Source organism: Motacilla alba, chromosome 4 (genome assembly GCF_015832195.1).
Source record: "Motacilla alba alba isolate MOTALB_02 chromosome 4, Motacilla_alba_V1.0_pri, whole genome shotgun sequence".
NCBI classification, from domain to species: domain Eukaryota; kingdom Metazoa; phylum Chordata; class Aves; order Passeriformes; family Motacillidae; genus Motacilla; species Motacilla alba.
The window spans coordinates 48134228-48242051 of NC_052019.1; the positions used below are offsets into that span (position 1 = coordinate 48134228).

Genomic DNA, 107824 nt, shown 5'->3' on the forward strand with positions numbered 1-107824 from the left:
GCTGTCAATGCTGCTCACCTGGTTTTGACAGCTGTAGCTCATTGGGGATGAGGCTCGGCTGCAGCCCCACTCCCAATTACCACAAACTGTGTGTACCTACATATTAAGCCAGTTATTAATAAATAATTATTATTAATACATAGCAATAAAATTCTGTTCAATGGATTTGAGATGTGAGCAGGCTCTATATTTGTTTTAAATATATTTTTATTTTAAAAGTCTACAGGTCACATGCTTTCTGTTTGGATCCACGTACAGGCACTAATTCAAACCTCTGTTTATAAAGACAGTTTATCTCCCAGCCTCTCCTTGTATTAACACTCAGTTAAAAGAATTACTTGCACAGATTAAATCTACTGCCAGTGGGAAGCAATGCTGCCTGTACTAACAACTCTCCTGTTGCCCAGTTAGGCAGCAACAATAAGTCATATCACACAACTCTACTCATAATTACTAAGCTTTAGCAGGAAAAGGTCACAGACAAGGTAAAATTTGGTGCTGCTGTGGGTTTCAGCTAAGCTGCTGTACTTTCTATCAATCCAAGATCTGCCCTTACTCAGTGAAAAAACTAGAAAAACAAAAAATAGCTCAGGGTAAAATTTGACATGAACCAGCAAGTAGTTCTTAAGATACACAGCTTTATTTTAAACAGGCCTTCAAATTTCAGTACTAATGACCAGATTCTTGGCTTCTGAGATTTGTTCCATTGTTTGCAGCCCTGTTAGTCAATCATCAGCTTTTGTGTTCCAGCACCTGCTCCTTGTAGACCAGGCAACAAACAAAGGGTCTACTCCTTCACAAGTATGTTGGATATGGGTCAGTTAGAAGAAGATGACCCTGGATATCATCACCTGTGCACCCAAACTAAGAATTAATTATAATAATTAATTACAACTGTACATCTGTTTTGAACTCAAAAGTTGAGTGTTCATAGGTCTCTCATTTAATGACTTGAACTCAAGCTGCTTTTTCATCATAAAGAGTGAAAATAAGCAATGGGATTCCCTTTGGCTTCATCTGGAGTACTGCAAGGAAACCTTCCTTAGACATTTGGTAAATCCGCAGTATGACCATTCTGTACTGTCCTGTGAATTAGCAGTAATTAAGCATTTACACTGATACTAGAGGCTGACATGTCACTGAGGCTGTAATTCAGCACCTGCTATCACGAAGCCATTATTCAATAGTTACAGATACAGGCAGAGAATATTACACCAGTGACTCACATCCTGCAGATTTATGCCTAATGACAAGGATCATACAGTTCTTTATTTAAAGACTCCACTTATCACAAAATATCCACTTATTTGCCATAAGATGTAGTAATTCATTTAGCAATAATAATTTTGTCCTTTTTCCTACCCCCAGAAAAATTTGCATTCAAACGCTCCATCACATTTTGAATTGAAATGGATAGTTGTTCTTCATGCACAATGAAAAAACTATGGTATTTTACATGTATGGCTGAGCTGTCAGCCCTCTCTCCAGCCCTCCTGACAGAAAAGCACCTTGATAGACAGGCACAAAACTTTTCCTGAACACAATGTCGCTTCAACTACCTAAAAGGAAAAAATGCATGCATACAATATCAATAACCATGAGAAGGAAATGAAATTTAACCTTTCTTTAGACAGCAGAAACAAAGAAAAACATTTCTTGAAAATCATCCCTCACCCCACTCCCCAAACCCAAGTTCAGGGACTTCTAACCCCAATGACAAAAAATGCACAGTTGCCTTGCTTTCATCAAAATAGTTCAAGTGCATTCTTTCAACTTTTCATGCTGGGAGAATGTACATATTAAAGCTTTTTCTTCAGGAGTAAAGAAGAAATAATGGACAAACAGATTCAAGAAGAGGCCAACAGAGAACTGGCTGGCTATATTCTATGTCCTTGCACATGATGACATGCTGGTACATTTAGTTAAGGATTTCAATCAAGGCTGTCTTTATCCAAAACAAAGGCAAAATTCTTACTACAGAATGCTCAGGCATTGTGAGGAACTGTAGCATTTATTTCATTTTAATTTTATGTTCTTCTAAATCACCCATCTTTTATAAATGTTCTGCCTCAAATTGTCAGCACTGTATTACAGCAATAATAAAGTGACTTATTGCTGACCTGTTATCTTTGAAGTTCCAGAAAGTCAAGGAGGGCTGAAAAATTGATTTTATGCCATCCTTTTCCCTTATGTGTGAACAGATCAGACTTCTCCAATTTATTGATTCTTTTTTCCAGCAAACAAATCATCATCTAACTTATCCATTCATATATCAGTTCATGACTGTTTCACATTACTACCCACATATGAGGAGAAAGTCTATTAAGAAATAATAAGAAAAATAATTTAAAATGTGTATCACACAAACCACAAAACTTTAGCTGAAGAAAACTGGAAACTGAGTAAGAATAGAATAAATTAAAGAAAAAAATAAACCAGGAATTAATTGATATATGCAAAACCCAGAAAAACACATTTCAGCTCTAAATCAAAATTAATTATTTCTATGTTGATATAAACTTTAACTACAGAACCTTAGATATTTAAATGCCAACTCAATACAACACAACTTCAACCACAGCTTGTTGTTGTTGAGATTGACAAATTGTCACTACTCACTTGGGAAAAACCCTTGTAAACTCAAGCTGTGTGGTGGTCCTTATGCTGCTGTGTAAAATGAACTGCTCAATCTTTTTGATAAGTAACTCTTCATAGGTTACATGTAGTGGATTTGCGAAAAGTTTAGATAACTAAAGTTCATATGGTTTTAAAATCTAGAGTTATAGGAGCAACAGGTCTAGACTAAAACAATTTTTTTTTCAGTTTTCATTCATGCATTCATCTGATAAATTTTCAAAATGTTCATTACTTAGCTCAAAGAAATTCCTCCTTACTCTCAAACTGTTTCACAGCTTCACTCATGACAACCATTACTTTGCAGCTTTGCATCTAACAGCAAGGTTCCCTCCATGATGATATTTTCCAGGATTTTAGTTGCCTTGTTACCCAGATAGACCTTTTTGACAGCAGAATGTTACAGTTTGCCCACAGTTTTAGTTACTCTGGTACTGTTAATTGAATCATTGAATCCCCAGGCATTCCAAAAAGGCAGGCTCCATTTTCACCACCGTATTCTATCAACCTTCTTAATAATCTCTTCTATCTGGATTACTTTTTTCCATTTTGCCATTTCCTGTCATCTTACTTTCCCTCACATCACTGTAATTTTTCATCCTATCATCGCTACTGGTAGTACCACTGTCATTTATAAATATTACAGGAATAAAAATTACTCCTCAGTCTCCACTAAGACTGCTGCTTATTTTCAATTGTTAATTACCTTATATTTCCAAAAAAATCTTATGAGCATGACAGTCATGATTAGGCCTTACCATATAAAGGAGCTGTCTAGAACTTTATCACAATGTAATTTTACACTTTATACCCAACTGAAATGGATAATTAACTCATCATGCAGGGAAACATGGTCAGCAGTGTTCAAGGGAAGTAAACAGCAGGAAAGCAAGCCTCAGCTGTCATCACAAACCGTGAAACCTGACATTATACATTATGCTTTTCACTCTTCTAGTGCAGATTCCTTTTGCTCCTTTTATCCTTTTCCTACATTAATGAATATCTGCATTAATTGTCAGATAGCAATATCATGCTGTTTGTGTCTTAAAACTAAAGTTCACACAGAGACACACACATCTCAAAGGAATATTGAATAAAGTTTGTTGATGACACTAAAGTGGGAGGGACTGTTGACTGTCTCAAGGCAGAAGAGGCCATGCCGAGAGACCTTGACAAATTAGAGAGATGGACAATCAGCAAGCGTATGGAGCTTAAAAAGGGCAAATGTCAGATTCTGCACTTGGGACAGGGCAACCCTGGTGGTGTGTATAGGCTGAGGAATGAGAAATTGGAGAGCAGTGCCACATAAAGAGAGCCGGCAGTCCCAGCTGATGGCAAGCTGAACATGAGTCATTGTGCCCGGCCAGCCAGAAGGCCCAAGGATGCCCCAGGGGGGGATCAGGCATAGCATCAACAGCGGGGCAAGACAGAGGATTGTCCCTTTCTGCTCCACACTGGAGCAGCCTCACCTTAAGCACTGTGTGCAGTTTTGGGCTCCACAATATAAAAAAATTATACTAAACTATTAGAGACTACAAAGAAGGGCCACGAGGAGGGTGAAGATTCTGGAGGGGAAGCCATATGAGGAGCAGCTGAGGTCACTTGGCTTGCTCAGCCTGGAGGAGGCTGAGGGGAAACAGGGGCAGGCACTGATCTCTTCAGCCTTGTGACCAGTGACAGTACCTGAGGGAACAGCCTGAAGCTGTCTGGGGAGTTTTAGGTCACATATCAGGAAAAGGTCCTTCGCCCAGAGGGTGGCTGGGCACTGGAACATGCTCCCAAGGAAATGGGCACAGCACAGCCTGTTCAAGTTCAAGATTCATTTGGACAACACTCTCAAGCACATGGTGTGACTATTGAGGTGTCCTGTGCAGAGCCAGGGGTTGGACTCAATGATCCTCATGGGTCCTTTCCAATACAGCATATTCTATGTTTCTATGGTGAGCTGCACTGGAGTCATTGTCCACTTTCTTTTCCAAAGCAATGTTCATGCTAATTTTATATGCAAAAACTACGTTCTAACTTTTCTGTAAGAAAAAAAAAATCAATTGAAGAGAATGGCCTTTCCAGTAAGTAATATGCAATTAGCCCAAACACAGCCAATATGTCTGCTAAAAGGTTGTAGTAATACACGTCAGATATTGCTTCACGGCATTTCATTAGAACACTGCATTTCATTAAAACATTACTTCCGCTGCGGTATTTACTTATACTCAATATGTAGAAATAAACATAGGCCAAGCTGCTAGAATGTATCACTGACAGCATGATTGTTTCAATCATTAGTTTAGTTCACAGACCTCATAGCTTCAGGCTAGAAGTTCCTTCTCATTACACCTCTGTGCTCATAACAATTCAGAAAACATTTACCCATACACTTCCACAGGAAATATTAGTTTACACTACATGAACAAAATTTGTAGGAAGTTTATTACCATAGATTCAGACAGAATTAGAAAATTGTCTTGTAACATTTCCCACAAAATAATATTCTGCAATGCAGAGGAGAAGTGATCTTCACCTTTAGTTTCTAGTCCATGGGGTTAAGTTGCTACGTGCTTTTCTTCTACTGGCCTGTCCACAAAGTATGAACTACAGACAGAAAAGAAAATATTCCTCTTCCCTAAAACAAAGTCACACAAAGCACCTGTCAGCATTCACAACACTGCTTTATAGCTAGCATGCAGCAGCAGCCAACCAGGCTTCAGAAGCTTTTCTGGTAACCATTTGGACAGACTTTGAGGTACTGTGATGGACAAGTTGGCAATGCAGAAATTGATGCATTTATGCTTTCTCTTCACACACAGCTTTACATGTATTGACATCAATTAACCATTCCAGGAAATGCAGACTAAGACCACTGCAATGAATCTATCATCTGTCAGGCATTTTTTTTCACTCTGGCAAGGAACTGACAACACTTTAAATCCAGGTTTATTGTATAAAGTGTGCTGGCCACTGAGGAAAAACCTGAATTGCAACTTAAATTTTTCCTATGCTTTTGAGTGGGACTCTTGACTACTCATCTTCAGTTGCTGCTTCATATCATGGTTGGTTTTCAACAGTTTTTCTCCTAGTATTTTGTGAGGAACAGAGGGAGTTGGCAACATTAGGTGCTGAAGAAGCAGCAAGCCTAAGGCCAGACCCTGTGCGTTGTCTGTAGGATGATATGAAAAATCTTCAGCAACAGAATTTGAAAAGTGACCATCAGCCTACTACACAAAGGCAGGGATGGACAGAGTTTCATTCCAAGAAATAGGGCTTGTGGAAAACAATCTATCCTTTTATCTTGTCAACAAATAGCCAGAGATTAAAGGGAAGTGGCAAAAAAGGATTACTTCTTTTGCTTACCTAATCTCCTTCAGTCTACTGACCAGCTTCTGTAGACTCTTCATGAAGATCTTGGATCTACTCCAAGTTAAAAGAGACTAAAGGCATATGAAGCGAATACAATTCAGATCATTTCATTCAGAACTAACCAAAGCAAGAGACAAAAAGCCTTAAAAGTTCCGATCATAACAAAAAAACAGCTTCAGTTTTCAAAGATTTAGTGGATTTGACATCAAGGCAGGCTGTGATGGACCCAGAAGCTAATGGGACTTTGAGAAAGAAAAGTAAATCCATTGGCTAGGTGGGACACAAGTCCAAGTATTAGACTTAGGACTTCTTTTTTGCCTTTGAACAAGTAATTTCAGATTTTACCCAGTATTCACTGCAATATTTAAAAGCAAGAATTCCAAGAGAAGCTTCAAATGCTTTAGAGCACTAAAGAAAGCTGAAACTTCCCAGCCAGTGTCCAGAATGACAGGGTTCCATCTGTTATCTGTGAACAGAGGAGGATTGAATTTGTCTACTGGGTAATTCACATGTCACCTTAAGGTTTTTCCAGTACCACGTGGCTTGGTGCAATCTGTTTAGAGTATTGTTACTCTTATGTTTTGGTTAGGTATGAGAAATTAATGACTGTGAAGTAAAAGACCCTGAATCTTATTCCGTGTTCCCAAACTGTAAGAAAGACCCTCATCCATAATTATTATAGGGAATATATATATCTATATCCCAGTATATTTTTATATAAGAAGTTATTTCTTAAGGAAAAAAAAGGCAACAAAGTAAGCATTTTGGGGAAGAAGAGAAGTGACAGGTGCTAAATATAAAATCATGAAGTTTTCCCTTCAAAGATCTAAAATTCTACATTCCTATATATGCAATTTGGGAAATGGTAGCATTCAACAGAACACATCAATTTAGGCAATGACCTCTTCAAATAGTGTTACAGATGTAAGATTGCTGCAGCTATTTGGAGGAATAGCCATCCAAAGACCAAAGTGTGCCCTTAGGACTCAGGAGATCTTGTTCTAATTTCCTCTTTAATCAGGGAGACACTCTGTAAACAGATATGTAAAATTATTTAGTAAATCCAAATTAATGGAATAAAGACATTTAAAAGCATCTCAGCTTCAGTGCCTCATTTTTTCAGTGGTCAGTCATCTAAGCATTCTCCTGTTTCACCAGTGCTGAGAGGGAATAAATATATCAGAGAGAGAGAAGTGTTCCTATCATTGTGAGCACATTATTTTTATGTATAATAGGAACAGGCATCACATGTAATTTGGAATCTTACACATTTTCCAGTGCAGAGGAAATAGCAATTAGAGCCTTACTATAAAACATTGTAAACAGACAAATCACAATATGGTTCTCTATTAAAGAATTCCCAGTGCCAGATGCTGCTCCTGCCATTATTTATGCACAGCCATAACTGTAAGAACATAAGTAGTTCATTGACTGATTTATGACTCCAAGTGTTTCCACAATCAAACCCAAACTATTTGATGACAGGCAACAAGTGGATTACCACCCAGACAGGGAAAATTAATTTCTGAGCTGAAACACATTAATAAAATCCCCTTTAGAACATTTTCATTTTGATTTCCCAAGAGACTACAAAGTATCTATGCACCCATGTTTTGATTTAACAGGACTCTACTAACTAGCAGTCTCCCAAATGCAATCATGGAATTCTCTAGCATAGAAGCTAATTATCCAAAATACTGCTAATTGTGACTTTCATGCTATGCTAGTAAAAAAGAGTTCTAATTAATTCATATTGCCCTGGAACTTTCTGCACACGAGCAACGAAGGAAGAAGGCTGCCATGTGGCACCAATGAGTACGAAAGGAGAACTACAGCAGACAAGCTCTGCTCCTCAGGACACAATGCTGCATGGGAACTTGGCCTCTGACACTTTGTTGACACCAATAACACCTTTATCCTCCATAACTGATGTTCAGATGTCAAAGCCTAACAAATCTCATAATAAGGAAAGAGGCTAGGAGTTCCATTAACAAGACTCTTTACTGCTGTATTTATACTCATCAAGAGTAATACAATCCCTAATTTTCAGACCAAGCTTTTTCAGTAAGACCATTTTAAAACTAACATATGTTCACATCATATAAACTATGGTCAGTCAATTTTCATAACTTTTTAAATGAGTAGATGTTTTTGCACTTGTCACAGGGAACTGTAGTAGTGTATCTGTGTCTGATAATGTTTCAGAGACAACTCAAGAAATTCCATAACACAATTATCTAATAGCATCCATGTACAGATGCTTCAGGTTAGTTCATGTCATCAGGAACAACGTTTTGAATTTAAGCCAATTCAACTGGTCTTCCCACAGCTTTTCATCACCAACCCCATATGCCTCACCTTCTCCACCTTTTCAAAATGCAGTTTACACAAAGCTATAACTCAGCCTAGCCCATTCAGGCATTTCCTTGCTTTCCTTCCTGTCTTTCAAGTCAGGATTTTATCCTATTTCTTTCAAAATACTTTTTTTTTGTTGTTCTAGTGAACACAACAGAACTGCTCTAAAAATAAGACCTCCACACTTCCATTTTCAAGTGTGATACTTTCAAGTAACAAGCTCACTCAACTCCTGTTGCAAGATTAAACCTGTTTGTGTATATAATTACCCATTGAAAATTTTTTCATTTATATTTTTATACTGTGGCTGCTTTTCATATAGACCATTAGTCTGTGGCTTTTATAGCATTTAATTCTCAAATTACTTCTTCTCAATTAAAAAAAGTTACTGAAATATAAGGACCCAGGGATAGAGAACCATCATACATCTCTATATACTACTTCAAGGGTGCATTTTTGTGAAAAATAAGAGAACAATTAAAGGTAAATAGCTTACTTCAGAGCTGTTAAGTGCCTTGACAACACAAACACACCAGGCCTTCCTTTTCCTATGTTTTCCCTCTCCCTGTTTGGCAATTTTAATCTACAGACAGCTACAGAAGCACATCAGTGCAGTGTGGTCACTGCAGTGGCTGCCTAGGTTAGTAGAGAGGACCTCAGAACCGTGACTTCAGGACTCTCAGATGATTCAGGAGAGTTCCCTGGAGTTCATTCTCATGACTTCTGCTGCATAAATCTTCATGCATTTAAGTAGCAACAACTTAAATGTCGTTATGTTTTAATATGTTAAAATAATTACACCCAAAAGCATCAAATATATAGTATCTTGATAAGACAGCAAGTTTACCACATCAAAGATATCCACAGTAATTTTTCCAAAGAAGGTTCTTGAAAATATTATAAATTAAATATGTTTACAGATGAAAAGTGTCAGAAAGCAAAACACAGCAGAAAGGCTATAAAAGACTAGCAAAATTAAGTTCTCCCAAGTACAGCCAGTGGTATCTCATTATTTATTTTGCAGTTTTTAACAGATTTTTGAGCTTTCTAGTAGGGAAACAGAAACCACTATCAGATCTGGAGACTCCAGAGAGCTCCTTGTTTAGTTCACAACTGATTTCTACTACTTGTACTTATTCCATCCAAAGATCTCAGTAACATATACACTTTCTGGAAATACTGAGTTCTCAATAGGCTTCCCCCTCTTCCAAGCAGGCACAAAACCATGAGCTTCAGTAATCAGTTACATGTAACGACCTTGCTGCATTTAAAATTTACTCCTTGCAACTAACCCTAATAAACCTTCCCTTCCAGTAAGATTAAACCATGGTCAGCTCCAATTTCTGTCTGTTGTCCAACCTCCCCCAGTGTAAACATGCAGAAACATTTAAAATTCCATCCTAACTCGCTAACCAAGTGAGGAATAGGTTATACAAGGCCACAAAAACTGTAAGTGAAAAGTAATTCAGTACTAACATTGCCAAATAATCACAAAAACTAACACAAAACTTGTACCTTGTTTTTATCCATGGACAAATACAAGTAAACACACCAAATATACACTATTTTAGCTGCCTGCTGGTACACCACAGTCAGTAATATACCACTATGCACAACATTCAACACATACTCTGGAGCAACCAATGCCAAGATCCATCCACGTATTTGGCATAATCTGACTGCTGTTGATCAAGCTGAACATTTAAAAATGTGAGAAAAAAAGCCTGTTAGTTTTTAAACACTTCATTTCCTTTGCATATTTATTAAAGTCAAAATGTGTTAGGTAGTCATTCAAACATGGAAATGAAATATGCAAGAAAACCTGAGCAGCACAGTAGGTGCACTCTGCTTTGATATGCCCTGGTGTTGGGAGGCATCTTGCTGAGGAATACAGGTTGCTTTTATTTAGTTCAAAACTTGATAAATCTGGTAAATAGGTGATGCAATTCCCATTTCTTACACCAAGTAAAACTAAATTGAAAAAAATCAGAGCTCAAATTTATGTATTAGTTTCACATTGATGCTTCAAAGCATAATACAACCTGAAGCTGACAGTGCTTATCTGACATAATTTTAATGTGTCTAGGGGAGCACAGAAAAATACATTACTACATTTTTTTAAATGTGGTAAATACCTGCCCACTCTGAATAACTTAACTTCATGTGGCGTTTTAGCTGCTGCAAAACACTGTTCTGCTCTCCTCTCCCTCCATACTGTAAGGGACTTCAGAAAGACAACACAAAGGAAAAGACAATCAACTTTCCATGAGTCTGGATCAAAGCTTACTAAACTTTGACAGTCTTCTGCTACAAACTCCACTGTGATATCTTTAGAAAGCCAAGAAACAGCACTAAAAGTATTTTCACAAGTCACTGATAATCAAACACAACAGTACTGGAGTAACAAAGAAAACAGTAAATCAGACTCTGTGGCTGAGAAGAAGCACCTGAGTTTAACACCACTTTAGCACAGCTACTGACATCGCTTATTCTTTGCTTTCAGTGGCGTGCAACATTTTAAAGATCCAGGACCTGAGCCAAGAATAATGACAAAAAGCTGTACACCAATCACATTTTGGCAGAAGGTCTTCACACCTTTTCTTATCAATTTAGCCAAAATTCTTGGCACCCTTTCTCACAGGTTCTTTTATATTATACTTCTCAGCTTGTCCACTATTATTACAAAGAATCATCACAGCAACAAGCTCCAGCTGAAGGTCTCATTGAGAACTATTTGCTTTACACCACCATTGGACAGGAATTCATTAATAGCAGCAATGAGAACACAAGTCATATATAACCACCAGTACTAACTGTGTCTTGCAACACTTCCACATTCCAAGGCAAGATGGCACCACTAATATGACTTAGTGACTACTTTTACATTGTGTGGAGTCCAAAATCACCCAGCTATGAGAAAGCAGCAAAGCAACACTTTTCTTCTAAGCTACATGTATAGAGAAGACAGTACTAATAAATTTAAAAGGCTCTAGTCTACAGACAACCAAAAAAAAAAAACAAACCAAAAAACAAAAACCACCACCAAAACTGTTGTGCCTGTATGTGTTCTTCTGATAAAATGCATCTCTAAATTTGAAGATGTGATCAAATACCCTGCCAGCTTTACACAAGATTTGGCAAATACAGAGTCTGAAAGCTGACAGTAGATTAAAAAAAAAATCAGTATTAATTTTATCAGTATTAATTTTTATTTTACTCCTCCCCTGAGAAAACCCAGTTTTTATCTTCCTTGCCTGCAAACTACCAAAATCCACGAAGTCTCTTCAGGAGACTCTTCCTGGGAAACAAAACATTCAGAGAAGTAGATTACTTTGGTGGTAGGTTAGGGAAGAATCTGGATGAGAGGTGTGTTATTTTGAAGTCTTTTATTCCTACCTAAGTTCTAGTCAAAAGCAGGTTCCAATTTTCTAGCAAATAGGAAATTTAAGGTATCTTTTCCTTCCCTTTCCTCCTCCCCAAGACACAGTGTGGCTGGTTTTCTTCAAGCTTCCAAGTCCTCAGCTGAGTGGCTATGCTATGTCAAATAAAATGCACATAAACATTTTATGCAACTCAAAAGCAGTGAGGTGACCTATCCTCCCTATTCTGCAGGAAAAAATGAAATTCAATGTATAGTGACTAACAAGTAAAGTTTCCCAACAGCATTTCTATCTCAACACAAGAAACAAAAACAACAAAGATTGACCATGACTTCTGGTAACATGGGAAATATGTTACCATAGGCTTTCTTTGGATAGATAGACTAGCAACCAAGTATTGATTACACTTTTACCTCATCTGTCCTTTTGAAGAATATACAGTTTCAGCTGTAAAAGGCTGGTTTATTTCCCAAACAGAAGGAAGAAGTAAAAGCTACACAAACAAAACAAGGCAGTCACTGGAGAACCTTATCAGGTCTAATGTTCTTTATGACCATGCTAGTGAAACACCCAAAACCTATATTCCTGGTGGCTCAGTATCTGTTCATTGCAGCATACTGCTTCAGTGGAATCATTTCCACGCTTAAATTTGAGTGAGGGGATGTCTGGCTGATCTCTCCCAAGCTCACATTCCAGCTGCTCTCTGAACAGTTCTGCTCACACTCAGCCACAATTGCAGCATATGTAGCTGTGTGGGTGCAGCTTTCCACCATAGCCTGAGTACTCCTGAATGAGAGTTGTTAGCTCAGGCTCAGAGCCACACTCATGGAAGGATATTGTTTTGGACAGCTTGAAGGGCACACAGGGTGAGATTGTACCTCCAGGCAAATAACACCATGGACAGAGCATTAAGTTAGATTAAGACCAGAGATCTGGCAGATCTAAATTCTACTTTTCATACATCCTACCCCACAGGCAAAACTGCACAGACATCTACAGTTTACAGACGTAAAGCCTTCCATAAAAGTCTTGGAAAGCTACCTGTCACTCCTAGGACAAAACTCATGATGGTCTTAACTTTCTTCCTGGAAATACTAATCAATCCTATGGCTGTAAATTATATATTTTTAAGTTGCTACCTATCAGTTAATGTTCAGTGCTGCTCTGTGCTCTCAGAACTGCAGCCCTACAGCGCATTTATAACAGGGATACACAACCATACATATCTCCTATTCAAGGAGAGCAGCCAGAAGGATGATAAGCTTGAGTCCCTGTTTGACTAAACAATCACCATGATCCACCACCACTAAAAAGCTGCTTATGTAGTTTAGGGTGAATTTGAACTTGGAAGGATCTATTACATCAATTTCTCTAAATTAAGGAGACAACATAATGCACATAAGAAAAAATTGTGGCATTGGGGAAAAAAAGTCTGAGGTTTAATTTAGCAAAAATTTTTAAATTATACAACAATCAATCAAGATTAAGGACCTAAAAGACTGCATTAGTGAATCTCAGGAAAATTTAAGAATTGTTTTCTTTCAGCTAGTATTCAAAGAAATTTAGTGTGACTGCAAAGGAAGTCAGGATCCATACTATAAAAATAAGATAGGAAAAAAAAAAAGAAAAAAGGCTCATAACTAGAGCATGCACAGAAAACTTAAGCAGAGGTGTAAAAAAATCACAGCAGTCACCTGATGCTGCTAGTGCCATTTCTCAGTGTGACTTTCAGGATAATGTCCCACACATGCAGAGAACTGAGCAAGGCAGTTCAAAATTTTTGTACAAAGCCCAGCCAGTAACTGTGCTTTTTCCTGCCACTGAAGTCCTCCGTGAAGTCTCATTGGGAAAAGTACAAAAGAAAAAATAAGATACATTAAAGAGGTTTTTTTTAATTATAGGGAGAGGGTTCTTTCTTCCATATTGATCTTCTGTCAGTGTTCTTTTATGCTACACCAATTAAGAATCAGAATCAGTTCTTAGCCATGCCAGAGCTGACTATAAGGGAGACAAATTCACTGCTGAGATTCATAGGCACAGATGGGGCCTGACATTTTAAAAGCAAAACAGAATTTTAGTGCGTTCAAGTGCAAAGGCTTCAGGACAAGCTTAGACTTTATCTTACACCCCAAACATCCATGAAAGACACAGCAAAAGCATCCTCTCCTCTCCTCCTTGGCAGAATTAGGGCTCTACATTATGCTGAGAGACTATAACCAACACAGCTAAGAACAGAAAATAATCACACCATTCAAACTGAAACCAAATTGAAAATGTTAGAAGGCAGATATCTAACCAGAGGACAGCTGTGGACCAAAGAAAGGAAGACTAGGATGGAATCATCAAATGAATTCTCACGTCATAATTGTACAAATAAATAACACCTGGCCACCCACATCTGATTTTTGTGGAAGAAAACCATTTTCCTTCCAAATACTTTCCCCAGAAAGAATAGCGTTCATCTCTCTTTTAATGCTTCCTTTATGTTCTGTGACAGTATTTGATATTTGTACAGACAAACCAAGGACCCTCAATATTGGATTAAGGGATTACGTGCAGTGGGTTTTGCAACCATTTTCATTTTCTCACTCCTATCATACCAGAATTTGCCAAGCTGAAGTGGGCTGGAGGCAAGTTCAATTTCCATCTCTGCTCAGGGGACTGATTAAATTTGGCTGATGCTGAGAAAAGGAAATTCAGTGTGATGAACATAGCAAGACTTGACTTGCAAGCCTGTGAGACAGGATTGGTACCACAAGCAAAGCAGAGCTACTAAAACACCAGCAGAAAATATGGGGACTTAAAAATGGCAGGGGAAAGTAGGAAGGAAATTGAAATTTAATGTTTAAAAAAAAAAAATAACGCAAACCCCAAACACTATCAGCCCAGGACTTAAGAACATTAAACTCAATTCTGTATTTCAATATCAAAGTGCATTCCAGTAAAATTTTAGTTTAGTGAGAATCCCCTTGAATTTTGAGACAGTTTGGAATACAATTTGAGGTTTGGATTGTGTAGCTAATGTGCGTTTTTTAACAGAACTGAAATGGAAACCTAAGGGAGTTCCACTACTGTTCAGAGCTGATTCAAATTTTACAGGATTTATTTATTCCTGGCAATAAGACATTAAATAGCTGCCTCTGTTAGGAAGAACTACTCAAACATTTGCTTGTAGCAAACTGGAATAACCTTTCCTATAAACTGAAACTTTCCCACCAACTGAAACAGCAGGCACCTCTTCCCTCAGGGAGATCAAGGAACATTTCAAAATTAATAATGGCACAAAAAGGACAATTTCTACTCACGCAGCCAACTGTACACCTTATTTTGAAGTTATATATTAGTCCAATTCCTTTTTTTTTTTTTGTAACTTAGATTCAACTGAGAGCACCACTTTGTCAAGACTGACAAAAAATGTACTGACCCAGCACAACTGTATTCAAAAATTTTCACTATTTTTACTATTTAGACAAAGCATGGTGTCATCTTAAGAACATAATGTTATCCCTCTTGTAAGAATGAAGGATTAGAATGTATTTTCCAAGACTGAATCAAACATATGGAAAGAAGGGATTTCTTTTAAAACCCTGCTTTTCCTCAAGAAGGAAAACACAAAGGTCTTCTGGGATTCTCTTAGCTTTTTTCTTTTTTATGTAAACAAGCAGATCTTCAAGAGCTAAGGCCTGTTAACTTGAGTAAAAGCTATGGAATAAAACAGGTTCAAAACTATTTAATTCAATTTTCATTAACTATTGATTTGGAATCAGTTCAAAACTTTTCCGTTTTAAATTAGGAAAAATAATATGAAAAATATTATACAATATATAACTGTATTTTAATTAAGCTGAGCTACTCATAACAACTATGTCAGATACCAGCATATTAATATCAACAAAATAACCCTGTTCATCACAAATTGCACAGAACCACTTCTATTTAAAAGCAGCTCAATTTGATGAATTACCATCCACAATATGCATGTGGATTCGTGCATGCTTTAAAGAATGATCACATCCACAACTAATTTACTAGTTTACTGGCTTAATAATTTTAATAGTAAAACTGCATGGCCCACCTGCCCCAAGCAGTGCTACATTTTGTCTTTTCATCCATTCATTTTAGTAAATTGACTTGGTATGGTAAAAAACAATTAGCAAAGAAAAGAGTTCAGTTCAGCTGCACCTTCCAGTGATTAATGTTAATAGCAGCATATTGATACTATCTGCTTTTCACTTAAGACTCAAGAATTAGACTTGAAGATGCTCGAAACATTGACCATCGATGAACCATAAATCAATTCTTGCCACCATTTTGAGAATCTTGCACTCAAGATTAAAGCCATTTCACCTGAAACTAACAGACAAGTAACAGAAATTATATATATCAAATATAAAATATCTTCTACAACAAGAGTTGAGTATATTGGAGTATCTGTACTCAAGTCACATTAAGAGTGTTCCTGCCATAATCACACAATCTCAATGCAACAAAGTGCCCCACACTAACACAGGCGCCAGTTGGCCCAGCACCTGTTGTAAAAATTAATTCCTACCTTCTACAGGCAAGATGGGGGCTGGTGCTCCCATCTGCATGCACATCACCACCAAAAAATAAAGCAAATACACTTGTAATCACAAGACAAAACTACTTAATGACAAAAGGATAAGAGCTCCTTGATTTTTCACACAGAGCCATCTGAGAAATAATGTTTGGTCTTGCAGCTCCCCAAAAGCTACAGAGGTTCCAAACTGCCCTCTATATGAAGTTCAGAAGTACATCTCTAAAGAAATGTCTCTAATTTCTGAAATTCATCTTGTTGGAAAAGAATAAAAAATTTCAATAATCAATTCTTTAGTTGTAAACAGCACCATCAGTCAGATCTTTGCTCCTTATTTTGTCTTACCGGGGTCTCATCAGATGGCATCTAGATTATATGCCATAAATACATAAATCCCAAGTAATATAAGGAAATCTCCTTCCACTTTTCCCAGGAAGTTGAGTGAACTGTCCACTGGTGAGGTTTTTAGAGCATAAACACTTGTGACATCAAACCAGACAGTGAGCAAACGCTGCCCTGGCGCGTGATATTTACAAAAGGTGAAGGACAGAAAACAGTCCTTTCATTTCAGATTTGCCTTCAAGTTCCAAAATTCATTCAGTCACAGTCGAATCAGCCCACACTTTTAAATCTAGAACTAGAGCTAATCCTCTGCAAGGCTTCACTCTCTTTGGGGATTCAAATCTCCCACATAAATAAGGCATACGATTTGCTAGCCCAGCTACTCTCTCACATTAAGCAAATGGGCAGTGCCCAATTTCAGAGAAACACAAAACAGCGATTACAATGAAGTCAAGGGAGGGAACTGTAAGGGCAAACATTCTAAGTGGCTAAAAATCTAAACTAAATAAAAACTAAAATGAAGGCTGACATCAAATCCATAACAAGTAAACATTTTCACACACAGCTATTCTGTTATGTTTACTCCTGTGTATGTTAAATGAAGATTAAATACTTCCAAGCAGCTGATTTGTGGGGTTTGAATTTTGGTAATCAAATTATTTATTTATTAGTAATTTGTTAAAATATTTTCCACTCTTTCCCTAAAGATATTAGCAGAAAATCTTTCAAGAGTGTCCTTTCAAAGGCCCCTCTTCATATAAAAGCTTCATTAGGACAAGTATTTGATACACAGAAACTAATGAGCTATTATTTAACTTCATCCAAAGTGTCAGAAGCCTAAAGCAAAAAGGCTTAATTAAGATGATGTGTTCCCCAAGTCTTCTCCCAGGAAACAGGTGAATCACAGCAGATTCCCTTCACTGCCAGATACATGCACAGAATTATCTGAACACATCTGTTATCGATATATGAATGGCATGACATCTCCTGCTGTTAATTCAGATTGATTACTTGTTAAACACATTTAATTGAGGCAGAAGGGAGCCTAACTGATGTTCACATAAATATATTTAGTAATGGAGGAAAAGTACTTGTGGCATTTAAAGAGAGATTGAAGGACTGTTTGAACATTAGATCTTACATGTGTTCAGATGCAACATATGAAATCAGCAGAAAGCTAATGTTTCCTTTTTCTTTTTTACTGTTGTGTACCTACTGATTTAACAGATTTCAAGGTTTGAATAAGATAAACTACACATGGTAGACCCTTTATTGTTTCTGATAAGAAATAAATTTTATTCCTTCATCAAGCAATGACTGCTTCTAAACCCTAACACTTCACTCTAGAGGCTGGTTACAGAAACAGATGCATCACTAGACAAAATTTATGCTCCTGAAAATACATTACACCTAACTAGAGAAACGTTTTCTATAACTTTTGTGTCCTGTGTTCATCATCCTTCCATTGAATCTCAGAACCAGAAGGGCTCTTGCTAGCTGAAAGTGAAAGACTGCAAACACTCAGCAAAAGTCAAACCAGGTCTTTTTCAATTTTTGTAAACTCACCACGATTTTGCCTTGATCCCTCTGGGAAACCTACCAGAAAAGTCTCAGCTTCCTCTCTGGTAACTGATTCAGGAAATCCATTTTAGGAAGACAGCTATCGTCAGTGCAACCCCAACCTCTTTCAACAATGTCACCTCTACAAGTAACATAACTATTGCCTTTATCTGCTGACTTTTAGGCACAGTGTTTCAATATCTTCTGGAATATTATTAGTCAAATCTGTTTGCCTTTCCTGAGACCTAATCAATTTGTTAATTAGTAAAAACATCCATCGCTTTGCCACTTTAATCTTATCTGCTCATCTCAAAACACTCTTGACCCTTCACTTTAGAATTAAAATAGGTCAAGAAAGTTGGAAGGGAAAAAGATAGCAAGACAGTATTAAGAATACCACAGACAGCACAAGAGAGATTTTTATCTACCAAAGGGAGATGAAGTTTTACATATTGCAATGGAGCTGTTCTGATTCAAACCTGTTGAAAATAGGCTCCTAAGTACAATTGTATCCATTCTGAAATTATTATTACTATCTTTGTCCAAAATAAAATGTATAAATTAATTTCAGTTACAAATGGGGCTTATTTAAATACAGTATCTTCAAATAGTGACACATTTAGTGGTTTTTTTGCTAAAAAGTGCCCTTCTCTTTTCCTCATAATTCAGGCAGTGACTTCTGTATAATTAAACTAGAATGAAAATTGGCAAGCTCTCTGAATGATATTTCTGTTAACACCGGGCCAAAAATCTCAAATCAGGGCAAAAGGTAATTTGTGACCTTATTACAGGAAGAGATAAGAGAGGACAAACTGCATAACACAGTAACCGAGTTCCCCCTAGCAGGAAATTAATAATTAAACTTGCATTCCTCTCCCCACACACCCCAGGTGAAGAGAACTCATAGACCCTAAGTTATGAGCTCTCAGACTCACCCAAGGACAAGTTCCACAGTGAGGAAGAGGAGACTAAATGGAAGATAGTTGTTGGGAAATTAATTTATAGCACATGCTTGGAGGAAACGAACAGCCCATCAGCTGCAGATGGAAGATACACCTAGGACAAGAGAGGCAGCTTTCAAGAAATGCCTAGGATCACAATGGAAAAGGGAGCAGGGAAGGCTTGGGAAAGAAATACAACTTCTAGAAAAGATCCAGAATTGCAGAAACTACACTGTTTCCCAAAAATAAAACGCATGGTAATTTTGCCATTATTGTGTCTTGATTCTTTTTATATTTGGATTTCTGTGTTTCTCATAACACAGAAATCTAGAAACCTGTAAAAGGTTACAATTAAGAGATGTAAAATTCAAAGTACTAATACTTGTATTTAGAAGCCTTTTTCCCCCCATTTTTGTTGTACTTCAGTATTAAGCAAATTAAGAGAAAGGCAACATAAACTACATAATTTAAAACTGGACCTGATTTTTTTTTAAGCATGATGTCAAAATAATCCAGTTTTATTACTGATAATAATCAATTTGCTTACTTATGAAAGGTTAATTTTCTGATCACAAAATTATTTAACACACAGAGTGAAAGGCTGATTAAGACTAAATGGCAAGAGTTGCTCAATTAATAATCACAAAGATGAATTCAAAATCTATACCTCATTCAAATAAATTTCAAACTCTGCATTACATATTAAAAGAAGCTTTGAGTCTAAGATCTCAGGTTGAAGAAGTGTCTTTTAAAAACAGGTCAAGCATTTACAGACCTGGTAATGAAACCACCTGGACACTATTTTCATCCCCACAGAAAAAAGAATATTAATACAATGTGTCTTCAAGTGCTGGGTAAGCTAATTCAGTGTCATATGGTGCATAATTACACCTGTTAACTCAGAATTCCACTGCCATTATATTCTTTTGAATACAAGTAACAAAGTGTCTAAACCTATTCGCAAAGGTTTTGATGCTTGTCTCAAAGCAGCAGGTAAAGCAGCACCTCGCAACACACAGTAGCATTTATTAATAATTATCCAAACCTAAAGCACCAATTACCATGAGCTGTCAACAAGAGTGGAAATGCAAGGTAGCAGGCAAATTAAGACTGCTGAAAGTTTGCCTGTTATGATTTCTTTTCATCTGTACACACACCACGTTGCAAGTAAGAGGCTTGGTTTTCTTTTTTTTAAACTCAAAACATCATTTGTAATGCTTCACACTTATTTATATCTGTACAAAAAGTTAGGGGTTTTTTAAATGCATGAACTTAGTATGTCCTTTTGTGAAACATCATAAATGAAAAAAAAAAAGTAATGTGGATTCCTTTCAGACAAGATTTTTGAGCCATAACTGTCTCTGAGATAACTAAGCAACTCCACAGGGCAGTTTGGTATGGTCACTTCAGGAACCAAACCACTGCAGGACTAACCGACAGTGCTTGGACCTAAATTCCTTACAGAGAAGTATAAGCTCTATTGGCAATTATTTTATTGTCTGGACTTTTTGCTCCCCATGTTTTCTCCTTACAGTTATGACTTTATCCTGGAAAACCACTGTTGGCTGTCAAGTATTAGCACTCATTGTTTTCATCTTTTCACTAATGATACTGAAATCTCCTAAGAAAGCAAAACCATGACCTTGGACTACATGTGTGAGCAATTTATCAAAGAGGAAAAGAAAAACTTTGAATATTAAGCTAGGAAAAGGATAGCAGAATTTTGTAGAGTACCCAAGTCCCCTCTGACAGACTCAGCACCCTTATTTAGATGAAAGGAATATGGTTTGAGTCTTAGCCTGAAGGGAGCTGAATTCAGGTCTTTCCCCTAGTGAGCTCTACCCAGGCAAACAAAGGGTTTGTGCCCCAACACCTGTTCTTCAGAAAACAAGCCCTACTCATTTCTTTGGACAGTAAAGGAAAAGGCAGAAAGTTGCCTTCTCCTTCAGTAGAAGATCAATAAACTTGGAGTCTGAAACAGAGAGTCGTGACCCCTTTCTGTTATAAGAAAGGTGACTAAAGCCTGAAGAGATGCATAACTTATAGCCTATGATGACAATTTCCCAATCATTCACTTAAGCAATCCTTACTGAACGCATGGATTGTAATGTCTTTTTAAATTCCAAACATTTTACCCCATGCATGTTAACACCAAGCATCAAAGAGTTCTCAATCTCACTCCAGACAGCTATAAGTGAAATGTCATAGCCCCAAAATTTTACATACCTAAGGCACATTTTCCGATGCTCTTAAATTTTCTTACCTGGAAACAATGTTTTTTCATGCTTTGACAAAGGAATGCAAAAAAAAAAAAAAAAAAGGTTTAATATGAATGCTTCAAACACTTATTAACACTGGCAGCTAAAGAAGCTGTTTTCATCAACAAAGCATAGATGGAAACAAGTTACAAGTTTCAAATGCAGGTAAGCAAGATACTGTTTAGAATGGTTCTATAAATATTTTGCAAGAAAAACAGACTAATAGAATCTGCATTACTATCTAAATTTACACTATCTTCTATGGCAAACATATTTATATGTAAAACAGGACAGAAAGTCAAGACATTGCAAACTTGTTAATATAAAGTAAGGAGAAACGTCTGAGACAGTTCATAGGTACTCCTGTTTACTTCCTCTAAATATAGCACTTTGCTGATGCAAATTTTTGCTTTGTTTATCTTGTGCTTTTCATAGAGGAGAAAAAGGACATGGTGACTAAACAACTAACTGAAAATAAATGCTCTATCCAACATAATAAAAGCAGAACAAGAAAACAAAAGCAGTTTCCAAGTGAGCATGTTTGTTACTAGGAGATTATTGTTTACAGGAAGTTCTGCAAGTCTGGAAAAAAAGAAAATGGGACAAAATTGTCTGCGGCAATGGATACTGATCATAGACATGAAATTTACAACGAATGAGTGTTTGAATTTGTAGAAATTATTTACAAATAAAATTACTGATCTAATGGCATTTCATGAAAGCTCAAGGATAAAGATGAGTTTCTCTTTAATGGAAATCAAAATCTACTTTACAGGCTTACTTCCTCATTACAGTTTGAGTATTATTTCCAATTAAGAATGCAATTGCATTATTAACTCAGTGAATTGAAACACACTATTTTGAGTATAGTGCTATCCTCAAACATGTCCATTATTACACATAACACAGTCAAAACACCATAATACAGGACAACTTGATTGGGTGTTGTTGAAATGCAACATGGCCTTAAAAGTTGAATATTTTTTGAGTCATATTCAGTAGCATGAATTTCGTGACAGGACTGCAATATGAAAATGCATTTTTGAGTAGAATGTCATATTCATGGAATCTAACATGGCAAGCTCCTCCTGTAAAGAATTAGGTCGAACTTATTTATATGATTAATGCTATTGAAATACTTAAACCTCTTGTATATACCCCTAACTTCCACAAAACTCTGTAGCCATTTATTTCCCATTTCTAATGGAAACAATTCCATCTACACCTCTGAAGGATTTTGGTTTTAGAATATTTATTTTCTAATTATTTGATAAATAGCAAAGAATATTCTTCTCTTTTCCTCCTAACTATTTGAAAGGGGCAAGCGTCAGGACTGGTTCCCTATTTCCACATGATTTAGATAGTTTTGGTAAAATACTGCTGAATCACTGTACCCTGTTCTACACCATTGCTACAGACTAGAGGGTTTACCATGGTAGGGTGGGGAAATCAAAGAATCCATTCTCTCTGCAATGAAAGGGCTGTGACACACACAGCTAGGGAAAACCAAAATAAGGAATGGAGTTTTTAATCATCTTGAAGTACTTGCACTTGCTCAGCTTCATGTAAGATTAAAACCTTTATACATAATCATTGTAAATTGAATACAGTACCTAATAAATATAAAAGATGACTCTCAGAAATACAGTAAAAGTTCCAGATGTGCAAAGTAAAAAGTGAACCTCCCTCCCAGTAATGGCATTAAGTCATTGCTCCATTTTAACTGTTATTTAATTGACTCGTCACTGAAACAAAATCGCCAAGGATTTCCACAATGAACAAAACCTCCCCTCCCCTAACCCACACCCCCAAAAAGGAGAAATTCACATGCACAACAATGAGAAAACATGCCTGGCAAGGTTTCATAAGCCTTTGAGCAAAGGATGTTATTTGCAGCTTATTCCACACTACTGCTGCAGCAAAGATCCTAAACATCCATAGTCCAGTTTTGCACTGTTGCAACACAATGATCTTTGGGATCTATACTGCTCTGAGGAACAAACTGGGTGTCCTCAACATCAACCACAGGTTCATTTTATGAGAACAGTGCTGCAACACACAATCATGCATAGTCAGAACTTTCTGAGGGACGACCCCATCCCACCAAGACATTCAGATTTCTCTGCACGCCAGTTGACAAAAACATGTAGCAGAAGCTGAGCCAACCCTACTTGGATCCAAAATAGGCCCATTTGAACCCTGTATCACATCTGTAACATGCTAGCAATAGTCACTTTGCCTTTCTTCCCACCCCAGAAAGTGTCACACAACTAGAAAATGTGCAGCTGTAATCTAAGAGACTTGTAGGAGAAGGACAGCTCTGAGCACCAGCACAAAGCAGCTCGGCTGGCAGCAGTTAAACTCAGCATTTACCTTAGAAACTGCCACACCCTCTTTGCCGGAAAATTCTGTTTCTCCTCTTAAGTACCAAAACCCACCACACTCTGATAGTACTGGCAGGTAAAAAATGATACATCAACATCAATGAAAATTATTTTAAATTAGGGATACAGCACCCAGGAAGCACTACTTATGCTGTCCCATGCAACTTTTAGTCAATTACAGTGACCAAAGCCAGAGAAATACCACCACCTTCAGTAATAGAAATCACATACAAAGTCATTATATTCCAGAGTCTAAAAAACTATCAGTTTCAATTTCTTGCGCTTCTCCTAACAAAAATCCTCAGCATGTCACTGTAATAACATTGTTTGAACAAAAGTTCACTTTACAACAAAGCTTTAGATCTCAGATTACCAGGTGAAAAAAAAAAATTTCTCCCTTGAAACTTTACTGGTCCACGCCACTGCACCACCACCTGCAACTCGTGGTGATTTTCTGAACTCGGGGAATGTGAAATACAGAATTCACACATCAAAATGCAAGGTCACACTCTGCATTAACCACAAGAACTCTCCACCCTAAGTCAGAATTAAAACCAGTTTGTCTACCAGCATATATCCTCGCCTATGTTGAAACATGAAAATGAAATGACAAAGGACCTAATCTCACTTTCACAGAAGTCACCAGCAAAGCTCCTGCTGACTTCAATAAGAGCAAAAGCCAGCACTAGATCTCCAAAAACCATTATTATTTCCTTCAGAGCACCAAATGCATTTCCTATCAGTCCCATGCAGAAGGATGATAGTCTCTCAGCTTTCCAATAATATTGAGAAGCTCTCACATAGAAAAGCATCTCAGACTGTCAGTGCTAATCTAATGTCTATGACCACCTGAGGAATACAGTTGTGACTTCAGCACAGAGCACAAAGAAAATGAAAGAATCAATCTCCCTATGAGAGAAGAAAGATGCATGCCTGCAGAAATGACTCAGTGAAAACTTTGGAACCAACAGAAAAACATCTGCCATATTTTAAGGAGAACTTGTATGAGTATCTCTTCCTCTCTACACCATAAACAGTTAAGATTCTGGGAATAATATTTACTTTTATATATACAAGAACCTCCTTAGATATTTAGCAGGAAATTACTATCAGAAGTGACATACAAAAAATAACTTTGACTTGCTAGAAAACCATGAAAAAGAGATTAAAAAGTAGTTATGTAGTTAGTAGACTTTCAAAAAGGATTAACAAATGAAGAAAGACAAAATCTGTACTTTTCAAGTACCTTTCCTCTTGAAGTCATTTGGAAGCAGTCAGAAAAAGCATAAGAATTTAATCCATAAACAGAACAGTAAGGAAAAGCTGAACAGCCTCTTCAGACTCTCAGGAACTGGAGTCTTGACCACAGCATGCAGTTTGAAACCTATGCCATAGGAAATTCAACAAGAACTGACTAATTATGTCCTCCTCTTAAGAGAGCTGCCAGCACACCTGCAACTCCTTGATGGATCAAGCTCTGAGCAGAAAGCAACAGCAGCTGCATCCTATGATAGAGGCTAGAATTAAGTTAAATTTGCCTTCCCTGCTACACAGGAGATACCAGATTCACCTCAATAGTTACAGATGCTACTTACTGATCTGGAGATGAAAGCATTCTTCTAGGAAGACACACGTGGGACCTGAATCTGGGCTTTCCAATTCAATACTTGTTTGCAAAGAAATCAATAGAGCAGAGAAGGATTGTCAGCTGAAAAGGGAAGCTTTCTTCACATTGCCTGTTATTCCCTTCCCAGTGTAAAATTCACATGTTCAAAATTCACAAATGAACCTGTATAGAAATGCAACAGCTGTCCAGTGCTATGTGCAATACTTTTTGGATCTCCATTTCAAAGTCAGTAACAGGTAGGAGTTCAGTTAAAAAAAAAAAAAAAAAAAAAAAAGCTTCCGAAAAGCAAAATTGATTCCACTGGACAAGAAACAATGGCTACCTGGCCACAGCAGAGACAACACAAACCTCCTTTGGAAAGGGAAAACATTAATAATTTAGTTACTGTTCTGCTAATTAACCCATGCTACTGACAATGGCCAGAGTATGATTATGCTGCAGTATTGCACATCTCCATTTCCTACTTTTCTCTATCAACAAAAGACCATCATAGCACCAGTTATTGTTAGGTTGGATGTGACATATACACACATGATTAGAGTTTAAGAAGAAAAAAGTTTTTATTTTATGGGGTTTTTTTAGCTTATATACTCTAAAAGCATGATTTTAAGTCATTAACTATTCACAGTAACTTATTATATTAATTGGTGCAAAGTAATTAATGCTAATATAATTGGCAAAAGTTTTACAGAAATTTAATAAGGCACGTATACACATCTACCTATGCACGTAGCCCAGCTTACAAAGATTTTCATGTATGTCTTCTAATCTGTTTCTGTGCTGACGGCCTTGTCTTCTTCCTTGCTATGGATACACTTGAAAATCATCAATTGTTATTTCTTCTATTAACTCAACTTTGCTTGCAGGCCAGCTGTCAAGCCCCTCCATAAGCCCCTTGGTGAAACATCCTCCTGCACTGATGAGTTACTTGTCCTGAGCCCTGCACATTTCACGTGTGTCCTAACTTAAACAACTGCAATACGGGTGGCCCCAGTTTTCTTTCTCTGCTGAATAAAGTTGAAAAGACAAAGCACTTGCCCTTTCTTGACCAGCTACTTCACCCAACACACAAGCAGAAAGGTAACTTAGTTCATACAGTTTTAATAGAATTACTAAACAAGTTTTCCCTCCAAATATGAGATATGGAAATCAAAGGGAATCCACAAGTAATTTGCAAGTACTGTATCGCCCTCTGCAGTCAATGGGCAGGTTCTGCAAAATGAGCCTGGGCACAATCCTTGCAAAGATCAATTAAAAAACAAAACAAAACAAAAAAACCCAACAACAACAACAAAAAAAACCCGCTACAAGTAGAAACCCAGCAGAGCTAACATTTTTTCTATTTCATAATTTTTTTTTGGTTGCTTCTAATAAATAATATTAAAACAAATATTATTTATACCCAAAATAAATAATATCCAAAATAAAACATACTTTTTAAAAGTTACATTAGCTGATCCATCAATGACAGAGAAGTGTATTTTACAGTTCAGGTATTGCACTACTTTATTTGACACAACATATAACTTTCATAGGGCATCCAGCTGCGATTTTTACAGCACTGTATTGGTTTCACCCTGGCTGGATGCCAAGTGCCCCCCAAAGTTGATTTTCTATCACTCCCTCTTTTGAACTGGAGAGGGGAGAAGAAACACAACAGGTCAAGATAAGAGCAGGAAGATCATTCACATATTTCTATCACGGGCAAAACAGACTTGCCATGGAGAAACAGACCAAATCCTTTACCAATGAAATCAAAGCAGGATAATGGGAAATAACAGCAATTCTTTAAAAAATGTAGTGTTTGAATACTGTTGCAAACAAAAGTTAACTCACATTATGGCCACCTGCTGCCTTAATTCATTTTCTTCACCTATGACAGGACTCAAGGAAACAGCATGAAACTGAGTCGGGGAGGTTTAGGTCACATACCAAGAAAAGGTTTTCCACCCAGAGGATGGCTGGACATTTGAACAAGCTCCCTGGGGAAGCAGTCACAGCACCTAATCTGTCTGAGTTCACAAAGCATTTGGAAAAGGCTCTGGGGCACTTGGTGTGAATCTTGGGGTGTCCTGCACAGGGCCAGGAGTCGGACTAAGTGAGCCTCATAGGCCACTTCCAACTCAGCAGATTCCATAATCCTCTTATTAACACTGAATATGCTTTCTCGCCAAGCACCTTCACTCCAGCTTAGCTTGTAACTGCTTGGGGCTTTTTCCCCTTGCATCCAGGAAGAGAATTTTTTTCTCTTAAAAGAAAAACCTTTGTACTTTATGAACAGCATATCACCACTAAAACACACATGAAAGCAATGAAAGCAAATTAACAGCCTTTTAAAACAAGATTAAACTTTTGAAGAATCACTCTTTTGCTCTCAGCAGACAGCTGAAAGACTTGCACCACAAACGTCCAAGGGAAAACATTAACAGCATTTCACGGCTTCACAGAACAGGAGTGGCTTGGCTTGTAAGGGACATTAGCCATCAGCTACTTCTCACCCGATCCCATAAGCAGGGACGCCACTCACTAGATCAGGCTGTTTAGAACCCCGTACAGACTAAGCAGAGCCACCACCCTCTCACCAACACCCCCTGGGTCCCTCTGAAAGGGACGAAGAAGGGCTTAAAAGCCCCTGGAAAGGGGCGTGGCGGCTGGGGCGGGTCACTGGGCTGCCCTCCCTGCCCGCGGCCGCGTTCCCCCGGTGACGCGCCGCCCGCCGTTGCCGTGAGGGGCCGCGCGGCGTCCCCGGGCCGGGCCGCAGCCCGGGCCCCAGCGAGCCCCCGGAGCGAGCCGCCGGTGCTGCGGACACAGCCCCGCACCGCTCACCCGCCCACCACGGCCACGGGCTGCGCCCTCTGAGACCCTCCTGAGCCGCAGGCGTGGGAACCGGGACCGGCTCCCTGGGAATACCGGGAGATAAGGAGGGTCTGAGCAGCCACGAGGGCTGAGGAAAAGCATCTCTCAGCCGCGCCAGGGCCCGCACCGAGCACGGGACCGCAGGGGAAGTGCCGGGCGGCCCGAGCAGCGGGACAAGCGCGGTGTCCGTCACAGAGCCGGTGCTGCTCCTCGGCCCCCGGGGCCAGCAGCGCCAGCCGCTGAGCAGCGGCAGGTGCCAGCGCCAAACAGCAGCCAGAGGCGCGCCGGGACAAGGCTCCCAGGGCACCGGGGGCACGGCACAGCATGGATCAGTCGCCGGGATCAGACCCTTCACAGGAGCCACAAGGTGCCTACCCACAAGATGCCTATGAAGGTGGGCATGGCCCTTACCAGCCACACGAACCGGGTTATGGTCTTGACCAGCCCGGATACAGCCCGTATGAGGATGACATTCCCGATCCCCAAGCCCGGATGCTGGCAATCAAGAATGCAAAAGCCTATTTACTGAAGACCAGCACAAAATCTGGCCTGAACTTGTAAGTCTGAAAAAGGATCACAATCAAATAGGGCAGGAAGTATGAGTGGAGAGAAAGATAAAAGGACAAAGGGAGGGACATATAGAATAGTTATACATGCAATATTCCATCACTAGTCATACTTGCATACTAGTGTCCAACATCTTTCAGAAACAAAATCCCTAATGGAATTTTATAGAGAGTTCAAAAACAAGTCGATATTGAGTATAAGTTTAAATTCAGATTCAGCTCATAGACAGGTGGGGTATATACTAGAAATGGATGATGGGAATGTTCTTAAGTATAATCAGACTAGTTATAACTCTAATTTGCCTCAAGGCTCCATGATCCCCGTTCTTCTAACTCTTTCAATAATTTCTCCAAAGATCCAGATGATTAGCCTTTACTTTTTTTACTAAAAGCATAAGACTTTTGTATAGTAAGCCAACAATATTTACATTTATATGACAGATATGATCATTTTGCTAACATACTAACAAAGATCCTGGATGAACAGCCCACAAATACAGTAGACATAATTGAGAATATCAGCAAGGATGTGAAGTGGGCGCAGTTTCGGAAAAAAATGGACACTCTTCGAGATGAACATGTGATCCCTCCAACATTTGAAGCTGCAGAAAAGTGTAAAGCTTTGTTCATCAAGGAAGTTGGAGAAGAAGATCATGAAGAACTAGATGAAGAGATGGTGAGTTATTATCAGAGTGAAACAGGTACCAAATATACCAGGGAATGGGTGGGCGAATGGTGAGAAGGGACAGGAGAAAAGGAGGAAGTTGCGGTCTCTTCAGTAGTGCTGCCTCTCCTGACCATACAAATAATTGCAGTCACAGCACCCTGTAACCTCTTCACAGCTGAGCTCGTCCCATGCCTAGTTCCGAAGGAAAAAACCCATCTGGTTACTTAGTTGAGATTTTTTTCCTGATGTAAATCTAATATCCTGAACCATTATAATCAGGGACGTTCTAGAGGTGATAAACAGAATGTAAGGTTTGTAACATCTCTCATATGCCAGTTCAGCACAGAATATTGCATCCAAGTTCATTTTCTTTTTATAAAAGGGATGGTTCTTTGCCTAAAGTGTCCATAATTCTTGATATATTCTTTGACATACATTATTCTTTGAGACATATTCTTTGATAATATTGTGCACAGCTGCTACTGTAAAATAGCAGAATGCAGAATTTTGTGATTCTTCCAGCTCCTGGTGCAGTTCCAGTCTGTCCTTCTCCAACTGAAACAAAATATGGTTTTAATGGAGAACTAATACAATTGAAAAGCCACTTCTTAAAACAGGATTTTTCATTATTCAGTTGCTTATATGCAGAAGCATTTGTACCCAAGGAAAAATGAGAAATCTTATAATGAGAAACAAAAGAATATAAATAAGAATTATAATAGCCAAGGGAAATCATTCAACAAGATGTTGATTTTCATATGAAGTTAACCAGTGTATATTCAAATGAATTACCATTGCAGAGTACAAATACCATCCACAGAAGAGACAGTCCTTCATCTTTTCCATAGCCTGGTATGTATCTTACATTAACAGTATAAGATACTGAAAATGGGAAAAAGGTAGGGTATTTCAGAAAGGAATTCTGAATTTTTCATAATCCTATCAGTCTTGCTTTGTTATAAGAAACCTGTCAGATCCAAAGAAATTCCATATGAAACTAGCACTAATTCTTCCAAATTCCCTACCCTCTCATGTCCAACTTCTGATTACTCTGTTATATGATCACCTACCCCCCATAAAATGAGAAATGGCTGGTAGAGCAACTGGAAATACTTAATTATTGGCCTAGTTCTGCTTCCACTGAAGCCAGATGGAATCTTACAATGGACTTTGATCAGAGATGGGGCAATATTTTAAAAACTGCAGGGAGCTGTATGCCAAGCAACATTCAACCCGGAGAAATGTTGTTGCTCTGATGCCTAAATATATAAAATCTGTATTATCTACAACACAAGGCAACACAGTGTCACTGTTTGCAGGCATCAAGGCCTCTTAGCTGACATGTCCTAGCACTGAATCCCTTGTAGGTCTTGTGTAAGAATGCTGACTTTCCTTATTTTGCAGTAATTAGGAGTTTCAGTTTTGAAATCCTATGTTCTAAGAGCTGGCATTCATCATCTCTTCTTTATCACTAAAAGACTTTTAATTTTTTCTAAATGATAGTAAAAAAAGTAGTGAATGCATGTCTGCAAAACACTTTGAGATAATAAGTGGCACGACAGGAAAGTGAAGTATAATTATCTAACTCTGAATCTTCTTTCCTAGGGAGAGCCCGCTCTACCAAATGTGATGGAAACAGCCTTTTATTTTGAGCAGGCTGGAATCGGCCTGAGCAAAGATGAATGCTATTACATATTCCTTGCCTTTAAAAACCTAATTCATGTTCAGCCAATCCAGACCTGTCGCTTCTGGGGCAAAATTTTGGGCCTGGAAATGAACTATATTATAGCTGAAGTACAGTTACGGGAAGGGGAAGAGGAGGAGGAAGCAGGAGGGGAAGGAGAGGAAGCTGTTGCAGAAGAAGAGAAAGAGGTGGGTGAGGGTGAAGAAGAAGAGGAGCAGAAAGAAAAAGAACCTGAACCACCAAAGTCCACCTATAAACCCCCACCTGAGATCCCAAAAGAAGCAAACGGGACTGGGACAAATAAATATGTCTACTTTGTCTGTAACGAGCCAGGCAAACCCTGGGTGAAGTTGCCTCCAGTGACACCTGCCCAGATTGTCTGTGCCAGGCAAATCAAGAAGTTCTTCACTGGTCGCTTGGATGCTCCTGTTGTGAGCTTCCCTCCTTTTCCTGGAAATGAGGCCAATTACCTGCGGGCACAGATAGCTCGAATCTCGGCAGGAACCCATGTCTCTCCCACTGGATTTTACCAGTTTCCAGAGGACGAAGAAGAAGAAGAAGGAGCAGATACATATGAAGAAAACCCTGAGTTTGAGCCTCCTCCTGTGGCTGAAATGGTGGAGTCCCTCGCCACGTGGGCACACCATGTTAAGGGCATTCTAAAGCAGGTGTGTGCCAGCATAGCTCACGTGCGCCTTGGATGCCACTCACACTGCAGTGCTTGTAGGGTTACAGAGTGTGAGTGACACTCCTCACCTGCACATGCAAACTATTCACCACAAATGGTATTGGACTGAAAGATTTTTATAAAGAAAATACATTTTATATCATATATAATACCAAAATATCTTACCCATAAAACATGGATTTTATATGTTATATAATATGTACATATCTTGCATGTATTTATGTATACCATCCATTTTTATGTGTGTAGATATATATATATATATATATTTAGGAAACCTCTAGGTTTAGTACTTTTTCCAGTGATGTGTTCTTGAGATTGAAACCTGTCTTTAAATAACAATATGGAGCTAGGCCCTGATAGATAACAATCATTTCTTACAATCTTCTGTATTAGGTTTTCTTCTTTGAGATCCTTATTTGATTAAAATGTTTAAAATTCTCTTTTCTCGGGTAGGATGCTGAAAACCAGATAGCTAATGGTTATATACTAAATGGAACTTACGTGGTGTTTCCCTCTGGTTAATTTTTTGTTTTATACTTTCTGCTGTGAAACATTTGAATGAAAAAACTTAAAAACCTGTTCTATCAGACTAGTGCTAGAAAGAGGTATTACTAATTTGGCTTTTATTGCTGGATGATTTGATGGCCAGTCTACCAATTCAGGAATGCTAGTGTAAAATAACAGCAAATGATAGGAAATAAGGCTAAGCTTACTATCAGCAAAACAATAGTTGTAAAAAATAAAATTAGTATGCATTAGTATCGTAAGAACATTCTGTTATGTTCCTCTGACTGGTAGCCAAATAACAAGGCAGATTTTAAAAAGAAGGAGTAAGTCCATAGTTTGCAGTAACCAGTAATGTAGCAAGGATATAAACCAAACTGGCCAGGAACTGAAGAATACAAAATGACAAAAAGCTCTTGTACAGAGGTACAAGATTATTCTCAAACAGTAAGCAGGAATGAATGAGGGAAGGAATGAAGGGAACATTCTGCCAAGAGGATACAATATTTTGTTAACAATATTCCAGTTATGGAATACGTAATTTTTCTTCTCCCTATCCCTTAACTGTGTGTGAGTCTGAGCCAATTGTTTTAACTAGTTTTAACTTGCATTCTTTTAATGATTGTTACATGTATTTATTACTTTTCCACGTCAATTATAGGGTCGCTGTGTTTGGATTAATCCTGCTCAAAAATCAGAGGAAAATGAAGAAGATGATGAAGAGGAGGAAGAGGAGGAGGAAGAAGAGCACCAGGAAGAAACAGGACACCCCCTTCTTACTCTAATCTCTGAAGATGAAGGTATTCTTCATGCAATATGAAGGTTTTGATTGAGAGTCACTAGGAATGTTGTTATTTAGCAGTAAATATTTGAAGTTAAACTCTGACACTCCTTGGAGCAATATACTTTGCCTCTGTAGGGTAAACACGTTCTTTTACAAAATCAATCAAAAGCAAAATGGTTAATAGTATTGACATTAAAACTGAAATGATCAGGTTTACTAGGTAACCATCTTGTTCAGATTAAAAGGAAAAAATAATTTAGACTTGTCATGTTATTGCAAGTTCAAAACAGCTCAGTACATGAAATACATTCAGCTATTTTTATCTCATCTTTTTAGGAAAAAAGAAAAATGTATGTTTATGTGTAAGTAAACAGAATAATTAATATGTACACACATGCACTGATATACATTACTTGTATAAGAATTTAGATCTTTTAGCATATCACTGCAGCAAATCATGGGAATGAGGGAGCCTGAATATTAGACTACATCAATATTTGATTATTTTTCTACTCTCCATTCTTTAATCAAGGTGAAATATAGCTATACAATTTATCTGTAAGTGATAAAAAGTCCTTGACTGTAACACTTGACAAAAGACCCAGGGGTGAGTGCTACTGAATTTTTCCTGTACGTGGGGGGGTCTATCAGCATTCCTGTGCTACCTACCCATTCATGCAAACCACCTGCTGGAAAGCAGTGCCTACACATACTGTTTCTGACTTCTGGCTCTTGCTGTCGTGCAACTTAGAATAAACCTTCCTTGAATTCTGTGCAAGTCTTCTAGCTCAGTCTTAAGTATTTTGAGGAGGCTCGTCAAGTCCATTTATTCATAGGCAGTGTGTGTTTGGCTGTCTCCAGGCATGAAAAACATCCCCGCTTGGACAGCTCAGGCTTCTACAAACCTGATCCCGGAATATTCTATTGCAATCCTGCAGTCTAACCGATGGCCTGGAGCTTATGCCTTTGCATCTGGCAGGTGAGAGTCCACCTGACATGGTTACAGCACCCACTGTATGTGCTACACACAGGTGCATCTCTAATGCAGGCACAGTTACTTTATTATTAATTCATTGACTGAGTTCCAGCTATTCCAGAGACTGATGGAGAAGGCCACTTAAATATGCACAGCAACAGTAAATAGGTATTTAAGACTGAAAACAAATAATCATTGGAAAGGCTGGCATAAAGTTAATGGATGTAAATGCTGAGTTAGTATTTGAGCACAGTCCTTCATTTAAAACACATACTCTTGTGTTTGTGGGACTTTGTACAAAACCAGCTACATTCTGTGGTTCTAATGTTCGTTTGTTTCCACTACACGTGGTTATTACCTCCATGTAGATTTCCACTGCAGTCATTCCACTGCACTGTACTGCAGTACAGTGACACTTCATCATTTTAAATAGATGTATTCATAACCATGAGGGCAGGTAAAGAGAAGTGCCATGTTTGAAATTCTTCTGCTGTAGGATATCTACACCACAGTGACTTCTTGCACAGCAGAGTAAGGATAGTAAGGATGCCTGACAGTCTCTCTGCTAATATTTTGCCAGGGGGTGAATGTGTGATCTTTAACTTCTCTTTCTCAGGAAATTTGAGAACATCTACTTTGGCTGGGGACACAAGTACAATCCAGAAAGTCACACTCCCGCACTGCCCCCACCAGCAGAAACAGAATTCCCCATTGAGCCAGGAGTCACTGAGACAGCAGACCCCACTGTGGAAGAGGAACTAGCTTTCAAGGCTGCCCAGGAAGAAGCCTTAGCCGAAGCTGAGGAAGAGGAAGAAGAGGAAGGGGAGGATGATTAAAATGTGGAAGAAAACAGATTGTTTTAAAAGTTTGATCATAAAAAGTGGTTTTGTAACGTAGTCATTTTTTTGCTGACGTCAAAAGAAATTATTTTTGAGCATGCCTTCTTTTTTGATTTCTGTAGGCTTTTCTTGGCAGCTATCTTCCTCTCCTTCCCCACCCCTCAAACCTGTCCACACTGGCTTGAAGGCTTTTTCTGTTTGTTTGACTGAGCAAACATAGTCTGCTTCCTAAAATGATGCTTCTTTGAACTAAGAACTACCACCCACAAGATGTTTACACTGTTTTTCTAGCTCTCACTTCAATACATATATGCATTTTACTTAAATAAACTTTTTTAAATCCCATGACAGTATCACTCTTATGTGTAAAAGCGTACTGTTCAGAGTCAGTAGGCAGCTTATTGAGGTACGGGGAGCTGAGTGCACGGCAGTGATACCGCTCATTACTGGCACTGGAGGCTGCAGTTCCAGTCCTGTGCTCAGTTTTGGGCCCCTCGCTGCGAGGGACATGGGGATGCCCAAGCGCATCCAGAGAAGGGCAGTGGAGCTGGGGAAGGGTGTGGAGCACGAGTCCTGTGAGGAGCGGCTGAGGGAGCTGGGGTGTTCAGCCTGGAGGAAAGGAGGCTCGGGGGAGACCTTATCCCTGTACACAAGTGCCGGACGGCAGGGTGTAGCCGGGTGGGGGCTGGCCTTTCCCCCTAGTTACAAGCGACAAGAGGAAACAACCTCAGGTAGCACCAGAGGAAGTTCACACAGCATATTAGGGAAAAGTCCTTAATGGAAAGGGTTCTCAGCCTTGGAACGGCTGCCCCGGGAAACGGCGCGGGGTGTTTAAAACACCGCCAGACGCGGCTGTGAGGACAGCGCTCGGTCCCCTGGCCGCTGCCATCTGGGCGCTGCCGGCTGTCGGTGGGGGGGGAGGTGTCGCAGGAGAGCTCCGGGGCTGCTCACCCGCCTGTTCCGGACCGTGCTTCCCCCGGCAGCCGCCCCACGCCTCCCCCCCAGCTCGTGCGAGTGGTGCGCTCCACGCACGGCGTGCGTCCCTCGCGGGCCAATAGGGAGCGGCTGCGGGTGCAGTTCAAACTTCGGCGGCGGTTGGGGCGGGCGCTCCCAGCCCGTCCCTTGTGCCGGTCCCGTTCCTCCGCTCCCGGTCCCTGTCCCGGTCCCGCTCCTCCTGTCCCGGGCGGGCATGGCGGACGAGGGCGCCGTCACGGTGTGCGTGCGAGTGCGGCCGCTCATCGCCAGGTGAGCCGCCGGGCTGGCGGCAGGGGAGGCTCCCTCCGCACGCCTGGGTGCCGCCGTGCCCCGCAGCTGGGGCAGGGAGCGGATAGAGGGAACCGGAGCGAGGGGCTGGCCAGAGCCGGGGAGAGGGATTCGCGGGAAGGGGCCCGCGTTTTGGGAGCTGAGTCCTCGCCCAATAAAGGTAACACAGTGTCTCTTCTTTTAGAGAAAATGCCTCAGGAGATAAGGTATCTCTGCACTGGAGAAGCGAGAATAATACTGTTTCCGACGTGAGTGGTACCAAAATATTTAGTTACGGTAAGAATGTGAAAGCAATTGCTTTATTTAGATAATTAAGTGAAACTTTGCTACTGTTCTCTTGAACGTGTCGACTGTGGTGAATGCCCTGAGCTTCTTGAAATGTCCCCCAACCTTCCCAGCTTCCTAATTCCCAAGGAGTGTCATTGGGACACGCAGGATTTCTGGTGCAGGCAGTACCGGGATGTGCTTTTGAGGTCAGCTTCCTGATGGACGTTGCTTTCTCTGCTCTGGTTCATGCCGTAGTGGCTTTGAAACACATTTTATTGATCTGAAATCCAGTTACAAATGGACTAAACGAGGGCTAGTCCAGAGCATTTAGGGAGAAGGGTATGGGAGAACACAGTCCCAAAAGTCAATGTTGGATACTTGTAACTAACTGGCTCCCTTTGAGTCTTTTACTGATTCACTCCACTTGTTAATATGAACGTAGCCACTACAAGTATTTTTCCCAAAATACAGAATCAGTAAAAGCATTCAGCAGGCTAGGAGTTTAACAATTGACCTATCTTGTCAGGCTTACCATACTTAAAGATAAATTAGCCAAATCCTTTTAGGATTAAATGGGTTGACTGTTTAACTGTGGTCATAATTCTTAGTTTTTGGGGTTTTTTACTTGTCTATCATCTGTGCATTGTGTTTTTCTTGATTTTGTGTTTAATATTTCTTTAAAAACTCAATTTTAAAAGCTTGCATTAGTGGTGCTACAATGATATTTATATTGGAGTTAACCTGCAGATGATTATGCAAATTTACTGGATTTGAAGTCTGCAGTAGTGAATGACAGCTTGTTTTGACTTGCAATAGAGTGGATTCACATGCTTTTTGTTGTTTTTGTTTTAAGATCGTGTCTTTCACTCAAGTGACAACACTCAGCAGTTGTATGATGGTGTAGCTGTTCCAATTATACAGTCAGCTGTGCGAGGCTATAATGGTAAGTTTTGAAACTGTGTTTAAAAAACTTTTGGACTGTATTTCAGAGATAGTTGGTAAAACTTAGCCATCTTTCTAGGCACAATTTTTGCTTACGGACAGACTGCTTCAGGGAAGACTTACACAATGATGGGGAATGAAGATTCCGTGGGCATCATCCCGAAGGCAATTCAACATGTGTTCAAAATTATTTGTGAGGTGAGCAATTCTAATAAGTTGAAGTTAGGACTAGTAATATTTGTGATGGTTACATAAAAATTTATTTTAGTATCAAGAGGCTTATGAAGGACATTAACGTATATTGGACTAAATGTTGCGGTTACTTAGGCAGCCTGGCAAAGATGAGCCAGGCTCATCTTTTGTTTTCAAACAAAAAGCTTATGGGACTTTATTAGTTAAAATCAAATCACAACAAAACTGAGGAGGGTTCTGAGACATGGGGAGTCAAAAAAATTACCTTTGAGTAGAACCTTAACCTTCCAAATACATTAAACTGATTTCAAATAAAAATAGGTACTCACTTATTGTTTTATATAAGATAATGTGAAGCTTTATGTTTATTCTGCTATTTTAAACGTCTAAAAAATTAACAATTAAAGACTTACTTTTTTTGTAGTGGGAAGAATATGACACTATATTTACTTATTTGAGGCTTACAAAAGATTGCTTATTGCTCAATATTAATAAAAGTAAGGAGAAAGAAAGTGTACATTAAAACAGTGATTTCCAAAATGTGATTTGCAGAGTGCTTGCTTCTGCCTCGAGGGTTTCAGGTAGTTGTTACCAGTGAAGTGAAAAGGTCACTCCTTTAAGGAGGTGCAGAGTACCCTTAGAGGGTTTATAGAACTAAAGGCAAGAAGATTTTTCTGGAGTCCATTGTGCAGCCTTTCCTCACCCCAACATTCTGTACCAAGGAAAGTAAATCCAAGCAAGTAAAGAGAGAAGACAAGGTATACAGAGAGAAAAGAGCCTAAGCAAAAGGAAGTTGGTTATGGAAATGGTATTTAAGTAGGAGAACTATTGTCATGCTTCTGTTGGGCAGTTATCTTAATTTTTTAACCTCTTAGAAGTGGTACACCATTAATGCAGCTGGAAGGAGGTGGGACAGAAGAAAAATTATTCTGTATTGTTTAATGCTAATGTACAGCAAGAACGAAGGGAAAGAAATCTGTGGAGTGATATCCAAACCTTTATCTCCAATTTAAGAATATTTGTATTAAAATATGTCCATCAGTCTGTTATTTGTTTGATTTTTTTTTTCCCTTTCAACATTAGATTCCAGATAGAGAATTCCTGCTAAGGGTTTCGTACATGGAAATCTACAATGAAACAATTACTGATTTGCTTTGTGATAATAGGAAAAAGAAGCCTCTGGGAATTCGTGAGGATGTTAATGTAAGTGGGTGTTATGTATAAGTACTGTATCTGCTTCGAGTAAAACAAGTTGGGGGAAAAAATGCCTTCAGAAGCACCCAGGGGAAAACTTTTCTGAGACAAAATGTGTAATTTTATCTTCAGCATTAGCAGAAGGACACTTGATGTAGTAGAATAACAACAATGATTTCGGGCTTGCTATTGCTAGTTCATTTTTATAAATCTTTATAAAAGTAAACTTAATCCTCAAGGTTTCCAGGATGATATATTTTATTTAACTTTGACAGTAAAACCTCAAGAATGGTTAAATTAAGCTCTATGTGTTTCAAGTTTCTGACAGATATACAGAGTTACTTTAATATCATCTTCATATCATCTTGCGAGTGATATGCTACTGTGATCACAGGATAACCATGAGACTAGAACTATTCAGTAAGATGATCACTATAGAAAAAGAAATCTGTATTAACACTATCTTTAGTTTCTTTATAATATATAATTTTGTAGGGAATAATAAAAATTGTTGGTTTGGGTTTTGGGGTGTTTTTTCCTTTGGTTCCCTTAAATGATCATGGTTTTGGAACATAGGAAGAAGGGAAATTTATCAGTTGTATAACTATGTCCTTGTAAGAGTTACTGAGAAATATACTCCTAAATTCCCTCAGAAAATGTCAAGGAGGATATTTCACACAGCCCTTCTGTTTTTAGGAAACTTTCTAAATCTAGTGTTTGATTCTTGTGCCCTTAGGCGACAATTGCCTTTGACAATTTTAGTCAAAGTCTAAACTTGACACATCGCTTGTGTTTGGAATAAAAAGACATTCAGCTGTTGAATAAATACCTTAATAATTGCTGGTAATGTTAACTTCATGTATTGAAGTGTGTTTTGGAGTTCAGTAAAGTTTATTACGGTGTTTATTTTATAGAGGAATACATATGTAGAAGATCTGATTGAAGAAGTGGTAGTTGCCCCAGAGCAAGTTATGGAATGGATCAGAAAAGGAGAAAGTAAGTATTTGGACAATGTCAGCTGATAGCTTAAAAAAGTGTTGTTTAATCAGGTATATTTAGAACCATGGGGTATCCCTTTGGCTTTACATTCATAAACCTAAGTTTTTCAGAGAGTTTTAAAATTGTGCTTTTTGTCTGTTTATCAGATTATAAGCAGAAGTATTCTAATGTTGCTTTTTGACAGGAAATCGCCATTACGGAGAAACAAAAATGAATGAACACAGCAGCCGTTCTCACACTATCTTCAGAATGGTAAAAACTGTTTCATTACTGGGAGTGGTTTTATTGTTTTCAAAGTAACAAAAACTTCATTGCACTTCATTGCATTTCTATCTAGATCATTGAAAGCAGAGAACGAAGTGACCCTGCAAATGCAAACTGTGATGGAGCAGTCATGGTTTCCCACTTGGTAAATGTCTGTTTAATACCTTCCTGGAGTACAGGTTAACTAGAGAATTTGCTGTTACTGCTTGTTTGAGAGACTAATGATAATGAGACTTCATAATGACTTACAAGAGCTCTTTGTCCTTAACTCTGACAGATGTTGCTTAAGTATAGAGGGAGACTCCTGTGGCATTATCTAGAGCAGATGTTCCCACCAGAGGGAGTTCTACATGAGAATTATTCATGCTGGATGGGGGAGTGTTGTGTGTTGTGACTTTCTAGGAGCATAAGGGACTATGTCAGAGGGCTCTTGCATTTTATTAAATAAATCTTCCCTATAACTGTTTCTGACCACTGACAAGTCCAGTGAAATAACCTGTGAAATGGGTAACCTTAAGACTTGCCTTATCCTCAAATTTAGTTATGGCCTACATCTGCAATGGCCAAAAGATTCATTTTTTCCAGAAGTAACCCCTCTTAGCATCTCTTTGGTGGATTACTGGTATATGAAATACCATAAACTGGGGGGAATACCACTGGACATCTCTAGGGAAATGTTAAGGTTTCAGAAGCCTTTTCTACAGCCTTTTCTTGATTCTCAGAAAATTGTCTGAAACAGCTGCAGAAATGGAACCAATGTGATACTATTGGAGTCTGCTAAAATCTGATGAGCACTCTTACTCAGAATTGGAAATAGCATTAAGTTAATCACATGCATTGTAGAAAGAGCTTTCTGTTCTGGCTTCATATGAAAAAGCTCTGGTGTCTGAGTATAAATACTGCTCATGCAGTATCTCAGCAAGCTAATACCTACTTTTTGTGCTTACCATAACTTGGGGTATCCACTCTTCCTGCACCACCCCCTTCTGCCCCATTTCAGTTCCAACTGACTCTAGAGTAACCACGAGTAACAGGGATGAGGGGAGAAGGATTTTGGCCCTCTTGGTCTGTTGCTGCTTGGTGGAGTTAGTAGAGGATTTTACTCCTCTGAAGCAAAAATTAATTAAAATGAGGGCTACTTGCTCATTATGGGATGCCATAATGTTCTAGTTGGCTTTTAACCAGGTTCAGAGTGAGGCTTTTCCTCTGGTAGTTCATTTATTTTCCTTATCTCCACACTAATAGGCAAGAAGAGAAATACAGCCAGCTTAGAACAGGACACTAGATCATCTCACCTAGGCTCTTTCCCATGAAACATTCCTACAGCTGGCTTAGTAGTTAATTAGTAGTTAACACTTCTGTATTGAGAAACTGTTCATCTTTTTGTGACCAAGGGTAGAGATTGTTGCACTGTGAGTTTGAAACACTATTTGGGGTGGAATAATAAGAGTTCATACAAACTTACTCTACGCCCTCATGTACCTTTGAAAGTACTAGTTGTGTGTACTAGCTATGCATTAATTCCAGTAATGACAGACCCTTTACTTTTGTTTTTTGAAGCTTAATTTTAGTTGATTAAATTCTTGGCAAAGATTTTGAATTACAAGGACTTAAATTGCCTCAGAACTAACCTGTGAAATATTTAATGCATTTGCAGAACTTGGTAGATCTGGCAGGCAGTGAAAGAGCTAGTCAAACAGGATCTGAAGGTGAGTGTTAAATGAGGCTCCACTGACAACAACTTCTGGTAATTAACCCCTATGAGAAACTATGATAGGAAATTATTTGATCCATGTGCTATTGTGTTATTTACTGTTTACAAATAAGGCCTCTTCCCCTTGGTAGGACAGAATCTACTCAGGAAAATACTGTAAATGCTGTGCAGTGCAAACAATTAAGTAGTAATGTGCCTTTTCTAGAATTGCCCAGCAACAGTCCTGCACTGAGCTAATACAATGGGGATGACTCAGTGAAGATGCCCCTGTAACAACAAAATCACAATAAGCTTTTTAGGGACTTGTGTGTCAAGGTGAAGAGGGAATAGATGGCTCACTCTTTAGTTCAGAGGAAACTCATCTGTTAACAGTGACAGCATGAAGCTGCACAAAAGTGCCTTCATCAGAAAAAAGTGATCTGAGAGGGACACAAGTAATAGTCTCTCTTACAAAGAGATTAACCTAAAACTTGTATCTAAAACAGGTTTGTTATACATGTAAATATGGGCATTTGCAAAATATATACAGGAAGCAAAACTGTAGTTCTTACGGCCTCAGATGCTTACTACGTAAAGGTTCTAAATGTTTATTTTTGGTTACTGTTTTATTTCAATGCATTTTGGCTATCATGAAGGATTGGGTACTGCCTGCTGATGGGTCAATAGTGCATTGTGGCACTTATGGTTTAACTCTTGGACAATCAATGCCTCTGAGCATTGATCATGGCACAAAAGCTTGACAGGTTGAAAATGTATCTTAGTATTGTTATAAATTTAAAATAGTAATAATAAAATGTGTGGTACCTAGGTGTTCGACTGAAAGAAGGCTGCAATATAAATCGGAGCTTGTTCATTCTGGGTCAAGTTATCAAAAAACTTTGTGATGACCCTTCTGGGTAAGCAATTGTTTGTGGACCTGTTATAAGATAAGTCACTGCTAAACTAAGAAATTAAAATCCTTTCTTTATAATCTTATGTAGGTAACCGTTTCACATAACCTATTACCTCTAGAAAATGTATTTATCAAGTTTATGCAGAAATCTGACATTTTTTTGTTGTTGTTGGCTCTTTTTTATTAGCTTCATAAATTACAGAGACAGCAAGCTGACTCGAATTCTGCAGAACTCCCTTGGAGGAAATGCTAAAACAGTTATTATTTGTACAATTACTCCTGTTTCTTTTGATGAGACACTCAGCACTCTTCAGGTAAAGCTTCTCACCTCTTCTCCAGCACTAGTTATTGTAGACAGGTTTGAGGAGTGGCAGTATAATCTGCTGGATCTTTAATGGCTTGGATCTTCTGAAGGGCTTCTGTAAACTCAGAATTTGAAATAGTTTTTTGTACACAGCATCTTTTCCCAATCATCTTGTGCTAGGTTGTCTACCTAGAGCTTTTCGGAAGTTGGAACAAAGCTCCTTCTCTCACTTTGCAGGCAGGAGATAACCACTCTTATCTCATTTGCCTTTTCCAAACCTAGTTAGAGAAGTCTTTGCTAGCACAAGATGTTAGGCACTACAGGAATTGAACTGTTAATAAACAGTATATATTCTTTAGGTAGGATTGTCTTCCTTTTTGATGATCTTCTGAGCTTTTTATGAAATAAAAAATAACTTGGGATACTCTTACTTAAATGTTATGCTTCATGTTTTAGGTATTAATATCAAGAAAGGAAAACGTCACCTTTTCAAAGCTTGGAATACATTAAAAATAAGCTAATTCAAATATTTGTGTCCTATTATATGTTGCTCTTTATCTAATAAACTCTTGCTTTAATTCTGTTGGGAAATATGGGACAAAATTAGTCTTTTTAGATATTTGTGCTTCAACTATTACCCATGAAAGACTGTTCTTCCAGTTTGCCAATACAGCCAAAGGAATGAAGAATACACCAAAAGTCAATGAAGTTCTTGATGATGATGCCCTCCTGAAGAGATACCGCAAAGAAATTCTGGATTTGAAAAAGCAGCTGGAGGAAGTATGTAATAAACTCAAATAAATCAATCCTTAGTACTGATAGCTATTTGGAGACCAGCTGTGTTAAATTTGGAGGGGTAGGTGAACTTGTAAAGTGGTATTTGCCATTATTATTGAGAGAATAAAAATTGAATAGGTGATGAATAGTCTAGAACAACTGATGATAGTCAAAATCTGTGTGCAGGCTAAGGCTGAATGAGTTCAACTGACAGATTTGTTAATTGGTTACACCTAATTAGTAGGTTAATATAATTAAGAAATAGAAATTTGTGATGCCTTATAGCACACTTTAACTGATCAAAAAAATCATAACAAATCATATAATTAATGATCGAAACATATCATGTACCTAATCGAAGAAGTGATTGAATGTCTCTTAAAGATCCCAACTTCATATTATATCCTCCCTTACTGATGTCTAACTTCAGTTTGAGTTGCAGGAAGTTGCAACTGCATGAATATCACTGGCAAAATTTAGGTCATGTATAGGTGGAAGTTGCATTTAGAAAATGAACAATAGTAGCTTCTCACCAAACAATGTAGTCTCTGATGTTTTTCCTTCTCTAAAAATCTATGGAGCTGTGGAAGAATCTTGCTAGTCTTGTTAGACCACAGATAATAAAACATTAAGCACAGGAAAGTAACAATGTTGAACGTATTGTTCCAGTGCATTAAATCAAAGAATGCACATTTTTATTGCAAATTATAAATATCATTAGAGAAAATTTTTAGAAAAATTATTTCTTCTTTTTAATGATAATGAATTTGCAACATGAACTTGGGAGTATGTTTTGTATCTTCTGTGATAGCAGGTAGTGAGTTATATTTGGGAGAATGCTCTTTTTATACCTAGAAAAATTTGAGGCTCTATTGTTTCTAGGGGTTTTGACCACTTTTAAATACTAAGTCTGCAGTCCAAATGTAGACTAAACTGTCATTTTCATTCTTAAGGATTAAAGATCTCTCTTCCAGACTTTAAGAAGTATATGTGTGTAGTTTTTTTTTTTAAGTATCAGTAATTGTGTATCTACTGTAGGAGTGGTTTCTGCTCTTAAGATGTCAGTGTGATTACTATTCTCTTTTTGGAAGGTGTCTTCAAAAACTCAGATTCATGCAATGGAAAAGGACCAACTGGCCCAGCTGTTGGAAGAAAAAAATTCCCTTCAAAAAGTACAGGAGGACAGAATACGAAACTTAACTGAGATGCTGGTCACTTCTGCTTCCTTTGCCTCAAAACAGAATGTTAAAGTAAGCACCTGCTCAGATCTTACCTGATAACTCTGAAATACTTTGCAAAAGGTAACATTACATACATAGGTTTATATTGATAATGAAGAGTAAGTATCATGGGCAATTTTCAGTCTTTTTTTTGTATTTTTAAGGGGCTAGCTTTTAACTTCTGTCAATTCAATGTTGCCTTGTGGTGAACAGACTGCAGGGACTTTTTTTGCTTTCCAACTAATTTTGAGGAAAGGGCAAAACACTGTCTAGTTAACTGGTGATACAGGTACTGATACAGAACTGGCCTGAGGCAACATCTACTCTCTGCCTAGTGGTTTAGGTTTATCACTTTTTCTGTAAATGTTTCTTAAAGGCCAAGAGAAGAAGAAGAGTTACCTGGGCTCCTGGTAAAATAAACCAGGCAAACATGAGCTTTTTTGAAGACTTTGAAAATGCAATGCCGACTGAAACAAAAAAAATCAAGTTGTCTCTGCCAGCAGTACCAGATGCGGATGACTGTAAGTAACTAGATGGTCTTTGAGGTCCTTTCCAACCCAGACCATTCTATTTCATTTTCTGTGACATTCCCAATAAATAACTTTGCAGGGATTGCATTACATTTCCCAAAGGGAATAAGTTGATCCTTTGACAGCACAAATTAAAAAACAAATTAACAAGACTCCAAGTGTTGTTGTACACACTTTTCAATGAGAAGTGCTTCTACTACCCCAAGTTCCCTTGATATTGAGCTTTTAATTCTTTAAACTAAAGGGGAGAGCTGTGAGGTAAATGGCAGGGTCTACGAACACTTGCCATGCAGCCTTTCCCACACCCCCTAGTATTTTGGGGAAGTGTTCTTTAACACAGACTATCCATTTCAACCCATGTTCTCTTCCCAAAAATGGAGAGGGGGGTGTGTGTGTAAAATCCCTAAATCCTAAACAAGAATAGGAAGTCATTACTCAAAGATCAGATTGAGACAGAGAAATTCAAGGATTCATAAGGAGTGAACTGAAAATTGGAAAAGAAATTTTCTAAGAAAATTAAACTGAAGACAAGAGGACAATTTAGTAGTACTGTTGCTGAATTACATCTTACATCTTTATTACCTCTCCTGTCAAACATGTATTTGCTTGTAAGTGGATTGTTCTGGCTTTTTTTCCTGTATGGGGGTGGGATGCTTTTTTCCTGACATCTTGCAGGTTACTGTTGAGTGGTTCTTTCCTTGACACTCAAACTTCTCCTAGTCTGTACTTAAGCATATATTCTGGATTTGATTTAGACTTCATGATAAGATGGTCAACATAAGTATAGGGACTTCAGTGGTGTTCCCTTTCATGACAGAAAATCGTGAGAGTCAGAAGTTGTACTCAGTGTGCTGTGTTTTTGCCATTGAATGATTGTTTCCAATGTGGTAAAATTATTTTATGGGAATTTTTGATGCTCAGTTTAAAATCTACTGGTATTTTTGTTAATACACCTTTCTTTTCAGCTACCTTAGAGAATTCTGGGTATGACAGCCATTGCCTGATGGTTCCTGATCAAATTTCAGAAGTGGAATGGATTGCTGGTCCTAACATGAATTGGGTAACATTATAATCTGTTTTGGCTTTCTGATACTACACGTATGCATAACATGCTTCTCAGTAAGATCAGCCTTACTCTTCTGTAGACCACCAGTGTTCTGTGTCTGCAGAATTGTTGAAACTGGTTAGAAAGTCTCTTGGACATCTCTGTGAAACTGTGGTATGGTTCTGTGCTTCTGTGGGTTTGTGGCAAATGCTCCAGTCAACTTTGGTCTTAAACAGGATTAGCTATGTGAAAAGACAAGCATCAAGGAATATAATACTCCACTTGCTTGATCTTGTAGATCTGCTAACTGAGGATGTTTCTTTTTCTAGACCCAGAAAGACTTTGAAGAATCTGTGCAACTCTGTGAAGCATTAGCACTAGAAAAGGTAGGTCTGTTCTGAATTTTCTAGAAATAAGGCTAATATTGCAGCAACAGCTCTAAAGTTTCTTGTGCTACTTCTTCAGGATATTGCCGTAAATGAGGTCAACACCCTGCAAGCTAACTTTGATAATCTAGTGCTGGAAAATGAGCAGTTGAAATCAGAAATAAATGAACTGAAAGAGAGACTGAAGGAAAAAACAGAAATAGATGAATTTGAAGCACTGGAAAAGCAAACGCAAAAAGATCATGAGGTAAGCTGCATTGAAATAGAGATGAATTCTCTATGCTCAAATGCTTTCTGGAGTTTATGCAGTGTACATAGCCTTGAATGTTGATTCACAAACAGATGATGGTATAAGATACGTTCAACAACAGAATGAATGAACCCAGGATTTAAGCTGGATTTACTTGGAGTGTAGAATTCACACAAATTTTTGGAGAGTTGCACACTGAAACCTGGTAAAACATGTATTTATGTGTATATATGTATCTATATGTTACTTTTATAAATGTGTGATCTGAATTTCACTCTAGACTTGTGTGGCAGTTGTTTTGCTGCTGAAATACATTTTAGAACTGTTTTGAAATTCAAGTATGGTTTCTAAGCCATATTTCCTGTATTTTTTGTGTGAAACATCTTGTTTTAACTTCCAAGATAGCTCATTTTGGTAATCCATGAACTACATGAGCATTAACTTTTAACATGTTAGTTAGCTTAGTCATGAAATTATTTTAAAATAACAGTAAGAATAGTAATAGTAAAATCAAAACATTTTATTATGTGCCAGGAAGTCACAAAAAATGTGAAGCTATCTACTCGATAACTTAGAATATAGGAAATGCTGATTTTCAGTTCTCTTCACTCTTTGTGTGGTTACTGGAGATGTTCCTTGTTTATCCAAATGTTTATGCTCTGATTCCATAGCCCAAAATACTTAGTATTTGTATTAGGTTTTACCTGCCTAAAGGCTGGACTGTGAAATAAGTTATGGCAAAAAGAACCCCAAACAAAACCAGTAACTTGAGGTCTTGAGACATGGATGTATTGTTCCATTTATTTCCTGATACCTTTGCTGGACATGACTTGTGCACATGAGTCTCTGTAATATCTTCTGATCATGACACTAATGTTGAAGTTTGTTACATCCTTTTGCATTTTTATTTCAGGTTACAATTTAACAATGTCACTGCTTATTTGCATTGTGTTTCCTACAAAGATTTATGGATCTTAAAGAAATTTGCTCTTTAAAATATTACCATTTAGCTTGCATTTAAGATTCTATTTAGAAGACCCTTTGTATGCTAGACTGAATCTACTACTATCTTCCTTAGCTAAATGTTTAACAAATCCTAAGTTAGTTTTCCCTGAGAAGTTTTTGGGTGTCTAATAACACATGTAATGTCTAAAGTAGTTTCCATTGCAAGAATTGCTTTTTGACTTAGTTGTTTGCAGATATCTGAAGACAGTCCATAAAATGTAAGCATTTCTTGATACCCGTGTAGTAGATTACTTATGGCAATACTGAAAGGTCACATACATCACCAAATACATTAGATTAAATATATCAGTTTATACAGGTAAACTACATAGGAATACTCACAGGACAGTGCTTGTTTTAAAGCTTTTCGCTAATATTAAGTTTGCAGATTGCATTTTCTTACCTTTGCTTGTGACTATACAGAAGTACTTGTAGATGAGTGCTTATTGTAAAACTTTTCTAACAGAGACCAAAAGAAAGAAATCGAAAAAGCTCCTATCTGATCTTCTACTTGTGACTTCTTTCAGAGAATGCCACTAAATGTGTTCATGGCTTATTTTACTTCCATTTTGGCACCTTCTCATTCCTGTCAGTGAATAAATGAAATCATAAATATCTGCACTGTGTCATAAAAAGCTGCTAAACATGACTGGAATTTGAAGTGTGGTATCTGTACAATTTCTGCATTAATTGCTGTGATCACATTGCTCTTGCTTGTCAAACTATTGCAGATTAAATTGTGCTTGAATCCTTTCTAATTACTGGGAAGCTAAAACAGAGCTTTGCATCTCACATATCCATTTTAAAAGAGTATGTAGCATCTTGCTTTGTAGCTGTTTAAGTAGATGTGTGAGTATATACTAATAAAAAAGAAAACACAAGATAGACCTGGCTTGTTTTCATGGTGTTGGCAACTAAAACTACTGGCGTGGGTGCTTTCTAACATCCTCTGCAATTTTGCTTTAATTTGCTCCACAGATTCAACTAATGCATGAAATTACCAACTTAAAGAATCTAATTTCAAATGCTGAAGTGTACAATGAGGAACTTGAGGTGAGCCTCTCCATGAATTTACAGATTTACAGGTAGTAAGACTTGTATAAAATGTGCTTGATTTGTTTAGCTTGAAAAAACATATCTGCTGAGGACAAGCTAGACATCATTGTGCTCGGGTTAATCTTACCAGCTATGAGGATACTCTAAGAACCATGAATGCTTTCTGTGTAGGTTTTGATAAATTCTGACCTGAAAACCCAAACTGAACACTCCAGTCTTCTTTCCCCCTTTTTTCCCCTCCAACTTTTAGGCAGAAATAAATTCCAAACTGGAACAGCTGAAAGAGAAAGAGAACAAAATAAAAATATTACAGAATCGTGTGAAAGAACTACAAAATGCAGAAGTGGAAAAAAAGGAGACATCTTTTGCACTGGTAAACTTGAGTTTTCTACTGGGTTGAGGGATTACTTTGTTTTTCTGAGTTGGATCAAATTTAGGTATAGCCTTGGTATTATGAACATCTGCTTCCCTATGGGTCTTGGGGAATTTTGTTGTACAAAGTTTAAAATGTTAATTACTACATATCATACAGCAATAATCTGGGGAAGTCAAGCTATGAGAAATGCTGCTGTTTATCCAATCTCTCAAACAACCTGCTACTCTTCCTCCTAAAGTAAACTTACAGAGTTTTCTAAGCCTGCACTTAACATTTCAACCACATTGAAATGAACACTTTTACTTTATTATGGCTCTATTGTGTTTTGCTTCTTTGAGTGTTGTGTTTTTCAGGGAGATTGTGATAAACTAACTGAAGAAATTCAGCAGCTGAATAAATCCCTCTTAGACAGTGAAGCCATAGCCTTGGATGCCAAAAAGGAATCTGCTTTTCTCAGAAGTGAAAATTTGGAGTTGAAGGAGAAGATGGCAAGTACTAGTTGAACTGCATTTATAGCTGGACCAAATGCTCTTAAGGGCCTGTCTGCTTCCAGGCTTGTGAAGGAGGCCATCAGTGTAGTGGAGCACTCATCATTAGCTTTCTCCAAATACTCTAATACTTTTATTATGCAATTTGTAGAAAATGGGCCTTCAGGAAAGAGATAAAAAAGAAAGTAAAGGCTTTTTCCATAGGAATGGGTGGTTAGTTTTAGGTTTACCGGGAGGGAGGGAGGGAGAAAGAGAGAGATCAAAGAAGCAGTGTTTAGTGCATTATTAGGACAAAAGACTTCAGACATAATTTTACCAGAAAACAAAGCAGAATAAGAAATGTGGACTCAGAAGTGGAATGGAGCTTACTTTGAGCTTTCAAAGAGTAAAGACAAACTAGCAGCAGCAGCTATGTCTAAGGCAGGTTTTGTTAGAGGACTCTGACACAAATGCAGTTGTTAAGTTGTGCCGTATTCTGCCATATTTATCAAGGTCAAAGCTGGTCAGAATGACAACAGAAAATGTACCAGATGCATTATTTAAATGTCAAGTACATAGACTTTTACTCTGTGTGTGACTCGCATGTTGTATTGTTTTCCTGAAGAATGAACTCTTAAATAACCACAACCAAATGCAAAAGGATGTCCAGTTATATCAAAGCCAAATAGAAGCGGGAAAAGCCAATTACCGAAAAATGCAAGCTGACTTGCAGAGAGAGCTGCAATCTTTATTTCAAGAAAACACAAGACTAACTTCACTGATGGAGGGTAAAGTTCCAAAAGGTACAGTTCCAGTTGGTGCCTTTTCCCTGCTCCCTCTCTCCTCCCTTTTCCCTGTAATGGTGGGAGGATAGGCAAGGCTTTGGCTCTTGTCTTCCTCAATATATGGAGACTCTGGTCAGCATAAAGCAACCAGAGTATTGGTATTGCTGGCATGGAGTAACTACTTGAGCATTTCCTGGAACATTCTGGAAAATTGCAGCTTGCAAAATATTTTGCACAGTCAAGTTAATGAAGATTGTTGGAGAGAATCTAAAATAAACTGGATATCAACCTAGGAAGTGCTGACAGAGTTCAGACCAGGAGCTTAGTCTTTTAATTGTTGGCAACAGTAGAATATACTTTTCGGGAATTACGACAATATGACATCCAGAAAGATTATAAATCTTCTGCTTAATTTAAAATATGCTTTTTTCTCTTGCACTTGCTTATTAGTTTAAACTTCATCTTCTAGATTTGCTTTCTCATGTGGAGCTGGAAAAAAAGGCAGCTGACTTAAAAGGGGAACTAGAAAATGCTTTGAAAGAGAAGGCACTTCTACAGAAACAAGTAAATGACCTATCAGAACTTCAGTCTCTACCAGATACGGTTGAGATGCAAAAGAAAGAGGTAAAAAAAAGAAATCTGACCTTTTTTTCTTGGTTTTGTATTGTTCTTCACTGGTAATGTACTAATGGAGGCCTTTTGAATATGAAGATTTAAAGCCAAAAGTTGTCATGAGTCAACCTGAGATTTTACAGTTAAGTCTGTTAACTTGTTGCTTCTCAGATATTAAAATTTGTACCTAGGAATAAGTTTGTTTAGTTTGTTTTGTCACTGACTGCTATAATTATGCGTTATTTTTCTAGTGCAACCTTTGCGTGTCTATTTGCTGTGGTCACCACTGACAACTGAATGTATAAATATAATGGTGTTTGATCCTAGGCACTATTTTAGAACTGATTTTTTTGTGTAACTGAGCAAAGGGAAAATGTGAACACCTCTTAGCAGAAACTCTACTTGAGAAGTTAGATTTACCTAGCAAATTCTGGAAAACTTGTTAGGAAACTTTACTTCCTAGCAGGTAAGGGGTTAGTAGACTAAGTATGCTGGAAATGTTTTAAATGGTTTGTGTGCAAATACTTTCTAGCTTTCTTTGTTCTAAGAACCACTTGCTACTAAGTATGTAGTGAAAATGATTCAGGGCAAGTAATCTACAAACTCATTAATGCTTTGCAAAAAGTTCCAAACCCTCCAAGGGTCTAATTTCACTGATCAACAAAATGTAACTAGATGTTAACAACTTCATCTCTGTATTGATGCCTTAAGTTTTTAGCTTCTGTATTGTTCAGATTCTGTACTGCATTAGTGTATAACTCTGAACTCTATATGAAACACTAGTTAGCTTTCTTCACATTTTGGTCAGACTGAACAATCCCCCTGGGCTTGGGAACTAAGGTCACACCATTTGCCTCAGGCCCCGGAAAATATAAGTAAAAGTGCATCAGGGAGGGGGGGAAAGCAAACTGGGGGAATGTGACTTTTACCTGAAGCTATAGTTGGACAATTAACCTCTGATATGCAAAAAGACTAAACTTCTATCTGTCTGAGAAAACTTGTGACTTGTTGTCTATCTTGGGTGTAGCCTCTGCCAGGCTTTTGCACTGCCCAAGGTGTATCCTTTGAAGGCCTTTAATAAATACCTACTTTATTCTCTAATTCTTTCTTGCCTCTGTTCTAGGTAGCCAGTCCAAGGGATCAGTATTATGAAGAAAGTATTGATAAATGTAAAAAATTCAGTTTAGGAGTCCAGTCTTAGCTCAAACATAGGAAATAGGAAGTATTGAAGAACATCTAAAGAGTTAGTAGAGAGATTTCAGGACTTGGGAATCCTTCTCTTTTAAAGAGTCTTTGCTAGACAGTTCCCTCCCAACAGAGCAAAACCCACTGTATTGTGTATGTTTACCTGTACTTTATTTCCTACATCTTCACCTGTACCTGGTTTTTATTATGTCGTTCTGACAAATACTGATTTAGAAACCACTGTTTATTAAGGTTGTTTTTCTGTTGGCAGATCCTTGAAAAATGTGAGGAGTTACATTTATTAAAATTGGAAAATGAAAAGCTGCTTTCTCAAGTAGCTGATAATGAAATGAAACTTAAACATATGTCTGAAGAAATTGAAAAATCAAAAGACAATCTCACAGAGGTACAACTGAAATATAGCAAGTCTGATGAGGAATATGTAGCTCTTAAACAGCTCCATGAAGAAATAGAACAAAAATACATAGCTGCATCAGAAACCAATGAACAAATGAAGCTCCAGATAGAATGCCTATCTAAAGAAGCACAAGAGTCTAAAACAATTTTGGATGAAGTGAAATTAGAGGTCAGTGTCAGCTTGCTCCTTTTTACATGTGAGACTTGAGGAATTAATTCATAGTGCTAAAAAAAATCATAAAAAACATTTTTGGAGAAATACTCTGAGAGGTATAAATTACAAGATTGCTGGCTTCCTCTGGCATGAGTGGGGGTATTACTTACTCTATGCCAGGAGTATATTGAAGGCTTAGTCAGCTCAATGGACTCTTTTTGTAGGCAAAGAAATATATAATTGCTCTAGATTCTTCTGTAATTGACCTTTTAATTTTTCTTTTTCCATTCTTAAGTAATATCTTTATTATGTAAGTTTTTTTTCTATCAATGCTGTTCTCACCTACTCTATATAAAGGTATAGAAACAAAGTTTCCTCATTGGGAACTGGAGACCTTTTAGAACACGAGTTTGTTCAAACCGGAGAGAATAGCAACAGAAATTGGCCATTTGGCCAGAATGGAAAAATAAATATTAAAATTTTTTAAAGAAAAGGAAGTGAAGCATACTTATTTTTGACAAAGCTTTGGGCACTGCTATGGCTGTCATATTCAAACTATGGTTTTGATAATTCCTAAGCTATGCTGCAGTTTGATGTGTATGTTTTAGGAAGACTTTTGCCACTAAGGAGCCATCACAGGAAGGTTCCATAAACAAATGCTTATTTATTGTGGGCAAGAGTATAAGCAGTGATTTAGAGAGAAATTACAACCTTGCTAGCTAGCATCTTTCTTCCTTTCTAAGCTCATAAAAGAATCTGTGAGGACATGTACATAGAATGGAGTTCTGCATTACAATAAGAGTGTCTGTCCTTTTCCTTTGCAAACTAAAGCTCTCTAGCAAAATGAAAGAACTGGAAGAGAAAGAAGCAGAGCAAAAACAACTCCTTGAGCTAAGAGAAAATCTTGTTCAGACTCAGCAGAAGTTAAACGAACTGGAACAATTAAAAGAGGAAGAAAGGATTAGTGAAGCGAGACTGGAGGCCAAAGATTTGGAGATCCAGGCAGTCTTGCAGCAGCTTACAGAATGTCAGGAAGAAATAAAAACTCTAACCCAGGAAAGAGATGACCTGAAGCAAAAAGGGGAGTTTCTCCAAGCTGAGACAGAGCAACTCAGAGAGGATATAAAGGACACTGTTTCAATGGTAGGAGAAGGACTTTTAAACGATATTCAAAAAATTAGGAGAATATAGGAGTGGGAGTTTGTGTGGTTGTTTTTAATCAAGGAATGCTTATTAATATTACAAAATACATGTATTTTCTTTGTGGATTTTCTCTCTTGTATTCTAAAGAACATCTTGGCACATGAAGATCTGAGAAATACACAGAATTCTCTGAAGGAATCCCAGAAAACTGTCAAGAAGTTGGAAAAAAGCATTTCTGAAAAAGAATCTCAGATTCTGAGTGTTGAAGAAACACTAGGGAAAACCATTAAAGAGCTCCAAATACAGGTAAAATTTCATGAAATAATTAAAACAAACCCAGTTAATTGGCTTCTAGTCTCTTTTGTGTGTCCTTAAAAACCTTCTAGGCTCTTGATAGCAAGTGGGCAGGAAAAGAGTACTGCCTAATCCAAGTCTTGACCAGCTGCTGCTGTTTCTGTAGAGTTTCAAGATGTAATGTTCAGTCAAATTAACTTTTGCTTAACTTGCATGCCCCATGGTTGTGCATTTGAGTGTTGGCATTAGATGGGGAATGGAAGAGGAGATGAGGGTTACTGAAGTGTAGAAATGAGGCTGATTTAAATTTAAAAGACAAATTCCATGATTGATAACAGTGCCAATGAGAAGTGTAACACATGAGTGTCAATGGCAACTCAGATCCCAATGTATTACAGAAGCCTGTTATAAATACTGTAGGAGAGTGAAGCAAACAAAACTTTGGCATTTAATTGTATATTGAATTGATGAAAATGCTGTCTTTGCTTATTTTTTAATAGATCTCAGAAATGACAGAAGAAATGAAAATCATCACGTCAGAGAGAAATCAGCTTGCTGAGGAAAAATCAGAAAGTAACAGCTGTAGAGAAAGTGATCAGCTTCAGGTGCAAAAGGAACAAATCATTTTCCTTACACAAGAGAACCGTTCATTGCAGGAGAAGCTGGACATTTTACTTTTGAAAACAGAGGAGTTTGGGGAAGGAACTTTGGTAATTATGCTAAAGCTCTAAGGGGAAGCTTGGTTATTAAAACTTTTGCTTGAGTGAAATAATTGCAAAACACACTGTAGAGAAGGGTCGTGGTACTTGACTGCACCTCATTAAACTCCAAGTTTATTATGGTTTACTTGAAATATAGGCCACCCATATTGTTTACATTAATAAATGTGTGTGTATATATATTTTTTTATATATATATAGGGACATCCAGTAGGAGAATGACTGTAATATTAACTCGATACAGGATAGCAATGGTCTGTACTGATCTGCACAGGAATGTTCTATACTTAAGCAGATGAAGCTAAAAACTGCTCATCTGAAAAGAGTGGATTGGCTCTTCTAAAGCATAGGTAGAACTGACTTTTTTACTGGCACTGAAAGGGACATTGCACAAAACAATTCTTGTAATTGCATGTGCTGATTACACTTCTCTATGTGTGCTTTTATAGCAGTGACTCTGATTGTTGTACATAATCAACCTGTCAAAGGTGTCAGATAAGTTTTTCCTAAAGCTGCATCCTGAATGTGTTTACTTGAATCTCTTACAAAATAGGTACCACAGATTCGAGGGCAATCTATGGAGCAAGAGTTATTTCTTCTGAGAGAAGAGCTGAGCCAGGCACAGCAGAAATTGTTAGAAATGGAGGAAGCAAAGGCCAGTGAATATCAAGGGGAATCTGAAAAAATGGAGAGAACAGATGTTATTCCAAAACCACATGACTCCCAGGAAGTCAGCACGCAGACAGAAAGAGATGATGAATTTAAAATGCAACTGGAAAATGTCCAGAATGAGAGAGACCAGCTAAGAGAAATGCTTCAGGAAACAATTAGCAAGGTAATAAAAGTAGTTCTCTTCCCATAGGAGAACAGCTCTAGTAGGTTTCTTTAGATGTTGGAAGTGTGATTCAGGTGTTAATGTGCTTTAACTGTATCCAAAGAACTCAGAGATGCAGGAGGAGTTGAGATGTACTCGTGAATCTCTTGGACAACATCAGGAGAAGATTGTGGAGCTGGAAGGAAGTGTTTCAGTGAAAGAAAACCAGCTCTCGAAGGCGCAAGAGGCATTGAAGGAAAAAACTGATGAACTGCAGCAGAAGGTCAGAGGCAGTTTTGTCAAGAAATTGCAAGTTCTGTTGGGTTTGGCAGCCCATGTCTACTGCTAGCTTCAGTTTGTAGGGTTCCAGTAGATGTACTAAAGAAACCCATTATTTATAACTAAATATGACTTGGTGCTGAATGAATGAATAGTATTTAGAAACTATGCACTTTAACCTCTCTCCGTTTTCGCAGTCTTAAATTTTATGTGTTGCAATAGTGTATATTATCTGTATAATTCTGGAGGTCCGGGAGATACTTTAGCTGAGCTTATCTCATTTTTTAACTTATTACACTATTATAAATTTGTTCTCTACTTTTTGTTTTCACATCTGAAGCCAGCGTGGAGGGTAGCCTTCATTTTTAACTCTCAGGAATGTCTCCTGTCTACTATGGGTAGAGCAACTGAGGCAGTTTTATGGGTTTAGAATGTCTTACATGTTTTTCCACATTTTACTTTTGCCTTCCACTGACACAGAAGCACTGACAGTTGATTGACTTTTAGGCAAAATTAGGTTTTTTGTTCTTTGCCTTACTATAGCAGGAGACCACTGGGGAAGTTTTCCTTAAAACAATCCATTTACAACAACCCATATGTACAGACTGCTTCTGAATGATGATCCAATAACGCTATTCAATCCTCGTTGCAGGGTCAAGAAAACTTAGGAACATACTATGTTTTTATGTTGTGTTACTGGTTGTATTTTCTCTAACACATCAAATTATTTTTGGCCATGCAAGACGAGATTATAAATACCAATACTGCTTTGGATTTGTTCTTTCCAGCTCACTGAAGTCACTGAAAACCTGACTCGTGTCTCAGCTGAGTATGATGACCTCCTGGCAGAAAAGCAACAAACTGAAAGGGCATTGAGTGAGCAGCTTGAGAGAATCTCATCACTTAACAAGGAGAAGGATGAGCTTCAGCAAATGGTAGAGACTTGTAAAGAAAGGGAAGAACACCTGTTAAAGGTTCAGAGGCAGTCAGAGATTTTGAAGGACAGCCTAACAAGCAAGGTGAGGAGTTTTTTGTGTTTAGTCGCTGTTATGTATTCTGATGTTTTGTCACTGGTGTGCCAAACTCTTGCTCCACTTAAATCCTATTTAGTTTTTAATTCTCAGAGGATCATTTTTGTGTTGGCAAGCAAACATGAACATGGGCATAGGGTTTTGTCTAAGTTTGTTTACTGCTATTTAGCAATAACATCCTCAGCTTGTCTCAGCCTTGTAACCCATTGGATTGGTCCTTCTTTGAAATGAATGTGAATTTGTCTGAGTGCGTATTCAATACCAGAATCAGTAATTGAACACATATTCCAACTTTTTAAAAGGCATCATGTAGACAGCATGAACTTAACTGGGTTTTGAATCCTTGGTGCTTTCCATGCTCTCTGAATAACAGGTTTGATTTGAAAGATGATCTACTTTGGTTGTACTGGTTGGATGTTAGGAGCACTGTAGGAGAGTGAATCAAACAAAAATTTGGCATATAATTGTATGTTGAATTGATGAAAATGCTGTCTTTGCTTATTTTTTAATAGATCTCAGAAATGACAGAAGAAATAAAAATCATCACGTCAGAGAGAAATCAGCTTGCTGAGGAAAAATCAGAAAGTAATAGCTGTGAAGAAAGTGATCAGCTTCAGGTGCAAAAGGAACAAATCATTTTCCTTACACAAGAGAACCGTTCATTGCAGGAGAAGCTGGACAGTTTACTTTTGAAAACAGAGGAGTTTGGGGAAGGAACTTTGGTAATTATGCTAAAGCTCTAATGGGAAGCTTGGTTATTAAAACTTTTGCTTGAGTGAAATAATTTTCAAAATCTGCGGAGCATTAAAGAGCAAATTTTTTGTTTACTTGAGATGTAACTCCCCACATATTTATGAATGGACATCTGGTACCAGAATGTGACAAATCTTTTTCTATTAGTAAAATACTGACTTGATATAGGAGGGTGATGTTCTGCCTTGATCTGCACATGGATGTAGTTCTTATAATCAAGGAAACTGAAGCTAAAATTTGCTCATCTGTACAGAGTAATTCTGCTTTTTTAAATGTAGAACTGACTCATTTTCCTTTTTCAGTGGAAGGGACATAGCATCCAACACTTCCTATAACTGCTTGTGGTGATTATACCTCTGTGTGTGCATATATATATATACACATATATATAAAATGTAAACTTCAAAAGAAAAGTAATGTATGTGCATTTATTTTAATATTGAAGAGGCTATGGCCATATTTCAAGTAAATAATTTTCTGGGCCTCCCTAGCATGTTATACTGCTGAGACTAGTAATAGAGATAAGGTCTTCAGTTTTGAGATGGGAGAGGTTTGTTGTTAGGCTTTTTTGTTGCTGATATTCCCCTCTATGCTCCAACTATGACATTGAAACACTTCTGATAACTTCTTTTAGAAGTTCTTGCTTCAAGTTTTATTTTCAAATGTCTCTTATTTAAAGAAACTTAAATTGATATGGAGTTTGGTCAAAGTTTAATATTCTAAAATAGTACAAATCTGTCTAAAGCAGTGTTGCTGTCTGTTCTACATAATCAACCTGTCAAAGGTGTCAGATAAGTTTTTCCTAAAGCTGCATCCTGAATGTGTTTACTTGAATCTCTTACAAAATAGGTACCACAGATTCGAGGGCAATCTATGGAGCAAGAGTTATTTCTTCTGAGAGAAGAGCTGAGCCAGGCACAGCGGAAATTGCTAGAAATGGAGGAAGCAAAGGCCAGTGAATATCAAGGGGAATCTGAAAAAATGGAGAGAACAGATGTTATTCCAAAACCACATGACTCCCAGGAAGTCAGCATCCAGACAGAAAGAGATGATGAATTTAAAATGCAACTGGAAAATGTCCAGAATGAGAGAGACCAGCTAAGAGAAATGCTTCAGGAAACAATTAGCAAGGTAATAAAAGTAGTTCTCTTCCCATAGGAGAACAGCTCTAGTAGGTTTCTTTAGATGTTGGAAGTGTGATTCAGGTGTTAATGTGTTAATGTGCTTTAACTGTATCCAAAGAACTCAGAGATGCAGGAGGAGTTGAGATGTACTCGTGAATCTCTTGGACAACATCAGGAGAAGATTGTGGAGCTGGAAGGAAGTGTTTCAGTGAAAGAAAACCAGCTCTCGAAGGCGCAAGAGGCATTGAAGGAAAAAACTGATGAACTGCAGCAGAAGGTCAGAAGCAGTTTTGCCAAGAAAATTACAAGTTCTGTTGGGTTTGGCAGCCCATGTCTACTGCTAGCTTCAGTTTGTAGGGTTCCAGTAGATGTACTAAAGAAACCCATTATTTATAACTAAACATGTCTGGGTGCTGAACAATTGAATAGTATTTGGTATCAACAATGCACAGCAATGCAGTTTTAGGTCTTTAACTCAATGCACTCCAACTCCTTTGGATTTGTTCTTTCCAGCTCACTGAAGTCACTGAAAACCTGACTCGTGTCTCAGCTGAGTATGGTGACCTCCTGGCAGAAAAGCAACAAACTGAAAGGGCATTGAGTGAGCAGCTTGAGAGAATCTCATCACTTAACAAGGAGAAGGATGAGCTTCAGCAAATGGTAGAGACTTGTAAAGAAAGGGAAGAACACCTGTTAAAGGTTCAGAGGCAGTCAGAGATTTTGAAGGACAGCCTAACAAGCAAGGTGAGGAGTTTTTTGTGTTTAGTCGCTGTTATGTATTCTGATGTTTTGTCACTGGTGTGCCAAACTCTTGCTCCACTTAAATCCTATTTAGTTTTTAATTCTCAGAGGATCATTTTTGTGTTGGCAAGCAAACATGAACATGGGCATAGGGTTTTGTCTAAGTTTGTTTACTGCTATTTAGCAATAACATCCTCAGCTTGTCTCAGCCTTGTAACCCATTGGATTGGTCCTTCTTTGAAATGAATGTGAATTTGTCTGAGTGCGTATTCAATACCAGAATCAGTAATTGAACACATATTCCAACTTTTTAAAAGGCATCGTGTAGACAGCATGAACGTAACTGGGTTTTGAATCCTTGGTGCTTTTCACGGTCTTGAAGGTGCAAGGGGCATTGAAGGAAAAAACTGATGAACTGCAGCAGAAGGTCAGAAGCAGTTTTGCCAAGAAAATTACAAGTTCTGCTAGGTTTGGCGGCCCATGTCTACTGCTAGCTTCAGTTTGTAGGGCTCCAGTAGATGTACTAAAGAAACCCATTATTTATAACTAAATATGACTTGGTGCTGAATGAATGAACAGTATTTAGAATCGATACATTTTAACCTCTCTCCATTTTCGCAGTCTTAAATTTGATGCATTGCAATAGTGTATATTAGCTATGTAATTCTGAAGGTCGGTGAGCAACTTTAGCTGAGCTTCTCATTTTTTAATTTATTACACTATTATAAATTTGTTCTCTACTTTTTGTTTTCACATCTGAAGCCAGTGTGGATGGTAGGCTTCATTTTAGCATATTGTCATGTCTCCTATGCATACAGCAACTGAGGCAGTTTTATGGGTTTAGAATGTCTTACATGTTTTTCCACATTTTACTTTTGCCTTCCACTGACACAGAAGCACTGACAGTTGATTAGCTTTTAAGCAAAATTTTGTCTTTTTTGGCTTACTATAGCAGGAGACCTCTGGGGGTGTTCTTTTCCTTAAAACAATCCATTTACAACAACCCATATGTACAGACAGTGCTTCTGAATGATGATCCGACAACACTTTTCAATCTAAACTTCATTGCTGGGACAGGAATACTTAGGAACTTATAATGTTACTGGTTGTATTTTCTCCGATGCATCAAATTATTTTTGGCCATGCAAGACGAGATTATAAATACCAATACTGCTTTGGATTTGTTCTTTCCAGCTCACTGAAGTCACTGAAAACCTGGCTCGTGTCTCAGCTGAGTATGGTGACCTCCTGGCAGAAAAGCAACAAACTGAAAGGGCATTGAGTGAGCAGCTTGAGAGAATCTCATCACTTAACAAGGAGAAGGATGAGCTTCAGCAAATGGTAGAGACTTGTAAAGAAAGGGAAGAACACCTGTTAAAGGTTCAGAGGCAGTCAGAGATTTTGGAAGTCAGCCTAACAACCAAGGTGAGAAGCTTTGTTGTTTAGTCACTATTTTGTATTCTGATGTTTATTACTCATATGGTAAACATGTGCACAAGCTTTCATTTTTATTCTTGGTACATTAGCTTTATGGTTGGTAAACAAACAGGAACTTGGGCAAGGGATTTTGTCTACCTTTCTTTATTGATGTTTAGTAATAACATCCTCTACTTGTCTCAGCCTTGTAACCCACTGGATTGGTCCTTCTTTGGAATGAGTGTGAATTTATCATTTGTGTGCATCTTTAATATAATAATCAGTAATTGAATATATATTCCAACTTTTTTAAAAAAACTGTGTAGACAGCATGTACTCAACTGGGTTTTGAAGTCATGGTGCTTTGCATGCTTTCTGAATACCAGACCATGTTTGGAAGTCTTGCACTTAGTTCTGGCCAACTCATTCTTTTCATAGTGTTTGCTTTGCAGCTTTTCACCTGTCACATTTTTCCTTTGTAGATCAAAGAGTATAATTGAGGATTGCTTCCTTTTAGCAAATATCACACTCTAGTAGAGGAAATATAAAGATATTGTCCATTTTTTATGCCCATTCTCTATTTATTTTAATTTTCTTGTTATATAGACATATGTTGATTGCCTTTTCCTTTTATTTCTATTGGTTTATGGAAAACCAAGTTGACTGATGTAAACTCTTTGTGTGTCATGCTGTTCCTCTTCCTTGTACATTTTCTTCTATGTTATTAGAACACACAAATTATTTTTAAACTTTTCCTTCTGCTAGTGTGAATTTTAGTAATTAAGAATTGTGATTTTTTCTATTTGACACAACTGATTTGACTACTTCATAGGGTGTATAAAGACCCCAACCACCAAATTGTGATTTGCATTTTTTTCCCCTGTTCATTGTAGATTCAACAGTTAACTGAGACACTAAATAGTGTCTCATATGAGAAGGACCAGTTATTAGCTGAAAGAACTAATCACTCCTTACAACTTCAAGAACAAATCTCATCAGTTAATCGTGAAAAAGATGAGCTACAAAAACTTCTTCAGGATGTCAGGTCTGAGCGGGACCAGCTCAAGACAGAAATGCAAAGAAATTCTGAGATGGTGAGTGCTGCAATTTGCATACCTGAGTTATGAATTACTTCTTGTCTCAACTGGTACTTAAATATGTCTTTTTTATTTTAGTGTGTTGAAACAAAGGCAAAACTGGAAGATGCTTTAGAACAACTGAAGCAGAGAAACCTGAACAATATAAATATGTCCATTCAGGTAAACCCAGTGGATATTGCAGAGCAGGTGGCCAATGACAGCTTGACAGAAAAAAACTTGACAATTAAGGTAAGCTTATTTTTCTCTTTGTTTTAAAGATGCACATAAAAACTTAATGACACTTGTCATGGAGCATAAGCCTTTTGTGCATTATCTGTAAAATGGTTAGCAAGATATGCAAAGATGCTGCACACCATGGGATCAGTTGATTTGCTGTTCTTGTTCAGTGATAGCACATAGACAATTAAACATGATTCTGGAGTTGCAGGTTACTGGGTCTTCAAGCCTGTAGCACTACTGAGCCTGCTCACTACTTGTTCACACCTTCCTTTTTGTGGCAGAGTGCTAGGACCGACTTCATGAGCCCTTTCCTTCTAGAAAGGAGAAGCAGATAATCCTAGGAGTCCATCCTGATGGAAAGCCAGCTGGCAAACTTGTGAACAGGCAATAATTTTTTTCCTGCCTGATTTACAAATCTTGATGTGGCCAGGCAATCTAAACCACAAAGACAATTTGAGCTTGTAAAGTGACTTGCTGGAAAACTAAGAAATTATCTGGGTTTGTGCCTGGATTAGTGTTTTTGTCATATTGCCGTGGCAAGTCAAAACTGAAGTCTTCATCATAATAACTTTTCCTGTTGTAAAACCAGTACATACTGTAGGGGTTAGTCCTGGAGTCAGGTAATTTATTTTCTGTTTCTGTTTATAGCTAATCACACTTTCCCGTATTGTGAACGTATTATTTTTTCTCTTGCATTTAGGAGCTTCTTGAGAAATTCCCAAGTATGGGGAAGAGATATGAATGTCTCTCTACAATGTCTCTTAAGCTAAAGAGTGAACTGAACAGTCAGAAAGCACTGATAGCTGTGATACTGCCTCAGCTTACACTGGAGCAGAGTAAACAAGTCAAAACACTTCAAACTAAAAATGAGGAAATGAACACTCGTCTCCAGAAGTTATTGACCAAATTGAAGGTACCAGCTTATAATGCTGAATGTGTGGATGCTTCATATTGCTTGGATTTGGTTTTGGGTTTTTTTTAATAAGCTCTCAATGGCAACAGCTAGGATTTTATATACTCTAGCTTTTGGGGGTTATACTCTAGGGTTTTGAGAGTCCATACATTGGAGAAAATAATTGATAGTTATTGTTTTACAATCTTAGAAAACTGTAACTACTTAGTTATGTAAATCAAACTTAGTTTTTAACTGTAGTTCAGCTGCTTTGCACAGAATTATTTCATTAATATTATTCCATTTTAACTGGAAAATGAAATTTCCTTTCTGTACTCTATAAATCAAATAATAGATTACTATTTCTCTGTGGGGGAAAGAGACATGCAAGATGGCCTGGAGACGCATGCTTACTCTGCAAAACTATCCAGGTAGTTTGATTTTACAGCGTTCCCCAGTTTGGAATCAGTTTCTCCATTGGACTAAAATTATTAGCAAAAAGGTTAAGGGTAGTTGGGAAAGAATTCCTGTTAACATATGCAGAAGTGCAGTAAATGACGAGAGTTTTTTTCTGTTTCTTTATTTGCCATGAAATAGTAAGGGCTGGGGTTTTTTTAGTTGGAGCATGGAAACATGCACAGACCTGGAGAGAGAGACTGAGGTTCTTGACAGTCAGTGATGTCTACAAAAACTATTAACATGGAAGATGAACTAATATTCCAAAGGTCCTCATTTTATAACTTAACACAGCCATTTTAGGTTTAATTTTTTCCATAGCTGGTTTTTAACTTTTATGGTTAAAGATGTTTAAGATTCAACTAGCAAGCTCTGGTAGAATAGTTTTAAATCAGCACAGTGATATTCTTTTCCTAGATCATCTGCACCTTTCACAACTCCAAGAGAAAATAAATATAACAAAGAACACTTCACTTTGAAAAACAAAGTTTAGATTTGCGTAAGACTGTCTAGAGCCTTTTAGACTTCTTGGCTTTTTTGGAGTCTGCAGAAAATAGCGTACTAGAAGAGTGCTGTCTCAGCTAAAAGGCTTACATGCCATTACTGTCATGCACATGTGAACCTGATTTTCTTAGTCAAGTGTTAGTTATCCTGGACATTTAGAGGCTCAGAGAGTAAATAGATTGAATTAAAAAATACTGTATTTTAGCTGTTACCATTTTAAAATGGGCTCACTGATACATTCTGTGCTTCTGCAACAGCTTCTGTTCAGCTCTGTTTGCACAAAGAAAAGAGATTATCACACTACTGTTCACAAGTATGAAATGGAGTTGCTTGAAGAAAAGAGAAAACAAGATCACCTACAGTCCCAGATTCAATGTCTCAGTAATATTAATTTGAAGCAGAATGGAGTATCAACTCAAGAGTTAAACAGCTGTGAGGGGCTGCAGAGTTTCTACTTGGATGCAGAGGTAATGCTTGGGGAAAAAAATAGACAATAAAAACCCATTCCAAGGCATGGGGTCATCTGGTGGTGGGAATGTAATGGCAGGGCATTTATCTGTTAAAACTTTTCTGAAGGGAGCTGAAGGAATAGAGTTATTTTTGATGCTGCTAGTTCTATAATAAAAGGCTTTTGCTTTGTAAAGCAACTGAAAATAAATTTAGTATGTTAGAAAATAGTGGGAATGTTATTTACTTATTTGCCCTTTACAATGCATACTATCCAATACCAAGATGACTTGTTCTAAAACAGTGGAATAAACTTTTGCTAATAAGCACTTTGTTTTCCTTTTCCACCTGCCCCAGGAACACAGATTGTCTTCTTGCTTTCCCAATAGGGTGTAATTTTAAGTCTAGCAAAACTCCTTTTATATGATAATTAGATGCTAAACCAGACTTCCTGCAATACTGATAGCTGAGAGGACAGAAGGTATATTTAAACATGTGATAATCAAGCCAGTACTTAAATTTTCAATTTTTTTTCAAGAGCATTCTCAAAGATGTATCAGAATTGGAAAATGAACTTCTCTGCATAGAAGCAGAGATACAGCAGGAAGAAAGTGCTAGAAAAGAAACAATACAGTTCTGGGAAGCTTGTTCAGTAGCTCATTGGGATGCCGAGGAACTGAAAGAAGAACTAAAGAAAGATAATGAAAGACTCTTGCAAGTCTTAACTTTCTGGACTCCTAAAGTAAAGGTAAAGTTAAATGTTATAGAATCAGAAATGCATTTTGTGTAAGCCCTCTGATGGAAAACAAAACACAAAAAAGGCTATTGAATAATCATTCATTTATTATCAGCACTTACTCATACCTTAAGTGGAAGATGTAGGAGTACTTAAAAGATTTTTGAAGATTTTTTAAACTTGAAAACTTGCTTTCTAAAAGACTTTCTAGGTAATAAATGGGAGTAGGGTTGTTTATTTGGGGTTTTATTAGTCTGAATTTTGGAAAATGTTGCTTTTCTTGCCAAACTTTATCAAAACCACTATAGCTATTTTTGAACTCAGTTAAATTTATATTTACACTCCTTTCTTTCTTATGCTTACTGCTTGCTTCTTTTGGAACTCTGGACAGCATTTTTCAGGGTTTAGTGCATCATGAACAGGATTTCACAAGATTTCATCTTTCTGATTAAATCTTAAGTTTAGCTTATTTTTAAAAAGTTTTTTCTGTAGAGTCAATAGTCCGTCTTGACATTTTAGGAATTTTGCAGTGTTGGCGAGGTTTTTGGAAGAATTCCCTGACCCCAATATCATGTGGATCAAAGGTTTTAACAAACAAACAAAAATCTAGTAAACATTGTCATTTCCTGACGACTATGAAGTTTTTATTTATCTGACATGTTAAACATGTGGGTTTCTAGAATAGTCCAATGTGTAGATTTAATTTCCTTTAGTCAGTGAATACATTCTAGGAAGAAAAATCTGTAAATAATTATGGTTTTCTGTGACTTTCAAGAAGTCTTCCCAATATAGTTCCTTTTGTTTCTTTAATATTAAGAGTTTGAGATAGTGTATTGCAGGTTTACCAGTATTTCTGCATTATCATCTTCTCCCTTTCTTCTGTAAATGAAACTGTTCTTTGAGTGATAATGATACTATTTCTGACAGCAAGCATTGTCAAATAGGGCATTGAAACAAGAATGTGATAATAATGCAGCCTAATCTACTTCCTGTTTCTTCACTTGCCATATTTCTAGCAGATTTAAAAAATTCTGTGTGATGCTACTGACTTTCAGATACTCCTTGAACTTTCTTCAGAGCTGGATGCCAGAACTGCTGATTACAGTAAAAATGCTGATGTTGAATTAAAACAGAGAAAAGAGAAAAATGAAGAGTTGCTTCAAGATCTAAACACTCTAAAAGAAAAACTGGCCCCTGGTGGCTCTGCCAGTCTGGCATTAGAAGAAGAAAATTATAGGCTTCATAATAAATTAAAGGCTGCAGAACACGATAAAAAGGTACCAATACTTGCTTCAAAGGAAAGCTTCTTTGATGCTTGCTTTCTAAGGGAGAGTACTCCAAACTGAAAATAAGGATTGATGGCAACTGTAAATCTATGCCACCACAATACAAATAGAGTACACTTTATTTCAGTCGCTCTTTTATTTCCAAAGTGGAATTTTGAGCTTTTGCCTTTAACATGATTGTTTTAATGGCCTGATTTCTGTACCCAAATAGGTGCTCAGTTTAGAAATCACATGGAAGCTTTTACTTGCTTTTCAAGTATTGACTTTAATAGGGTGGTATTCTTGATGCTTCCTGTAAGTATATGGTATTCACTATACGTGAAGCTGGAGAAGAGTTCTCTATTTAATCACAGGAATTGAGAAATCATTTTTTTCTCTTTTTTTATGCCACAGTTACCCTTCTCCAAAGCACTTATTCTTTTCCAAGACTTGACTGTTCTAGACTATTAAAAGGTGACGCAAACAGTGACCTGGACATGAAGAGTTGCCACAGAGCCTGTAGTGTTGGATTTTTTTGGTGTGGTTTGGGTTTTTGCTAGTTCTTGCTTAAGATATGACCATGTGCTGTTACTGTAGCTGTCTTTTGACATAACTGCTCATAACTGATTGACTGATGTATCTCAATAGGTTATGGAAGTAAAAATTCAGAAGTTAGAAAAGGTAATAAATGAAGTAGGAGAAAGTGTCAAAGAGAGAGATGACAGGATAAGCAAGTTACAAGCACAGATGAGAATAAGAACAGAGACAAGTGAGCTCACCCAACTGCAAGCCAAACTGAATGAGATGGATAATTGCCTCAAGACTGCCTTAACAGAAAAACAGAGTCTTCAGGTATGAGCAAAATACTTCACTCTTCTCTTTCTCCTCTGATGAAAGACACAAAGCATGCTTGAAAACAGTTGTAGGTGAAGCATAGCTCTCCATAGTCAATGTATTTGTTCTGGATGGCATTCCTAGAGTAAATTCCACTTGCTTGTTTAGCAGACAGTTTCACATTCTACCAGTGCAACCTTCAGTGGCAACTTTAGAATCCATATTACGATACTAGAAACTAAATGTGTCACTTCTATGTGATGCATTTCTGAAACACTTGAAACATTTTAAAACTTTTAAACTGAAGCATGAACTATTTAGTCAATATTTGCACGCTAATTTAGAATTCCCAGATTTATATCTGCACCAAAGTCGGCAAAACTTGCTAAAATATTGTTGCAAGTAATACACCAGAGTAGGATACCAACTGCTACCATAGTGCTAGTTGGTAATGTGAGCCACCTTAGTGAAAAATAACTTCCTGCTCCTGGTCCTGTCCTGCAAAAGCTAGTAGATCATAGCAAAAATACAAGGTAAACGTCCCTTAATTTCATTGCTAAGTAAAAAGCCCTTATTTGTTCTAAATATTTTATTTTCAGGCAAAATTAGATAAAGGTGCTGAGCCGTACAAAGAAGAAATTGACCAGCTCAAAACACAATTGGTAAAATGTGATCTGGAAAGAATGAAACAATCCAACTCCTTTGAAGTGAAGTAAGTTCAAATTTTATCTTACAATTCTCAACTGCTTCATTCCTAGCTTCTACTTTGCTCTTTTCCCACATAATAAGTAAGCATTCAGCTTGAGGTGGTGTAAGTTTTTATGTTGGTTAGAGAAAGTAAAATCTGTATGTACCTTGGGTTGCTTACAAAACTTCTTCCCTGTACACTCACCAAAACTTCTCAATCAACCATGTTCAGCCATAAATGGAATAACTGTTCTCACAAAAGAAGGCAAGGGGAAAGCAATAACTGAAAGCACTTTCTACTTCACTAGAGAGAAGGATGCACCAAAAATAATTAGTCCAACTTTTGGGTGCACTTTATCCAAAATATAACTGACAACCAGGTTTATGTAGTTTTTCTTGTATAACATGGGTGTATCTTGTATTTGATAGCTCATTGGAATTCAACTGAAACTGTAATAACTATTAAACTTGAGTTTTTCTGATTTTTTTTTTCCCCTCCCTTCCTGCTTCATATAGACTTGCTAATTATAAAGCCCTTGCAGAACACAGAGAACAACAGTTAACAAAGCTAAAAGAAGAACTGAGAAGAGCACACCAAGAGCAAGATGTTACTGGTAAATTCAAGATAAATAGAAGGGACTCTTTCATGTTAAACGCTGAGTTTTGAGGCTAAGTGTTTGAAGACCAGGTTGAGATGCAAGCCTTGTACTCAAAGGGTATGAGGAGAACTGGGTGCATTGGAAGATGAGATGGAAAGTAGGTTACAGCAGCTGCATATGAACTACATTAGAATCACAGCAGCTCTTGTGCTTTTCTCCAGCCACGTTTGCCCTTGTGGAGGGATAAGCTGCAGTGGTGGTAGCTCATGTTGCCGCTTTCTCCTTGACATATGAATACCTAGTTCTAATCAAAGCTATGACATACCTGGTACAAGAACTAGTTTACCACTAAATGGCCCAGTGAAGAATCTGTCATGTTTCTTAATATCTCCCTGGCAGTGTGAATACTGGGAGATGTATTTTTTGTAGAAAAAGAGTAACTGTTGTAATGGCACTTGTAACCCAGTAAAGTTTCACATATAAGACCACAAGAAGGAATAGGCTAAAAAATTGGTTTGGTATTGGTTTGGTTTTAAGCACTCTCCAAATAATGCACACACATATGTATAAATCTGTTTTCTAGTGCTGAAAGAAGCAGATCCTCAGCAATCCCAAATACCCCTTACTTGTGGTGGTGGCAGTGGTATTGTGCAGAGCACACAAATACTTGTTCTAAAATCTGAACAAGCCAAGCTGCAGAAAGAGAACTTGCAGATGAAGAAACAAAATGACCTTCTACTGAGGTAAGTGGACAGCTGAGTAGCAGCATGTCAAATCATTTATGTACATTTATGTCTTTAGGTACATCATTAGTGCTTGTTTCTGGGAGACCTATGGAACTGAATAATCATTAATTTTAGATTTCACATCATAAACTTTTAAATAAAAGCTAGTGGTTTATGGCTTATAAAGCCATAAAGACCTTTTGAACTTTAAATTGCTTGCTTTCTTAAGAATCTTTTACATGATGGAAGATACACTTGAATTGTACATTGGAAGGAATTTAAGTTTAAAAAAAATCCTCTGAAACCAAGCTATTCTACTGCCATGTCTGTCATAGTCATCTGAAAATACAGGAACTCTGTTTTTCAGGGATTTTTTCTTAAAGAAATTGCTTTAAACTTTTCTTAATTGAATGCTGGGGTTCTTTTCTTTGCAGTAATGAACTTCAACTGAAAGAGGAACTCAGGAAATGGAAAGAAAGAGCACTGAAATGGAGAGAACGATCCTCAAGAGAAACTACTCGAGAGACAATACTGAAGTCTCCTAAGAAGGCAGTGTCATATTTCTTTAAAGAGCAAATACCTTCACCCTGCAAAGAAAGTGTTTCTCAGGAAACAGTGACTCAGGACCTACCAAAACCTCTGCCTCTGACTTGTCCAACAAATTTCTTTGATAATTCCCACTTGGGTGTGCTAACAGGTATGTAATACAGTGGTAGTGCCCTATAAGATTTGAAGATGCAAAATGTAAGGGATGGCCTGAGATCTGAAACTTGCATGATAAGTTTTCCTGAATGATTTGTCATATGACTGTTGAAAAGCTGACTATTTAAGCTGTCCAGCTTCTGTATGCTCTACAGACTCAAAATACCAAAATGAATCCTTCACCTGCTGAAGAATATATGAACCTTTTTTTCCTTTTCTGCAGTGGAAGTGTTGATGAGTGACTTTTAAAAGTGAGTCAGCAAAATATTCTCATTAGACAGCTGGTGCTCTAAAATGTTTTGCTTTCTAACTTTACATTGGTTAAGTACAGATTTCTGGTAAAACTATATAAAGTTAACGGCTGGTTAACTTTTTTCTGAAGATTTTCAAGATGGTTGACTTTAGCCTTTGTTGCATTTGCTACTCTGCCTGGCTCCAGCTGCAATAACAGCTGTTTTGATGAGAACTTCTGTTCCACAGCCTCACTTCAGATTTCTTATATCTGGCCTGCTACTTTTAGTGACCTTCTGCCCTCATGCTTCTCACGGCCTTCAGAAGGCTGAGCAGACATGTTGAAGAGTAGCCAGTTTTTGAGGTATTAGTAGCAGCCTTCCAGAAAGCCAACGAGTCATGTTCTTTGTGATGGCCAACTTGGTAACAGCACAGCTTTCCTCACAACACAAAGCTCCTCAGAGGGAAGATTTCATAGCTGACATACAAAACACTAATCAAGATTAAATCACTGTATTCCTGCTGCTTGTCTAAGTGAGAAAGGCTTTAATGTTCTTGTCTTCTGTACAGATACACAACCTGAGGGCACAGAGTCCACAGAAGAACATCTTAAGCACTTGTTTGGGACTTCAGACAGAGATAAAGCCCCTGATTGCAGCACCCAGTGAAGATGCTCTGTTGTAAGCTGCCCTTATAGTGCCTACAGCCAGGATCTGCATATACAAAAGAAAATTGCTTCAGGTTAAAAACCATCAGCCTCTTCCGTCTTTGCTGTCTTGGAGTTTTTCCTTCTCACAACTGGAAAAGCTGAAATATGAGGACAAAGATGGAAAAACAGATGTTGCCCCACAATGTGCTCATCTGCTAATGTTCCACTTTGGTGTCTGGATGTGGACTTTTTTTGATGGCAAAGAGAGGCTAATGTATTGAAGAAAAAAACAGAAAAAACAATGGATCACAAACTAATCTACTGTGAAACTTCTGAGTCTCAAACTTTTCATTCTGTCATTCCTAAACAGCCCTTTTCTGGGGTGTAGATATTACTATCTTCAGAGTGATGTTGACTTGGCAAGAAATATTTTTTGTTTCTTGGCATGTGGTTTTTATACCATACTTTAGGCCAACAGAAACTGCATTTTCACCACAATCTTGACTTCTTTGGACACTGCAACCGAAGTTAATGATCTTCTGCTTGTAGAGCATACAATCAAGGGTTCCTCTTAAACTCCTTAAAAGTTTCTGCAGCTCAGCCAATTATGGTACTGTGAGTAACTTTGAATTTTGCATCATTTTTCAATATACCTGTCTGAAGTTGTGTATTGGACTTTTTTTAAATAGTAAGCAATGGACTTCACACTCTTCTGCTTCTCTAGTGAAGGGAAAACAAACCAGATCATTGGGGCAAGATGGACCTTTATTAACCTACTTATCTGTATTGTGAGACCTACGTTTTGTAAGTTTTATATAAGAAATTTTAACTTGACAATAAAATTTATTGTGTTAAATATGTAAAAATGGTTTTGCTGTTCACTTGTGCTATGATCCAAGGATGCTGACTGCAACATTCAGTGTCTAAATATTACCAAATTACTGTCTTTTGTACTGATTTAATCACTTCCATAATCATTATTATTCTTCTTGTCTCTGTCCTCTATAACCTTCTGCAGCAATTACATATGCAGAAGTTTACTGTTGTCAGAGTTTTATTTAATTCTTTGAGTCTATGAGAAAATGGTTGAAGTCTAAAATATAGATCCTTCTCCCTTTCCTCTCCTCCGTGCCCTCCACTGCCAACTAAACGGGAATTGGGCAGTCAGAACCTGTGATCAACTCCATTAAGGATGAAATCATCATCTTGAGATGAGAAAGTCATCCCTAAGGAAGATACCTGCATCCAAAAACACCATCTTTATTTTACTGGAATAATCTCTGTGATGCTAGGTCCTGTTTGGGTCACCCAAAGTGACAAGCAAATGGCTACACTGACATGTTCCTGAGCATTCAGCAGTTACTGGAATGGGGGGAGTCACACAAGGATTATATACCTGATGGAGATACTTCTGTAGTAAAGAACCAACCTTCTATTTACTTTGAATGGCTGAGAGCTGACAACTACTGTACCTAGTAGGAAGTTGCAAGGATTTCTCTCAATCTCTGGCCTGGAACGTGTTTTGGGAAGCTTTTAAAGGCATGATGAGCCAAAAATATACAGGTTCTAAATACCATTACAGAGTTGGGTGCTGCAAAGTGCTGGTGTGTCTGTGGTGGTGTTTTTTGGTGGTCTTTTTTTTTTCTTTTCTTTTTTTTTCTTTTTTTTCTTTTTTTTCTTTTTTTTCTTTTTTTTCTTTTTTTTCTTTTTTTTCTTTTTGAGGTTGGTTGAAAGTTTTTTGGGTTTGTTTTGGGTTATTTTTTGTTTGGTTTGATTTGTTACTTTTTTTATTTCCCTCTATGATCAACGAGATTTCCTTTGGCTACCAGCATTTTGGTGTACTAATAAATGAATTAGACTGATTTTTCTCTTCCAGAATCAGGAAAGAAGGTGTATATATAGATCTACCTCTTCTATATACAATTTCCATTGGTTTTTTTGTTAATTATTACTTGCTTGGAGCGACTCGGTTTGGTGATTTTTCTGGTGATTGAACTAAAAAAAGCACAAACAGGTGCAACATTGCAACAGGTGGCTGAACTTAGTGGTGGCAAAAGCTTAGGGACAGAAGGATAAATGCTTTTAGTGTATTAAGTCATTACAGGTTTTTTTTTACTGGGGAGTTGATTTAGAAAGCCTTAAAAGCTATCATAGTTTAGCAGAAAGGCAGGATAAACTGAACTTTTGTACATGCGTGTCCCAGTTTATCCACAGAAGTAGCTTTTCTGAGAACTAACTGATGCTTAAACAGGACATCAAATTCCTTAATAATACTATCATCTTTAAGTCTAGTGTGAGCTTATAGCTAAATTAGTTTGTCCTAGAATTTTTCACTCTAACGACATTAATTCTGCTTTAACATATGCAAGTTAAACCACTAGAAACAAAAGATACATTGGCAAATCGCCAGTTGAACAACAATAAAAAAAATAGTCACATAAGTTTTGTCCTGGTTTGGAATTTGATAGTTTATATTGCAAAAAGACAAAAATATTGCTTGGAAAAACAGATTTGTGACCTTTTGGTGGGAATTCCACGGATCTCTTGAATTCCCATTGCAAGAGAGTCAGCTAATGCTGGTGATACTTTTGTGTCCTTTCCTGTGCAGGAGAAAAATCGCACTTTTTTAAAATCCTGAGCTTCACTAGATGGCAGCATTTCAATGTTTCAACAGGAAATTACGTTCTAGAGAAACTTAGCAGTTGGACTACAAATCCCAACAAGCAGAGGAGGCAAAAAAAAATAGAACTTCCTTTTGTACGAAGGTCGGTAAATATAACAAAGCTATTTGAGATCTCTTGGTGAGTGACTGTATTAATATTTATTTGTAAATGCTTCATAGAATCAGTATGGCAAAGGTTCATAAAACCTGATTGTTAGATTGAAAAATGTATTTGTAATGCATTTTGCTTCCCACATGTTAAGGAGATTTGGGGAAGTACTTGAACTGGTCCAGGTGGCTTTTGGAAAGAAAAGAATTTTTCCATTACGTTGCTTCAGAAGTCTAATTTGTTGAATCTCTAACCTTCAGGGAAACAGTTTTGCTGCAACTTTTGTCAGGAAAAATATCTAACAAAACAGAATTTCTGATCAAAATAAGAGAAAATAATAATTTATGAATAAAGTAGGATATTAAATTTGACTCAGTAATCTGAGTCCCAGCATGGATTTGAGCATCTCTAGAGGACAGCACTGGCTGCTAACATAGGGAAGATTACAGCACCTTTATTTTAATTTCCTGGTGAAGTACTTGGTGTGTTGGATTTATGTGTGTATGTAAAAACTTTGTTCCTATGACACCTTTCCACACCCATATATCAACACAGACAGAGTTGCTTGGAGGATTATGAGAATGCAGCTTTGCATATGGGGAACCCAATTAAACTCCAGATACTACGCTGTGACTTGAACACAGGGACCTCACTTTTTACGGAGTTCTTTGAGACTTGGCCTTTGTTGTCACTTGTTGGCCTGCATTTTTGGATGTGTATTTTGCTAAACCTAACACAGCACTCGAACAGGGCTGTATTTTGCCTTTTGGCTGCTCCATCCATACTAAGGCAGCAGCTCCTAGAGGTTCCCTACTGCTCAAAACACATTCAGTGTACACTGAGAACAGGGAACAAGAGGCAAGGCTGGGGACTTTAATCCCCCACATTTTCCTGCTTCACTGGGGCTGGGAGCCTGCTGTGCTGGAAGATTCCATGAACAACTGAGGGCAGATACCAAGGCCAGGGCATTGTGTAGAATGTAGAATTGCAGTCTAGGACATTGAAAAGTTTGTAGCGAAACAGAAGACAGACCTGCTTTCTGAGAATACCGTGGATAGTGGAAACACTAGATTACGAATTATTGTACTGCTGTTTAATCCTGGCTTTTTTTTTTTTCACATTCAAGAAAAAATACAATCCAATTATTGTTACAATGAAGCTTAACTTCTGAGCTCAAATACCTTTTGACTTCTTGATATCCTTTATGTATAACTAAAAAAAAAAAAAAGAAAAGGTGGGGCAGCCCTGTCTCTCAGAAGCCTGGAAAATGGAGGGTCACACAGCGCACAAACAGGACAATTGTGATGGCAGAGGTACACCCTGGATCATGTCTAGTTTTGGGAATGTATCTGCAGCTGATTCCTGGGGGTGGTGTTGGCTTATCTTTGTTAAATGTCTGTGCCATCCCATGCCTGTGCAGGTCAGCACCATGGGGCGGCTGGATGGGAAGATAATCCTGTTGTCTGCGGCAGCACAGGGCATTGGCCGAGCAGCTGCTATTGTAAGTTGGAATATGTTTGTTCTGCTGGGCCTGTGCAAGGTCTCTCATTCTAGGTTGTCCAGTGACACCTGCACCAAACCAGTTCTTGAATTAATAAACCATAGATGAGACCAGAACTACCCAGTGAAAAAATCAGGGTATAATGTAGCAACTGTGCTGTATCATGCAGGCTTTGTGCTGTTCCAATTCATGAAAATCTTCAACTGTGAGTGGAGATGTTACACAAGGATAAGAACAAGATTTGAGGAAAGCTGCATCTGCTTTTCTAACAATATATAGTTGGTACTGCCTGTACCTTTTATTTAACATCTCTGTTGCTTTGTTCTGGGAGAAAATAGAGATGATAGAGGGAATATTTCCTGGTCTAAGGCTGGATACTGTGAGGATCCCCTACAGTAAACCCAAGGTATTTTACCTATATTCATGACTGACATAACCAAGTTCACATGATACTAACACATGGTTCACAATGTAAGAAACCCTTTACAAATTTTGTTTGATTACTGTTAAACAGAATTCAAGGTACGTATTAACTTTCCAGTTAGCTTACAACTCCTTTTGACCAGTTCTTCTCCTGATACTTCCCTTTTCCATGGCAAATAAAAAACCCAGTGGAGTTATCTTGCTATGTCTAATGTAATTGACAGCTCAACAGCTCCTATAGCATTTTTGCCAGACTGGTTAGTTTCTCATGCGTGTAGCTGAGAACACAGAAGACTGCTGATCTTGGCTCTTACATGAATCACTCAGTCCAAGGAGCAGGTAATCCTCCTGATGGTTTCACTTTGTAAATACCCAACCAGCCATGGAAGGCTGATATGTTTAATGTCACTATCCTCTTAAGCTGCACTTGGGACACCTGTTTTGAAGATATGGGGCTACAGTCCAAGATGTCAGAATACTTTTGACAGACTTGACTTCAGTAGCTGTTGATTTATCAGTAATCGCAATAAAAAGAGGCTTTTGAGGAGTCCATCAAGAATGAAGCAATGTCTCTGGTTAAATACCAAAAGTCATGCTGCTTTTAATATTGTTCTATTCCAATTACTTGGATACAAAGGATTTTGTTAAAAAAATCCTGGTTTACGACTTCTGCCTTTACATGTCATATTTTGTAACTTTAAATTTAAATCTAACAATAGATTTAAATTAGAGTTAAATTACTTAGATTGAAATCTAACAATACAGACAGTTCTAACCCTACTGCTTACTAGTGCAGCTAATCAGGGCAATAATAATATCCATTATCTTAGTCTGGTTACTGTTCTTATATTTTATTTATGGATTCCTTCCTTTAGGGAAAACACCTTAAATCTGTCTTATCACACAAAGTTACACAGTTGTGTGCGACTCCCTGATATGCCCAGAATGAAAACTGAGAGATAGCTGCCTTCAGCTTGGCTTGGCTTCTATTTCAAGCCAAAAAGCACCTGAAAAAAACCCCAGATTTTATTTCTGGTATGACCTGGAATATCTAAATATAAACTGCTTCTGTGTTCTCCAGGCTTTTGCTAAAGAAGGAGCCAAAGTCATTGCTACAGATATCAATGAGTCAAAACTGCAAGAACTGGGGAAATATCCAGGTAAATGGCCTACAGCAGGCATTAGTTTTGCTCTTACAAGTTTTGTGTAGGCTGTCTGAGATTCATTTTGAGGATAGGAAAGTTTGAAAAAGACAGAATAAAAGAAACTATCCAGACTAGTTCTTTTGATGTTTGCTGCGCTGTGAAAGAACAGAGATTTGGCATGTAAAATATTGCAACATCAGTATATCAGAGTATTATTCCAGACATGTGGAATAACTGATTTTCTTGTGTCACAGAAGTTGATGTTTGCTGAAAGCACCCATTTCAGTTACCGTTTGGCTTCACTAGGCTAATCATCAAGTGCATCACTCTGGAAGGCATGGAATGCTTTTTTATCTGATCAAGAGAACATCCCACTATACAAAAACATAGACCTAGTGCTTGCATTTCTATGGTCCATTCTTGGCTTGTCCTTTTAATGCATTCCTTACTGTCCTGTAGAATCCATATGTCTTCAGAAATTTAATGCTAGTGATCCTAGATACTCCTATTCTGTTGGTACAAATGTTTAGGCCTGAAGGGTTTTTTTTGTACTGCCACCACAGGAACTTGCTTCAAGGAGCAGGTTTTGTTCAGAGGTATATAATCACAAGTGGGACATTACGTTAAAAAGTATTTTTTCAATATTGAAATAAAAATAAGACTTGGATATAGTTTACAACTGAAAATGCTTCTAACTTGATTTGAGAGAAGAAAGTGGATTTAAAGAATTCCTATTGTCTGACAGTAAAATACACAAAACCACAGCTGGCACAACTTTTAGCATGAATATCAGGCTCTGCCAACTGGAGTTCACAACAAGAAATCCCTTTGTAATTATCTGGGAACTTGAGGGCTTTTCAGGTTCCTTCTGAGGGTATTTGGGAAAATGTTACATTTTTTTTCCTCTGCTAGTATGCTCACAAGGAAAGAAATAATTTTCCATATACTCAGAGCCATTTCCATCCTTTAGACATATGATTAGTCAATCTATAATTCATCAAGACTTGGCACTTTGAGGTCTTTGAATTTTATCCAGGAGAGGTAATTCCAATGTGATGTTAATCACTATCCTGTAGCCTGATCGAATACACAAATCTCTTCAAAAGTGTCTCTACATTTAACTAAGGCACAGAAAGCCTTTTCATGGGCTTGTTGCTTTGGTTTCCAAAAAGCCCAGGATTTTATCCATTTCAAATCAAGTTCTCCTTTAACAATACTCATATGCTTTACAGGCAGCTTTACAGTGTTTCATGGAATCATATCTGCCGGGTTAGACTTTGGGAGACCATCTAGTGCTCAAAGTGGCACTGGTTAGAGCAGGTTGCTCAGGGCTGTGTTTAATTAAGTTCTGAACATTAACTTAATTAAGTTCTGAAGGTTCTAAGGATGGAATTTCCTCCGCAGGACCCTGTTCCAGTGTGACTGCCCTCATGATTTTAATAGCTTATGCAAAATAGTTTTTCCTTATTAATTAAATGATATAAAGCTCATTCATAATATCATCAACTACACATGAGAATGTGGCATGTAATGGCACTGTAAGACACATGTAACTAGTTCCAGGTGTTATTCTATGATAATGAGCATGGAAGTTCATTATGATTATATAAGTTCTATAATTCTTCTGTGTGAGAGTATAGAGAATTCAAATTTATTTGGAGTGTTTTTACTACTACAAAAGGTAGCTCATCTGCTTGTGTAATGCTGTATAACAATTAAAAGAGTTGATAATTTTAACTCCCTCCTGAAATTTTAAATTGATGATACGCTGTCCCAGATTAACCACTGCACTAACTTAATCATTGAGTGAATTGAATCGTAAGTGCTATTCTCAGCACATCAGAAAAATACTCAGCTAATCCTCAATCAAATGCATTGAAACAAATGCTGACTTTTTTCTAGGCATTCAAATACGGGTTCTGGATGTCACCAAAAAGGAGCAGATTGAAAATCTGGCCAAGGAGATTGAAAAGATTGACGTGCTGTGTAACATTGCAGGGTAACCAGATTCTCTTTGCTACTACTCTTTTTCCAGTTTTCCCTGTCCTCCAGAACTACATTCTATTACTTCAATGCATTTTATTTATGTTTTAATGGATTTTATGCTCTTAATACAAACCTTCATGTGTTTTCATCAAAACTGAACTTTTTTGCACAGCCATGTAACCCAGACCAAGATAGAACAGCTCTGGAACTTGTTTTCCTCACTCTATGGGTATCCTACACTGATAGCTTTGGCCCTTCTAGCACAACAGTGAACAAAGCCTGACCATCTGCTAATGCTTTTTTTTTTTTTTTTTGGTTCTTCTATTGCCATCATTTTGTTGCATGTATTGAGTCTGCTTTGTGTTCTTGACACTTATCAGAAGAAATACACTGCTGCTTGCATTCTTCAAAGGAGCTCTTGTCCCCCTCTTTTCAAGGTTGGAGAAGTTAATTACTACAAAATCGTGGTGGAAAAAGGGCCATAGAAATGTAAACCACAGGCGTAATCCATCGTAATGTAATCCACTTCATGCACTCATTTTAGGTTTGTTCACCATGGAACCATTCTGGAGTGTGAGGAGCAAGACTGGGACTTCACGATGAACCTCAATGTTCGCAGCATGTACCTCATGATCAAGACTTTCCTTCCAAAGGCAAGGCTTGGCTGCCCATGACCTTTAGTCTCTGCTGCATTGTTTAAAGTGTGACAGATCAGAGTTGTTGCCACTGTGACAATATACAAAATACAAGTGGTGCCACTTTGGATAGGGAAGCCCTTAGATTTCAGTGATCCTACTGTAAAACATTCTCTGCATTGCGTAATACTTCAAGTAGCCAATTTATATAAAGGATATACTAGAGAAGATTTATTTGGGGAGTTGGCCTGTGTAAACTAGCTGAAATACTTCAGACTTTATGCAGAGCAGTGATGGAATCATTGCAATACAGTGCTAATGTATTATACTACAGCACACAGCTGCACAATGCCACTGCTACAAAGTATTAATAAATCATCTATATTAATATGAATTTTATACAGCTCTGGAGACTATCTTGTGAAAAAATTCAGGGATGATGATACTATCATGCTGATTAGAGCACAACAGCTCAATGACTGTAGCAGCTCAAAGATGCTTCTTGGTTTTACATAATTACTAGGTTTGGGTCTACAAAACCTTGTGGACTGAATAAGGTGTTTGCATTCCCCTAAATGCAAAGGCCAGATTTGAAAGCTGTGACCGTGACTGGATGATAACTACTCTTTTCAGTATTGTTCCAGTTCTTTTTGTTTGGTTGGTTTGGTTTTTAGCTTGTTTGGGGTGAGTTTTTTCTTAGCTGAACTTAATTTTTGACGTTCAGGGTCTTTTAAGAACTTCAGATTTTAGGATGCCTAAAAAGGTCAAAACTTAAAGAAAATTAGCTACAATTCATAGATGCTAGAGTGCTGTGCTTTAGTCTTTGCCAATACAAGAAGAGTTTGAGCGGGATCAGTGAGTTGCTGAATTGGTAGATGGTGTGGGCAGATGTCTGTGTGGTGTAACTTACTGTCGTGACAGAGGGCAATGACTGAGAGGTGGCAACTTAAGGAAAAAACCTTTCCTGGCATTGTCTTCAATCCTGATGTGGCTCGGGGAATGAGTGAGAATTTCAGACTCCGCTTTACTGCTTCAATCAATGGCACCTACCCGTGCCAATTGAGCTTCGTTGCCCTGTGTATCTAGTGCGTGTAGGGTTGTTCTGTGAGTTGCTGTGGGCTATTTTGCTGAACCTGCAGATGACAAAACAGTTTTCATTTGAGTGACATAAGTACTCTTTTGCAGATGCTTAAACAGAAATCTGGAAATATTATAAATATGTCTTCTGTAGCATCCAGCATCAAAGGTCAGTAGCTTGCTAAGAGTTCCTTATATAAATCTTTAAGGTGATGGATGTACAATATAAATATTGTGCAACCTTGAACTTAGAGGACATTCTAAATTCAAAGCTCTTTCTAAATCCTATGGTGGGATCAGTTAGGAAAAAAAAATGAACACATTCAACTCAAACATAAATGCAAGGACACAGATGGAAAATTGTAGAAACTCCAAGATCCTTACCTCTGAGCTTTTTCAATGTTTTTTAGCCTCCTTTTTTACCAGTACGTATTAACTGAAAAGGTATTATTTCCAGTGATATCTTGGTATATATGTTCTTCAGAGATATAATGAAAAAATTGCAATTATATAAGTGCTGTAACTATGCTTTCAAAATAAGCCTGATCATGATGGATTTCTACTGTTCCTAAATCTTTGCTGCTTGTTACATTTTATAGACTAGTCCCCAGACTTACACTATTGAAAGATTGTGTACTTTCCTCTGATGTGTACCTGAGCAGAATTCTGGCAGCTGGTATTCCAGCTAGCCTGCCCTTACGGAGAGGCTACAGCTGCTACAGGAAATGCTGGAGTCCAGAAGCAGGTGCATATTGAACAATCTTGGCTCTTTGGTTTTTTTCCTTTATAACAATCTTGGCTCTTTGGTTTTTTTCCTTTATAACTATGTTTCTGTGCTGCCTTGACACGGACCTTCTGTTAGGAGTTGTGAACAGGTGTGTCTACAGTACTTCAAAGGCAGCAGTTATTGGGCTAACAAAGGCTGTGGCTGCTGATTTCATTGAACAAGGCATCAGATGCAACTGCATATGTCCTGGTAAGTGTTCTTACATTATCCTGTGATCTAGGAGCAGATGCTAGAAGGCCAGATTAAATCTGGCTTTTTTAACAAAGAATAGACTTGCAAGTGGTAACTGAAGTTACCAACAGTCTACAAGAAGAGAGCATGCTTGAAAGGCTTAATATAGAAAAGTTGTTATTCTGTGGTTAAACTGGATGTTTAGTCTGATTAACCTACTATCCGCACTTTATAAATAAATTACACAGTAATTGAATATTTTTTTTTCAAAGATGCAGTCTCAGAAGTTAGAAGCAGGCAAGAGCTAGCTAACAGTCTGACCATTGTTTAACCATACAAAAAGTATTGAATCTAATTCTCAAAACTCTTGCCTTCTACAGAAATTTAAAATTCTGTGCTCTATTGGTGGCTTTGCAGTCTTTCTCATGAATTATATTACAAAGTTACACATAGGTGTTAAGACATACAAATAGAACAAATAAATTTTTGTCATGATTGATGATGCAGTTAATTTTTAACAGTGAGTTTAAAATTTTGCTTAGGAACTGTTGACACGCCATCTTTACAGGAAAGAATCCAAGCCCGGCCTAACCCAGAACAGGTGAGAAAGCAATTTATTACCTTGGTCACATATATATATGTTTAACTCTCTTTTTAAAAAGAATATATAGCTGCCCTTCTGCCCATATTCAAGAATGTCCTCAATTTCAGAGTACTGTGGATAACTTAACTTTGCTGTCTCCTTTGAAAGTGTGGTCAGCTTGAACTTGAGGCCTTACAGCCAGACCAGAACTGAAGCCTCAAAAGGATAATATTGCTTAGTGAATGCAGAGGGCTCTCATCCAGGGAAGCTACTCCAAGTGTTGGTTACAGTATCCAGTGCAAAAGCAGAGGACGTTTTCTATTGTGGCATGTGTCAGCCACAAGGTAGCGCAAAAGCAGTACAGACAGAGCATTCTGGCCTATGCATTTCCACATTATTGGGGATGCTTAACCATTCTTATGAGATAATGGCAAGTTCTCATTCGAAGGACATGGGAATATCCACCACCAAAGGAAGAAGGATTTTGTTGGCTTTATTCTGGAACCGGAGATTTAGCTGCTTTCTACAAGTCACCTAATTTTTTTCAACCCTAAATTGACATCCCTGTTGATTTTATGTTTTTCCAGCTTTAATTCCCTACTTAGTGCACTAAAGGAAGTTATGACTAGAGGCCTGTTTCCAGTATTGCTTTGTAGATGTCAGTAGGTAAAAGTAATTGGGTTTTTATTTTTGATATACCAAATGCTCTTGCATATCCAGGCATTGAAGGACTTTCTGGCCAGACAGAAGACTGGCAGGATGGCTACTGCAGAAGAAGTGGCCCATCTCTTTGTGTACTTGGCCTCTGATGAAGTAAGTATAGACAATAAAATGTCCTGTCACAGAATCCCATGCTACTTTGCTGCTTCACATTAGAAAGAAGGTATTTGTTTCAGGACAATTTCCATTCTCTTGGAGCTGGATTACTACAAAAACAAAACTATGTTATTTTACTGAGTTTATCCTGCAATACAAAAGGTATTCTGAATGTTGACAGTGACTGCAAGGCATTATGTATTTGGTGCCATAGCCTGGTGGTTGCATGTCACCTGAGCAAATTGACTGACCCCAGGTCATCCTGAATGGTGAACAAAATGAGCTTGTCAGCTTTACCAAGCTCACACCATGGCTAGATCATGTTTTAAGGAGGTAGAATTAGTGGAGCTGCTGGAGATTTTAACTAATGCTTAGGAGGAATTTGCCATCTCAGCATAAGGAAAACAACAGACCCGCTGTGGTTGTTACACACCAGACTCTTGATGACCACTGCAAACAGCACCAACACTAATGAGCACACACCAACGTTATTTCAGCTGCAATAAATTTACTGAGACTGAAAACTGGACTGGATTTGTCTGGACATGTCCAGCAGTCCTAGTGTCCATGTCAAAATACTTCAATGGATTTAGTTCAGTATTAATGTTGCTATCTGTCAGTAGTATGTTTCTCAGTTTTGTCTTGGTTTTAGTAAGAAATGCTAATAATTTTTTCCAGTCTGTTCACAGAGTTTTCAATGGTATGTAAACAGAATTCCATTTTTTCAATGTATTCAGCATGTTTCAGCAGTGACATAGGGAAGAATGTCAACAGCTCAGTGGCTTACCCCACTATCCATATAGTCTGAGTTTTTAGTTAGGTCCCATTATAATTATTGGCCAACCTGGTCAGATTCTGCTCAGCTGAACAGACCTAATAACATCACAGTCTGAGGAATTTACTCCTGCAGGTAAGATATCTAAAGTCTAGCTTTTGTAAATTTGTACTCTCAGGATGCATTCTCATCTTAATGCCTCTAGTAATACTTTTGCCACACTTCCTTGAATTAAGTAAAAGGCTTCAATTTCTATGTTTGTTTCTATTTAGATATTATATTACTTACTCAGCTATTTTTGTAAAACAAAAAAAAAAGTGTATAAAAAGGAGATTTTTTAATTTAAAGTGTTTCTCTGTAATTAACAGCTGTGAAAAATTATTTGAAATCATTGTTTATTTTATGTAATTTCAGTCTGCCTATGTGACTGGTAATGAACTAATCATCGATGGAGGATGGAGCTTGTGATTGACTCTGCCTGCAAATGGAAATTCATACTATGATGGGCAAAAAATGAGGATGGTGTTTCTTGCAGAGATTGAGATCATGCATGTGATGTCTTTCCAAACAAATTTGCTGCTATCTCTAGATGGATCTTCCTGATTAACTTTTCCTTAAATAGAGAAACACTAGAGTAAAACATACTTCATGTGGCTTCAATTTATGGCAACTCCAAAAACATGAAAGAACAGCAGCTTAATGTTTAAGATTTCAGGAGGCCAAAATTATTATTCAAGTTATGAAATCTGAGTTGTGTTTTAAGCAAAATCTGAGTGAAGGGAATTAACTATTATCTTTATTCTCACCTTATGAGGTATTTGGAAATTAAATACTCACAATTAGATTTTCATGTACAGGAACAACTATGCAAGGGCAATATTCTAGCAGGTATAGATGGGGGTATATGTGAGAGGAGTATTCTTAAATACATGGGTGGATCTTTATTAATATGCTTGACTTGTAGCACAAAAGCAAAAGGATTGGATTTTACCACTCTAGATAGAGACGATATATTGGTCTCCAAAATGATGTACTAATATTGGACAAATTCTGTAAAATCTGTTGCTAGGTGCTACACTTTGGTGCTCTATGCATTATTCTCACATAGCTCACACTAAAGCACAAGGCAAAATTTCTCTGAAAAGGACTGTTTCTACAAGAGTATGTGCTGATGTTTTTATTGCGATAGCACGTGGTAGCTTTGATTCATGAAATAGAAACCTATGATTGTCAACCTATTATTTCATACTCTGGGAGAAAACATAGCTCCTGACCCAGAGATCTAAAACAATGAATAACCTGAATTCACAAAGCATTTGTTTTGCTAACATACTGCTTAAAACCAACATGAATTACATGGTCTGACTGCCATGGTTACCTTTAACATAGCTCCATTTATCTAGTTCATAAATGAAACTCTATGTCATATCTTCATATACATTATATACATATATATGTGAGGAAGGAATTAAGGACTAAATGCTACTTAATATGATTCATCAGAAATCAAAGCACAGGAAAAATGTACAATATTGTCTGTGTGTTTCTGTAGCAACAACTGCCGTGTTTATAAAATTATTGTTTAATCTTTTCAATATCAGCTGAATTTATTATAAATTACTTGATTTCAAAGATAATGGAAAACATCTAGTTAAAATATGGCCTCTTATTTTAAAATAATTGTATGTAAATCTAGATTTTACAAATGAGAAAAGTATTGTGGATGTTGACTTCATTGGGCTCATTTTGGGCTTCATGTTTACCTTTAGTCATGGTTGGAGCATTCTGACCTTGTGTAGTTTGTTTATGGAGTTTTAGAGAATCTAATATTTCAATCAAGTGACCCTGGCAGCCAAGCAGGATCAAGTTGGGGCACGAATCCAAAATGGCTCCAAAAATGTCCACTGACATAAATGCAAAATATTAAAAATTGAGGCTGGCAGGACACAATTTCAATGGTTTCAGAGTTTAATATGAAGGCCTGAGTCCTTTTGTTGTAGGTGCAAAAGGCTTACCTTGAAAAGAGAATTTCCTCATTGCAGTAACACAAGGAACATGTACTGTGTATTCTAAAAATATAATTAAGAATCTGAGAGAAAATTCATTATACTTATTGCACATTGACCATCATTACTTAACCTTTCTAAACTCACTTAGAAGTGATTTTAGTATAGAGCTGCTGCTCAAAAATGGCTCCTGCTGTTGTTGTCAAAGCACTTGTGCAAGAAAATAAGTACCACTTGCCTTTAAATTGCACTAAAGGCACAAAGGGTTTTTTTAGTGGTAGGCCACAAATCTGGTGGACCAGAAAAGTAAAAATCAGCAGAGCTTGCTGCCTCTTGCCTTATTAGCAGTGCTTTTCATGGAGGTGTGAACATCTGCAACTCTGAAATGTGTTCCAATGTCATGAGGTTTTTCAGCAGACTTGCAGGAATTATTAAAGGAAAATGCTTCTTAATGCTCTTGTGACCTAATTCCCTAGTCTGTTTTTAATGAAACTGGGCAATTCTCTTTGTTTTCCTTCTACCCCAGTGATAAATGAGGCTTTTTGACTTTTCAGATTCTAGGCCAAACTTTTCTCTTGTGGGGGAGGGAGGCATAGACTTCCCTGATTCCGAGTCCTTCTGGAAAATTTAATCTGATCAGAAAATGCTTTCATTTTCTCTTGGATTTGTAGTCAGCTTAGTTCTGTATGATGCATTTGACTCTGCTTTCACACGGACTGAGTGCAGCTTGCAAATTTAGGGTTGAGAAAAAGAGAAAGTCTGTCTCGTTACCTCATGTGCACTTACAAATGAGGTGGATGAACTTGTTTTATCTTTAAGAACTCAAAATGCTGGGATGGGAAGAACATAAATATGCGGCTTGTGTTTGTTTTGGGGATTGGTTGGTTGGGTTAGTTTTGTTTTTTTTTTTAATTCTCCTGCCTGCCCCAGTGCATTTTGTGTGTGTGCACCCAGAGCAGAATCAGTAACAGCTCCTTACCCTTTCTTTTTCACCTAATCTTCAGTTTCTCCAGTGCTGTAGTCTGGGTTAAAGCGTGTAGCTTCCCTATGCATCCTCCCACAGCCATGGGAAAGGCAGCACAGAAGGCCTTTTTCGTGTGTAGCAGATGCACTGAATCTCCTGGGGGACTGGCTAGGAAAGAGACAAAAAATCTTCCTCCGGGGTGCCCTGACGGGTATCCAGAACCTTGGATGGGCTCGGGATTGGTCCCATCGCTCTCACCAACCTGACAGTTCGGACCATGGCCCGTCTCCTGCCGCCTTTCCCGCGGTGACCCATTGAGCAAGGCCTGCGGGCAGCCCTTCGGGGCATCTCCGGCGGCAGCTGCTGGCCTGGCGCAGCTGAGGCTGTGGAGGAGGGCCTGTTGCGCCAGCAGCAGCAGCAGCGGGGGAGGAGGAGCCGGAGCCGTGCAGCAGACTGTGCCCGCTCGGGGCCGCGGCGGCGAGAGGCTGCGCGGGGAGCGGGTCCCTGGCCGTGCGCCCGCCGTGCCGCAGGTGAGTGTGTGCCGCTCTTGCCTCGCTGCAGCCGCATCCCCTGCAACAGGAGGAGTGACCGGGGAGGGGAACGGAGAGCCGGCTTGGCCGGCAGGAGGTTGCTCCCTGGTTTACTTGGCGCCTTTTTGTGGATAATGATGGTTTGGGTGTTTCAATCGTTGTTTGTTCTGAGTGCCAGTTGCTGCGGTGGGGTTCGTGGTGTTTCGTTTGCGTGGCTTTCTGTACTCTGTGTGCAAAGCAGAGCGCCCGGAGTCACCGAGGCAGCAGAGCTCGTGCCATGGGCATGCTGTCAGTCAGTCAGCTCTCCCTCACTACCCATTCAAAAACAACTGAAACGAGAGGAACTAATGCAAACCTTTCTGCTTTCCAAACTAGAAAAGTGTATTTCACAGGGAGGTACGAAAATAGGTCTGTTCCTGGCTGGTTTCCATGGGATAGGCCTTAACCCTGAGATATAAATTCCTCTCAATGATTTCTCAATCACTGATTTTTGTTGAACGTGGAACTGAAAAACCAAAACAACCCCACTACCCCCCAAAAAACCCAAAACCTGTGAGCTTCCATAAGTACAGTAACTACTCACTTTGGTCCCGTTAATCCAAAGGGCAGTTTTTGGAACTAGGTTCTTGATCCTGCCAACAGGGTGAAGACCTGCCACAAACAGATAAGGACAGCACTGTCAGATTCGTCATTCACTCCCTGAAACCATTCCTGTTAAACAGAACATTCAATATTCCTGCTTAGTCTATCTTGCCTGTCCCACACGCTGCTGTGAGCAGCACTTTCAGGAGCTGAAGCTGTGGCGAGGTGAACTTGCCCTTCTCAGAAGTATTAATTAATCAATTAACTCTTAGAAGTATTAATTAATTTTGTGTCAACAGCGACGTGACTGATCTGGGATGTTGCCTGTGCAAAGCTGGATGGAGAACAATATCCTTCTGTCCTTTGCTTGCACACAAACCTAGTGCAAATTTAAGTTCATAAATCCACCCTGGGAAAGTAGTCAGTGAAGGGAAGGAGGGAGGCACTGGTAGATTGCTGATCCTTTCTGTTCCAGTTAGGAGGCTTGGCACTTGTGGATTCCTGGTCCCAATGAAAGGATGAAAAAAAACCAAATCAAAAGTATCACTGATGTCATAAAAAAAATCCTAAAACCACAGCTATTTGGTTCTGCAAGTACTAATTAAAGATACAGAAAAATACTGAAAATTGAGTAAATAAACACTTTACCTTTAAACAGGAAACGGAGAAAAAGCAAAACTATTACCTATAACACACTGAAAGTGTTTGCCTATAGCTCTATATTCTTCTGCTATGCCTTGGTCATGCCTCAGGCCAGTTTCATATCAGAACAGCTCAAACAAAAACTCATAGTGTTAGAATGGCACTAGTCTTTATGCTATCAGCCCTTCCCAAATATCAAATATTTCATTTTAAATTTGAGGCTTGATAATTGTGACAACCAGCTCTGACTTAGTTCCAGCCATTTAGCAAGGAAGGAATTTCTTGGCTCAGAAGGTCTAGCTTTGCTTCACTGGTGTTTTATATGCCCAGAGCCATGTAAAAGACTTGAAAGAAATTTAGCTGATGGAGAATAAATGACAACCTTTGCTGTAAGAGAGAAAAAAAACACTATCAAGCCTTGTCTCCAGATACATGCCTGCCCCCCTTGATGGTTCACACTTGTGAAACTACAGTAAATAGGTGCATCAAAAAATATCTGACATACAAAACAGTGCACTGCCATATCACTTGTTAGAATCTATGGGACAAGTAGTGGACCAGTTAGAGTTGAGCAAATACAATGGTAACTATCCACAAATGACTTGGATATTACTTCCCGGTCTGAGAAGTACCTCCATGGGATATAATCAGTAAAAAAAGAGCCATGTTTAATCAGGCTGCAAGCTATGAAAAGTCCTGATCTTTATGCAAACAGGCATCTTCACTTTCTTAGATACACAGTCAATGTGTTTGTAACTAGTAGCATCTAGAGAAATCAGGTTGTTAAAATTCATCTGAAAATCAACCTGGATCGGTTAGGCTTAAGTTAGGGGAAAAGTGTAATGTGTCCCCTCCTGAAGCTTTAGAAACCTCTTAGAGTTTTAGAAACTACAGTTGTTCTAACTGCATTAAATGGTCACTTGCACTGATACGTACACAGGACCTGTGACACTTTCAGAATTGTCCTAATGGTCCTGCAATGTGGACAGCAAATAACCTTTCTTATGTGCTGAAAGGAGGCACAAATAGATAAATACTACAGCTGTCATTTTAAGAAGGAATGAAGAAGTTAGCACAGATAATTGTGATTCTAAAACTTTTTTTTTTTTTTTGGTTTTGTGGGGTTTTACTGTGGTTTTTTTTGTGCTTGAATTTCTAAGTTTAATACTGTTCTTCGGTTAGTTTCTGTCTCTTGTTCTTAGGTACAGTGTACAGAGGGACACAAAAACTATTGAACTTGAAACTGGGCTGAGAGGACTTTTCCACGTGGTCTGTGGAGAAAAGACATCATTGAGAAGTCATCCATTTGGAAAACAGTGTTTATTTGCTTCTCTTTAACTTTTCCACCTTTATTTCTTTCTTAAGGTTTGCAGCAATGGTAGGGGAAGATGTAAATGACAGTGAAGATTCTGAACCATCACTATGTGAGAGAAATGGCATGATTCCTATGCATGAGCAAAGTGAGGTAATTAACTAGGATCTCAAAGTATTGTTCTAGCCAGAGAGAACCCTCCTTTTCTTTTTTTCCTTTTTAAAGAATAAAGTTCTTAATGTAAAAGGCACTTAAAAGTAAGCATATAGTATTGAGTGTATCTCATATAGATGTTTATTTGGCATGTCTTTATGCACATGATGATCACAGAATCATGGAGTAAGCAAGTAACTCCATGCTGAAAGCTCATGAGATTTGTGTTCCAGTCATGACTCTGAGTAAGGAATATATATATATAGAGAGAGAGAGGAAAGAGACTGAAAAATAATCAGAAATGTGGAACTATTACTGGAGAAGGGCCAAACCACATTATAAGCAGAATTCCATGTCTACAGTATGACAATATGATGACATGAATAATCATACAGGAAGGCAGATGATTAACTTGTCAAAAATAATGCTAAAATTAAGTGAGACATATCCAAAAATGGTCAAAAAGTGCTTTGGTTATGAATATGGATAAGTAAATGTACCAGTATAAGAGAACAGCTTCAAGGGAATGACTCCCAGCTATAGTATTTCTCCATCTCTAGTTTGACTTACCTGCTTGAGCCTTCCAGCAATGGATCATGTAAGTAAAGCTTGTGCTGGCCAGCTGTGCTGTTTCTTTCATCTTTGTTTGGTTATTTTGGTTCAAGGCTTTGCAACAGTAGTTATTTAGGAGTTATATTAAAAGCACCATCTCACTGGAATGATGCTAATTATTAATTCTATTTTGAAATCCAGTCTGGAAGCAGAACCTTATCAAATTGTAGAAAATATTAATAAATGTTTAGTTATGTACACAAGACAAGCTGAGCCTGTCCTGCTATTATTGTTTCTTCATCAAATATGCAAATATTGTTACTGCACAGGTGCTACATCTGTTGGGACAGGAGCTTTGTCAGGTGCAGATAAAAAGGCAAATGTCCCGCAATTTCTCACATGCAGTCCTTGATGCAGTGCAGAAAAACAAACACAGGGCCAAAAATGCCAAAATTATGTCAAAGCTGGACATTCTTATAGTGGTTGTTCAGTTAATGTGGTCGCCTGTAGCCAGTGAGGATCCAGTGCATCTCAGCTGACTTCAGGTGGTGCACACTGCTTCATATACATACAGTGCCACTTCTCAGGGAGTCTCCTTGTTTGCCTTCAGCAGGCACCAACAGGAGGTGCCAAAGGTACTGATGGGAATGCACAAACAGAAGAAACTGCTCTCTTGAACCATTGCACTCAACAACCTCCAGAACCAACAGCAGGGTCTTCAATACCTGCAAGAACATGGAGGCAAATATTTGCTTGTCCTCCTCAGGGTTTACTGGCCCAAACAGTGACAAATGGTAGGTAAGAGAGACAGAGTTTATTGAAATGATAAATGGCAAATGAAGTACTTTTTTTTTTTTTGAATGGGATGATTTCTGTCCACTGTCCTTGAAAATAATGAATGGAAATAACTGGGTTTTACTTATCAAACCATTGTTTGAATGTTTTGCCAGAGGGGGGGAAAAAAAAAAAAAGATGAAACAAAGGTTTGAATGTACAGTTTTTGTCTCTCCAGTCTCATATGTTTACTATGGTAGGTATGTTTTTGCACTGCAAACTGTTTTTATCAGAAGACCTCCTAATTTTTGTCTTGATAGTTTGTCCTTAGTACTACAGGTTTGCAAAGCCAAGAGTCCTCACTACAAGGCAAACTGATCTGTTCTGTTTAGAATTTGTCCTAAACTGAAAATTCCCAAAAGAGATGCCTGGCTAGCCAATTATTTGAGATTTTTCCTAACAAAAGACATTTCATGTGTCTTTGATTGCTTCCACAGCCACTTGGAATTCTTAGGCTTTTATGTATGGAAATCTACTTGTCTTCCTTTGCCCCCTGTCACTCTCAAGAAAGATTAAGAAAACTCCAAATTGAAAATGCAGGTCATTTATTCAACACATATTTTTCTTCTTCTTCAGTCTTCTGTTTTGTATGTATGCATGCCTGTTCTCGTTGGGCATCTGTTGGAACAGATTTTTGAACCTTGAAAGAGCATAATGTTTTCACATATTGTATAATATTTTCACACACTGTTCTCATAATATTTTTCAGGATTTTTTCCCCCTCTGTATTATCCTTTGATTGCTGTATCAAGGAAAGTATTTGTACTCCAGATGTCCAGAGACATCACCCTCTTCAGAATTTTTTTCCCAGGAATAGCAATGTATTGCACAAACACATTCAGCCAAAAAATTATGCTTCAATTATTTGAAAAAGTTAGACTAGAGCTGCATTCATCAGCTTGAAGATACAACCAGGCTGTTCAACAGTAGATTTTGCTGTGGTTCTGAAGTAGCTGAAGGAAGATAAGCAAATGCAAGATAAGTTAGGGAAAGTCTTTGCTTTAAGTTTGGAACTTGTGAGGTGCTTTTCACAGCAGACCACGGCTCACTAAATTTATTTTTATATTTAATGATGTGCGTGTTACCAATTTTAAAATATTTTCGCATCTATAAAATCAGAACATCAGTTTAGGGACCATCAAAGATTAACTGCATTGTTATGATTAAATTAATTTTTAAGGTAAGTAATTTCATTTCTAAAAGTCATGGCTAATGTTTTTCTTTAGTAGCAAAACAAATGTGACCTAACAGCAAAGTTGTTGCTGAGAGATGATTAAATGTTAATTATTTTTTGTTTTGTTCCAGTTGCATTTGTGGTTCTGGTTTGGGCTGTGGCTTGGTCCATAACTGGGGCTGAGTGTCTCCCAGGTGGAAATCTCTTTGGAATTCTGTTTCTTTATTTCTTTGCTGTCATCGGAGGTAAAATTTTTGGATTAATTAAAATACGAACACTACCCCCTCTCCCTGCTCTTCTGGGTAAGAGATCCTTCCTTCTTTTCTTCCTGCATATTTTGTGTTGTCTAAACCATCAAGTAGTATTTGTATGCTAGATGTGTTTGGATTGGGAGTAAATAAACTGTGTTACATTCAAAATCTGTAGCTTTTCCAAATGACTTTTTCTGGTCCTCTCTGAAAAGGTGCAAAATTCCCCAGACTGGCTCAGGTGAAATTAACTAAGGCTCTCTTCTTAATTCTTTGTGGGTCAGAGAACTGTTTGCCTACAGAGTCCAAGTTTATTGTCCTTCAGACCCTTCTGTTACAGTTACTTAAAATTTGGCTTTAATAATACCAAACAGGAATCTTCATCCAGACATCATCTTACAGTAATCTCTTTGCAGAATTATTGCTGAGCTGTTTCTTTAGTATCTCACACAATGAAAATGTTTTCCAAAGAAAACATTACAGCAATTCCCTGCTACTGGTGGTCAGGATTTCTTTCTTCTCCTTCCTTTATCTCACGATAATTGAAACCTGAGAAAATAAATTCACAATAAGGAATAATTCTGCAGAGAATTATTCTGATTCAATCATAACTTTTTTTTTTCACATCAACATCCTATTTTACCTTACATAAAAATGCAAAATAGAAATGGGAGATGAAAATAATGTTAATTCTGACATCTTTAAAATCTTTTCCGGTTTTTTTCCTAGAGGAGGTTTTATACTTGCTTAGATGAGACAGTATTTTGAAGTGCTGTGATATCAGTAAAGCTGGAAATGAAGCTCCAGGTTCTTCTCCCCAGCTGCATGCTGTCCCCTTGCTCTGTTTAGTGCATAGATGAGTAAAGCTGCCGACAGACAGTAAAACTCCTCGGCAGAGTGGGCCAGATGTGACTCTGTAGCCTGCACAGCTGGCGCTGTGCCTCACACAGGAGCTCGCACACGGCTCTGTCCAGGCAGCCTGTGCGCTCCTGTGCTGCTTAATTTCACCAGAGGGAAAAAATTCAAATGAGAGGGAGGGAGGTTTTGCATATGGCATGCATGCCTGCAGTGTGAACCGGGAATGCCACACACAGGGTGTCTGCCCTTTCTAAGTAAACACCCCTCTTAAACAAATAAAAGTATTTCTGACCACTTGGGTTCTGCTTGTTTGGGAGTTTTTTAATTACATCTGTATCTGAAAGTTATGAGTTGAGCATGAAACTGCTTGTCAGACAGGTAATACTGGACAACAGAAACTTCAGCATGACAGCACATGTCTCTTGAGTTGTTTAGGACAGAGTTCATTGTTCCGATCCCCAGTCTTTCAGGAAAACTGGAGAGATCTGACTCGGAAAATGAGACAGACAATGTCTGTGAATATTCTGTTTTTACATAAAAAATTCAAACCATGTGCTCTTATATGGCTATAACCCACTTTTGCTAGGTCCAGTAGAGTGTAAGGTGGCTGAGCACTTAAGTACCTTATTGTGAGCCTCTCTCAGGAAAAAAGGAGTGAAATTGGTACTGAAACAACTACATAATATATTTTAGGTTCATGTTGCAGAGAAGTTTCTGCAGCAGGAAGCATGGAGCAAGTCAATTAAGATATCCTTTGAGGTGGAGATTTTTGCTTTGTTAAGTAGATTCCCAGATCAGGGTAGCTCCAGTGACTTGGACCTCATGCAAATGTTGCAAAGAGCGTATGATCACAGTGCCAGCCTCGTATAATTGTCATGAGGTACCACAAATTAATTATGACACTGGTTTTTTTTCCAAGAGGTGGTGGAAATAACAATGTTGGAAGGTATAGAGTGTCCCAGGACAAATTAAGTTCACAGTCAAGGCTCACACTGAGCTGGAACCAACCTGAGCACAGTGATTTGTTTACTTTTTGTCTTTTTTTAGTTTCCTGTTTCTAAACATGACTAATATAAAATTATGCCACAAAAATGTATCTTTGAATCATCAGGAGTCACAGTGAATCCTCTGTAGATCCATATTTGCAGTCAACTTTTCCAGTACTTTTCCATATGCTTCCAGAGCTGTGGTTTCGATAGCTTTGCAGGAAGTCTCTGCTTGGACAGTTTTACTAATATTTGTAAAATGTTGTGTCTTGCAAGTAGCTGAAATAGAGGATAAAACTAAGTTTCTGATTTCCCTTCCCTTTTTTGTCCCCTCTTTGTGTAAGAGTCTTATTGCCAGAGCACTTGAAAATGTTTAAATTAGTCCATGATGAGCTGGTTTAGACTATATATCCTAGTGAATGCAGCATTATGGTTGCTGTGTTACCTGCAGTTCTCACACCTAAGAGGATTTTTAACAATTCCCAACTTCTGAGATAAATACACAATATTAGATGATCTTCCTATTTTTGTATTAAAATAAGCTAACAAGAAAAAAATCTCTTAAGAATGCAGAGGTGTCTTTGCTTATGGTAAGTATGACCTGCACCTGGTAAACAAAGCTGAGTTCTTTTCACTCAGACTGAAGCTGTGTATTAGCATCCTGCTGATTTATTCATTGGTGACCTGCTGTGTTCTGAGGCCACTTTCACTGCTTTAAATGTGTTTATCTCTTCTCATGCCTCAGTCCCGTTATTAAAACATGGCTAATAATTTGGAATAGAAATTGTTTCTTTGTCTCTCATAAAAACATGATATGGTGTCTATTTTTAAGAGTGCTATGCAAGCTTTTCTTGTGCAATAAAAAATTTGACAGGAGCTTATTTGTTTTGACTTAAGGGATGCTACTTGCTGGTTTCCTAATCCGAAATACCCCGTTCATCAGTGACTTTGTCCAGATAAACCTACGCTGGTCTGCAGCACTGAGGAATATTGCTCTTTCCATTATCTTGACCCGAGCAGGACTTGGCCTGGATCCAAAGGTATGGCACCAGCCATTTGTGTGTGGGAGACTATACAACAGCAATCAAAAAAAACTGAATAATTAGTTCCATTAAAAATATTCAACCGCTTGGTCTTAGAGCATCGGCAAATTAGATCATCAGAGAAAGCATAATTTTTGTTGTATAATTATATGTATGTTAATATTGGCAGTTGGATTTGTACAGTAGGCAAGCAATCAAAAAGAAAAACCTGAAGAAAAAATATTATTATTTTAATTTTCTGAATTTTATGAGTGGAACGTATTGAGAATGTGTGCGCTGTCATGGTCTGTCAGGAAGAGTTTACATTCCCTGACCAACTCCCTGTTATTTTATACTGAAAATTTGAAGCAATGCAAGTGATCCCCAGTCCTTGAAAGAGAATGTTTTTGAAATCCCAACCAACCAAAACAGTCTAAACCCTGCGTGACTTTATTTTCCTTTTATTTTCCTTTTTCGTTTCCATTTTAATGCAAGTATGTTAATTGCAAAGATGAATCCTGCTCCACTACTGAAACAATGATTCTCATCACAATGAAGCCATAGCAGTCCTGTGAACAAAAAATCTCTGCACCCTAAGAAACATGATACCTCGTAAATTGATGAAGGCAAGGTTTTGCTTATTCACAGTGAGCTGGCTGAAGTAAAGCTGTACCATACTGTTGAAGCAACCTCCCTGTTGAAGGAATCACTCAGTTTATATAAAACTTAGATATATGGTTAGTTTAGAACATCTAAACTAATTTCTCTTAAACAAGAAAAACTACAGAGTTGCCAGTGCTACAGTTATTTAGGAAAATGAGGTTTTGTCAATATTGAAAAATATCTGTTTTCCTAAATTATCATCATCCTCTTCTCCAAAACATTGAGGCTTGTATGAGCATGAACTGTGTGTTGTTAGACACAGCCTGAATGTCCAGTTCTGTGAGACTGCATTTCTTTCTATTCATTACATTTTTTTGCTGAGAGAACTTCATTTTTGACTCCTTTTTCTTCCATGTGGTAAGAAAACTGTCACTTGGACTCTGTGTGTGGCAATGCTTGATGCAGCTACAATTGTTCCTCATATAATTGAAACTCTGAAGACAAAGAAGTCAGTTTCTCTTCTCAGTCATGATTATGCTGGGATAAACTGGACTGGTAAAAGTAGAACTCACTGATTTTTATTTCTTTTTTCTTTTTTTTAATTTCATGTCAAAATTAGGGACCTGTCATAGCAGACTCGTGTTTGTGACTAACAATTAAAGACAGCTGTTAGAAGCAAATATGACAGTTCAGGATTTTTTTTTTAAGTTGCTGAGCCAAAAGGACCTTTATCTCTGAATATCAAGTGAGAGACAGCTGAAAGATGCTTGGCTCCTTTTGCCAAGTTGATGTAGTTCTACAACTTCTCATGATTTGTTCGTAGATTTTGGGGCAGCTTTGGGGGGGTGCTCATGCAACTTGTGGGATTATAGTAAAGTCTTTTGTGGATGGAGCAAATTACAAGAAGCCAAACAGAATTTTCTGTTACTGCTTCCTGTGACATTCAGGAACCTTATCAAACCTAGATTCACTGCCACACTTGAAATTTTATACCCAAATCCGGTTGGGCTTAGGCTTATCTCTAGTTTAGGCCATGTCACGTCCTATAGTGCAGCTCAGACAGGATTCTTTAACGAGCAATATCAGATTGTAAATGTTTTTCCTCTCTGTAAAGCCAAGGGTTCTGACACTGTTGTGCCTGTATGATTGCAGGCTCTTAAGAAGCTCAAAGCTGTCTGTTTACGGCTTGCTTTCGGACCGTGCCTCTCAGAAACAGGCACAGCTGCTGTCCTTGCCTACTTGTTCCTGCATTTGCCATGGCAATGGGGATTTATATTAGGGTAATGTACTGCCTTTTCGCCTCTATGACAAAACTGCTGGTTTCTAGGCTGCAGCTCAGTGATCCAGCTGTGGTTAGTTCTCTGTGCCAAGCAGAGACCTCAGTTCAGTGCCATTTGGGAAGCTATGCTTAGCCCCTCTGGTCTTCTGCTTACCTTTTATGTCTGGCTCTGTGGCTTATTTAAAGGTCATATTTTCAGGCTGCGGAGGAGTACTTGCATAATTACTCTTCTGTGTTTGTGACCTGAGCACTTGAAGAAAGGATGGTGCAATCCCTGAGTCTTGAACCACAACAAAGGGGGCTTTTAGGGACAGCAAATTATACCACAGTTTGGAGAATCTTCATACTGGAATTCAGAACTTCCACACAGAGAGATACACATAGGACAGCCTTCCTGTCACAAGTCAAGGACAAGGCTATGGCATAGTACATTCTACAGTAATATCCTTGAAGAGAAGACCTTTTCCATCCAGTCCTATCTAAATTGGAGGACTTGGGCCAGACCCATACATTAGAAGAAGATGGGTGAACTCCTCCTCTGACACACGCTGAATTTTATGAGAAGGAACTGGGCTGCTGAGTCATAAGCACGTCTAGACCAGGTTTCCAAATGGGACAATCCAGGCATCTGTCAGGGAGCATAACTGGCCTGCAGTGGAAACTCCAGTTTTAGCCTGTGGAGCCTTTTACTTTTAATGTAACTGAGTTGGGCAGAAAGTAAGAGCTGATCGCAGATCTGCATAAAAATATCCCTGCTTGTAATTAGAGGGGAAAGGTTAGGAAAATACTTTACATAAAGGTCTACTTATTTATACTTCAAAAGAATTAAGGTCAGATCAGAACATTTTGAAGTTTTTTTTTAGTTCAGTGCTTTCTTTTTGAGATGCTGAACCTGTGTGTTTTCAGTTTTGTTCTAGGTGCAGTCTCCCCTGCTGTGGTGGTTCCCTCCATGCTGATTTTACAAGCTGGGGGATATGGGGTGGAGAAAGGTGTCCCAACTTTGCTAATGGCAGCTGGAAGCATCGATGACATTCTGGCTATCACAGGCTTCAACACATGTCTTGGGATGGCTTTCTCTTCTGGTATGGTGGTTTATCTGTACACAATGAAATGCAGAACCAGTGATATTTTGGAGAATGTGTGCTCTGTTGCGGCTGACTGGTTTGTAACGTCATGGCATCTCATTATAAAATTAATGTATAGCCTTAAATACTGAGATGGAAATTACCCATGTTCAAAAGTTGGTGTAACATGGTCAGCTCTGAGTTGTGGGTCACAAGAACTTTCAGAGAACCATTTTCCCTGACTGTTCCCTTAGCTGCCAAGACTGGGCCCTGCATGCCCGACATGATGCTTTGAAATTTCACTGGGTTTGGCAATGTTCTTACAGTGGCTCTTTCTCTGACTTCTCTTGCACACTTTCTTGGCATGAGCTTTCAGAGAAAGAAAGTTGCACCATCCAGTTCCTTCAGGCCCATAGGTTCCCTCCTGAACTCCTTTGCCCCAAGTAATTTAAAGCAGACACTGTCCTGGAATCACCCTCATAGGTCTAGAGCATGGTTTGCGTGAAGCTCTGTGGATGGCTTACTGAACGTGTTTTCCTTTTGCGAAATAGGTTCTACTCTGTACAATGTGCTCCGTGGAGTGCTGGAGGTCGCTGTTGGAATAGCAGCTGGGGGAATTCTGGGAATGTTTATTCGATATTTCCCAAGCCATGATCAGGTAAAAACCTAGTTAAAAAAAAATTACAATCAAGTGATTCTTTGCGAAGGGATTATTTTCTTGAGTTATTAATTTCCAACATCCTGTGCAGCTGGTTTTGGGGAAAGCTTTTTACAGTGCTAGCAGCTTCCGGATTGGAAAACCTGTCAAGTGAGGATTTGTTTTAAAGGTGATTACTTATTTACTGCACCAATAATAATGTGTGATCTCACAGTCCTTCCTGATGGAAGTTTGGAACCCAGCTCACCATCCTGCTCTCATTGAAGGTAGTGGAAATGGAGGAAGGGTCTGATACCCATTTCAGACAGTAAAATAATAATTTATTCGTTTGATGCAAGACACATGTACTTCTTCAAGATGTACCCAGTAGGCTTAAGATTAAAAATTAATAAAGCAGATGTATTAGAGGTTTTAAGTTATTGATCATATCATAAGTATTAATTAGAATGTGTTACTTTTCATAAAAATTACATCTGTAGAAAGTGTTAGATGAATTTTCTGTTGAGGGGTAATTAAATGAACAGAAAATTGTGTAAGAATGTAGATATGCTCTGGATTACCAGAGTCAGTATTCAGAGCATCTATTGCCCTCAGTGGCATCAAATTTTGTATTTAAATAATGTAAAAACTGTGATTCAAGAGCTGAAGAGTTAGATAGAAATGAGGAGCAATGGTAGATAACTGTCTGCTGTGAGACTGAATGAAATAAAACTGCATTATTCCTAGCAAGTGTTTGACTTGTCCTTAAAAACATCTGGTGGCAAAAATTTCACCTTTCCTTGTTTCCTTGGATAAACTGTTGTAATACTTGACTACACAGGTAGAAAATCCTGCTATTGCAGAGTTGAGACAGAGCTGCTGGAACAGAGCATCATGTTCCTTGTGATAAAAAATAGCCTAGTGGCAATAAGAACTTGGATGGGCAGAAGTAAAAAAATACATTTTCAAAATTTGTATTCTTAGGAATTAATATCTGAAAAAAATCCTCAATCCAACTGAGCAGTTCAATTCACACTTGGAAGCTTTGATTCCTTCAAAATTATTAATTTTTAATTTTCAAGTTCTTATTTTCAAAATTAACAGGAGTGTAACTTTTTTTCTCCCATTTCTGAAAGAAATTCACCTTTTTTGTTTGTCTCTTTCCTTGGCTGCAGGCATCTTTGGCATGGAAGAGATCATATTTTGTGCTTGGACTGTCCATGTTTGCTGTTTTTGGCAGCATCTACTTTGGCTTCCCTGGATCAGGAGGGCTTTGCACATTAGTCTTAGCTTTTGTTGCAGGTGTGGGATGGTCTGATGAAAAGGTGAATGTTCACACAAGAAGCATGCCATATCCAAAGTCTGGTGAATGTACAGCTTGACAGGAGCTTGAATTTCTGTCTGGAGTGGTAATGGTATATTTGTGAAGCGTTAGAGCATGTACAGATTTAACAAACAAGCAAAAAAACCCCAAAACTCCCCCAAACCAAGCAGCACACTGTACATTTGTTTTGGAAGTCTTTAGCATTTCCTGAGACAGAAAGTTACCGTGTATGTCAGTAGAGCAATATGTATGCCAATACAGAGCCTGGTGTACTGATTGAGAAGTGCTCAGCTTTTCTTAGACATCTTAAGCCATATGAAGGAGGCTTAGTTATGAAGGCACTTGACAGTAGCCATCCAAAGCTTCAATTCCCAGCTCTGTGAGTGTCTGTACAGTCACTTTATGTCAAGTTTACAAATGGGTGTCCAAGATGCAGTTGTGGACATGGCCTGAATACCCTGAGGGTTTGTTTGTTCCTGTGGTTTGGAGGGGGTGAAATGAAAAGCAGTGATTAACTATCCTCTCATCTTTCCCAAATCCCAGCCAGTGTAATTTGGATAACTTAGAGAGTGGAGTGTACGCAATAAATGATGATGTGAGGCCATACAGAAACCATATAAAAGACTGCTTTCTAGTCACTTTCTCTTAGCCTAGCCTACTTCATCTTAATGCTGCTGGCCCACTGCCTCTCTGTACCTTGCTATGTCTGACTGTTTCTTTTGCTTGATCCCATCTACATTTAATGTTTTGAGGACATCTTCTCTCCACAGCTATAGCTTTGTGGCATTCAGTAGAAGAGGAAGAAGAAAAAGAAAGGGGATTAGATATAGTAGAGTCCATGTTATTATCCCCATTTTGACCCTGACTTTACAAAGATCTCAAAGTTTGTTATAACAATGAAAAGAAACTATAATTGTCCAATATTAAAGGATGAAAAACTCTTCTTGGGACTTTACTAGTTAAGGACATTACAACTGATAAAGCTCCCTACTGAAAAGCTTTTAAACCATTATAGGAGGAAGGACCTTAAGAGGGGATATGCAATCTATAATGGCTTAGTTTAAAATCTTTTGATCTGTGAATGAAGCTTCATGGCCTTAAGTATATTGATGTCAAATGCCTTAGCTCTTTTTTTTCTCAGATAGAGGTGTCTGTGTACTCAATATATTACCAAGGTTTTCCTGCTGAGCTTCTCAAAGGCCACTGCCTCCCATTGTCCATGGTGGAAGGCACTTGACAAACACTTGTCTGCAGAGAGCAATGAACATTGGACCTATTCCTGGAACAGTCAAATGGGCAGTGAATAGGCTGAAATGTGTAAAGAAGGGACTTTGGGGGGGCTTTCTTTTTTTAAATGTTACTTTATTTTGCCAGAAGGGAAAAGGGTGAAGTAACAAGGAGAAATGAGGCAAAAATAGTTTTTTTTTAATATTTATTTATTTATTTATTTATTCTTTAAGCTTACAGAAGTTTTTGTGTTACTATAACCTACCATTCCTTGACAGAAGAGCAAGAGGTGTTGCAGGATCAGTCCCAGAGAGAATACCAAGTATGGGACATGTCTAGGCCCTGGACTGATTATTAAGTGACAGAGCACTGCACTTATATTTTCCACACACTCCTGCCTGAAGGTTCATTTGCTATTGTAGAACCCACTTAACTAAAAGACAAGCTATGTGCACCTTGTCGTCTAAGTGGAAGATTCCTGTTTACCATGGCAGCAGTTGTTTTAGGAAAATTGTGTAAAGTTCAAACATGAAGAGAAAAGATGGTTTTGCCTTTATACACTATATTGCAGTGGAAAGTTCAGCACTTGTTCCTGAGCAAGATTTCAGACTTGCTCAGACTGACTTTGCTCCTGCTGACATGGAGAAAGGCCTCTGAGTGAGTGCAGCACAAACAGAGTTAGGTTGTGACTGAAACTTGGGAGAGTCTGACTCTGCTCAGCTCCAAATGGAAGAACATGTTTAGGCATGCAGTTCCCAAAGGCTCAGAAACTTCATGGCAAAGCTGTTGAAATGACATCTTTCTAAATACTGAAAATCAACAATGCTTTTTTTCTTCCTCTTGTCTGCAAACTGCTCTGTTACTGTTCAAACACCAGTGCTTTTTATTTCTCCTCTCAAGACATCAAACATTTCTTTACTAGGACATCCAGACTCAGTCTGACCTTCAAAAGGTGTGCAGCTGATTTTGAATGTTTTAGTATTAAGTCAAAGAAAGAAGAAAATTCTGGACAATCTTTATGAAACATTTTCACTTTGTCCTATGATTACTTAACTATTGTGTCTGCTTGGCCATCTTTTTGTGAATTTACAGATTAGTTTTGTTTCTGTTGCAGAGGGAAATAGAAAAAATTGTGGCAGTTGCATGGAATATCTTTCAGCCTTTTCTTTTTGGTTTAATTGGAGCAGAAGTATCCATTACATCTCTTAGGCCTGAAACTGTTGGTAAGATCATTCACAAATTATCCAGCTTTCATTACTGGCTTTGAAAGAATCTCTATAAAGAAATCTAAACCAAAGCAGATTATGGCTGACCCCCCCCCCAAAAAAAAAAAAAATCAAAAACCAGAAGCACCTATGCACAAAAGTATTGAAAAGTGTTTGTCTGTTGCAGGGCTCTGTGTTGCTATATTAGGCATTGCCCTAGTTGTGCGAATCATAGCAACGTTCCTGATGGTGTCTTTTGCTGGGTTTAATTTCAAGGAGAAGGTATTTGTCTCACTGGCATGGATTCCCAAAGCCACTGTCCAGGTAAACAATCCAACATCACTTTCATTACAGGCTAAATCTATTTTCTTTAGCAAAGCTCCCTAACTAGTACAGCAGTAAGCAGGGAAATGTTCAGGCTCAATGACAGCTGAATGTAGAATATTGACTGTTCATACTCTAAAACACACTAACTGCTTAAAAAGTGTGTGAACCTTCTATGTGCAAGTGTTTTGCTTGCATCCTGGGTTTACTCTTTATAATGACAGTGAATTGTACATATACCACAGGAAATTTAACCATTTCTCAGCCATTGCTGATTATTGTGCCTTCACACACAGATTCTGAGAACTCTCAAAGGTAAAAACATTTCCCTCTTACACATGAAGTGTCTGCAAGGACAGTCACATCCGAACTCAGAATGGGTTTCAGTCTGTGATTATTTTGGCAAGGAGTAGCCTGAGAGACATATTAATAGAGATGCCTCAGGCTGGCTACATTCCTGCTCCTTTATTTCAGTGATTGTCATGTCATTTAGACTTTGCCTCAATAGCATGATTACTTGCAAACCAAAGTTAATAATCAAAACAGGCAAGGCTTATTACATGATCAGTGAATTTAATTTTCAGAAGCTGCCACTAGTTGACTATTGTCAGGATACATTCTACAAGCGTGGCATTTTCACAACTGCAATACACAATATACTGGCCTATTTCATTAATCACACATTGTCCAGAAATGAGGATAAAATGGCAGCTAAGCAACATTCCTCACAGGAGGGAAACCATACAGATAAAATCATTAGCTTAGGAAATTCCAAGCATAGTCAAGTGAAAATTGTTCTCATAGGTGTAATATAATGTTTACTTTGCTATGTACAGCCTAAAAACAGGTAGAATATACTAAAAATGTCAAATATTTGTGAAATGTTGACTAATGCTTTTTTCCTCATGCAGTGCTAAAGATTACTTGCTCTATCTCAGCAATGTTTTCTTCCCTGCAGGCTGCAATAGGTTCTCTTGCCCTGGATACAGCAAGACGACATCAAGATGAACAACTGGAAAAGTATGGAATGGATGTACTGACAGTGGCTTTCTTGGCTATCTTGATCACTGCTCCAATTGGAGCCCTGGTTATCGGCTTGGCAGGGCCCAGACTTCTGCAGAAGGCTCAGACAAATAGCAAGGAGGATGAGGAAGGTGCAGTGGTTGGAGAAGAGGCAGAGGCCTGTGAACCTTCGTAAGACAGACAGACAGCTACAGCACTCTGGTCCTTCAACCCTGACACTTTTGTTGAGTAAAGACGGCATGTCTAATCTTGCTGGAGGAACATAAAACTATCAGTCACCCCTGCTATTTTTAAAGCAGCCCTGGTGAAGTTCTATAAAATATTTTTATGTGAAGATGGTGCCTTGATATGAACTAGCTGAACATACAGTGAACAAGATGACTTGGGAGTGAGTCACTGAGAAGTTAGCAGTCAAGAGTTACTTGAAATGTGTGGGTGGTGAGGCCAAGGAGAGGGTCAGAATTGTTGAGGTGTGGAGTGGAGTCATGAGGTAGAATATAAGCAAAAAAAAATGGAGACTAATGTGAATAACTGCTTGATGGTTGAAACTGGGCTGTGAGATGAGAAGTTATACAACACAAAGAAAGCAACTTCAAAATAAGAGGTTGCTGACACATAATGAACAAGTCCTGCCATCAGCTGGTTGATGATTGGTGATTGATCAGTTGGTGATTCCCTCTCCTTCCTCATTTGTGTTCCAAAACTTGCTTTTCCCTATTGCTGTTCTTCCTCACTGCTGAGGCACTCCTTTGTGCCTTCCAGGACTGTCAGCTCTGGTTATACAGCAAGTGGTACTTACATGCTCAAAGAGCCAGTTGGGGCCATCATAGACTGGTAGTAAAGATGTTGGTGCCGACAGAAAAAAAGACGGAGCCTGAAAATGAGATGAGGGTTGTGGGATGGCTATAAGGACTGGGGGAGGGTTGTATGGGATTGGGATGACTGGTTCTCCACCTGTGTACCTCAGCCTTCACACAACATGATGTCAAGAGAGAGATGCTGTTCTACAGCCAGGAGTAACCTCTGTTGATCAAAATCCTGCTCTTGCCTTTTAAGTTTGGTATCACTTGACAGATACCAGCAAATCTGTCTGGCTCTGAGTAAGTTGTTGGTAACTCCATTCTGAAGCACGGGGTCAGTACAGCATCCATCAGAATCTGGAAGTTACTTTGTTATTTTTTGAAAAGGCTTTTAGACCATGCCTGTAACTGAGGTGGACAACACTCTCCTGCAGATTGCTACACTACAGTTCACTGAACTCATTTTACAGGATACTGTGTAGAATACATTTGATGGTGTCTAAGTTTTGGAATTAGTAAGAACAAATAACTTCTATTTCATCTTTTAAATTTTTAATATGCAGAACAAAAAATGTACAAAAATACTTTTAACTATTTAAATACTTTTGATGTTGACACTATTTGCGGAGAGTCATATGCCATGCAGATGAACTGTACATGCATGTCTTTGAATAAGCCTTACTATCTAAGCAAAAAGAAAGCTTCCTGAGAAATACCTAAATTTCATAGCCTGCTGTTCCAGCACAATGATAAAAATGCCAGGAAATTATTTGGTAAGTTTTCCCCTAATGGTTGTCAATACATTATATTTCTCTAACTCTGCACACTGCTGCTCTCTCTGCTTCCTCGGGAGTGTGCCATCTTTGGTTCAGTTTGTCTCCTGACCCGAAAGGAAGGTGCTTTCAAACTGCACCTGATGGATTTGAAGCTGGAGCAATGGTTAAGGGTGCTGTGCTTGGGCATTACTGTGACATACGTGGACTTCTGTGCCTGTTCTGCCTACTTCACGTGCACTCCTGGTGTCCCCCTGAACCAGTCCTGTTCAGTATCTTTACTGATGATCTGGATAAGGGGATTGAGTGCACTCCCAACAAATTCATGGACAACACCAAAGTTGGGTGGCAGTGGTGCTGTGCTGGAGGGCAGGAAGTCTCTGCAGGGGATCTGGACTGGATCAATGGCCTGAGACCAACAGAATGAGGTTCAACAAAGCCAAGTGCTGAGTCCTGCCCTTGGGTCACTGCAGCCCCTTGCAGTGCCACAGGCTGGGGGCAGTGGCTGGGAAGCTGCCCGGTGGAAAAGGACCCGGGGGTGCTGGTCAGCAGCGGCTGAACATGAGCCAGTGTGTGCCCAGGCGGCCAAGAAGGCCAAGGGCATCCTGGCCTGTATCAGCAGTGGTGTGGCCAGCAGGAGCAGTGATTGTCCCCTGTAGTGGGCACTGGCGAGGCCACAGTTCCAAGAGCTGCATCCAGTTCTGGGTCCCTCACTGCAAGGACACTGAGGTGCTGGAGCATGTCCAGAGATGGGCAATGGAGCTGGGGAAGGGTGTGGAGCACAAGTCCTGTGAGGAGTGGCTGCGGGAGCTGGGGGTGTTTAGCCTGGAGAAGAGGCAGCTCAGGGGGACCTTACTGCTCTGCAGCTCCCTGACAGGAGGGTGTAGCCAGGTGGGGGTCGGCCTCTTCTAGCACAAAACCAGGGACAGGATGAGAGGACAGACTCATAAGCTTTAAGTTGGATGTTAGGAGGAATTTCTTCACAGAAAGGGTTGTTAAACAGCGGAATGTACTGCCCAGGAAGGTGGTGGAATCATCTTCCCTGGAAGTGTTTAAGCAAAGACTGGATATGGCACTGAGAGTCATGGTCTTGTTGAAATGGTGATCATAGGTTGGATTCAGTGATCTCAGAGGTCTTTTCCAACCTCATTGATTCTGTGATTTTGTGAAATGCACTTAGTTTTAATAGGAGGTTAAGTAATTAGAAATTGTAATGTTGGTAAAGCTAACTGATAAGATGAGGAAATAGTGTTCAGTTCATCAGTAACTGTCTATAAAATAGTTCTACTTGAGTAAAACTTACAGGAGTTCACTTTTTTGTAAAGCTTTATAAAAAGCAGAATTCTCCCATAGGGATCACTATGCCAAATTTGGAATGTGTTCAATAACAGAAGTGTGATGTTGTAAGGATTA

At 38.3% G+C, this 107824-nt stretch overlaps 4 protein-coding genes across 7 annotated transcripts; all 4 read left to right on the forward strand.

Moving 5' to 3' along the window:
* The first annotated feature begins 28124 nt into the window (after positions 1-28124).
* LOC119700487 (radial spoke head protein 4 homolog A-like) lies at positions 28125-35304 on the forward strand. Its single transcript, XM_038135672.1, has 6 exons — positions 28125-28809; positions 29260-29494; positions 31091-31837; positions 33026-33164; positions 34010-34127; positions 34741-35304. Exons 1-6 carry the CDS (start codon positions 28577-28579, stop codon positions 34958-34960), a joined length of 1692 nt encoding a protein of 563 aa, XP_037991600.1. The 5' UTR covers positions 28125-28576; the 3' UTR covers positions 34961-35304.
* Positions 35305-35961: 657 nt separating this feature from the next.
* CENPE (centromere protein E) lies at positions 35962-72619 on the forward strand. The gene is made up of 46 exons (XM_038135293.1): positions 35962-36208; positions 36411-36502; positions 37347-37436; positions 37515-37633; positions 38711-38830; positions 39736-39817; positions 40005-40072; positions 40158-40229; positions 41742-41793; positions 42607-42694; positions 42878-43004; positions 43655-43774; positions 44863-45021; positions 45368-45512; positions 46487-46581; positions 46896-46952; positions 47032-47199; positions 49186-49260; positions 49514-49636; positions 49993-50127; positions 50732-50909; positions 51361-51515; positions 52960-53274; positions 54091-54402; positions 54550-54708; positions 55197-55406; positions 55969-56250; positions 56354-56512; positions 57297-57527; positions 58052-58261; positions 59142-59423; positions 59535-59693; positions 59930-60160; positions 61352-61582; positions 62467-62667; positions 62749-62901; positions 63593-63805; positions 65002-65211; positions 65730-65939; positions 66983-67204; positions 67841-68044; positions 68626-68738; positions 69230-69327; positions 69896-70055; positions 70472-70734; positions 71541-72619. The coding sequence occupies exons 1-46, from the start codon at positions 36153-36155 to the stop codon at positions 71636-71638; spliced, it is 7302 nt and encodes a 2433-aa protein (XP_037991221.1). The 5' UTR covers positions 35962-36152; the 3' UTR covers positions 71639-72619.
* Positions 72620-74329: 1710 nt separating this feature from the next.
* Positions 74330-85523, forward strand: BDH2 (3-hydroxybutyrate dehydrogenase 2). 2 transcript variants are annotated; one of them, XM_038135291.1, is made up of 10 exons: positions 74330-74384; positions 75811-75891; positions 77396-77474; positions 79362-79458; positions 79990-80098; positions 81266-81326; positions 82020-82133; positions 82658-82716; positions 83419-83511; positions 84704-85523. In XM_038135291.1, exons 2-10 carry the CDS (start codon positions 75820-75822, stop codon positions 84755-84757), a joined length of 738 nt encoding a protein of 245 aa, XP_037991219.1. In that variant the 5' UTR covers positions 74330-74384; positions 75811-75819; the 3' UTR covers positions 84758-85523. The 2 variants fall into 2 exon arrangements, with proteins under 2 accessions (XP_037991219.1, XP_037991218.1); XM_038135290.1 differs by having other exon boundaries at positions 74345-74420.
* A 154-nt stretch (positions 85524-85677) lies between these two features.
* LOC119700331 (sodium/hydrogen exchanger 9B2-like) lies at positions 85678-105476 on the forward strand. 3 transcript variants are annotated; one of them, XM_038135286.1, is made up of 12 exons: positions 85678-87789; positions 90379-90478; positions 91641-91824; positions 93170-93340; positions 96028-96170; positions 97908-98035; positions 98941-99116; positions 99650-99756; positions 100911-101060; positions 103401-103509; positions 103679-103815; positions 104774-105476. In XM_038135286.1, the coding sequence occupies exons 2-12, from the start codon at positions 90389-90391 to the stop codon at positions 105011-105013; spliced, it is 1635 nt and encodes a 544-aa protein (XP_037991214.1). In that variant the 5' UTR covers positions 85678-87789; positions 90379-90388; the 3' UTR covers positions 105014-105476. The 3 variants fall into 3 exon arrangements, with proteins under 3 accessions (XP_037991214.1, XP_037991216.1, XP_037991217.1); XM_038135288.1 differs by having other exon boundaries at positions 91644-91824; XM_038135289.1 differs by lacking the exon at positions 100911-101060.
* Positions 105477-107824: the final 2348 nt, after the last annotated feature.

Bases quoted from the DNA above. Each gene is read 5' to 3' on its own strand.
- LOC119700487 (XM_038135672.1), top strand. From the start codon at position 28,577: ATGGATCAGTCGCCGGGATCAGACCCTTCACAGGAGCCACAAGGTGCC. The intron at 28,810-29,259 runs GTAAGTCTGAAA...TTTATATGACAG, and splicing joins ACAAAATCTGGCCTGAACTT to ATATGATCATTTTGCTAACA. The intron at 29,495-31,090 runs GTGAGTTATTAT...CTTCTTTCCTAG, and splicing joins AAGAACTAGATGAAGAGATG to GGAGAGCCCGCTCTACCAAA.
- CENPE (XM_038135293.1), top strand. From the start codon at position 36,153: ATGGCGGACGAGGGCGCCGTCACGGTGTGCGTGCGAGTGCGGCCGCTC. The intron at 61,583-62,466 runs GTGAGAAGCTTT...TGTTCATTGTAG, and splicing joins AAGTCAGCCTAACAACCAAG to ATTCAACAGTTAACTGAGAC. The intron at 68,739-69,229 runs GTAAGTTCAAAT...TGCTTCATATAG, and splicing joins TCCAACTCCTTTGAAGTGAA to ACTTGCTAATTATAAAGCCC.
- BDH2 (XM_038135291.1), top strand. From the start codon at position 75,820: ATGGGGCGGCTGGATGGGAAGATAATCCTGTTGTCTGCGGCAGCACAG. The intron at 77,475-79,361 runs GTAAATGGCCTA...ACTTTTTTCTAG, and splicing joins AGAACTGGGGAAATATCCAG to GCATTCAAATACGGGTTCTG. The intron at 81,327-82,019 runs GTCAGTAGCTTG...ACCTTCTGTTAG, and splicing joins TGTAGCATCCAGCATCAAAG to GAGTTGTGAACAGGTGTGTC.
- LOC119700331 (XM_038135286.1), top strand. From the start codon at position 90,389: ATGGTAGGGGAAGATGTAAATGACAGTGAAGATTCTGAACCATCACTA. The intron at 98,036-98,940 runs GTAATGTACTGC...GTGTGTTTTCAG, and splicing joins CAATGGGGATTTATATTAGG to TTTTGTTCTAGGTGCAGTCT. The intron at 103,816-104,773 runs GTAAACAATCCA...TCTTCCCTGCAG, and splicing joins TTCCCAAAGCCACTGTCCAG to GCTGCAATAGGTTCTCTTGC.